Source organism: Saccostrea echinata, unplaced genomic scaffold (assembly GCF_033153115.1).
Source record: "Saccostrea echinata isolate AGI-Se365-2 ecotype Australia unplaced genomic scaffold, CSIRO_AGI_Sech_v1 ptg000008l, whole genome shotgun sequence".
Classification (NCBI taxonomy): domain Eukaryota; kingdom Metazoa; phylum Mollusca; class Bivalvia; order Ostreida; family Ostreidae; genus Saccostrea; species Saccostrea echinata.
The window spans coordinates 10,546,480-10,690,658 of NW_026889757.1; the positions used below are offsets into that span (position 1 = coordinate 10,546,480).

Consider the following 144,179-nt stretch of genomic DNA (forward strand, 5'->3'; position numbering starts at 1 on the left):
GGGATTTTGAAATATAAATCACATTTGCAATCAAGGCAAGGAGCTAAAAAATGTAAATATAAGGATTGAATCATTATTTTTTGAAAGATATACTAATCTCTTAACTGCAACGGTATGTGCAAACAAATTTTCATAACGCGGTAGCGCGCGTTACTTAATTTTTTTGCACACACCGTTGCAGTTATGAGGCTATATCTTTCAAAAAATAACGATTCAATGCTTAAGGAAGCGATTGCAAGGGTCCGTGAAAAAAATCCGCTCAATGAATTTTTCTCATTTTTACATATAATTTGCCTTACGTTAATGGTATCATAATATGAAAATTTCAACCATGGTCATCAGGGTTATAAGGATGATGTGGTTGCCATGGTAACCGCAGTTTTTCAATATTTTGATATTTATGAGGTGAAATTTTATATATCCCATGCAGGTATCAAAATTGAAACAAAATAAAAAAAAAATCCACTAGATATTAAATAATATGCTTTATATTCAATGAAAACAAAAATTGTATCGGAAACTATTGATAGATGTAGTAATGCCACCGCTGCTTTGGGGAGTATTCATTGTAAATTTGCAGTAATATTTTCACCTAAAGAGGAGTTCTCAACGTCTTGACAAAAAATTACCCAATGAATTTTCCAGAAACTAATATATTTTGTACAATTCCTGGATCCGCGCCTAACATGTCAGGAAAATTTAAGTGTCGCTCCTTGAATCATATGACCGCAAAGTAAAAAATGTTGTATATTATGAAAATGTAAATAAATGGACCTGATTGTTTTGTATACTTGTCAATAATATATAATAATTTAATCAACATACGTCATTCTTTATAGTACACAATTTCCCGCAAATCACTGTGTTCGCGAACTTTTCTAAATCACTGTGTTTGAGAACTTTTCTAACAACTCTCATATATGCATGTCAACCAAAGAGAAAAATTGGCACAGTACAAGCTTTAAAAAAAAACTGTACATTTCTAAATTGAAAAGAATTAAAAAGATTAGTGTAGTCGTCTTTCGTTGTTTACGTACTATAACAGTTGAATGTCTCTCTGAAATATTGCATATTTACGACAACAACCCCCCCCCCCCAAAAAAAAAAAATTATAATCCATACTAATTAAAGGTGTGTTTTTCTTTTTAAAATTTCCACAACAACCATACCATGTTTAGAGTTTTCACAGTGACGACCAAAAAATGCTTCGCAATTTATTGCTAATGGAATACCAGCGTTATTCGGAGATGTTTACATAGTTTTGTCACGTGATTGGTGTTTACACTCCTATATATATATGGGGTAGATATCAGTCATAAAAAAAAAGTTTCAGAGAATGTAGACTGCCTTTATGTGAAAAAAAACACAACTAAAGATTAAGTGGTGGATAATTATATTTATATAACTAACAGATAAAGATTGAGGCGTGGTTACCAAGGATTTGTTTTACTGAAGACAGGTATGGTCTGAAATTCCTATTTCATCAGATAAAAATAATCCATATATATTCCTGAGTTATTTTTAAGTGCTCGTTAATTTTATACTTATAAATTGACCCCTGCTTTAAATAATCATAGTCGCCCGCGTGGCGCAGTGGTTAGAGCGTCTGCTCTAGAGTCGCGGCGTAAGGAGTTGATCCTTACGTCGCGGGTTCGAATCCCACTGTGGGACATGGAGACCGGTCCTTCGGATGAGACCGTATAAACCGAGGTCCCGTGTCGCAGTAGGTGCTGGCACGAAAAAGATCCCTCACTGCTCAATGGCCGTAAGTGCCGAGTATAGGACAAAATTTGCAGCTCTCCACCGGCAAGTGGTGGCGTCTCCATATGAGTGAAAAATTCTCGAGAGGGACGTTAAACAACATACAAACAAACAAACAAATAAATAATCATATATCAAACAATCTGACAAATTTTCACCTCTGATATTTGTAATAAAAGTAACATAAGTGCACGGCATGTCAAACATGCAATATAATTCTTTTTTTATATTTAAGTATTGAATAATACGATGGGCAAAAAGTAACCACGAGCTGTGTTTGATTTGGTGGTAATTCTTAGATGCAGGCAATCTTAATTTCCGGCAATTCTTATATTTTATTTAATGCCAGCGAATATCGAGGTCACAAAAGTCAAGTTAGTTTAATTGGGCAAAGGGTTTGACAGGGCTGAGGGAAGTGGGGGGATCGCATACAGACAGTGTTTAAGGGGTTTTTAGATCTGTTCACTTCAAACAAAAGTATAATATCTTTTAAAATTCATTAATAACCCATGTGTTCTTTGATCTTTGACAGTTGTGTTATTTATTTTGATATCAAAACTAAATGCTAAATGCAAAATGCAAATACTAAATAAACGCTGTGCACTCTGCCTGTTGATTGGCGATCCAGCTACATGTAGTCAGTTGTTTAATGTTTAAAATAATTTGCCTGGTCCGTAAACTACCATAACCACTAGAAAGGATGATCATGAGAGTACAGAAAACTCCTTAATTTGTATTGTCCATTTTTATCTAGGTCCCACCATATCTTAAGGTCAGACGATACGTTCCTCAAATATCTGTTATAAATATCTTCTTAATGTATGAAAATTATTCAAAATTTTTAATACATTCTGATTTCTAAACCAGTTTCCTAGTGTCCTTAAAACTCCAAACACCAAAAAATTTGATATTTGCAAATTAATTTTTTTTCCAAATGGATTATATAAGAAAATCTAACCTCTGGTATCTTGCACAAATGCCTTGTAAGGTACCTTAATTTTTTGTGAATAAACATGTTAAAGTAGCAATACTTCAATGACAAAATCTTGAAAAAAATGTTCATAAGTTGTTAACTATCTATATATGTCTAAATTTTTCACATTTGTATTTTGAACCTATAATTTATTATTTACAACTTCAGAATTAACCTCCAAAGTTGGCCAAAACAGCATTTTGTCCGTTAAAGCACATATTTTTTCATGAATTTTAGCCTATAAGTCCTTCAGGGCAGGCTTTCCCCTAAATAAAATTATGATATTTTGATAGGCTGTGATTAAAGGAATAATTTTAGGAAGGATTTTTAGGGGCACCCTGCCCTAGGGTCGAAATGCACCAAAAACCTACAAAAATAAGGAAATCTGTTTTTAAAATCCTAGTTCATATTTATACATTTTATGTTCATAGACAGAATAGCTAGATCGGTAAAACAGCTGCGTAAATACACCGAAGATACTTTTTTTGAGTCGTGGTTCGAATCCACCTGGTGCCACACTTTTTTACACTTTTAAATTATTGTCTTTTCGTAGTCTTTTAATTTTTTTTTTATAGGGTCTTATGTTTTTTCAATTATCTATCTTTTTTGCCCGTTTATTCTTGATATAAAAGGCACTAAAGAGAAAGCAAATCGTAAATTCCACCATAACTAAAACACAGTCAAGCGGAACTATACCTCAGTAAAGCACACTTTCTTCGAGGACAAGAATTATTATCGGCCTCAGGAGCGGCCGATGTGTTAGAATGTGCACATGGGGAAGTGAGTCGTTATTTTTTTCATTGTTAGATAGAATATTTTCTTATTAATACCTTTCATAAAAATTATAAATAAAAGTTTTTAAAATTTGCTTAATAATAATTTTTAATGGTTTCGTTAATTAGTGTTTTTTTTCCTTTTCAGCAGATATCTATTAATTTATGATTTTATAAAAAGTTGTTACATGAACTGCTCCCCAGCATGGGGTTGTGTAAGATACAAACACAGAACGTAATGTTTCCGGATATCAATTAGAGTGACAAATTGATTAAAAAATGTTGGAAAAAAAAACAATTATAAGCAAAAGCACTATAGCTGCAAATGACATAATTTTTTTTTTGGCACTTCGCATACTTTATTGTGATGCTTGTCTATCACATCGAAAACATCGACATTTATCACGTGACAAAGACCCAGGGAATCAGCACGTGAAAAGTTTTTTTTTTTTTTTTTTTATTTTGCAATATATAATTTGATGATGATATAATCCTATTCTATATCGCCAGTATCAATATCCATGAATTAATTTGATTAAGTATACAGTTTTGCAAGTAAAATATATCGTTTACTCTATGTACTTTCAAATTTAATTTTCAGGACTCTTTCATATGGAAATACTTTAAAATGCTAAACATGTTTGCGGCCGATTTGATGCTTTGCATCAATTTCACTTGTTCACACTGTGTTACTCGATACAGATATTCTCTCCTGCGATGAGCATGAGCTGCGATGGATTTCTATTGTAAATATAAATTCCTTAGAATTTACATTGCTCTTATCCTGTTTGTACTACTAGTTCTTGTCTAGGAGGTCATATCAGTATCTACACTCCCTTGGATTTATTTTTTTTTATAATTTGTATACATTAATCATGTTAATGGCATGTTTATTATATCAAAGGAGATATGTTGTAAAATAAAAACACACCAAGAAAAAAAATTAGAAAATACTAGTAGTCATTACCATGATTTACAATGAAAAGTAAGGGGAAAAATCAAATATTAACATTTTGAGATAACGAACTCAAAGTGTTGACAAATAATCATGCTTCATGATAAATATCTATGGAAAGGTTCCGCCTATCTCTACATACTGTAATAAAAGAAAAACGAATTTTTACATGTATTTAGCCTAAAATTGACCGTAACGAAATCAACAAGCTTTTTGTAATGATTAAAACCAATCCCGGTCCTATAGGCCCAAGCTCCATTTATAAAGAAGTGATCCTTTCTCTATAAGTCGCCAATTAAATTGGCGACCATTTTAAATTTACTTGGCGATCGTCAAATTCCGGCGAACTAAAAACATTTTCAACAATTTTTTTATCATAAAGAGGCGAAAAGGAATTTTTAAAGTTGAGAAAATGTCATTTTTAAGCAATGTTTTCTTTGTCACCTTGTTTGTTTTTACAGCGCAAGTGCGAACGAAATTTTGCATCGCGTCAGTGCACACAGAGCTCAGGTAGACCAGATAAGACAATTGCCCCAGGTAATTTTTGAGTCCAGAAAATCGACAATTGTACAAAACGGTAAATTGGATATTTTTTATTAGGAGCCAGCTGGCACCTAAATTCTAGAGGTCACTTAGAGGCCTGAATCTCAAAATTGATTGAGTTTTATTATGTAACACCTATCATAAGTAAACATTGAGCTTTTTTCCAGCATTTTCAGCACTTAAATGTATTTCCAATGTACATGTTCCATGGTTACCACTTACTTAGAGATATCCTCTAAATAGTTTCTTTATTGCATAAATGTTGACAAGGTGTAAAGTTTTTGTGAGAGTGGTTTGTTTGTTTTCCTTAGTCTTTATTAAGGCCGATAAAGATTCAACGTAGCCGAAAATCTCAATTTTTAAAACTTTTCGGCTGTTACCATGACAACCAAAAACATATTTTATGTATTTCTGGTGTCAGTAATAGGCAAAATTTCATCAAAATCGATGAACATGCATATCAAAAAACGTTTAGGTGGTTACAGAGAATAGCTCTTAAATATTAAAACATATAAATAATATTATTAAGAATAATAACTATTCACCCTGTGACACAAAACAGTAATCATACTTGAAAGTCCACCTAAACATTACAAATTGAGTGGAGAGATGGGGTGGGGGTGGGATCAGATAAAATGGAGAAGTATTTCTTGTCGATCGGTCACACCCATCATGAGTTTCTTGTCTTGAAAGGATAAAGTGAGAAGTCGGTAGAGTGAAAATGATGGCCTAACAATTTGAATAAAAGCCACAGTCAACCTTTGACTGAAAGACAGATTAACATTAATGTCATAAATGTCTTTAAAAGAGATTGTTTGAAACTCTTGTATCGTCAACTTATTTGTCAGTAGCCTACATCGGCTCTTACTTGCAACATGCTCTTGCGTATCGAATAAACTAGGAGAGATTAACACCATATGTAGGTGATAGTGGTATATTGTTCGACTGTCCATCTAGTCGCTGTATTTTATGTTTACGCCCGAACTTACGCCAATTCATGTTAGTCCCGATTTTTTACTGGCGTAGAGTTACGACTGCATGGTCATACGACCTTTTATGAAACGGGCCCTTGGCCTACAAAGACTTCAAAGATGTTGTCAATGAGGAACTCCAGCATCTTTTTAATATCAACTTCAGAGTACCTGTGTATAGAATCAGAGGGCCCTCTCATCCCGTAAAAAGAATTGCCGTTTTAAGAAGTCTTTTAACATAACAACACATTATATAATTCTACATAATGTGAAGCTTTTTTTTGGGGGGGGGGGGTAAACCCAACCGGGGACATGAATTTTTTCCTAAAAAATTGCCTTATTGGGGATTAATTGTACTCGTACATTTATTTCTTTTCTCGGGCATTTAATTCTTATTATGATGTGGTTAAACAATTTTCTTAATCAAAGAATTTGAAAACTAAAGAAAAGAATCTAATGTCTGTGTAGATCTATGAGTGCATATTCATTTATTTTGATAACTTTTATTTTTACAGATCACCGTTTTTACCTATAATGAAAATATATTATTATCTAATCCAACAGCCTTGTGAATTGATATTTGAACAAAAAGTTTGTTTGTTCAACGCAACCACTTGTCGGTGGAGGGCTGCAAATTTAGACCTGTACACGGCACTTGCGGCCTTTTAGCAGTGAGGGATCTTTTTCTTGCCAGCACATACGGGAGCTCGGTTTATACTGTTTCATCCGACGAACCGATCTCTGCGTCATATGCATGCAGTGGATTCGTACGATGACCGACAGTGACCGCCACATTTGATTAAGAGTATTGTCATTTTGTAGAGCGTTTTTGTCAAGTTTCGTTGACAAATTACAACGACTGGTAAACTGGTAAATAATGCTATATGTGCATGTACAACGATTAAATTGAAAATTTCCACCGGAGGTAATCATTAAAATTCTTTCTTGTGATATGAAATGTAGATACATGCTTTTCTCAGGCATTTAATTTTCGAATTAAAATTAGTTGGTATGAAGTAAGAAGTCAAATTTGCCAAAATTTGATTTAAGATGCATGTATTCCAGAAGGTCCCTAAAAATTCACGTGTATTTCCTTCTTTTTTAATGCATATTTTTTATTCTACATACATGTACACAATAGACATGTTTTATTTCTTGCGCATGTGCAATGCTGCATTGTCAAGGACTTAGTCCTTAGACTAAGCGTACCGCTTACGACTAGGTTTACGTCGCTTTGTGAAACGCAAAATACGCCCGACTAAGTTTTGGCGTACGCCCAAGAACTAGACTAAAGTTAAATCAAAAACTTACGACTTCTTATGAAACGGGTCCCAGGTCATCAAACAAAGTGTTAGAATTCTGATGAACACTTATTGTGCTCGTTTAATAGCCGCCTTGTTTTTATATTCCTATGAAGCAAAAATTATTCAAAAACTTGTATATGAGAAGAAGACACTTGCTGTGGCCTTCAACTCGACATATTTCACTTATATATATTGACGACCTTTTTTCAATTAACAATCTTACTTCCATACATACCTCCTTCCTACTACTTACTTTCATATATGAAAGCTACTTATATTCATTTGTCGACTCGATATATCCTTATAAACTTAAAATAAAAGGCACCACAGAGACTGTCACATCAGCTTCATATTTAGATACTTGACTGACTATAAACGATAACGGCCGACTAACGACTGAACTGTATGACAAACGAGATGACTTCAGCTTTTCCATCGTCAACTTCCCTTATTCATATAGTTATATTCCGCAATCACCTACATATGGTATTTTATGTTTCTCAACTTATTCGATGCTCAAGAGCATGCTCTGAGTGCGATCATTTTTTTAATTGAGGCAGACTACTGACAGATAAGTTTGATATTACAATGAACAGGGATTTCAAAAACCTTGTTTAAGGTCAGCATTTCGTAAATTTTATGATCGTAATAATGACCTTGTTAGCAGATATACAAGAAATTTATAACCTTGGGTCGTATTATAATTGACAAATTTCAAATTGGTAGGCCTTTGATTTTATACTAAATTTGACTATGGAATATTCCGTCTACCTGATTAATGCATAGGGCCCACTGCGGGTTTGACGAGTTGACAGGGGACTCTCTCTCCTCATATACCTGATCCCACCTCTGTAATTTCTGAGGGTCCGTGTTTTATGCCCTGTTCACAGATTTGTACTGTTTGTAAGTTTGATTTAGATCGATCACTGTTTGTTATCTTCACTATTTTATTTGAAGCCTTTTACCGGTATAGGGTGTCGTATCTTTGGGAGTGAAAAATTCTCGAAAGGGGCGTAAAACCAGATGCAATCAATCTAAAATGTTTAATATGTAAAAATTATTTCAGACCAAAATATTGAGCACAAACACATTTTAAAGCAATAACCCAAGTAACATTATGTCTTTATTATGATATAAATTTATAAAATGTATTCTGTGGCAACTTACAGGCATACATGTGATAAAATTCACACAAAGACATGTTTCAAGTATATTGTTTAAAATTAAATTTGAAAACAAGCTGCAAAATCTGACATAGGCCTGACCACAGTTCATGCCAATATTGAAACAATTGTGCTAACAAAGAAGTGTTCATCCAGTGGAGGATAACGCAATCTTTCGAAATCAGAAAAGAAATTATCATAAAAATAATAAAACTGGGTTTCTTTAGTGCTGTAAATGCCAATTTTTTTATTTATTTATATTTTTTTAGATGAAAGAGTGCAGTAATGTCAGGATTATTGAATATCAACTTTGGTGTGGATCTTATTGAGGCATCAAAAGCTGAATATGACTTCCTAATCGAGGTCCAAAGTTTGAAATACCTTAGAAACGATACCGTGCTGCGATATTCCATTAATAGATACGAAAATCTTTGGCTTCCACTTGTTGCTTCCCAAAATGAAAGCACCTTACAACCTGAGTATTTACATCCACCAATTGACATAGAATGGGTTTGGCACTGCCATATGTTAGCACCACACAAGTATGCAGAGGATTGCAAGTCACTGTTTGGAAGAGTCCTTGATCACTCTGTAATGAAGTCACCAGCTGGGAAACTACGGACAGAGAGGATTTGGTCCCGGGCTTATCCTGGTGACAAATTTGAGCTTAGCTCAGAAATAAGAAATGGGAGGGTACCTCAAACAATAATAAAATATAAATCGCAGTTTACTTTCGATCTGTTGCCAGCTATACATCGACAGCAGGATTTCTATTACAACATCCATCTGCCACATTATAAAGACGACCAGTTTCTTTTGGATGCCTATGTAAGATATAAATTTTACTTAAATCTTAAGAAGATATATCCGAAAGAATTCTTAGTGCCTTGTTATGATATTGATTTACTTTGGCACACACACCAACTTCATCCACTCGATTATGCGACAGTTACGAAATCCCTTCTTGGCCGTATCCTTATCCATGATGACACTGTGACCGATAGAAATCCAGGATCCAAACTATCTGTGTCTGATGAAAATACAAGAAGGCTCTGGCTAGAAACATACCATGTACATTTCTGTAAATGTGGTGCCATGTATAGAGGCGATTCTCCAAGGGGTAAACTTTATCAGGTTACAAAGGAAGATATGGAAAAAATGTGTGGAAGAAAAGCTATGGTAACTATTCATGAAATACGTGTATCAGTCATGTCAGCAAATGCAAATAATGATAGAAAGATTAAGCTGAAAGTTTTCAAGGCAGATGCCGTATCAAGGAAGTATATTCTGATTAAAAAATTGACAGGCAAAATAGGGAACATGACGTGGGGTCACCAGGAAATAATGTTTTTATTTGGTCCTTATGACTCAACACTTGTTTTTGGACTCGAAACAAGAAACAGCATAGTTGAAGGAAGATCCAAATCCGTTGGGGGGTTTCAAGAAAGATTTGGTCCTTACCTCATCCGACCCGAGTTACAGGAAGGTGGCAGATTTCAGTTTGAAAGAGATATGAAGGTAGTGAACACGTTGCCATCAGCAAAATGTTTGGTAAGAGGGGATTTCTTACGACCCGTTCTAGAGGACATTGTGCTTTCTTTGGAGCCAGGAAGCTATGAAGAGGCAAACATGCCAACGAATTTAGAACAACTTTGGGGTCCCATTCCTTTGCCAAAGTCTGATGCAGAAAGCATATGTCAGGTAGCTTGTCACAGGTAACATAATTCAATAGCATATAAATTACACGATTATTACTTGTTTGATCTAAAAAAAAAAATTACAAACAATACAAATCTGTGAACAAAACATAAAACACGGAACCTGAGAGTTGAGAAAACTGGTTACTAACAAGCACTGGTTATGTAAACTATATGATTCGGACAAATATATTTTATATTTTAACTAATGATAGCAATTTTGAGTACATCCATTTTATTTCCTAAAGATTGTAACTCTGTAATTTTATAGGCTGAGAGACCAGAATGGAAATATTATGTTTACATGTCGATTAATACACTGTGTAAGCGTTATAACGTCAGTTGTTCATGTGTTCTATCATGAAAAAATGGCTGCAGTTGCGCATGTTATCGGTTCTGATCAATTACCACTGAGAAAACAGGTAGTTTTAATTAGGCCCCTACGGGTGAAACCGGAGGGGACTATAGGTTTCCTCTGAGTCTGTCCGTCCGTCTGTCTGTCTGTCCGTCTGTCTGTCTGTCCCTCTGTCTGTCTGTCAGTCTGTCCCACTTGGTTTTCCGCACTTTTTTCCTAAACGCTTGCAGATATTGAGCTGACTTTTGTTTGGTATGTGAGTGTATCTTGATGAGTTACAGATCAAGTTTGCATTTCGTTCTGCTTCATTGATTTTTGACGGAATTACGGCCTTTTCAATTTTTAGGGGTTTTCCGCAATTTTCTTCTAAACGCTTTCAGATATTGAGCTGATTTTTGGTATGTGACTTTACCTTGATTAGTTATAGATCAAGTTTGCATTTCGTCCTGCTTCATTGATTTTTGACGGAATTATGGCATTTTCTATTCTTAACGGGAACCAGATTACACTTGCCGGTAGGGGACTAGTATTGCAATTGCAATACTCTCAGAATGCTTGTTAATGTTAACTCATTTGTTAAACTTTTCATGAAGGAGTTTTAAGCTTTTTGCATTTTCAGATAAATTCTCTTTTTAAAAAAAAAGCTCTCAATTATTTTCCAGAAAATTGACACAGTACTCGTAGACATATACATTTAACTATTACTGATACATACATTTTTATTCAGAAATATTATTTTGTATTTTTTGAAATCTATATGATATAGATAGGTTTGGAAAATATTACGTTGGACCAAGGTTCTGGTGAAAGAGCGATGGTTATCAAAACTGAGGAGGGAGATTCTTTTATTCTTGTGGGGAAGTGGGACGGATTTATCAAGGGGATTCCTAGAAGTCAAGGTATCTGATATATATATATATATATATATATATATATATATATATATATATATATATATATATATATATATATATATATATATATATATAAAATATATATTAAAATGTTTATTTTTTTTCATATTCAAATATAGTGTGATTGTTACATTCAATCTGCTCAAAATTTCTTTTCAGGTAGAAAAGAAGTTCCGGGAAATCCGGGTCATTTGCAAGTAAAAGTTTATAGATTGGATCATAAAAGTCCTTTTCAAAAGCAATTAATTAATCTTTCACAACATCAACCAGTAGTGTTTGAGGGACTTAAGTTGGATTTCACTAAAGGCTTAATAACTTGCAGCGGGAGTGCTGCTGGACTAGTTCTAAACTATGTTGCCCTGTCATTTTCCATCGCTCTTCTCCATGTGCTCTGTGTGCCACGTCCTTCCGACTGGAAGCCGGGAATGTCCTTAAAACCAAAATTAACATCCAGGGGTAGACGGAATGTTGAAAGATTTCCAGATGAAGAGATGCCATTTATGTTGGCAGCCGGTCTTCTATATTTAACACCCTCTAATCACTACATATATCGTACATATGGTGCCAATGTTTGTGCTGGCTGTTTTACCGCGGGCATTGTATGTGAAAATGCTGGTGTAGGATTTAAGCGTCATTGTGTCATTGATTCAGATGGAGATGATTTGGGTGGTGGTAAAGTTCCTGGTGGTGGGGTGAGTGATGGGGGTGCTCGCTGGGGTAGCTGTGGAGGCTGTGGTGGAGGAGATGGATGTGGTGGTGGAGGATTTGGATGTGGTGGTAGAGGAGGTAAATGCAGTGATGATGGAGGAGGAGGTGGAAGTTGTGGCGGTGGTGGTGGAGGTGGCAGTCGCGGAGGTGGTGGATGTTGTGGTGGGGTGGATGTGGCGGAGGTGGATGTGGTGGAGACAAATGATTTAACAAAATCTAGATCTTATTTGATTTGAAGAAAATGTTTACATTTGTTTCCGAAAAACGTTTCGGTTCACTTTGAATGATTTTTATTGTGAGCAACATTTTCCAAATATCCCTTTATTTGCGTTTGGATCTTTAAAATAAACTGTTTGAGTTTTTTTACTGCTTTAGAAACATTAGATCCATTTTAAAAAGCTCTTTATGCATGAGGGTACACTTTACCCGTTTTCGTTTTAATATCTCGAAATTTAGCGAAATATAGATCATTAACAATTAGGCCATTTATGAATTTGCACTCTCAGTTGTTGCCCGGTGACCAAGGGTCATTTACATTCTTGTAATTCGCAAATACACAAAGAAATCAATCAGTGTTTTCAAATTTACGAAGCACAATAATTTACACCATTCACTGGAATTAACTCGGTATTCTGGTATATATTCGCCCGCACTCTCCTCGGGACCTAATCATAAAGAAACAATACACATATTGAATATGCAAGTTTTTTTTACCACACATGATTGACCATATTTGACTATTCAGCAGTACTGATTTACACAAACTTGTACTTAATGTTTACCATAACATTACTCGTTACATTTATTTTACTCTACTCATACTATACTGAGATACAATCAAGATACGTTTATGAAACTTTGCACAAACGGAACACCATACTAGAACACAAGCGAACGTTTACTACTAACAAAACTATTTATAGAAACGCAAACTTTACAAACACTGTTAACACAATGAACAATAAGAAAATTTCCAGAATATTAAGCACAATAAAAGCATGCATCGTCCACTAAACTAAGCAGTTTTGATTTTTCAGAAATTCACAGGGCCAAAAAAGTTTTGTGAAGCTCGCTCTTTTCAACCTTAAATGCATGTAGTTTGACTAAAATGCGTTTAATCCAATGCACTTGAAGGAAAGGGATATTTAAAGATTCTAATCGATTCTGAAGTATTCGTTCGACGGAATTTAGATTGATACTATTTAGATTAAATTTCTTGAGTGGGCTCATTCTTTTGAAAGATTGGAAAAGTCCAAATCTGGCAAGAATTCTGGGTAAAATTTAAGAGAGTATTCATACAATTCTATCTAGTCTACTTTTTTCAACGCCTTTGTTTTGTTTTTTCTTTTTGTTGTTTTTTTTTTTTTTTTGCTAACATTCATGTCTCTTTATGGCAGTATATTCCATAGTTCCAAGATCCTGAAATACAATGCTTCTTTTGTAATGTCATAATTTCTATCATATTGTATAAGCTAAAAGTGTGGTCAATACGATAGAGTTTTCGTAAAATTGTCAAGCCCGATAAATATTATAATTTGGTGTCAAGATGGAAATGAAGTATTTAGCAACATATATTGTGCCTTTATACATTTATTGGAAGTACATGTGCAACGTTTTATATTTTTTAAGTATATAATACAGAACTATATTTTATTGTTTAAACTTTTCATTTTTATGAAAACCACTTATTTTATTGGAAGTTCAATCTGACACCTATAATAACTAGATGCTGTTATAAGACACTAAAACCCACACTGAGGTGGTTGCTTCTAAACGCACACTCCTTCATATTTTGGTAACCAAGGAAAAAGCCACACAATTCAACAATTCTATAATTTACACAGTACATGTTTTTGTCAAGTTGAGCATAAAATGCTCATGTGAAGATGTGGCCCATATGGGTCTCTTGGGTAATTATTTCATATACGAAATTCATTACAAGTCTGAAATTACAGAATTTAATTAATGATGTAATTATGTTTGTTTGGTTTTTTTTTTTTTTAAAAAAAAAGAAAAATAAAGATTGCGGATGTAAATTTTGGCCCATAATTAGAACTTTTTGAATTTATTTTCAAAACAACAAATATTATTATTTTAGTGCATAGCGTTTATGAAGAACTCAAAAAAAAAAAAAAAAAAAAAAAAAAATAGCCGTCAACTTTCAGAATTGATCAAATTGTGCAAACTTTTATCAGTATTTGGGTAAGCAAAAACCCTCTCCAAAACCCATACCCGATCAATTTTGCCAAATCCACCCCTCCCCACAATTTGCCTGTTTTTGGAAATAGATAGCACAAAGTTATGTATAAACATCATTTGTAATTATAATATAAAATTTGTACATGTATCATGTGTACACCTTTCTGAAGATTTCTAGACCCGCGCCTCACATTGGACTTGCGTCACCCTACGGGTACTAGTTTTATCATTATCATTATTGGATTGTACATGGGGTACACATCATTATATGAGTAGGAGTTAATTCATTGTGTGTTTTAATTGGCTTTATATTTTATGAAGTTGACGGTACCTATGACAGGTGGTATGTACAAGTTTAGGTATAGAATGGGGTAAAATAATCTGAAATGCAAATGATTAGGTTATAGTTTTATAGTTTAAAAAGGGTTAAAGATCATTGGATTCCACATGCAAGTTATACATTGAAGTAAGTCCCTGGGGTCACTCAAATTCCCTGGATATGGAAACAATCAAATAGCTTTAAATAACATCGGAAACCCCAAAGCCGTCTTTGTATTACGACAGATCTAAATTATATGGTATAAGGGGTCATGACCCCCAAGAGGTCTCCATGGCCACCCCCTGTCCCTGAAACTTCAATTGATCATGTAACTCGGTTGAAAACTTTTCCCCTTGACCATACATAATTTTGTTTCTTGTGTCATTATGTATCTAATGGTATAAAGGTTATGAACCCCTGTAGGTCATCCCCATCCCCTTGAACTTGAAATGTTCACAATATGACCTGCATCAAATTCAAAAGTGCATCAATGATAAGATTGCTTGACAGTTGACAGTCCACTTATGATTTTAAATCAATCCAACCTCCTAAATTTGGAATGAAGATCATTCAGAGAGACACACTATTAAACTTTGTGCACATTTTTAAAATAATTTTTATTTCAAAACAAAGTATTGGTTTACATGGGGGCTGGGAAGGGAGAAAAGGGGAAGGAGTTATCTCTGCAAGTCTTAATTGTTGAATACTCCTAAGAAAAAATCTTCAAAAATCTTCTCAAGAACCACTGGACAAGAAAAAAATAAACTTATGTGAAAACTTCATAATATAGTGTAGGATCAAATTTGTTCTTTCAAAACTCAACTCCTCCTAGAGCTTTGACCTCGGATTTCATTAATTCTTGGAGCACAAGTAGACTATACCAGATACATAATTCTGTTTTTGATTTCCTTGAACACTCTTGCCATGGTTAGTAAAACAAAATATTTTTTGTGAAATTCATTCAAACCACTACTCCTACTAGAGTTTTGGTTCGATTTCAGTGACTTTGTGCACACTTTAATAATGTACATAATTTATTAATGTTTATCAGCTTTTGATTTCCATGAATAATGTTGACATGGTCACTTAAAGTAGATTACAAATGCAGAAAAAAACGTCATTTCTCGACCTCTGTTTGCCCCCAAAACGAAAATGAAAATTCCAAAACCTTATTGCACATATACAGGACACGATCAATCTCATCTTCCAAAGGATGATTAGGCTACTGCGTAGAATGTAACATGAGTTCTGGAAACAAGGATATTTTTGTATTTAAAAAAAAAAAGTCATTTTCGATCCCCATTTGAACCACAGGGTGAAAATGAAAATTCTGAAACATTATTGCACATATACAGGACTCCATCAATCATCTTTAAATCGATGATAAGGCTACTGCATAAAATATAACAGGAGTTCTGGGAGCCAAGGTCTCTTTGTGTTAAAAAAAAAGTCATTTGTTGACCCTCATTTCACCCCAAGGGTGAAAATGAAAATTCCGAAATCTTGTTCACATCTACAGGACACAACTAATCATCTTCCAAAAGATGATTAGGCTACAGCGTAAAATGTTAAACGAGTTCTGGAAAACAGGGTGTTTTTGTAAATAAAAAAAAAGAAAAAAAAAGTCATTTTTGACCCCCATTTACCCCCCATATTGAAAATGGAAATTCCGAAACCTTATTGCACATCTACAGGACACCACCAATCATCTTCCTAAAGATGATTAGGCTACTGCGTAAAATGTAGGAGGAGTTCTGGGAACCAGGTTTTTGTAAAAAAAAAAAAAAAAAAAAAAAAAAAAAAAAAAAAAAAAACGTCATTTTTGTCCCCCCCCCCCTTTTGCCCCTACATGGGGTAATATTCAAAATTTCAAAACTTTATTGCACATCTATAGGACATCATCTATCGTATTTCAAAAGATTAGTTGGTTAATGCTTAAAAGAGGAGCTTGAGGAAGAAGAAAGTACGACAAACGGACGGACCAGGGTAACAACAATGTACCCCAATTTTCTTTAGAAATTGCGGGTATAATTAGGTTTCTATACAATTTACTAGAATCTTTTGCCGAAATATTCCTTGTTTCTGTAAACACATCTTGTGAATCATGCTGCTGTTGTATTATTACATTTACATAATAAAACCAATAAATAGTGTTTTCGACTCGATATTTGTAAACCATAATGAGATAAGTGATTTCTTATATGTTTCGCCAGAAAATATATCATGTGCATTTATGATTATGAATACTATTCATCCTCTTCCAAACAAATATATGAAACAGCTATAAGTACTAATCTTAGCAATTTTATATACACGTTAAGAAACGTCACAACTATTTTAAGGGCCGTTCAATTAACAATCACACGAACATTTTTGGGGAGTGGTGTATTTTAATGTAGTCTATAGCTACATGTGTACTTTTATTTGTTAATAATAGCATCTCAGAAAGTGTTCATAAACAGACTGATGTCGGACGTCTTCTGATCGCATAAGCATATTTTCAATGATAAACTTTCTTTTTTTTTAATACAGAAAAAAGTGTTGGCTCTTTTTATCTATCGTCAAAAGATGGATCAAATGCAGTGGAAGATTTTCTCGCAATTTCAACATTTTTATGAAGTTGTGCGTTAGGGAAGCTACAAATTCTTTCTCGCCTTATTACGTAAATTTATTCCTGAGTTTAACATATTGTTTACATATTTCTTTCCAAAGAAGGGGAATCTGCTCCTCTGAACATCAGTCGTACTGGCAGCTTTCATATCAGGTTAGATGAAATCCCGCACAAGCGCGGGTAATTGAATTTTTACCACTGCTGACGGAATAATTCCCATAATACACCTGTATCTTATAATTTCTACTGAAAGTTAATTACAGGCTTATAGCAGGTAGGAAAAATACTTTGTTAAAAATCCCGCAGTTGGTTAAGGAGCAGAGGTAGACATACCCCCATCCCGTCTTTCTTTTTTATTAACTTGAAAATCTAAATTTCACCAATTGACATTTTCTCTTTACATGTAAGCAACTTTATTTTGATACCTGATGTATTATGTTATATACGTATTATACTTAGAGGGTGCTCTGTTTCTATTTCCATCAAGGATGAAAGAAGTGAATGTGCACATTTTATTGAATAGGTCAGCACAATTTTTTTTTTTTGGGGGGGGGGGGGTTTAAAAATAAGCTTTTCAAACCTTATGAATTATCATAATACAAAAGACTGTACGCAAAAAAAAAATTGACTAAAGCACATTTTTTAAAAAAGCTTTAGTAAATGTGAAAACTTAGAATGAACCACTTTTACTTCAGATATTTGAACAATACCATATTCATTATTTGACATTTTCTCTTTAGCAAGTTTATTACTAAACTTATTACATATTACTAATATACAAATTGTACTTCAGGTTCGTTGCCATGATGCTATCAGTGGTGAATATGCACATTATTTTACTGGGAAATTTATAAGGACAACTTATAAATAATCTTTTGATATATTAAAATATCTTCACATCTTATAGTGATATCAATTGCTTTATCATTATTTTCATGCCCACTGACATCCAAAAACATTATTTTGTTAATCGTCTCGTTTTTATTTTAACATCGGGTTCGACGCCAAGTAACGTTCTAGAAAATTCCGTAAGCTATAAGATCGGATACTGGCGAAAACGATTTGCACATTTTGTTCTTTAATAAGAAATCATATCTTATTTCTTCTGTATAACTTTCATTGAATAATTCGTTATTGACGTTTTATTAAATAATTAAACGATTGCTTATTGTCAGTTTCATTAAAAATTGCCAGTAACTTAGATCCGTCATCCATTACCGCCACCGTACTATCTTTTTGCTATTTCATGACTGTTTATCGAAAATGAAAGTAGACTTTCAATTAAATTTACGATAATTAATACGCGAATGAAGTCTGACATTTCTTTATATATGGGGGGGGGGGGGGGGTACATAATAGTCATAAAATATGTTTCAGAAAATGTAGACTGCTATATGTGAAAAAACACAACTAAAGATTAATAACTGGATAATTATAACTAACAGAAAAATATTGAGGTGTGCTCACAAAGGTTTTGTTTTACTGAAAACGGACCTGTATGGTTTGAAATCCCTATTTCATCAGGTAAAAATAATCCATATATATTCCTATCATAAGTTATTTTTAAGTGCTCGTGAATTTTATACAACATTATTTTATTAAAAAGCATTCTGACTGTACACACAAGTACTCAGAAGTTGATATTAAAATGATGCTTGAGTTTCTGATTGACAATATCTATGTAGTTTTTGGAGATTTGGTCTTCCAACAATCTGTTGGAATTCCCTTGGGTACCAATTGCGCCCCTTATTAGCAGACCTATTTTGTATTCATATGAAGCAGAATGTATTCAAAAATTCTCTATGAGAAGAAGAAAACACTTGCAGTGGCCTTCAACTCGACATTTCGATATATCGACGACGTATTATCAATTAACAATAGTTACTTTCATTCATACTCGATATATCCCAGTGAGCTTGAAATAAAAGATACCAAAGAGTCTGACACATCCTGTTTCATATTTAGATATTTCACTAGAAAAAGACGTTAAAGGTAACCTAACAACCAAGCTTTATGATACTGTAAACGTGATGACTTCAACTTTTCAATCGTCAACTTCCCTTACTTATGTAGCAATATGCCCTTATCACCAGCATATGGGGTTTATGTCTCTCAGTTGATTCGATACACAAGAGCATGCTCTACGTAAGAACAATTTGTAAACCGAGGCAAACTATTGACCATCAAGTTGATGAAACAAGGATATCAACAGTCTCGTTTGAAGTCATCATTTCGCACGTTTTATGGTCGATACAATGACCTTGTCAGAACATAAAACCTATCATTGAGTCAAATGCTGATTGACGTTTTTCATACTAATTGTTAGGCCATTATTTATACACTGAACTGTCTACGGATTTTTTTTTTCGATCATGACAAGGAGCACACGGCGGGTACGGGTTTGTCCGGTCGGCAAGGGATGCTCACTCCTCCATGGCCATGATCCCACCTCTAAATTTTGAGGTCCGTGTTTTAGGGCTGTGTCAATATATAGATTAATCAATACGTATCGATATTCAGGAATGTATCGTATCGACAAAATAACTTCCAATACGTATCGTGCAGACAGTTTTTCTTTTAAATCTGTGAAAAAGTTGGGAAATTCAGTCACCAAAGATAATTTTTGACTGTTTTTAATTAAAACTGGTCAATAATGAAATAAACATTAAGGAGATAGCACATCTTAATTAACTATTGCAAAATACATAGACTACTATATTTTAACGTATTGGCTATAGTTTTACGGTCATTTAAAGTTTTAATTTGAAGTGTATTTTGTAAAGACAGTGCGACATGAACTAATTTGGAAAAAAAAACCACCAAGTTTTTATCAAATTTATGCATTAAATGATTTACAAAACCTTTCTCATAGACTTGTTAAAGAATCAAATATATCGCATATCGCTTTATAAAATATCGTATCGTATCAAAATATTTTGGTCAATACACAGCCTTGCCCAATCTCCCTTGCAGAGTTGTCGTTCGTTTCTCTCTCAGACACCTCTGTAATGGGCTCGCGTCAAAATTCTTGACATAAAGTAGAAAACATGATATTCCAAGGATTATTTCAAATTATATTAATAGTTCTATATCTATTTAAGAAATAAATACCTTAAAAGACAAACATTAGCGCAGGGAACTTTTCGTAACGAATTGAAACAAACGCATTATTTCTTGTGCCTAACACCGTGATATATGCAAGCCAACGACAGAGGTAAATGTATGAGCCGAGGTAGAGAGTGAGCCCTATCGTGTTTGCTCTGCTCCAAATTTGCATCGTTTCACTGGACTTTCAAGATTGAATACCGTTTGTTATCTTCATATTTCATTTATAAATTAACCCCTACTTCAAATAATCAAATATCGAACAATCTGACAAATTTTGACCTCTTAATCTTAATAATAAACCCAGATAGCAAGCTTACGTTGGGCATACGCAAGCCCAACGGTGAAAATTGCGTTGGCCCCCTGTCAGTTTTATGCGTTGGCCCAACATCATCTTGCTCATCGGCCCTACGTTCAACTAACATATTGGCTCGACGTTGGGCCAACATTCGATGGTTGGCTATCTGGCATTGGCCCAACAATGGCCCAACGTTTAACTTCCTGTTGGCCCAATGTTGGTTCAATGTTTTTTAAAGCTAAGAATGAATGTTGGACCAACGTTGGCCCTACGTTCTATAAACATGTTTGGCAAATGATCGGCGCTTGAATTATTTTAGTTCAACAATATGAATTCCCGTAACCTTTTTATTTCCATAATTACAAGTAAAACACAATTGATTGAATAAATCCTGCATGGTCAATTATCTTGTTCCTCAAACAAATGTTCTATTTTTTTTTTGTCACTCCTATAGAATGAAATCAACAGAGGGAAATAAAGGTAGTTCAATGTTTTCTTAAGTCTATCCCATATAACTTCAGTCACTATATAATATTCCTCTAGAATAAGAGTCCCAGTGTTCAAATTTGTGAAACTTTGGAATGTTCTCCTGCCCATGTTACTTCTGAACCATTCACTCCTTTTTTCCTGTTCATGTTATTGTTTCTTTGTCTGTAAAATCCATGTCTCTCACACTGATAATTGAGATAAATCACTCACTGTCCATTACATTCCAAACATCAATGGTCTTGTAACACAAAGGGTTTTCTCCCCACCAGATGCTATAAATGATATGAAAAATATATCAGTTTAATCCGTTCAAAAATGATGTCACTTACTACTTATAAGTTATAACTTAAAGAGATTACTAGTAAATATACATGCATATTTTGAAAATTGCAATTCTTGAATAACTTGTTCAATTTTACAAATTATGCTCAAGTTAAACTTTCACAGAGATAAAATTCTATCAATCACACCTAAAACGACTATATACTTACATTTCAAGGGCTGAAACAATCCATTTTCTCTGTCTTGCGATTCAAAACGGACACGCACATGTATATGCTTTGTTCAAGTGTTGCAAGTGATAAGATGTGACCACTCCGAGTTTACGAAACAGAGCTTATTAGGATGCCTGTTTCCTAGGAAACCGGCCAGTCACCTGCTGAGCCAGTGGATTTCACCACTGACCTAATTATTTGGAGCTCTAAAATTCAGCACTGTAAGTTCCATGATGCTAAATATAGAATCTACAAAATTATATACTGTGCAGAATAATTAAAAGTTCTACATGTATTTGCAATGGTCTCGGACACAAATTACAAACATTAATCAGTATTAAAAAATCTTATTTTCATAAATTAGGTTCTGGAATAATTTTTCATTTTTATTAACACATACACTGTAAATTATTAATAAATGGGCTATTAAGATAATCCATTGTTCATAATATTTTAACGAAAGATGAGATGTCTCTATTGAAAGAAGCTTAATTGGTTCTAAAAGATACAAATTTAATATGTGTAATTAACAGATCACCAAGATGTATGTTAATGAAAGTTGATTTCTTCCTAATATTCACTCCGTTGAACCAACGCTGGGCCAACGTTGAAAGCCATATCAATACCTCATTATAATCAAAATTTACTACGTTTGGCCAACATTGGACCAACATTACATGCCCAACACACATTTCATGTGTTTCATGTCAACATTACTTGGTTGGCCCTATGTTGGGCCAACATTACATCCCAACACACAGTGGCTTTGTTTTAAGCCAACATCTACTTGGTTGGACCTACGTTGGGCCAACATCAAATGCCCAACATATAATGGTCATGTTTCATGCCAACATTTACTACAATGGACCAACATTGGCCCAACATCGCATACCCAACACCGATGGACCAGCTTTCACGCCAACATATCATCCGTTGGGCCAATGTTGGGCCAACATTTACCGCCCAACGCCAACACTATACCAGCCTACCAACCATCAACCAACGTTGGCCCGATGTAGTCTTGCTATCTGGGAAAGATAACACAAGTGTATGAAGTCAAATATTGCAATATTCTGTTTTTTAAGTATGGTATAATATTTAATCTTTAGTTAATGTATATTTAAGTGTCCAATTGTATTGCATAAAATGTATTTCATATTTTTATTGTTAAAGTCTGTAATTGTGTCACATCGAAAACAAATGGAATTCATGCACTTACCTATTAACTTACTTTCCGTGATGCCTTTGGCGTATAGGGCAGTAACGAGGGTTCTCCATTCTTGTCTATCACTTGCTAGCTTTTGAAGTGTTTCTGAGCTTCTCTCTTTTTCTTTAAGTTCAGCTTCCACTGTCCGCCGCCAAGTGACTTTGATCCTTCCTCTCTTCACTTTTCCTTCTAGTGTCCAGAGGAGAGCTGTCTTTATGATACTGTCCGAGTCCCTTTTAAGTACATGGTCAAGCCAGTTCCAGCGTCTTCTGATAATGATTTTGGCCATGTCCCTTGCACCTGTTGAGAAGGTCTGATCTGAGATGGTATTAGGCAAAAATATTCTTGGGATCCTTCTCAGGGACTTTGTATGGAATGTCGACAGTTTGTTCAGGTCGCACTGTGTCATTCTCCAACACTCTGATTTATACAAAAGGATAGGTATAATGCAGCTTTTGCATAGTTTCAGCTTTGTTCTTGTTGTGCACTGACTTGATCTCCAAACAGTTTGTAGGTTGTTAAATGCTGCTCTTGCCTTGGATAGTCTCTCTTTGATGTCGGTCTCTGCTCCACCGTCTGATGTTACTTTGCTACCCAAGTATGTAAAGGTGTTGGTGCATGGAAAGATGTGATTTTCCACTTTGACGGCTTGTGGGTTGTTTACATTTAGGGTCATGACCTCTGTTTTGTGCATATCTTCAGTCTAATGCTACCTGCATATTTGTGGAGCCTGCTAGTTTCGTCTTGAATGTGCTGGTGGGAGTGGGAGAAAAAGGCTATATCATCATCAAAGTCCAGGTCTCCTAGCGTTTTAAATGTACCACATTTGATGCCTATCAGCATTTGACTCAATGATAGGTTGTATGTTCCGACAAGGTCATTGTATCGACCATAAAACGTGCGAAATGATGACTACAAACGAGACTGTTGATATCCTTGTTTCACCAACTTGTTTGTCAATAGCTTGCCTCGGTTTACAAATGGTTCATACGTACAGCATGCTCTTGTGTATCGAATCAACTGAGAGACATAAACCCCATATGCTGTTGATAAGGGTATATTTCTACATAAGTCTAATGTTTTTGAATGTTTCAATTGTGGCTGTAAGAAGTGGATCTGTTTTAAACAATTCTGCATTAAAGTTGTCATATCCAGGGGCTTTTCCATTTTTTAAAGTTTGTAAGTTTGTATTGCAGAGACAATTTCTGGAATTTGTGGTGGTTCAATGCTTATGTTTAGGTCAGCTGCTGGATCACTGATGTCAGGTTCATGAGTTGGAGGTGGTCTGTACAAGATTTCCTTAAAATGCTCTGTCCACTGTTCCTCCATCTCTTTTTCTGATGACAGCAACTTTCCTTTTTTGACCTTGACAGGTAGATTTGGAGATGGTCTATTCCTGCCACTCAGTGCCTTTGTTAGTTTGTAAAGGTTTCCTTGCTCTCCTGTTTGCTGCCTCTTCTGCTTTTGTTGCTAGGGCATCTATGTGTGTTCTCTTGTCTAGAGCCTTTTTCACTTCCTTCTCTACTTCACTGTATTCCTTTTGATGCCTCTCTTTAAGTCTCAGAGATTTGGCTTCATTCACTTTCTTTTTGGCATCTCTTCTTGAGCCAATCATTATACATGTTCTAGGCATTATCCAGTCTTTACTCCTCTGTTCATGCACATTCAATACAAATTGAAAAAATTGGAATACAAATTGTTTAATGATAAATGTGAAGATAACTGTCAGAGCCTTTTAAAAGTGGATGCTTTTTTGTTCAGTCGCCCACTCTAGAGTCATGGAGTAAAAAGTTTATCTTTAAGTCGCGGTTTCAAATCTACAATCGACAGTGGCAGCTACTTTCTGATTAAGAATTTGTAACCCAGTTAATCCAAGAGGCTAGACGAAAATTGTCATTTTCTCAACTTTTTTTTTTTTGCTGTATCATTAAAAATAATCTCAGAATTGTAATTAAAAAGGTGGATAAAGGTAATACGGTTGTGTAATGGATATACATCACTATATCTCAGAGTGTATGAGACAGCTCGATTCTACATATTATATAGAGGTACAAGGTAATAAAACAGGAAATAGAAGCTCTACATGAGAGCATCCAGTCTAATGTTTTTGAATGTTTCAAACTTTTGCAAGAGACAAAGAAAATTACATATTAAAAGAAAAATATAAAAATTAACACATAATTTTTATTAAATTTAATTATTTCAAAATACATAAAAATAAAACTAAAAATATCTTTATCTATTATCTAAACTGAATCATATTGAATATAAGTAATATATATCAAGTTCTTATATTCCCAATAAATTTAATCAAGATGGACTTTTTCTTCGTAATATTTTACTTGCTTTTCGAAGGTACCTAATCTATACGCATCTGTAAAGTTGGTTTCAATTCCAACGAGGTTTGCATATAATTTTCCTCAGCATTAAAAACCCTGACATAACAGAGTAGAATCTAATATAATAGTTTCAACCCTCTGAGTTCAGCTTTTCTTCAAGTGTTTTGCCATGCATGCAAGGAACCATCTGTAGCAGCAGATAAAATTATATTCTCAGCTGAGTGGCTTAGATGAGTTACAACCCTAACAACTGAAGGGTCGTCACAGCAATTTCTTATATGTCCTTCATGAACAAATACTGGTGATGAAGAATCTCTTGAATACAAGTAAACTTTTCCATCAAATCCTGAAATATTGACAAAGGTGTCGAATGATTTAAAAGTTGACACGTCAATTCAATTATTTTATAAAGAGCATCAGACCTTAGTTATTTTGAAGGATTATAAAAATTTGCTTATATCCCAAAGAAAGTTGAAATTAAGAAGATGCAAAACAACGCTTCTATTCAAAACCTCTTCCTATTAATGACTATGCATTAGACAATATTTGATTTAATAGTGCTTCTGAGACAAACACTCGCATTTGACCTCTAAACCACATTTGTTATAAAAGTGATCTGCCTACTGAATGCAAATGGCAAAGATTGATTACAAAAATTGATAATTTCTATTTTACATTTAAACAAGAGGCCCAAGGTCCTTAACGGTCACCTGAGTATAATACAACAATTTAGAAGTTAAATACACTGACAGATGAAGCTTTGTTGCCCTAAAGCAAGAGAAGTAGGAAGATCAGGATCAACAAAATAATTAATCTAGTATTCAGTATCAACTCATAACTTAAGTTCTAATCTGTCCCCCACTTAATATTATCACCATGCAGACTATTAACAAACTATTAGTGCTTTCTGTACTATTTTTAAACCCATATTAAGACCTCTAGCATTGACCTCTCTTATGGTCTTTGAAGAACTTTTAATAAGATGAGTTATTTTTGTCTCATTTTTATTTATCTATTACTTACAGGTCTGCCTGATTATCAAAACTAAGAAAGTACTTTTTGAATTATACGATAAACATTCTTGCATAATTATCTTATTCTATTAATCTTTCAAATACATTATTTACAGTGATTAATTATCAAAGGTGAATGGAAAAGGGGAATAACTTCTCTCAATAGAATATAAATTAATAGAGCCCCGTCGAGGACCAGAATGCTTAGACAAATTGTCCAGATGTTCAAAAATCTGGTAGAAATACACTTACTTATATCATTTAAACTTTTACTCAGTTTGCTTTCGATATGCCCAGAAGCAGAGAAGAATTTCACAGGTACAATGTATTTTCACTACAGATTCAACAAAGCCTTACCCTAACACCAGAACCCAAGACCAAAGGTCAAGAAATTTACAAATTTGGAAGAGTTACCCTCATCATCATAACTATGGACTTCAAAGAATTAACACTTTTCCACTATATTATCAAAAGCCCCCCCCCCCCTTCCTCGTTATGCCAGAACCCCTGACCCTAGGACCACAAGATTTAAAAATTCTGTTCAAAGCTCCCATCTTCATCATAGCTAAGCAATTTATTTATCAGCTCAACACTAAGGAACAGACAGGATTAGTTAATGATTAATTAATAGAATTCATGCATTTTCACTATATAATCAATAGAGCCCCCCCCCCCCCCTCAAGAACCCCAAAAACTGAGGCCATGTATCTAAAAATTTTGGAAGAGGCATCCTTGCCTATCATAATCATGCACTTAGTTTGTTTAAATAATCTCCAGTAGCAAAGAAGAAGATTTTCATAGAATCAATGCATTTTCACTATATAATCAATAGAGCCCCGCCCTAACACCGGAACCCCTGACCCTGGGGCCATGAAATTCACAATTTTTAAAAAAGGCATCCTTATGCATCATAACCATGCACTTAGTTTGTTTAAATAATCTCCAGTAGCAGAGAAGAAGATTTTCAAAGAATCAATGCATTTTCACTATATAATCAATAGAGCCCCACCCTAACACCAGAACCCCTGACCCTGGGGCCATGAAATTCACAATTTTTGAAAAGGCATCCTTATGCATCATAACTATGCACTTAATTTGTTTAAATAATACCCAGGAGCAGAGAAGAAGATTTTCAAAGAATTAATGCATTTTCACTATATAGTCGATAGAGCCCCACCCTAACACCAGAACCCCTGACCCTGGGGCCATGAAATTCACAATGTGGGAAGAGGCTCTCTTGCTCATCATAACTATGTACTTAGTTACTTAATTTAATACCCAGGAGCAGAGAAGATTTTCAAAGAATTAATGCATTTTCACTAGATAGTTGATAGAGCCCCGCCCTAACACCAGAACCCCTGACCCTGGGGCCATGACATTCACAATTTTGGAAGAGGCACTCTTGCTCATCATAACTATGTACTTAATTACTTTACTTAATACCCAGGGGCAGAGAAGAAGATTTTCAAAGAATTAATGCTTTTTCACTATATAATCTATAGAGCCCCGCCCTAACACCAGAACCCCTGACCCTGGGGCCATGAATTTCACAATTTTGAAAGAAGCACTCTTGCTCATCATAACTATGTACTTAGTTACTTTATTTAATACCCAGGAGCAGAGAAGAAGATTTTCAAAGAATTAATGCATTTTCACTATATAATCAATAGAGCCCCGCCCTTACACCAGAACCCCTGACCCCGGGGCCATGAATTTCACAATTTAGGAAGAGGCACTCTTGCTCATCATAACTATATACTTAGTTACCTTATTTAATACCCAGGAGCAGAGAAGAAGATTTTCAAAGAAATAATGCACTTTCACTATATGATCTATATAGCCCCACCCTGGGGCCAGAACCCCTGACCCTGGGGCCATGAATTTCACAATTTTGAAAGAGGCACTCTTGCTCATCATAACTATATACTTAGTTACTTTATTTAATACCCAGGAGCAGAGAAGAAGATTTTCAAAGAATTAATGCATTTTCACTATATAATCAATAGAGCCCTGCCCTAACACCAGAACCCCTGACCCTGGGGCCATGAATTTCACAATTTTGGAAGAGGCACTCTTGCTCATCATAACTATATACTTAGTTACCTTATTTAATACCCTGGAGCAGAGAAGAAGATTTTCAAAGAAATAATGCACTTTCACTATATGATCTATATAGCCCCACCCTGGGGCCAGAACCCCTGACCCTGGAGCCATGAATTTCACAATTTTGGAAGAGGCACTCTTGCTCATCATAACTATGTACTTAGTTACTTTATTTAATACCCAGGAGCAGAGAAGAAGATTTTCAAAGAATTAATGCATTTTCACTATATAATCAATAGAGCCCCGCCCTTACACCAGAACCCCTGACCCTGGGGCCATGAATTTCACAATTTTGGAAGAGGCACTCTTGCTCATCATAACTATGTACTTAGTTACCTTATTTAATACCCAGGAGCAGAGAAGAAGATTTTCAAAGAAATAATGCACTTTCACTATATGATCTATATAGCCCCACCCTGGGGCCAGAACCCCTGACCCTGGGGCCATGAATTTCACAATTTTGGTAGAGGGCTCAATGCTTATTACAATGATGCCAACAGTTTGACTGCTTGATGTCCAGGAGTAAAGAAGAAGATTTTTAAAGATTGCATTATTTTTGGTGGTTTTAGCCCCACCCCTCAGGCCCCAGGGGGGGCAGGGACCATGAAATTCACAATTTTTGTTCCCCTTCACCCATAGATGCTATATGCCAAATTTGGTTGAAATTGGTTAAGCGGTTTCAGAGAAGAAGCTAAAAATGTTCAAATGTTAACGCACGACGCACGCCGACGGACGAGAACGGATAGCAATAGGTCACCTGAGTGACTCAGGTGACCTAAAAAACCTTGACATCAGCTTTTAAATTTGCTTGCATAAAGATTGTAAAAAAATTAACTAAAACTGTCCAAAATGCACAAATATCCCCCGCTGGGTTTTTCAGAGAAAATGTCAAGTCACTAGTACTAGTATTTGATGGATCTAAGAGGTGTTCACAGGTTTTGTTTAAACATTTAGAGTGAAAATTTACCGGTAATTGCTCATTATATTTTTTTAAATGAATGAAACTAAGATGCAGCCTAATAAAACATCAATAATAATAATAACATTGCTTTTTATTACATTGAAAAATTAAATATCAATTTTTCAAGTATTTCTCTCTTGGAAAGTATGGATGCATTATTTATCCATTTTTTCTACAGTGACTATATGTCAAGATCATGACACACACTCAGGTCATAAGCCATCTTTGTGTGAAGTGGAACTCCAAACATCCCAACATTATTCTCCATAAGAAAGAATGAACTTTTTCTGTCAGTGACCTTGAACTTGCCCAAATGACCTTGAGTCACCCTCAGGTCAATAACAATCTTTGTGTAAAGTATTAGATTCTTATGTTCCTCCATAAGAAAGATATGGATCGGACACGTTTACACACAGAGACAGTTAGACAGATGGACAGACGGACAAGGTGATTCCTATATACCCCAAAACTTTGTTTGTTATGGGTATAATCACAAAAACATTAGATAATGACTCTATAAACAGACATGATACACAGTGATCTCTACTTTCCATTTGCTTGCACTTTTCTTCAGGCAAAAAAAAATAATACTGTATCTTAAACTCTGAATAGTACATACAATCTAACCCTGATGTCTTGAACATTAAAGTTACATGTATCCAAGGATTCTAGATATAGAAGATATACCTCGTGGAACACACAAAATCTTTGATGTATAATTATATATGAAGGTTCCAGATAAAGAAGTTGCATCTGGTGGGACTATCACAAAAACTTTGACAGTTTTTACATCCACTAAGGTTTTAGATCTAGATATGAAGTTGAACCTTGTGGGACTGAAGAAAAACTTTGAGATATCTGATGGTTCTAGATAAAGAAGTTGAATAATATACAGGACTCACTAAAAGTTTGAGATTACCCAGGATTGTAGACATAGAATTTGATTTTGGTGGGACTTTGAGGGACTGACAAAAACTTTTAGATATATCCATGGGTTTCTACAGATGTGGACACTTGAGTAAAAAAAAAATTGATCTGAACCATGTATTCATTTCCACATACAGTGCAGGAAACTAATTTTGTTACAGCATCGATGCTGATTTGAATGCTTCCTTTGCTTACTGATTTGAATGCTTCCTTTGCTTGCTGATTTAATGCTAGTAATCCTTATCCTGATGCTGTTTTATAATTAGGTCAATGCTACCGGAAGTAGCATCATGCTACCGGAAGTAGATAATGAATTTCAGCATTGCCGTTAAAGCAATAAAAGTGTCTTTTACAATTATTTGATCATAATATCTCACTATGTATCAATAATGTGAATACTTTAACCAATATTCTTTCTTTCTTTTTTTAATTTTTTACTGAATTAAAACTCATTGATTTTCTGATGCTAGTAGGATAATGCTGATTTTATTTAGGTCAATGCTGGTTTTATCCTTTGCTTGCTGATGCTGATCCTGGTAATGCTGTTTTTTAAATGCTGATGCTGATGCTAGCTCGATCCTGATGCTACTAATGCTCATGCTAATGCTGGTTTATGTAACAAAATTAGTTCCCTGCACTGTACCTAGCTGATATTAGAGATTTCAGTCTTTCGAATAGTGAACTACAAGTGTGATATTATTAAAATTACAAATACCTGAAATTGAGTACTGCATAGGGTAATCATTCTTCTTCTAGAAAGAGGTACATGTACAAATCATGAATTGCATAATTATATTATTTGTAGAATGTGTTAATCTTAATGGTGGTTTTCTAAACACTCAAAAGTCTGAAATCAGAGCTGCAATAAGACGTACATATGATATATCTTATAACATAAAAAATTTTGAATACATTTCAATTTGATTGCTTTATACATGTACACTGTACTTAGTTTACAAAGAACTATGAATGCTAACTCTTGATTTCCGTATGTTAAACTTATGTAAATTCAATGCTTAAGATTGATAAAATACTTTTTTAAAAATTTGTTATGTCATTTGAAATTGGCAAAAATGTCCATTTATGCTGCTTTTTGTCTGTAAACGTATGCCCCCTCCCCTCCTCCTTGAAACAAAAAAAGCTTTGGTAAGAATTTGTGTAATAACACCCCATAATACTTGTAAAAAGATATTTTAGTTTCAAGGGGGGGAGGGGGGGAGTGGGGTATTTTCCATTTTTATAGTGAAAAACTCGCTTTACCAAAATTAAATTATAGTGTTATCTCTGTTTTTCCAAATAAGTTATGTTTTATGAAAATTTACATAAATATCTATGTAAATATGAGATACAATTCAAATATGTTAACTTTTGAAAAATGACTTGGAAGTAGGTGGCAGAACATTTTTATTATTATCGTTTCGCAGTTCTTACTGAAAGTCTATGAGAGATTATTTGATGTACATTTTAGTAATTGACTGCTTTCAATATCTTACTTGCATTTGTTTTCCCAAAGAAGTCCCAAAAAACTTAACATAAACTTACCTTTAAGCAAATTCTGAGACTCTCTACATTACTAGAAGTTAGGCCAATATTGTTGGAGTTTATCACCTGGTCAGGTTTTCTGGCATCAAGGAAATAAACATGACCATTACATGATATCTGAACTACATCATTTCCACTGAGATCTAGAGTCCACCTGGCAGATTGTACACAATTAGTGTCAAGAACAACTGGAAATTTCTCCCTCCTGTCCCATTTAAGTAACTGTCCATTGATTAAGCAACAATACACAGTATGAGAGTCCATGTTTCTGATGCTTGTGATTTTGTCAGCATTAGAAAATTCTAAAGAATATTAAAATAAACTTTTGAATGCTTTAATCTTTACAATACAACATAGTACTATAAACAAATGCTTGTTACCTTTAATTGGAGATATTTTTATTCAAGCTATCCTGTATACATTGTGGCTTAATCATTGAAAACAATAATTAGTTGATTCATTCCAAACCGGGCCAGGGTACTGAATCAAGATTCAGTGTTATTCTGTCTTTCCTACATAGAACACATTTGATATCCTATCACTGAAGCATTTACAAGTGAAGAGGTAATGGTTTTATGAATACTAATGCACTATTTCTCCTTATTGTTTTTATGATATTTTAATGGTTTTTTTTTTTTTTTTTTTTTTTGGAAAATACATCACGTCTTGTAAAAAGTATGACAAGGGTATCAAATATAGATTCAGACTTAAAGAAGCTTCATAATTTTAACAGAGCCTTCATTCTACATAAATGCTTCAATGATAGGATATCAAATGTGTAAAACTCATTATTACGTAATAAGAGCTCATTGCACATTGCATGTTATAGGAATGGAAAAATGGAAAGATCGGATCAGGATTAGCACTAAGACCCCAACCCCACATACCTTCATCCATACTGGATCTCCCATGTTGCAGCAAAACAAACATTGTTCTCAACTTATCTTTTCTGAGTACAAAGAGAAACTTTTAAAAATCCTTTATAATATAATCAAATAAAAGTTATACCACTAGTGTCTTGCACAACAGATTGGGTCATGATATCTGTGCAACAAAGGTTATCCCCATGAGAACCAAAGGTCACATGATCCTGTTCTTGTACTGCTATCAATGACCATGATCTGTTAATTCAGTGAACAATAAATACATGAAAGTCAGTGATATTTAAGTACAAATCTTTTAAAACTAGCAAACATATACTTGAATTCATAAATATTTATACATACTAGTAGATACCGTTATATGCATGTATACAAAATTTCATCTTTTGAGATGACAAGCAAGGGTACATGTATCACAATAAATATAAATTAGGAATTAGGAATCAAAATTATTTTTTTTTAAAAAAATACAGTTTAAAAATACAAACCCTCTTGGTTTTACATTCTTCAGCTTTCTGTCTATTTTTATCAGATCTGAAATACCAACAACATAAATATACCTTCCAAGATAATTTCCAAAAAAAATCAATTTTTCCCAAAATATTGACAGTTCATATTTATAATATTTTTTTCTGAAACCCTTGGAGCGATCTTATTATATCTTGGACATTAATAATACCAACAATTATTTAAAAAAAACAGCAGAAATCTATTTTTCCATTGCTTTAAATGTGATAAAGAGAGGACAAAAGAGCCACATGTGTGCACTAAGTGGGTGAATCAGGTTTGAAATGAATATTTCATTATAGTCTGAAAACAATGTCAAGCAAAAATTATCTTAAAAGCTACGTACAGTTGAGAACTCATTAATCAAGATGTACATTTTCATCATTGCTGTATAAAATTGATGTTATTTACCCAATTCAACCAGGGAGAATGTTATGATGACCTTTTTTTTTAATTTCTAAAGCCTTTCTTCATTTACCCACCATTATACAGGCAATGACTAAATAATGAGCAAAAATAACATTTAATAGCATTTAATTGGTTTTAGGTGAGCTAATATGCTCTTGGCCCATCATCAATTGCTTAATTTGTATTTCCAAATACAAATCCTTAAACAATGTGTTTTAAATATTTATGTACCTGTATCCCGAGATCCCAACTTCCACACAACCAACTGGCCTTCAACATTGACTGCACTTGTGCATATTAATCTGTCATTAAAAATTACAGCTGGGCTGGGTTCAAGATCGTAGCGGCTAACCTAGCAACTAGGTTGTAGATATCTATCTCTATTGAACGGACAGCTAACCTAGCCGCTAAGTGTTAAATTTCGAATATAAATATATGAGTATAAACTTATTTTTGGAGGAAAAAAAAGTTTATTTCAAGCGAAAATATACATGTAAATAGACATTTAATATGCTAAGATGTATAAAATTATTCCCCATTTAGTTAATATCATATGTGCTGTGAAGTTGTAACTAAGGAGGCCAACTTGGATTTGTTACTTAGCATCAAATATTTATGCTAGCTCTCCCTACATAGCGGCTAGGCTAGCTTTCCGTTCAAGAGCGTAGCTTTATGTAGAGGCTACGTAGCAGCTATGCTATTGAAGGCACCTCTGATATTGCTAATTAGAATCAAAAGTAAAACTTATCCAGAAGAATTACAATGCAACGTTATTCACCATAAATCAGTTATGAAACACTGATCCATATAATTATATTCTTTTCATCCAATAACCTTTAAATTTTAAGAACAATGTTCTTGTAAAATTTGGAAGGGTGTACTTAAATGATAACCTTGTTCCTGGGATGTGCTTGATGTCCCTGATCTCTGTGGAACTGAAACCTCCCGTAAGAACCTGGAAATCTCTGTTCTTTGACAATGCCTAATAATCATTGTGAAAATAAATTTTTTAGTTACAAGCACTTTCATGTAGAAATTAAGAGTTTGTAAATTAACTTGTCTTTCGGCAATATTATCTGAAAAAGAAATTAAAATATTTTTTTATCTTCTTAATCTTTTTTTTTTTTTTTTCGGGGGGGGGGGGGGGGGGGGTTAATTTGGTTTATGTAATTGCATATCTGGAAAACATAGTATACTCCTAATATTTTCTTTGGTTCTAAATGTTGATTTGTCTGCTTAATAACTATATTCAATTTTAAATATAATTAAAAAAATTACCATATCTTCAGTAGTACACAGCTTATCTGGGAGGCTAAGCTCTGTTACTTCATGTTTAGACATTCCTCTTGTTGCAACACAGACACCTGTAATACATGTATATAAAACTGTTATATAACCTTCCAAGTAATTTTATCATGATTTTATGGAAACTGTAAGAGATTGGAAAAACTGTGATGAAGCAAAGTCAGGGGTTGAATCCAGGCCCCAGGAATCCTTTACAGATACCTGCATGAACCTGCATGTTTGTTTAGCCCTGCATGTTTGTTTAGCACGTAATGGATGTTTTTAAACATGTTAAAGGATTTACCATGTTTACTCAACTGATAATGTTCTAAAAAAACAAATATACAATTATGATGAAAATACTGGTACAAGCGTATAGATAATCAGCTGAATGAAAAATTTATCACTTTATTTATTGTCTGATCTGATGTCTTGAGCTGAAGCTGATAAGAGAACTCGTATAATTGATCAGCACAGAGCAAACAGTAAATTAAAACTGTACATTACAAACCGTTTGTGTCAATCCATGCTAAAGCTGTCACTGGGTATTGGAGATCATACATGTGCAAATGTTTGTATCTAAAAGATATAAAATTAACAAACATATAAATATACAGCTACACAGTCTGTTATAGACGGCATTTACTGATTTATCCTTTTATTTAAACAAAATAATCTTGGTCAGCTGTTGCTTCAGAAAATGTGCGGTGTCATAGAATACAGTCGCTGTGTTATGTCATAGCCAAAAATGGACCTTACCTAGTAACCGAATCAAATAGCCAATCGTCATCTTCTGTACTATTAGCAGTCATTCTGTAGTATTTGTTCAAGTAATGTGTAACAAAAGACTGAAATGTTCTTACTTTCATTTTCGAGTGTACACGATCCCGATCGAAATAAAAAATGTTTCTACTTGCATGGGAAGAAATTCAAATATACCTCGAAATTCTGTGGATTTTCTCCGGTGCATTGGCGGATCCAGAGGGGGGGTTCCGGGGTTGGAACCCCCCCTTTATTTTTGCAGAGAGAGAGAGATTTCTGTAATATAGATAATTTAACGTCTAATATTTTGAATAAGATAAGTAGTTCAATCTCTGCCCTTTCTGCTCGCTAGATAAAGTGTCCCGTATTCCATCCTCCACGTACCTCCAGAACCTTGGCCCCGGGCCCTGACTACCCACAAGTAACATGCAAGATTTCACTTTGATATCATTGGAAGATTCCATGCCATTTTTGGACCATCTTCTGAAGTAACTAACTTTAAAAAGTATGAATAAAAAGTCATGAAAGGGAGCATACATAAGAGACTATTATGGTGATATTTTAATCTATGAAGAGAAAGGTGTAAAATGCCTCAGTAGTATGCGGGGGGAGTGGGTTCACTTTTTCTGAGAATAATCTTTTTGCTGTAGTTTTAATATGCAGGTTTTGATTTGGATGCTCCCCCATTTTGTTGCTGGAAGTTCAAAATACGCATTTCAAGCATTTGAAACCAAAAAAGTGCGGAAAAGTAAGAGGACCCCCCCCCCCCCTTACCCCGAAATAGGATGTAAGAATTTGGTTGTTGTTTTTTTTTTAACTTGTCAACTCTGTTCGGAGGTTGACCCTTTTGATAAACAATTGCTACGGCTTTGAAGTGTCTGTGGCGTAATTCTATGCATGAATGTTGGGGGCACCGACCTGGAACCCCCCCCCCTTTCAAAAGTTGCTGGATCCGCCCCTGCGGTGTAGCTTTAGACCGAATTCAATGAAAGCGCAATTAACGCATAATCTTTACATTACCCATGAGAGTGATGTGAGACAAATGATTCAGCAGTGTTGAGGGAAGGGTCCAAACTTTTACAAATTTAAAATTAATATAGGTTTAAAACTCTATTTTCAGAGAACAATCATACTCGCAAGCCAGAGGTCCTGAGTCAACACGTTGTCGTTGGACCCCGGGGTCCAACGGCAACGTGTTGACTCGGGACCCCTGGTTTGCGAGGATGGAGAACCAATATGAGGCCTTTCATTTTTTTTTTTGGGGGGGGGGGGGGGGACTACAATTGTATGAGGCGCTGTTTTGGTATTTACTGCCAAAAAGTGATATCACCTATTCGAATAGGTGATATCACCTATTCGAATAGGTGATATCACCTATTCAATTGGTGATATCACCTATTCAATTGGTGATATCACCTATTCGAATAAGTGATATCACCTATTCAGCTTCTGAATAGGTGATATCACTTTTTGGCAGTAAATACCAAAACGGCGCCTCATACAATTGACCTAAGTTCATTTTGATTGGTCATTACCGATGTGATACCTGAAATATGCATAAATAACTCGCGGTGTCTGAGAGGGACTTGCATACTATGGGTTCTCCTTAGATTCAGAATTATTTTAAGGCTATCATAAAAAAAATCGCTAAATTTCAATATTAATTTAATTAATTATAGATAAAATTGAAATAATTTCCACATGCAAAAAAAGTAGAAGAATACATATATATGTTAGCAAAATAATCGATCATATTAAAGGAAATGAATGCTATACTTATCAATGACATCCGAAGAAAATATTTGTAAAAGTATTTTTTTTTTTAGATCCACCTCTCTAGGATTCTGCCATCAATTGTCTCGACTCATTCTTAGGGAAATATCGGTGATTAGCGTTAATAGCACTTGTATTGCGTTCAGCGGTGTCTTCCAACTTAGCCAACATTTAAAAAAAAATACAGGTAAATCTGTTTTGATTCAGCTCAAAGAAAAATCGGAAGGGATTTCTTGGGATATGGTATATTAGATATTAATATTCCATATAGGCAAAATGACAGTACACTATTACACATCATTTTGCTGCTCTGTCAAAGTGTAAAATTCAAGTAAATAAATAAAAAGATAAATAGAGAGAGAGAAAAAAAAGAGATAGATATGGATTCCATGGGATTGCTACAATTAATAGACTAATAGATATTATTTCAATGGGGAACACCATGCATGCAGCACCTTTTTTTAAATATCGAATACAGAGTACTTGGGTGTACAATCAGAAGGATTTTGAACAAAGTAATTTTTAATTACCATAACAAGATAATCATGAAAGTTTTATAGTTCCATTCCTATTGAAGATGTAGAACGTCTGTGATGTCAAAAAAGATTAAAGTGTTGTGATACACCCAAAGAGCCCGCCATACAATTTTATGGATAATCTTCCGACTTTTATTTTATTAAACTCATTTTCTGGTGTTATGGAAATAAGTTATCATGTAAGATTTAAAAAAAAAGTATTGTTAAACATATATTTTTCATCAATTAAATTTCAACACGTCAGTCATTCTGAAACACGACAAGAAATGTCGTCATTTACTGAACCTTTACCCTGTTTAAATGACACCAGCCTGATAACAACTTCTTTACTGTACAAATGACACCAGCCTGATAACAACTTCTTTACTGTACACCCACTTCTTAACGATACAGGTAAGAAATATGACTTTACAGTCATGCACATTTTCATAAGTAACCTAATTTTCAGTAATTTTCGCAACTGCATCGCGAGCATTAAATGCTTCCTGCTTTCGACTGCATAAGTCATGTATATCTGTATATAAATGTGAGGAATCCCTTTTAGCTACATACTGGTACGTGTGACAAAATCTTAATCTAGGTCTAATCTATATATTTACACTTTCAATTGAGATTAATCAATTGAGTAATACGAAATTCCCCCAAACTCTTACTACTCATTTAAAAGACATGTGAAAAATATAAAATCAGGAATATCGGATTATCAATAAATTGGGTTGGCTAGACAGTTGTATGGCGGCCAATTCGTTTTGAAATTGTCTGTCAGAAATTTCATATTCTGTATCGATCGATGATAACGTTCGTGTGAACAAACATTCATCATAGTATCATTAAGCATTTTATTATTACAAAATAACATATACAATATTGTAATTTTTTTTTCATTATTATTCCATGGGACATGTAGGTATTTATACAAGTCAGTATGGCCTACCTTTTGGAGGGAAGTCTCGTTTTTGGTGTTGGAATAATAGCAATTCTGACGTACAGATTTTTCATTATTCCAATGCCACCGCAAGCTGAGGAAAAAACAAAGAGGCGGATTTTACTGTTAATATGGTGGATCTTAGGAAGAGTGGTAAGATATATATATATATATACTGTTGACATTTTTAGCTCACCTGAGCTGAAAGCTCAAGTGAGCTTTTCTGATCACATTTTGTCCGGCGTCCGTCTGTCCGTCTGTCTGTCCGTCTGTCTGTCTGTAAACTTTTCACATTTTCAACTTCTTCTCAAGAACCACTGGGCCAAATTCAACCAAACTTGCCACAAAGCATCCTTGGGTAAAGGGGATTCAAGTTTGTTCAAATGAAGGGCCACGCCCTCTTTCAAGGGGAGATAATTAGGAATTAGTGAAAAAATAATGGCATCATTTAAAAATCTTCTTCTCAAGAACCACTGGGCCAGGAAAGATGAAAATTATGTGGAAACATCCTCAGGTAGTGTAGATTCAAGTTTGTTCAAATCATGACCCCCGGGGGTAGGGTGGGGCCACAATGGGGGATCCAAGTTTTACATAGAAATATATAGGAAAATATCTTTAAAAAATCTTCTTCTTCAGAACAGTAAAGCCAAGATTGGTCATATTTATATGGAAGCATCCTCAGGTAGTGTAGATTCAAGTTTGTTCAAATCATGACCCCCGGGGGTAGGGTGGGGCCACAATGGGGGATCCAAGTTTTACATAGAAATATATAGGAAAATATCGTTAAAAATCTTCTTCTTAAGAACAGTAAAGCCATGATTAGTCATATTTATATGGAAGCATCCTCAGGTAGTGAAGATTCAAATTTGCTCAAATCGTAACCCCCGGGGGTAGGGTGGGGCCACAATGAAGGATCCAAGTTTTACATAGGAATATATGGGAAAATATCGTTAAAAATCTTCTTCTTAAGAACAGTAAAGCCATGATTAGTCATATTTATATGGAAGCATCCTCAGGTAGTGAAGATTCAAATTTGCTCAAATCATAACCCCCGGGGGTAGGGTGGGGCCACAATGAAGGATCCAAGTTTTACATAGAAATATATAGGAAAATATCTCTAAAAATCTTCTTCTTAAAAACAGTAAAGCCATGATTGGTCATATTTATATGGAAGCATCCTCAGGTAGTGAAGATTCAAATTTGCTCAAATCGTAACCCCCGGGGGTAGGGTGGGGCCACAATGAAGGATCCAAGTCAAGAACAGAAAAGCCATGATTAGTCAAATTGATATGGAGGCATCTTTGGGTAGTGTAGAATGAAATTTGTTCAAATGAGGCCCCCCATGGGTAGGGTGGGGCCACAATGGGGGATCAAATTTTTACAAATGAATATATGGGAAAAAAATCTGCTGCTCAAGAACAACAAAGCCATTTGTTATATTGATATGAAAGCATCATCAGTTTGTTTAAAATTCAACACCCCTCTCCCTGTAAACTTTTCAATACTGTACTGATTTTTGCTTTTTTTCCTAGCCAATGTGTGCTCAGGTGAGCGATGTGGCCCATGGGCCTCTTGTTATGTATGCTTATTTTAAAATTTTTGTTAAGAAATATAATTGATTTCGCTATATGTTTTGAATTCAAGTATCTCTTCTTTTGTTCCCTTTTAAATAACTGATTGTTTGATAATGGCTGCGAATTTCATTAAGAATTATCTTCGATCACCGTTCGTTGCTTTAATTCTCATTTCATTTTCAATGGTTTTAGGTTCAGTGTCCAATACTATACAAAGCAAAACTCTAAATTTGCTACATGTAGGTTAATAAGGCTGTCTACAGTAATTAATTAACAAAAATACCCACAAAAGAGCTACCACCTGGTCCTAATCATGCAACAATTGTGTATCTGATATTTCATAATTTGCAACACTGTATGAAACGTATTTTTGTGAAATGAAAAATTTGTTCGTTATTATTTGTTTGTTTGTTGTTTAACGTCCCCCTCGAGAATTTTTCACTCATATGGAGACGCCACCACTTGCCGGTGGAGAGCTGCAAATTTTTTACCTATACTCGGTACTTAGGGCCATTGAGCAGTGAGGGATCTTTTTCGTGCCAGCACCGACTGCGACACGGAACCTCAGTTTCTACGGTCTCCTCCAAAGGACCGGTCTCCACGTCCCACAGTGGGACTTAAACCCGCGACGTAAGGATCAACTCTTTACTCCGCGATTCTAGAGCAAACGCTCTAACCACTGCGCCACATGGGCGACTGTTCGTTATTTGATAAACTGCCATCCTTTCCAATTATATATACTAAGCAGGAGGGAAAGAAAGAGAGATGGATAGAACAATTAAATTCTATGCATATGTAGTATCCACTGTCTAAAGGTACTAATTTTGATTTGTAACAAAAGCATTTTGATTACCAGTAAATAGAACCATTTTATACGGCAGACGAAGTTACGAATGTGGTTGGGAAAAGGTCATGAAATGCTGTTACTACAACTGGAACCACCACCTCGGTCACATCCAGGGGACACTGTAATCGTAAGTTGTACATGTACATATATATATGTTGTACTTAAAATTATACTGCACTTCATTGCTGTAGGGTCTGAGAAACATTTAACAATTCAAGTTTCTTCTATGATATAGAATTTAAAAATTACAATTTAAAAAAAAAATCAAAATTTGAGCGAAGTGCCTATAGTGCGACAAACATGAAGGTGGAAATTAAATCTCAATTATAAGAAAATTTTCTTTGATATTTCATCTTACACTAAAGTATTTATGTCTTTATGTTAAATCTCCACAATTTTCAAATATCTCACAGAGATTGAAATTATTTTCCTTTGAAATATCTCATACTATAACACAATTTGTCGATATGAGTGGGTCTTGGCTCCATTTTTTGAAAGTTTATCCCCAAAGTTTACGTAAAAATATACATTTTATGGTTAACAAAACATGGAGCAAAGACCCACTATACCTCAATAATACACTTTTATGTCACAACATTCGCATCTTCCGAGGAATACTTGAAGTCCAATTAGTGAAGGGTCATACCACAAACATGATTTAAATGCCAATATTCATCAGGAGCTGATTAGCGCCTTAGTCTCAAAGGAAAATGATACCAAGAATTTCTATTGCTAGGGTTCGAACCCCATTATTTTTTAAGAAGGCTGGGGGGTTGTGGTCATTTTCAGACTATATTGATCTCCTTTAGAAGAAGAGCTCCATATAAAAATATACAAAAATGATCAAATTTTAAAACTAAAATTTTTGAAATTTTTCTTTGCCAAATGAAAGTTGACAGCTTAAGATATCATATACCTAAAAATTAAAGTTATATCTGATGGTTAATTTGTTGACCCCCCAGCCTCCTTAATAACAGAATAATTTTTGCCGAGAAAATTTTCTTCAGAAAAGTTTTGTTTATCATTATTTCACAAATTGCATTAAAGAGAACTTTACTCTAACTACTAAATTTACAAATTGAATGTGATTTTTAACATATCTGAAGCAATAGGCATTCTGCACGCCATGTTCTCTCATCTCCTTTTGAATTTTATTACAAAAATACAAATTTCAAAATTGTAAATGAAAAACTGTAAAACCTGTGACATTTTGGTAACTAATACTTCTTTCACCAGTAATCTTACTGAACAGAGCTTCTATACCAAAACTTGGGAAAATTTTAACTGCAAATATTCTAATGTTGTCTACGGAATAGAATGTAATCTTTGTGGACTTGTTTATGTTGGTGAAACCAAGGGATCACTTCATAAAAGAATATCAGATCATAGATTTCATATAAATAATGTGGGTCAGCAGCTTTTATACAAGCATTTTAATTTACCTGATCATTCTATTTTGTCAATGAAAGTTAGAATTCTAGAAAACACTTACCACCACACAAACAGCCAATCACTGAGTACATCTTTCCGTAGACAACGAGAAGAATTTTGGATTAGAAAACTAGGGACAGCCTTTTCCTATGGATGTAATGACAATGTCGATAGTTTTGGAAATCTTTCCAGTCCACAGTGTAACAATGTAAATGTGAGAGGACTTTTTAACCATACACAGAGACGTAAGCGTAGTCATGGGCATCGGTCTTACAATAAAACTTTAATATATGATGTCTCTTTTGATTCATTACTACCTTACGTAAATCAACAGTTAGGTCTTTATATTCGCACCAAACTCTACTCTGTCCCTTTGAAACTTTTAAATAGTCTTCTTGAAAATGTCAAGGAAAGTCCCTTTTTTGATTCCTCGACACCAGAATATAGGCTCGGATCTGTGATTATGGATATTGCAAATCATAGGCTTTTTAAACCCCCACGTTTTACTGAAGAAAATGGAGCTAAAACAATCAGTTTTTTCCTTAAACTTCAATATGCCAACAAAGGAATTGACGCGGTTAATATAAGTAATATTCTTAATCACAAAAGGGTCCAGTCTTGTATTCCACCATATTTCAAGTTAAAGTCTACACCTTGTATTTCCTACAAATATACATCGACTATTGCTTCCAAACTTTTTAATTGCAAGAAAACTTTACAGGGCCTGGATATCGAATATCTTAAACATAATCTTCCATCGTGTTCATGTTCTTCTTCACCCTATAACTATAGTCCTGCTGGACACGTTATTACTGGTGACGGAAATATAGTAAATAATGAGGACCATAGATCATTAATTCTAAAAGGTCCTAAATATAGGGCACCCTGATCCTTCAACTGGCGTCAGAATTTCATAAATATTATGGATTCTGTAGAGGACTACGCCAGGCGATGGGCCAGACATTAAAAAGAAGATCTTGACACTTTGTCAGAATGGATTAAATGTATCAGATGTATGTTAAAATCGCGCATTAAAAGATTGAGGGACAACATGAGAACCATCTATCCTTCTGTATTCAATAATCCAGAAGTGAAAAAAGAATTAGATAGATTACATGATCAGTACGTATTGGTCCCTGCTGACAAAGCAGGTAACAACATTGTCTTTGTTTGTAAGGCTCATTATATTAAATGTATTTTAGAGGAACTTGGATTTAATTCTACAAGTGGTAATCCAACTTATACTCATAGTTCCCTTTCTATAGATTCTTCAAAATCATTTGTCAGTTTTGAATATCTTTAATATCCCAAACAACCAAAATGAATTTGAATTACCATATCTATATTGGATTCCGAAACTTCATAAAAATCCTTAAAAACAAAGATACATAGCGGGTTCCAGTAAATGTTGAACCAAGCCTCTTTCTTTACTCCTCACTAAGATATTAACAGTAGTGAAGGAGAAACTTCAAGAGTACTGTGCAACAATATATTCGAGAAGTGGTTTAAATCAGATGTGGATTCTTAAAAATTCTAAGGAACTTTTGGAAAATTTGAAATCACAAGAATTTACCAAAATCGACAGCTTAAAAACTTACGACTTTTCAACTTTATACACAACCATTCCCCATGATAAATTAAAGTCCAGGCTTTTTGATATCATTGACAGCTGCTTTTTCAATAAAAATGAAATTCGTAAATTTACTTACCTTGTCATTGGTCATTTGCAAAATTATTTTGTTAAAAACATTCTGATTGTACACACAAGTACTCTGAAGTTGACATAAAAAGGTACTTGAGTTTCTGATTGACAATAACTATGTGGTTTTTGGAGACCAGGTCTTCCAACAATCTATTGGAATTTCCATGGGTACCAATTGCTCCCCGTTATTAGCGGACCTTTTTTTGTATTCACATGAAGCAGAATTTATCCAAAATCTTATACGTGAAAAGAAGAAGACACTTGCTGTGGCCTTCAACTCGACATTTAGATATATTGACGACGTATTGTCAATTAACAATGGTTATTTCCATTCTTATGTCAATACGATATATCCCGGTGAGCTTCAGATAAAAGATACTACAGAGTCTGACACATCTGTTTCATATTTGGATATTTTACTTGAAAAAGACGTTAATGGTAATCTAACAACCAAGCTTTATGATAAACGTGATGACTTTAACTTTTCAATCGTCAACTTTCCTTACTTATGCAGCAATTTACCTTCATCACCTGCATACGGAGTTTATATCTCTCAGTTAATTCGATACGCAAGAGCATGCTCTACGTATGTACAATTTCTAAAACGAGGTAAATTATTGACAAACAAGTTGATGAAACAAGAATATCAGCAGTCTCATTTAAAGTCATCATTTCGTAAGTTCTATGGTCGATACAATGACCTTGTCAGCAAATACAATTTATCATTGAGTCAAATGCTGAGTGACGTTTTTCATACTAATTGTTAGGCCATTATTTACACACTGAATTGTCGACGGATTTTTCCGTTATTTTCCGATCATGACAAAGACCACACGGTGGGTGTGACCGGTCGGCAGGGGATGCTCACTCCTCCATGGCACCTGATTCCACCTCTGATGTTTTGGAGGTCTATGTTTGCTCTGCTCCTATTTTGCATTGTTTAATGGACATTTGAGCTTGAATACTGTTTGTTATCTCTATATATTTCATTCATATTTCTCAAATTAAGATATTGGAAGCAAAACTCTCTAGGTCTTTTTTTTTTCAAAAATTCTGAACTATTAAGTGCTACACACACCTGATAACTGCATGTAAATAGAATATCATCGAGATTTCTTCGTATTCCTCCGTTCATGGGTCCAGAGAATATCTTTCCTTTGTGGAATACCCTGAAGGACCATGTTGCGCACGTCCGTCATGTTTTACTTTAAAGTATTGATCAAGATATATTATTATATTGTAACATTTTTTTTAATTAATTTTAACAACTAGGTGAAAAATTATTTTGCGATTTACATGTAAAACATACATGTATCTTACATCCAGACAGAAAACACTGTGTTAGGAGGCATTCCAGTCCGAATTTTTCGGCCCACAAAAACAAATACCAGCGATGAGAAACTTCCTGGGGTGATATATTTTCATGGAGGAGGGTGGTGCTGGGAAGTATGGGGTAAGCCATAAGTCAATAATGAGATACGATGAAAAATGAAATTAACATGCGATAAAATCTATTTTTGCTATTGTTATACAGTTGTATGTTTACATGATGAATGCATTTACATGGTTTTAATGTCGTTTATTAATTTCTCTCTTATACATGTATCTCCATTGCAGCCAAGGTGGAAATGTAAAATCTTGCAAAAGTTTCGGTTAGCCAATTTTTTTGTTGTTTTGTTCAGTTCCAGGGTCCTTCAATAAGTAATGCCACAAACGGTTTGTCATAATAAATGTAGAAGCACTTAATTTTTTTTAAAGTAATACACTTATTTAAGAATTCATTACCATCGACAACTGCATATTTTTTTCCTACAGTCTCCACAAAGAAATTCACTTTTAAAGTAAGCATGGTCAGTAGAATGAGCTAAAAACTGTATAAAAATGGTCTTTGCCAAAAAAATGAAAATGAAAAACCGCGCTTTATAACAAAAATCACCGAAGAACCACTATGAAAGATGTGGTTTTGATATCTGGAAAGACATGCCTTTCACACTGTACAGTGTTCAGATGGATTAAGAAATCCAAAAACGCAAAAGGAGTGTTACAAGATCGTAGTTGACTAGCCAATCAAAATCTGTAAGCACATCAAAAAATATCATTGCTTTGAGCAACATGATATATCTGTAAATGCCAGATTTACCGTGAAAGACGTTGATAAGATACTAAATATTTCATCATCACAGTCTTAAGAGTTCTGACAAAGGAAATTGAATCAAAAATATTTCTTTATCAGATGGGTGCCTTATTTCCTTATCAGATGGGTGCCTTATTTCCTTATCAGATGGGTGCCTTATTTCCTTACAGATGTCTAAGAGAAACGCGTTAAATGCGTCAATGGTCTATTAAAAAAATAAAATTATTAAAAAGAAGGCACATACAATAAACTTAGTTGGTGAGTATCAAAACATTGATGCACTTTTTATTGCATAACAGGAAGAGCAATAACTAGAAACTCATTACTAGTAATGAGAAGGTCTTCCGTTATACCACTTCCTGTTGGGAGTCGCCTATGTAACACAGTTTTTTTAACGGTTTTTTGGCCGGTACTTCTAGCGGAAATAATTTGCATGGACATGTCTTTTTCTAACTTCGGTATTATCCTAAAACTATTGTAAAAAGAAAACAACTTGCAGAAATTCACTTTTTTGTATCACTTCCTGTCACAATCGGAAGTAATGGAGACACATGATTTTACACGATGCATTTGAACTGATGATTGACTATCAGTCCTGAAAGTTTTAGTTTTCAGTCTTTTACTTGTTGTCAAGCAATTTTGAGAGCACATTCTAATTTTGAGTACAGGAAAACATGCGACAGGAAGTGAATTGTATAAAAATCTCTGAAATTTCTCTAGACATTTGTAGTAACTACAACATATATAAAAACATTTCAAATACTTTATCTCTAAGTAATATTTATGATACAGTTAAAATAAAAATAACATAGTTGATCTCTTAAAACCGGAAAGTTAGGTTTTTGTTTCCGTTGGAATTTAACATATCACAAAACATCAAAAGAGTTGCAATAAAGTGATGCAAGTTTTAATTTTAAAAAGAAAGCTTAAATTTTTTGATATTTTATCACTTCCTGTGACGACCGGAAGTGACGGTTGACACGTTTAACTATATATGTTTTGTCTACTCCTCAAGATCTATTATTCTTATAAGTTTGGTGTCTTAATCTCTTACTGTTTCCAAGATCTCGCTGAAATAACTTTTAATTTTGAGGACAAGAAAACACGCGACCGGAAGTGAATTTTACAAAGATATCTGAAATTACTCTAGACATTTGCAGTCTGAATAAAGTATCTAAAAATCATTTCAAATTCCTTATCCATAAAAGATATTTATGGGAAAGTATAATACTCAAATTATGTGGTTTTTCTCTTATAACCGGAAGTTGTCGTTTTTGTTTCCGGTGGGACTGACATATTTCGAAACGACAAATAAGATGCAATAAAGTGATGCAAGAAAAGATTCAAAAACGAAAAGTTGAAATTTTCGATTTCTATGATCACTTCTTCTGACGACCGGAAGTGACGGCTGACGTTCTTGACCCAAATGGTTTTGCCTACTTGTCTAGATCTATTACTCATAAAAGTCTGGTGTCTTAATCTCTTACCATTTCTGAGATCTGGCTCAGACAAATTCTCATTTTACGGACAGTAAAACACGCGACGGGAAGTGAATTTTACGAAGATATTTGACGTTACTCTAGACATTTGCAGTTTTAACAACATATATAAAAATCATTTCAAATACTTAATCTATAAGCGATATTTATGGGGAAGTATAATACTCGAATTATGTAGTTTTTCTCTCTTAACCGGAAGTTGACGTTTATGTTTCCGGTGGGACCAACATATTTCGAAACTACAAATGAGATGCAATAATGTGATGCAAAAAAAGTGTCAAAAAAGAAAAGTTGAAAATTTCGATTTTTATGACCACTTCCTGTGACGACCGGAAGTGACGGTTGACGCTCTTAACCCAAATGGTTTTGCCTACTCTTCAAGATCTATTACTCGTGTAAGTTTGGTGTCTTAATCTCTAACCGTTTCTGAGATATGACTGGGACAAAATATTTTTGAAAAAAACGGAAATCGGACATATCTGACGACCGGAAGTGAATTTTGGAAAAATGAAAAAAACTCCTAAGGGTATTTTCATTGTCTATCATCCCTGAAAATTTCAAGAAAATCCGTCTAGCCATCTCTGAGAAATCGAGGGGGACACGAAAAGGGAAAAAAAAAATAATAATAACTAGATACTTATTGCCTAGGCAATAACAGGTCTTCCGTTTTCTTGATTCTTTTGTCAACTGTTCTGAAAAAAAAGCAGAAAATGCAAAAAAAAAAAAAAAAAAAAAAAAAAAAAAAGTTCTCCCAGCATGGATCGAACTCAAAACCTTCGGGTTATAAGACCTGTGCGCTAACCACTAGACCACGTATTCCGATGAAGATGGAGGTAGTAAATTAATTGTTTAAGAATAAATAGGAATAAAAGCACGTGTTCTTTTGTTTGTTATGGAATGTAGTGATCAGTATTGAATAGATTGAGAAACACGATTGGTGTATAATGCAAATGCAGATTGTCGGCTTAAAAAATTATTTGAGTTGGTCTATATTTGGAATGCATTGAATTAATCATTCAGAGCCTATGATGCATTAGAACTGCAGTGTCGAGACTTTGTTTACAAATATATGAAAATGTCGGATCGGGTTCGGATGTGACTGAATATCCTGAAATAATAGGTAAGCATCTCTGTGTGGATTGAATTAAATGTAAGTAGCATGAATCAAAATTTCAGATATGCATTTTAGAAAGAAAAATGTGCCAATGAGAGAGTGAAAATTTATTTGCTGGGAAAAAATCGCTGTTTTCGACATTCATTCGATTAATATTAATTCTAAATAAAATTGAAATAAATTCCACATACTAGAGAAAGCAAGAATGCTTGGTGTTAAAATATCATATCATATCAAGAGAATCGAGTGCTATTCATAACAACTGAAGAAATAAGCGAGAAAAGCTTTAATTAATTTTTATGTTCATCAGCACCTAAATTTCAGATACGAAAAAAAGATGTAGTGTTTGCCGTTAACATTCATAATTTCTATATACTTCAGAGATTCACTGTCAAATTTTCAGGAAACTTTCTTTCAGGTATCTTCTGCAAAACCCCGAAATTTTATGTCGATCCGAGGTGTTGTATGAGTTCTAGAGAAATATTCTAGGCTGATATTAATCTGATTTTTTTTTTTTTTTGATTTTTTTGGGGAAGGGGAGGGGAGAAAGAGGAGTAAATTTATTATTGATTCTGACCTTTTGGTCAAAAGTCAAGGTCATCGAAGTTCAAGGTCAAGATCAAAGGTTAAGATCAAAGGTCAAGGTCATGAGAAAATCCCGGAAATAAATTTACTTTCTATGTTTTTTTTTTTACTTCATCAAGACTGAAATTACTCCAAACAAATAAAATGTTCATTCTACACCTAAATTATTCACAACTGATCATCCCTAAAAGTTTCCATGAAAAACTACTCATGTTTGAAACAACGTCCGGTTTTTAGGCCGGCACTCCCAGTGAAAATGATTTGCATGGTTTTAGTCTATCTAACATCTGCATTAGCCAAACATTTCTGTAAAAAGAAAACAAAACTTGGAAAATTCACTTTTTTTGCATCGCTTCCGGTCACGACGGAAACTGACGGCAACGTACGATTTTCACATGATGTAGAAAAACTGGTGACTGACTATCAGTCCTGAAAGTTTTAGACTTCAGTCGTTTACTGGTGCTGAGCAATTAGGTGAATAAAATCTCAATTTGAGGGCAGGAAAATACGCAACCGGAAGTGAATTATACTAAGATGTTTGACGTCAATTTAGACATCTGCAGTCTCAATAACATATATAAAAATCATTTAAAGAACTCTATCTATAAGCGATATGTATGGGAAAATCCAAAAACCCTATGATGTAGTTTTTCTCTTATAACCGGAAGTTGTTGTTTTTTGTTTCGGGTGGAACCAACACATATCAAAACTGTGAAAAAGATACAATTATATGATGCAAGTCTTATTCCAAAAGAGAATAGTTGAAATTTTCGATTTCTTTGATCACTTCCTGTGACGACCGGAAGTGACGATTGACGCTCTTAACCCAAATGATTTTGTCTACTCCTCAAGGTCTATTACTCATAAAAGTTTGGTGTCAAAATCTCTTACCGTTTCTGAGGTCTCACTCCGAAAATTTCTCATTTTACGGACACCTAAACGCGCGACCGGAAGTGAATTTTACAAAGATTTTTGACGTTACTCTAGACATTTGCAGTCCTAATAACATAAGTAAAAATCAGTTCAAATACGTCATCTATAAAAAATATTTATGGGAAAGAAAAATACCCAAATTATGTAGTTTTTCTCTTATAACCGGAAGTTGTCGTTTTTGTTTCCGGTGGGACTGACATATTTCAAAACTACAAATGAAATGCAATAACGTGATGCAAAAAAAGATTCAAAAAAGAAAAGTTGAAATTTTCGATTTCTATTATCACTTCCTGTGACAACCGGAAGTGACGGCTGACGCTCTTATCCCAAATGGTTTTGCCTACTCCTCAAGATCTATTAACCATTAGAGTTTGGTGTCTTAATCTCTTACCGTTTTTGAGATATGACTGGGACAAAATATTTTTTAAAAAGACGGAAATCGGAGATATCTGACGACCGGAAGTGAATTTTGAAAAAATGAAAAAAACCCCTGGGGGTATTTTCATTCTCTATCATTCCTGAAAATTTCAAGAAAATCCGTCCAGCCATCTCTGAGAAATCGCTCCGACAAGAAAAGGGGAAAAAAAAAATAATAATAAAAAGAAACAGTAGAATCACTATAAGGTCTTCCGTCTGAAACGGAAGACCTTAATAATAACTAGAAACTCATTGCGAGCAATGAGAGGTCTTCCTTCCGATTTTGAAAATAAAATAGTAAAGTGATAAAAAAAAAAAAATCAGACACCCTGGAGATTTATCCCTGGTTGTCAGCGTGAAAATCCAACGCGCTAACAATTACGCCATTTGGACTCCCGCTTCAAAGTGAAAATGACGAATATCTACAGTTTGGATTTATGAATTCGAAAACAAATTACATATTTAGTGTTTTGAAAAGAGGCTCTCTTAACACTACAAATATTAAAGAAAAATATTGAAGTTGAAAAAATCGATTTTTTTAAAATTGGCTTCTGGTAGCGACCGGAAGTAGCGACGACGTACAAAAAGGCCACTTCGCCAATCTAGTAATCATGTTCTATTATCTCTTACAAGTCTCCAGCTCATATCTTTAGCCATTCTTGAGAACACTCACGGAAAAAGTTACATTTTAAAATCTCCGTTATTGGAGAAGTTGATTCCTCACTCATAACACTATATGTATTACGTTGTGCATTCCTTTTAACTCCTTCATACATTTAACACTATAAAACGTAAATTGTTTGTAAAAATATATTGCGTAATTCGAACAGAAAATTATACCAGGTATCATTTCAAAGATACAGTATTATATTTCAGCTGAAAAATGGCACAAAAAAATCCAGACATTTTGGGGATTGAGTTTAGGTCGCCCGCGTGAAAATTGAACACGCTAACCATTACGCTAGTGGGACAATTTTTATAAGAGTCTCCATCATCCCTAGTAATATCATTTAAAAAATACTGAGAGACAAAAAAGTTGAAATAATCGACTTTTTTGATTCGCTTCCGGTAGCGACCGACCCTATTGACGACGCACAAAAAGAAAAATCCGCAAATCTAGAAGTCATGTTCTATGCTCTTCAAAAAGTCTCCAGTTCATATCTTCAGCTGTTCTGTAGATCTGCCGCGGAAAAAATTCCATTTAAAAAGCAGGACATTACCCGGAACATGGAACCGGAAGTGAATTTTTCCAAAATTCTTTCAAATGTAACAATGGCTTTTTAAAACGCATTATCCTTGAAAGTTTGCCGAAAAACCACTGACGAGTTCTCGAGATATCGCGTGCATAATATCTGTCCAAAAAAATATTTAAAAAATAATTCTAATATTTATTATCAATTTTCAAACAAATTATAAATTATACATTCCGAAAAGAGTCTCTATTAACCCTACCAATATCATCGAAATATATTGAAAAACAAAAAAGTTGAAAAATTCGACTCTTTTATTCGCTTCCGGTAGCGACCGGATTTAGTGACGACGCACGAAAAGGAGATTCCGCATATTTAAAAGACACGCCCTATGCTCTCTAACAAGTCTCCAGTTCATATCTTTTACCATTTTTGAAAAAAGGGGCGACAAAATCACATTTTAAAATCAGAAAAATGTCCATATCTTGGAACCGGAAGCGAATTTTTCAAAACTTTTTTCAAGTGTAACAATTGCTTTTTACAGCATATTATCCCTGAAAGATTGACGAAAAACCACTGAACAGTTCTCTAGATATTGTGTGCACAAACTTTATAAAAAAAAATCTACTTTTAAAACTACTTCCGGTGGACATTTTTTAAAACAAATTATATATTACATAATTTGATAAACATCTTTATTATTCCTTGTAAAATCATAGAAAAATATTGAGAAACAAAAAAGTTGAAAAAAATGATTTTTTTTTAATTCGCTTCCGGTAGCGACCGGAAGTAATGACGACGCACGAAAAGGAGATTCCACATATCTAAAAGACATGCCCTATACTCTCTAACAAGTCTCCAGTTCATATCTTTAACCATTCTTGAAAAAAAGGGGCGACAAAATTTCATTTTAAAATCAGAAAAATGTCCATAACTCGGAACCGGAAGCGAATTATTCAAAAAGTCTTCCAAATGTAACAATGGCATTTTATAGCGCATTACCTCTGAAAGTTTGATGAAAAACCACTGAATAGTTCTCGAGATATCGCGTGCACAAAATTTGTCTAAAAAATAAGAATAATGATAACTAGAAACTCATTGCGAGCAATGAGAGGTCTTCCGTCCGATTCTGAAAATAAAAACAAAAATTCACTTTGAAAAAGTAATAAAAGAAATTCAGCTGTGAAAGTCCAAGAAAGCTAACCATTAACCATTCACTTTTTTGGATCACTTCCTGTCACGACCGGAAGTACGGCGATACAAGATTTTCTCGCGATTTAAATAAACTGATGACTGACTATCAGACCTGAAAGTTTTAGACTTCAGTCGTTTACTGTTGCCAAGCAATATTGTGAGAACAAATTCTAATTTTGAGGACAGGTAATCACTCGACTGGAAGTGAATTTTATAAAAAAAAAAACTTTTTCAATCAAAAAGATGAAAACATACATAAAACTCCTAGAAGACTCTCTATTAACACTGTAAATCCCAGAGAAAAATATTGAAAAACAAAAAAAGTTGCAAATTTAACATTTTTGAATTCACTTCCGTTTGCGACCGGAAGTAAGAACGACGAAAATTAATGGTCGATCCATATATCTACATTTGATGCTCTATCACCTCAGCAAGTTTCATGTTGATATCTTTAGCCATTCTCTGATGATACTGTTTACTTTCTTTTATTCTTTATGTATTCAACTTTTTATTTCATGTAATTCCATATACAGGCATGTCCATGTAATCTTTTTCTGCACTTCTATATACTTCTGCATCAGACCATTTGGCTACTACGAAAGGTTGATCACGATTCATTATTTCGCGCGAAACGTCATGGGTAAATATTCGCGCATATCCTTTGGAATGTATTTCTATTGAATGGTGATAGCTTCAATGAAATTTCAAAATGTATGTTCTTATAACCTGAATATCGAGCTTGAGAAAGTATACTTATCATATTGTACTTATTATATATCGTATGGATAAGTAACACTAAAGCAGTGATTTAGGTAAGATTTTCTACTAGTTTTATTTTCCTGTTTACCCTCAAAGTGGACTATCCCGATTAGTTACACATTCATGAAAAGACTGGAATGTTTCGTCCAAAAACATGTCTCGTCCTGCGACGGTCAAGGAATCTGATACCATTTATGTTCAATAACAACAACTTTTAGGAAAAAAATATTTAAATCATTTTCATTAAACAATCTTTAAAAAAATGGTTTTCTTATTTTTGTCTTTTCTGTTCATTTAATATGACACAAGCCTGCATGGGGAAAAAACAATGGCCACGTAATAATTACTATATATTGATTGCTTTAGTCAGGCAAGTTTCTTGAAAAGCTATTACTTATAACCATGGTTTAGGATAAGTTTTTCCGTGGTGTAAAACAAAAGGTTGTAGTTATCGTATTTTTACTTGTAGTCATGTCGTTTTTCTACTTTGAGATACAGACAAGAACAATTATAGTAGACGTTTGAGGAAACCCCGGATTAAAACTCTAGTTCGAAACAGAATTGCAACGTAATTGTGATGTGACAATCCAACAATTCCTTCACATTTCTTTGATCCTATGGAACTTTCATTCAAACAAACGCTCGGCTGACTCCATAAATTCTGACCTACTTATCAGAGTTTACGGAGACAGCCGCCATTTTGGACCCGCTTCAAATTTAGAAATGCGAATATCTAGAGTTTGGATTGATCAATTCTAAAATAAATTATATATTAAGCATTTTCAGAAGAGCCTCTATTAACCTTATTAAAATAAAAGAAAAATATAGAAAAACAAAAAAATTTAAAAATACGACTTTTTTAAATTCGCATCCGGTAACGACCGGAAGTACTGACGACGCACAAAAAGGTGATTCCCCTCATCTAGAAGACATAACCTATCATCTCTAACAAGTCTCCAGTTCATATCTTAAACCATTTTTGAAGAAAAGGGGGGACAAAATTTCATTTTAAAATCAGAAAACTGTCAATAACTTGGCACCAGAAGCGAGTTTTCCAAATTTTCCTTCTGATGAACAAAGTCCATTTGACGGCACATAATTCCTGAAAGTTTCATTTAAAACCACTGAATAGTTTTTGAGAAATCGCCTGCACAAAATTGTGGGGAAAATAATAATAATAACTAGAAACACATTGCGAGCAATGAGAGGTCTTCCGTCCTATTCTGAAAAAAAAAAGAAAATTCAAGCTGAAAAAGTGATATATGAAATTCAGACACTGAAGATTTAACCCTGGTCGTCAGCGAAAAAATCCAGCTTGCTAACCATTCACCATTCATCTTTTTGCATCACTTCCTGTCACAATTGGAAAAAACGGCGATACAAGATTATCTCACGATTCAAATAAACTGATAACTGACTATCAGTCCTGAAAGCTTTAGACTTCAGTCCTTCTTTGTTGCCGAGCAATATTGTGAGAACAAATTCTAATTTTGAGGACAGGTAAACACGCGACCGGAAGTGAATTTTATGAAAATCTCTGACTTTTCTCTAGACATTTGCAGTATCTACAACATACATAAAATTAATTCAAGTACTTTATCGATAAGTAATATTTATGAGAAAGTTAAATATAAAAATAACGTAGTTTATCTCCTAAAACCGGAAGTTGACATATTTGTTTCCGGTTGAATCATACATATTTCAAAATAGCGAAAGAGATGCAATAAAGTGATGCAAGTTTTAATTTAAAAAAGAAAAGTTAAATTTTTTGATTTCTTTGATCACTTCCTGTAGCAAGTGGAAGTGACGACTGACGCGTTTAACCCAAATGGTTTTGCCTACTCCTCAAGGTCTATTCCTCATAAAAGTTTGGTGTTTTAATCTTTTACCTGTTTTTGAGATCTCGCGCAGAAATCTTCTCATTTTAAGGACAGGAAAACACGCAACCGGAAGTGAATTTTTGAAATATATTTACGGCTACTCTAGACATTTGCACTCTGAATGACATAATTAAGATTCATTTCAAAAACTAAATCTACAAAGAATATTTATGGGAAAGAAAAATACTCAAATTATGTAGTTTTTCTCTTATAACCGGAAGTTGTCGTTTTTGTTTCCGGTGGGACCAACATCTTTTAAATCTGCAAAAAAGGTGCAATAAAGTGATGCAATTTTTAATTAAAAAAAGAAAAATTGAAATTTTCGATTTCTTTGATCACTTCCTGTGACGAACGGAAGTGACGGCTGACGCTCTGAACCCAAATAGTTTTGCCTACATCTTAAGGTCTGTTGCTCAAATAAGTTTGGTGCCTTAATCTCTCACCGTTTCCGAGATCTTGCTCAGACAACTTCTCAATTTGAGGACAGAAAAACGCGCGACCGGAAGTGAATTTTACAAAGATATTTGACGTTACTCTAGATATTTTCAGTCTAAATAACATAATTAAAATTCATTTCAAATACTCTATCTACAAAGGATATTAATGGGAAAGAAAAATACTCAAATTATGTAGTTTTTCTCTTATAACCGGAAGTTGACGTTTTTGTTTCCGGTCGGACCAACATATTTCGAAACTACAAAAGAGATGCAATAATATGATATAAGAATTGATTTAAAAAAAGAAAGTTGAAATTTTACGATTTCTTTGATCACTTCCGTAAGCGACCGGAAGTGCCGACGACGAACGAAAAGGTGATTCTGTTCACCTATAAGTCATGCTCTATCGACTCCAACAAGTCTCCAGTTCATATCTTTAGCCATTTTTGAGAAAAAGGGGCGACAAAATTTCATTTTAAAATCAGAAAATTGTCCATAACTTGGCACCGGAAGCCAATTTTCAAAATTCCTCCAAGATGTATCAAGTTCCTATAGATGCGCATTATTCCTGAAAATTTCATTGAAAACCACTGAATAGTTGCTGAGAAATCGCGTGCACAAAATTTAGGAAAAAAAATAAGAATAATAATAATAATAACTAGAAACTCATTGCGAGCAATGAGAGGTCTTCCGTCCGATTCTGAAGAAAATTCAAGCTGAAAAAGTGATATATGAAATTCAGACACTGAAGATTTAACTCTGGTCGTCAGCGAATTTTATGAAAATCTCTGACTTTTCTCTAGACATTTGCAGTATCTACAACATACATAAAATTAATTCAAGTACTTTATCGATAAGTAATATTTATGAGAAAGTTAAATATAAAAATAACGTAGTTTATCTCCTAAAACCGGAAGTTGACATATTTGTTTCCGGTTGAATCATACATATTTCAAAATAGCGAAAGAGATGCAATAAAGTGATGCAAGTTTTAATTTAAAAAAGAAAAGTTAAATTTTTTGATTTCTTTGATCACTTCCTGTAGCAAGTGGAAGTGACGACTGACGCGTTTAACCCAAATGGTTTTGCCTACTCCTCAAGGTCTATTCCTCATAAAAGTTTGGTGTTTTAATCTTTTACCTGTTTTTGAGATCTCGCGCAGAAATCTTCTCATTTTAAGGACAGGAAAACACGCAACCGGAAGTGAATTTTTGAAATATATTTACGGCTACTCTAGACATTTGCACTCTGAATGGCATAATTAAGATTCATTTCAAAAACTAAATCTACAAAGAATATTTATGGGGAAGAAAAATACTCAAATTATGTAGTTTTTCTCTTATAACCGGAAGTTGTCGTTTTTGTTTCCGGTGGGACCAACATCTTTTAAATCTGCGAAAAAGGTGCAATAAAGTGATGCAATTTTTAATTAAAAAAAGAAAAATTGAAATTTTCGATTTCTTTGATCACTTCCTGTGACGAACGGAAGTGACTGCTGACGCTCTGAACCCAAATAGTTTTGCCTACATCTTAAGGTCTGTTGCTCAAATAAGTTTGGTGCCTTAATCTCTCACCGTTTCCGAGATCTTGCTCAGACAACTTCTCAATTTGAGGACAGAAAAACGCGCGACCGGAAGTGAATTTTACAAAGATATTTGACGTTACTCTAGATATTTCCAGTCTAAATAACATAATTAAAATTCATTTCAAATACTCTATCTACAAAGGATATTAATGGGAAAGAAAAATACTCAAATTATGTAGTTTTTCTCTTATAACCGGAAGTTGACGTTTTTGTTTCCGGTCGGACCAACATATTTCGAAACTACAAAAGAGATGCAATAATATGATATAAGAATTGATTTAAAAAAAGAAAGTTGAAATTTTACGATTTCTTTGATCACTTCCGTAAGCGACCGGAAGTGCCGACGACGAACGAAAAGGTGATTCTGTTCACCTATAAGTCATGCTCTATCGTCTCCAACAAGTCTCCAGTTCATATCTTTAGCCATTTTTGAGAAAAAGGGGCGACAAAATTTCATTTTAAAATCAGAAAATTGTCCATAACTTGGCACCGGAAGCCAATTTTCAAAATTCCTCCAAGATGTATCAAGTTCCTATAGATGCGCATTATTCCTGAAAATTTCATTGAAAACCACTGAATAGTTGCTGAGAAATCGCGTGCACAAAATTTTGGAAAAAAAATAAGAATAATAATAATAATAATAATAATAATAAGAAACAGTAGAATCACTATAAGGTCTTCCGTGAAGACGGAAGACCTTAATAATAAGAAGAAACAGTAGAATCACTATAAGGTCTTCCGTGAAGACGGAAGACCTTAATAAGAAGAAGAAGAAGAAGAAGAAGAAACAGTAGAATCACTATAAGGTCTTCCGTGAAGACGGAAGACCTTAATAAGAAGAAGAAACAGTAGAATCACTATAAGGTCTTCCGTGAAGACGGAAGACCTTAATAAACCGTACAATCACTATAAGGTCTTCCGACTGAAACGGAAGACCTTAATAAAAAGTGGAATCGGAGAGAAAGCTGTCGTCTTATTATTGCAAAGAGAATCCAGAGATCAACATGTATTTCATTGTATACAGGCTTTCTCTTAAGTCATAAGATCTAATAATACGCGAACTTGCACCCAAAGGAACGACCATCTATGGTATTTTCTTATGTCAAAATTGCAATGAGGAAAGTTCAACAGCTTTTCTATGAGGGAAGTTCGAATACCGGTCCCTGAGTTAATTTTCTTTTGTCCGACAATGCTGCTGCAAATACAGTGCAGGGAACTAATTTTGTTACATAAACCAGCATCAGCATAAGCATTAGTAGCATCAGGATCGAGCTAGCATCAGCATCAGCATTTAAAAAACAGCATTACCAGGATCAGCATCAGCAAGCAAAGGATAAAACCAGCATTGACCTACATAAAATCAGCATTATCCTACTAGCATCAGAAAATCAATGAGTTTTAATTCAGTAAAAAATTAAAAAAGAAAGAAAGAATATTCGTTAAAGTATTCACATTATTGATACATAGTGGGATATTATGATCAAATAATTGTAAAAGGCACTTTTATTGCTTTAAACGGCAATGCTGAAATTCATTATCTACTTCCGGTAGCATGATACTACTTCCGGTAGCATTGACCTAATTATAAAACAGCATCAGGATAATGATTACTAGCATTAAATCAGCAAGCAAGGGAAGCATTCAAATCAGCAAGCAAAGGAAGCATTCAAATCAGCATCGATGCTGTAACAAAATTAGTTTCCTGCACTGTAAGCATAAAAATACATGTATAAAGGAGAGTTTGAAGAAAGGAACGTTAACAGAGCTTAGCCATCCTTCGTATTCGATAGATCTCATTCATCGTGAGATCTCTTTATTCCAAAAACCCAAGAAAGCAATCAAAGGAAGAATTTACAATTTTAGGTATGTCATAGAAAGTGCTATTCATCAGTGTCTTTTGAGCATCCTTAAAAAGGGTTGTTCCGATCTTGAGTACATAGATTTTAGACTTGTATAAAGGTTAACAGGGAATACTTTGAGGAATTAAAAATATAAAGAAACTGCTTCTTGTGTTTTTCTTATTTTTAGATTGCATTTTGCATTACTTATTGAACGACCCTTGTACTTGCATATGCATGTATTGCTAAGAGTTTATTTCCATAGTTTATAGTACTATAAACTACAGTATATATTTGTCATTCAATGAAGAGAAAGTGATTCTCAGTAAAGAGAAAGTGATGTGTGGAAATATACTAACTTCTTTATTTTAATTTTTTTCCTAGAGGGATATGACTCAGTGCTCAGGATTTTGGTACGATTAAGGAAAATGGTCATTGTATCAGTTCGGTAAGCATACACATCTGAAGTTCAAATAAAACGGTTACAACTAGTACTTAAATTATTATATTTTATAGATAATTATTGTTTTGCCTTTATATTAAGTGTTACGATTTCAAGAATATGTGCCTGTCTTTGCAACATTAAAATATCGTAGAAAAACAACTTATATTAAATATATGTCTTGTAAACAAACGATTTCGATTTATTCTTCATATTTCTTGCTTGTATCACTAACTGCACGTTTTGTACAAACTGGCTAAACACATGAAGAACTCTACTGAGTGTTTGCTATAATACAAAGGAAAAAGCATGATACGTTTTTGTTTTTTTGTTTTTTCAAAAATGCGAAGAAAAGTATGACACATTGATCAATCAGAATAATTCATAAAATAAAGAAGTCAAAAATTTCTAACCTCAAAATACTATAACTTCTTAACAAATGTATGACATAAAATTTTAAATTTGCATTCGATGTGTGATGTTTCCACAAAGCCTACAGATAAAATTATTTTGAATTCATGTGTAAAAACTACAAACAATTCAACATTTTATGATATCCATAAAAATTGAGGTACAAATAACGTTCCAATAACTTTTGGCAAAAAGACAATTTTTAGTGAAATATAAAGTAAAAAAAAAATGAAATTTTGTGGACAGGTATTGTAAAATCTATTCATCTGATCATGACCATTTTGTACGTAATTATGATTCTCTGACTATTATTACGTATAACCATAATGAAATCACACTGATGAGATAGGCTATGTTAAGTAGGAACAAAGCATTCCGCTAAAGGATTGTTCGATGTTTTTAAATATATCGGACTGCCTTCAATTATTTACGATAACGTTTATTGATTAAAATTGCAACGTTCTGTCATATTTGTATCTAAAAATTAAACAATAAATGGAATAGACTTATGACAGTTTAAACAAACAACATTTCAATATATTCAAAATCTTTAACAGCTATCGCCTCGCTCCAAAAAATCCATTTCCGGCTGCACCAGACGATTGTTTTGCTGTCACCCGTTATGTCTTAGAAAACACAGAAACCCTTGGAATAAACCAGAACTATGTCACGTTGATGGGTACGTATGGCAATTTTAATAAACAAATACGAAAAGGTATCAAAGGTATATTTAGAAAAAAAATCAGTAATTTATATTTATTTACTTATTTATTTATTCATTCATTTATTTATATTTATTTATTTATTTATTTTGCATGTATGCAATTGGATGCTTAGAGCTTTCTTTTCTTTACATTTGATGTCCGAATCATTGTCCGCAGAGGAGTCCGATTTTGGGAAGTGTGAAATCTAAATTCTTCGCAAAAAAAGAATGAGTATAAAATATTAGTAATAACCTTTGTATTGAACTTTTTAAAATGATCAAAAATTTAAGCAAATTGAAGTAAAAGTTAAGGCATTGTGGTAGCAAAGAATTCCAATGTACACTGTAGTTATATAACATTATTATCAAACTGCGAATAAATTGCTCATATCTAATGCCAATTTTAGAACCCAAACACCTATGTTTGTACCGTTGCAATTTAAATGTTTGTCACATATTTCAAATTTTAAATCAGTTTTTTTCAAATACGATATGTATTTTTGATAATATTTGCATATTTACCTTTTTTTCAAAAATCATTTTTCCACATCGCGAAACTCGGAATCTTCCGTGGAGGATACTCGGTGTGCTTTCTTGACCTTTCAAGATATTTTATTTTTTAATATTTTTCTGAAAAGGAGACAGTGCTGGTGGAAATTTAGCTATGGCTATGATGATAAAATTACTGTCGTCCTCAATAGAAAGAGAAAACCTTCCAAAAATCAGGAACTTGGTTCTCATATATCCTGCATTACAAGCAGTGAATTTCAGAACGCCATCTTTCCAAAAATACAGGGGATCAAATGTTCCGACCATTCTTTCTTCTGAACTAATGATGAAATTTTACGTAGCTTATGCTTTAGGAATGGAAATTGTAAATGTTGATGAACTCTTGGAGAACTGTCACTGGACAAATGAGGTCAAAGAAAAGACCATCTGGGTAAAGATCGACACTTTGCCACCTCAGCTTCGTGAGGGGGTTGATAATTCATCCAAACCAAAACTAGTAAATCCAACTTTAGCAAAGAAATTAAACAAGTACTTTCTAGATCCGCTGTTTTCGCCTCTTTTAGTAGACGACAATGTTTTGAAGAGGTTTCCTGAATCATACATTTTGTCGGCAGAAATGGATCCTCTAAGGGATGACAGTTTCTTTTTAGTTAACAGACTTCACCGACTTGGAATAAATGTTAGACATCGCCATTGGAAGGGTATGGATCATGGCTTTGTGAGTCTGCCAGATCTCTTTTCCAGCTCCCAGAAAGCTTTAGCAGAAATCGTAGAGTATCTTAAGGAACACTAATAGACAACTTTAATGATGATGTACGATTTCTTCGAAAATCGGCAAACAAGTCAAAATGTGTAGATAACGAACAGTGATCAGTCATACAAATACAGTAAACAAAACGAATTGTGAAGAGGGCAAAAACATGGACCCCTAGAAACACCAGAGGTGGGATCAGGTGCCTAGGAGGAGTAAACATCCCCTGCTGACCCGTCATATCCGCTTGATTCATGAGAACTCAAAAGATTGTTTTAAATGCTTATTTCGTAGGAAGCAATTTCAGTTTGGGGGGGGGGGGGCACAGCCATACATGTTCAGTTGAGGGGGCCTTATCAACTACCAAAATTCCTTGACAAGCCAAAAAAAAAAGATCATGTGACGTTTTTATTGAGGGGGCACAAGCATATAGTAGCTATGTTTTCTATAGTTATCTATATATCGGCAAAATTATTGATGAGCATGCCCCCCCCCCCCCCGGTCTCTACGGCCATGTTCTTTATTACATGTATGTATATGCTGAAAATATGTTCAATAATATATTTTGTCTTTAGATATGTGTAGTAAACACAATAACAAAAAATGTACATGTATACGCAGTGTGTCCAAACAAGTTTTGTACATATACATGTAATAACATATACTTACCAAGAGAGTATTAATTTGGTCTTCCAAATTTTAATTTTTTTTAAAGAGTGTATTACTCCAGTGACAATCAAGGCCCATGAGCCTTTTGTTTTATTAATGCACTGTGCGTATAAATGTGTATCGAATAGTTTACTACTTATATACTTAAAATGGAACGATAATCAGAAAACAGAAGCTTTTTTTCTAATATAAAAGTATGTTGCAATCAGTAAGCCTTTCTTTACTAAATTGTTTCCTTGTAGTAAACACTTGATTATTGGAATCTGTTGTTGTTGAATTGCACAAAATTAAGCTTTGCATCAAAGTGTATATTTTTGGCAGTGTGTTTTCGTTATAAAACCAATAAAACATAAAATAAATCAATGCTTTCATGATTTACTTATAATTTTAAGTTAAAATATCAAGTAAAATGTTCCTATATGGAATTTCCGTATCTACTACTTAAAACATTATACATATAGTTTTATCACAAAATTGCTTTCCAAATATTAATATCAATTTTAGCAATAGTAAATGAAAAACAAATAACACCGAAATACATCTAGATGCAATAATGTATAAATGCGATTGCCACATATCTTTTCTAAATTTTGGATTCAGTATTTCCGTTTTCCATTGGCATTGCATACTGCGAGAAGAGAATTTCCTTGACATTTTCATTGCGTTCCTTTGCCAGAGTGAGTCTTCGTTGTAGCGAGAGTTCTGGATTATTTACAAGAGTGAACGCAAGAAGCCATTTCCATTTCGCCTTCCGTTGGTTCTGTTCTTTCATTTCCTGTTTTTCATCTACAAAGATATTGAATGAATCTTCATGATAATGTACGTACCATGCAAATTAAACTCACAGAATACCTTTGCATATTCTTTAAAAGGGAAACCTTATGTAAACCTCAATAAAGTCACCTTTATTATAAGAATTAACTTTTTTATGTGTAATCCTTTAGTAAAGTTCATATTAGCTCTACTGGTCAGAGTTAAGGGCCCCGTTTTACAAAAGAACTTACAACTAAGATCAAAATGGTATTATGCAAATGACTTTCCTTTTTGCATTACTTTGAAAATGGTTTTAATCTTTTTGTAAAGAATTTAGAAAAATATTTTAATGCAAACAATTTTTAACAAAAACAAAAGATTTTAAAATCAACTCAAGTTTTTAATCGTAGTCGTTAGTTCTTTTGTAAAATAGGCTCCCTGAAGTTCTTATAAATGCGATGGTAATGTGTCCTTCAAATGACTGTCTGTTTTCTGTAAAAAAAAAAAAATATATCAAAATGCTACTCCTCCTAGAGTTTTGGTCGCATTTCAATATAATTTGGTACACAAGTAGTTTACACAAAAATACATATTTTTTTTTATCGGTTTTTGACTTTGATGACGGTGTTGCCATGGTAACTAGAAATAGAAATTCTGTGATTTTTTTTTCATAACTCTACTCTTCCTACAATTTTAATTCCATTTCAATATACATGTAACTGGGTACATAAGTAGACTAGGGTGAGAAACATAATTCCGTTTATCGGTTTTTGATTCCGGGGAATGGTTTTATCATAGTTACTATAAAATAGATATTTCTGTAAAATTCTTTAAAAATGCTACTTCTCCTACAGTTTTAGTCCGACTTCAATATAACAGGGTACAGAAGTAGACTACGTTCAGATACATGTTTCTTTATATTGGTTTTTGATGAAAGGTGTTGCCAAGGCTACTACATGAAAAGATTTAAAAAATCTATCAAATTCTTTCAAAATACTACTTTTCCTATCTATAGGTTTAATCTGATTCCAATAAAACTTTTTAAACAAGTAGACTAGAGTCAGACACGTAACTCCGTTTATCAGTATTTCATTTCAAAGAATGGTGTCGTGATTACTAAAAATAAAATTTCAAAGAATTCCTTTCAAAATGCTACTCTTCCTACAGTTTTGGTCTGATTTCAATAACACTTTGTTTACAAATAGACTTTACTAAGATACATAATTCTTTACGGTGGTTTTTTTATATAAATAAACAATGTTGCCATAGTAACAAAACACAGAAAATTCTCTGATTTTTTTTCCCCAAGACGTCACAAAAAGAGACTAAAGCAAGGATTATTAATTTATTTATTGCTGTTGCCATAGTTAAGTCATACCGGTATGTTATAAGTGCTTTTTTCTCTATCTTTCATAAGTAAAAATCAGTAGAGCTAGACTCAACAGAGACTTCTGGTTTTTTACATTCTAAGAATAAGATCATTATTGGTGTGAAGTTGTGCATTGGATTGTGTATGATTTCATGTTGAACGTTTAAGGTGACCAAACTGAAAAAAAAGTTAGACACAAATTGCAGTGGACTTAAAGAGCTGAAAAATATTGAAATATATTTTAAATACTCTGTGATGCTCCTTAACATACTTTGGACAGCATACCTATTTCTGAAAGTGAAAAAATATAATTAAATGAACACTCATAACTTACTCTGAGTTGACAAGAGAAAAAGAGGTGAAAAAGATTGTAGCTGTAACTCTTGAAATTATGTTTTTAATGTAATATACCCCTTTTAATTATATTGAATCTTGCTATTCATGAATTATCTTGGAGGCAATTAATTGAAGACAAAAATGTAAAATATCCGTACAATTGATGCAATTTGCTCAATTTGTCCCAGATTATTATTTCAAATATACTCGACTTACCAATCGGGGTACAGTCAACTGCATTTAGTTTACTTCTTTTCAGCGTTGTCAATGATTCTGCTTGCAAAATGCTAATGAAAACCATAGCAACAGGGTTTGTGTGTGTACTTTCCACATGAATAAAACCACAATAAGCATCAAAACCTGCATATAAGAAAATAATATGCAAATATAAGAATAATAACTACATGTATTGATGGGTTTTATTAACTTTTCAAGAGGTCCTAGAAACACATTTAAAAGTAACAAATTCTAAAATATCTTTTCAATACTCTAAAATATCAGTAAAATAAGGCACGCTGATTGGTAAATTGCATCAACATACGCATATTTTTGTTTGTTTATTTGTGTAACGTCAATTTCGAGAAATATTCACTCATATTGGTACGCCACCATTTTAGACCTATACTCGGCACTTAGGACAATTGAGCAGTGAGGGATCTTTTTGTGCCAGCACCTACTGTCGAACCCGCGACATAAAGATCAACTACTTACTCCGCGACTCTAGAGCAAACGCTCTACCCACTGTACAACGCGGGCAACTGTGTATAAATTAGAAGTAACATAGATACAGTAAATAAGACACAATTTCAATACTGACATATTAATGGATAAGGATGCCATTATCAGGGTCTAGCTGCTGAAATTTTCTTACCCGGGTCAAATTGTTGGAATTTTCTGGGTAGCACGCTATGGTCTAGACGTGGAAGGAAAAGTGAACCTAGAATTATGGACTTCAGAATTCTCATAAGACAGGAGAAGATACCAATGAAGATGTTGTAGAAGAACAGAAAATAGGTAACAACGAAGAACAGCCGTCTGCAAAAAAAAGGTTGTTTTTTTTCAGAAAGTTTTGTTCATCATATACACTGTATGTTATTTTGTGCAAATTATCATGTATATAATGTTCATTAATTATTACAAACATTGTATTTCTTGCAAATTAAAATGTAATTTGTACAGTCGCACGAAATTCAATAAATGTATATGTATAGACTTTTGCAATGAAAGACGAGTAGCGGCAATTAGTTTTTGTCTTTGAGGTACCTATTATCCATAGCTAATATATTGCCATTTTCCTGTAGAAATAAGAACTTGGATAACAACAGTTGCACGATGTTTAACAGCACCGACGTCAGTAACACTGGCCTGGAAAATTAACATAAAGCACATTTTTAAATATTTTCTCTTCGAATAAAGCCTCTAAAAACCTTTTAAGTACATAAAGAAATATTCTAAGTGTATTTTTTTAACATTTGACAAATTAATTAATGCCTGGGTAAATTTACGAAACGACAAGGACCTGTATGTTTGGACTATACATGTACGTACCAAACTCTCATAATCTGTGATACAAGGAAGTCACCAAGGATATCCCATATAGTTATTACTGTAGCAATTCCAACAGACACAATCAAAAGCAAGAGCAGCTGGATGAAAAATCCTTTTAAAGAAATTTTACAAAGTAATTCACTGCACTGACATATTATTCCAAACATGCTTATCATACATGCAGGAATACACGTATGTCTCAATTAAGTTTGAAAACTAAGCAAAAGTTTGGATTAAAAAAAATTATCATCTTTACCAATAAGCTGTTCATTTTCAAATCAGTGTATTTAGTCTACCCAATTTTTCACGATGAAGACAATTTCATGTCAAATGAATCAGTTTTCTGATACATTTACCTGATCAACCTACCCCATGCAATATATCCTACTTGATAACCAGCATAACGCATGCTTCCAACCTGAAATTAATTTATTTCATTAGAAGAAAAAGTTCGCGTGATGGTGTTTAATTATAGTATATGCTATTTCATATATCAATCAAGCATTTTTCTCCATTTCTTGTGGTGAAAGGATAAAAGGGAAAAAACACTTGATGAAAGTTTCTTTTCTCAAAGATGAATGCAATAAAATTTATTACTTCAGTATTTCCAGTAAGTTTTTCTCAAAAGAGAGAGAGAGAGTGTGTGTGTGTGTGTGGCACCCACCATGAGGCTTGCATTGGATTTTTCAGTCCTTGGTGTAAGATGCCTGGATTGCCCTTTATATAATGAAAGTAAATTTTGTCTACAAAATAAATAGAAATCTTCTGAACTAAAAAATCGCCATGATTTTCAGCACATCTTTTATGCACAAGATCCTTAGGAAAGGAAGAATGCATACAACAAACATGTGGAGATATTTATTCCTTATTACTTATATATATTCTAATAATTTAATTATGGTTGTAATGCTCCATGGTTGTTTTGATTAAAAAAAAACACTTAATATCATAAACTGTGTTGCGCTTTTTTAAATACCGCTTCGCGGTTTATAAAATGTAAACTGTCCCAACCAAAGTTTATACCGTATAAATTGGGTAGCCATTAAAATCATTCCTTAATTAATTTATGAAAACTATGAAGATAGTCAGCAACAAGTAAGAATATTACCTGTAAGACGTCAAATAATGAAACAGAAAAACGAAGTTAATGAGGAAAGCAACTGACAGAGAGGATATTGCACAACCTGAAACAGAAAAAACCCCCAATAAATTGAACTGCGCTACTGTTTATCCAACTTTTCAACACAGGTTTTTTACGGGTACGAATTAATCACGTGTACAAAACAATCCCAATTGAAAGAGCTGAATTTTGCAGACAATCTCTACATTTTAAACTTTAAAATGGCTAACACGTGATACTATGTTTGGACACCTCGGTGTCTGTTGTCTTGGGCCATAAAATCCAGGTGAAAGTTGTATTCAGTTAAGCATTGAATTCTTATTTTTTTATGTCATTGGTCCTATATATAACAGCACCTGGCCGATCCGACAAATTGAATACCACGGGGTATGATATACTTTGTCGGCACGGACAGATGCTATTATAGGACCGACGACATCCAAAAATAAGAATTCAATGCTTATATTTACGTTTTCTAATTTTCCTCTTATTAATTGCTAAATTCATTTATCTTTAATATGAATTTAGCGCCTCTCAGAACTGGTGTTCTTAATACACGTAAAAGCCGTTGTGACTTTGGAAAATTAAATAACGCAAATAAATATTGCAAGGGAAAAAATAAAAAATAATTTTAAAAGTACAATTGTTACAATTTTAGAATAAATTAATTGGGTAATTGTTTTTAATTAAATTTGGCTAAACAATATACATTCGAGTGTTCCTAGAGTATTGAAAATGCATATAGTTCCTACCGTGTATTCTACCGCGCAGTGACAAGGTTTCTCGTGTATTATAGGGTATTGAATGTTGTAGGTTTCCAATTAATTTCATAAAAAAATTACACTGAATGTAAATATAATAGTATGGATAAAACTAAAATCCTACGTTTATAACACAATTGTTTATAAAATGAGCATGGAAATTGTAGAAAATGATGTGGGCTTTGTATTTTGTGAAATGCATGAATAAATAGTGCTGTTTTCCAGAGAGAAAGTAGAAATTTGGGTCTTTTCCAGGCATAAAAATTTTGTAGTAACTCGTAATCAATTCATTTACTGATTGCTCGTTTTGTAAGTCACAATTGTGCTTAATTAGCATGTAAATATATTCAGTCTTCAGAAAATATAGTTTCCTCCATATGTTTAATGAGTATATTTATCTAACACAGAAATATGCTTAATTAAGTATTGGTATGTCACTAGTCTTATTTCAGCTTAAAGTGACTCACCTCTGAAAGATCTGACAAAGTAATAAGCGATGTACAATCCCTCTCTTATTGTTTCTATTGAAGCTGCTTCTCCAGGTTGGGCGGTCCATCCAATAGATTCAAATTGTGCGATCAAACCGTTCTCTAAGTAATCGAAGATCTCGTAGACTACAACTAATGACTCTAGAGAAATCTAAGTGAAAATAATGCATACATTTTTTTATTAAGAAAATCTCAAGTAATGTGAGCATAACTGAATTACCTGAAAATAAAAAAAAAACTAATAAAAATGCCAAAGAAAATTAATTATAGTTTCATATATTTGAATTGTTGCATCTTGCTCGATATATACAATCTTCATATTTGCAAATATATCAATAAACTAGGGCCGCAAATTGAAAGAAATAACGGATTTTACGAAGTAAGGTAAGCTACTAACTATAGAATAAAGCATTTTAAATACATTTCAAGATTTGAAACCAATAAACCAAGATAATGTACTTAAAATAATTTACAGAGATTTTTGTAAATGAATGGCTTTTATATTGAAAAGGGTTACAATATTCCGAATACAATATAGTAAATGCTACATTACATTATATAATACAAATTAATAAAGGAAGTAAACCTTGAATTTCGATAAAGGCATGTGAACATCTGGCTAGTTTTTAAGCTGATGAAATATTGCATACAGGGAAATTTTTGCCTCCGTTTTATTATCGCCCTTTTCGCCCTAGGCACAAGTGGGCGAATTTAAAATGGGACGAATTCAAAGAAAACAGTATAATTCCTTAAGCAGAACTGTGACTAAGCGAATTTAAAACGGGGCAAAATTGTGTGCAAGTGTGAAAGGGTGAAAATAACACGTGGTAAAAATAACCCTGTATACAGTAAAAAAATCACCTTATACAAGAGCACAAATCCTACAGCCATTAAAGAAATCATTCTGGCTGAGTACTTGAATCCTGAAAAAGATTTTTTTTTAAGTATTTATTTTCAGGAAAACAAAAAATACAGTAATACCAATTTTGAATACATGAAAATGATTGAATCACAAATAATTAGGAATTTATTTTATGCTAACCAAAAAACTGTAAAATGTTTGAAAAACATTATTTTGACAACATATATTTTTACTATATATGCTCACCTCTCTCCCTTCTGTAGAATATTTTTTCGGATAGATATTTCAGACGAAAAATAATTTTATTCTTCATATCTTCAGGGGGTCTAAATTGAAAAATAAGATTTTTTTTTTAAAGTAACTAGTTACTTTATACTGAACGTATGGAAGGATTTCTTTCAATCCGATATGTTATATTAAAGAAAACATTGCTTTTCAAAGAGAAAATTGATATCCATTAACATTATAAAATCGAGAAAAAAATTCTACCTAGACACCTGAAATGTAGCCGGTTAAATTCACATGAAATACCGGTACATTAATACAAAAAAAAAATAATAATAAGTAAAACTCACGGTGGAGGAGGGTCTTGTTTAGTGAACAGTTTCCTAACGTGACTGCCCTGGTATGATTTCCTAATTGATTCATACAGATCATCACTGCTCTCAAAGTCTACAGCAAGTTTTAGCTTTTTCTTAGGTTTTACAATGGATAGGATAAATCTGGCGGGTAGACTAAAGGTAAGGTACAAATAGCAGATAATTTCCGGCAGCAGCTCGATAATAAGGACCAAATAGGAAATCTGAAAAGGAAATTTAAATGTCTAAAAGTACATGTATTAGAAAATAACATTGACTTTTATTATTTAAGGCAAATAACTTTATTATACATACGTAATCAGTTGTTTGCTTGCATCTTATATATCTAAGACAAAAATATTTATTTCCCCATATACATTTATTTGGAGTTTCTTTCTAAAATAAAGAGTACTTACGTTGAATGGTTGTTTACAAAAGGAAGTGATGAAAAAATCAACTGTGAAAATCCATGCAAACAATGTAGCAATAAAATATCCCACAGGACTCTCTGCAGTGATTCCGGCAAACAAGGGATAGTAGCCAAGACCATATATGAACATCGAGGTAAGTGCAACAAACACTGAAAAAAGAAAAATACTGTATAATGTTTTCTATACCACAGATTTAAAAAGACAAAAAGCAAAAAATAAGTAATTAAATTTGATTAGAATTTATACATATACCATAAGTAAACATAGGTACATTACTTAAGTATAAACGGAATGTTTACTAAATTTGCACATGAGAATTTTAACATTTCTGTACCTAAACTACTTTTACGTAAAGTTCAAAACCAAATTGTATATCTAATATCATGTCCTTTCCCAGAATATCATCTCTTTTCTAGACACTAACATCTAATTTAAAAATACATAATTCAGATTTGGCAACTCATTATTGCTAAGACAACTTCTAACCATTTGTTCATATGGAGTTTAAGCTCTGCAAGGATTTCATAATTCACCTTCCAATGATCTAAGTTAACTTTGTTTCATGACTTTGGCAGAATTCAACACGTAAGTATGCTTTGTATTAATAATAGTTATGAAGCATTTTTTTGGAATTGCCAGCCCGGGACATGATTTAACTTGGACTAATGAACTATATGGAGATAACGAACAGTATTTAAGCTCAAAAGTCCATTAAACATTACAAAATAGTAGGAGAGCAAACATGGGCCTCCAAAACATCAGAAGTGGGATCAGGTGCCAAGGAGGAGTGAGCATCCTCTGCTTTAATTTTCATTTCATTTTCGGATGGATACCAGGTAGCCATCCAAAACAGAAAGAAGGAAAAGAAAATTAGATCTTAAAGTGAACGAACATGGGTAAGTCAGCAAGATAACCCTTTAGCACCATAACCCTTTTGAATGCTAATGCCCCAAATTCCAGTACCCAATATATGTTGCAAAATGTTTAGAAAAGACCATTATTTGATACAAAAATATAAAAACAAGTATTTCCCAAAAAAATGTTCATTTAATTTTTTTTCACAACAAACCTTTAAGGTATATCGGACCATTATAGTTGAATGCATATTTAGCATCGAATACAATATCAGAACAGAGACGTGCAAGAGTCCCAAATGCTGCAGCATAGGAAAACCTGTGAGACCTTTTGAGAATGTCCATTGGGCTGAAAAGAAGAGATTTTATTAAATCAGTTTTGGAATTCCAACTTGCTGCCATATGTGTCATTTGTACGTTTGAAAATATGCACTTTATTAAAACAGCATCATTCACACATTGTCTAAAAAGAGGATAAATATCGGTATGCCGACAAAATAACAACAAATTCCCCAAGTTATTCATTTGTTGTCTGATTTACTTACAAAATAAGTCCTGGTCGTCCATTTAACACGTGCAGTTTTTGCTTAGTTCTATGTGTCAAAAATGCCAACACTAATGTAGCAATGGCCTGGAATTGATAAATTCTGTATAACATTGGCATATTTATGTCAGGTTTACAAAACATGTTAATCTTCAATCATCTGTAATTCATTTGAACTGCAAGAGTGTCATAATTGATAACATTGTAGTTGAAAGAAAATTCTATTTTATCAGAATATAATCGATAATTCTGAATTTTGATTATTTCTTTTCTGTAAAAAGTGAAAAGGACAATTACCGCTGGAAGTAGTAAAGATAGCCTGAATTCTTGATGGGAATAAAGCACCGGACATTCTTCCCTAAAAAGCGGGATATATTTAAAGTTATGAAAGAGGCAAACTGAAAATCACCAGAAAAGTTCAACTAGTGGTAAAGTCTTTGATATACTTGTTTATTTTTATCAAATACCTTTGTTTATCTCGGGCGAAACACACTGAAAAACAAAATGAATCACATACCTCATAGATAACAACTGATATAATAATATATACTTACACATAAGATATGTAAGTAAAATTGGTTCCTACTTCGATACTCGCAAAAGCCACCAGCAGATCCCCTAAAGGGGATATCATTGATGCCATGGCGGCTTTCTGCAACTAGGAAAACAGATTAATTGACAATTTTTGTATGATATGCCCTGTTTGATGGTTGATTGAAGATACAAGTTTTACTGAATTGAAAATTGTCATTTATTGAAATGACGAAAACAAAATTCACAATTTAATCAATAATAATCAGTAAAATCAATAATTATACATGATGTCAAAATTCACCATCAATATTGATGAGATGGCGATTTTCTGCAACCAGACAACCATATATATCAGAGTCTTGCACTTCATTTCGAAAAGTTTATACCCTAATTTTGTTGACTGTAAAAACTGAAATATGTAATAGCTTGGTACTTTAAATACATTTTTCTTTCTCAATAACTTAAAGATTCACAACATCCACACATGCATATTTAGTTGTTTGAAAACACTGGTGACTGACGCAAGTGGATCTAATTACAACAATGTTTGAGGTGTCAGGCATGGCAAGAATATTTTCTGTTAATTCAGATTTAAATTACACCATTTCAATTGTCAAGAAATTTCTTTTTCAAAATATTTAGGTCATTTAATATCTTGAAAAAGAAAAATTCTTTTAGAAAAAACGAATAATAATGTAATATTATTTCACTTTAAACAAATTTATTTCTTTGCACTCAGATTGAAATTTGATAATATATCAAAGTTGATATTGAGATAATATACTTACTATTGGAATGTAGTTCCTGACGTTCTCTCAGTCTTAGTCAATAATATTTGTAGAATATAAACGAGCAATTTTAATCGACAAATTTACTCAATTTGTTTGACCGTGTCAAACATAAAACACACCCAAAAGTTAGGATCACATCATACATTGATACGATATGCAGATTAAGGCATTAAGACCAATGCTTCTGTATTCGTTTTAAATATTGAAATTTGATCATTGTAAAAAGGTTAAGAAGATTATTTGAATTTGGTCCGCCTGAGTGGTTTACGAAAGTACATACGAGGGCTATGGGAATAAACATTAATAATACAGTCTAAGTTAAAGGTCTTAAATATTTTCAACATTGGTCTGTCTGTCTATCTGTCTGTCTGTCTAGTCATCTGGTTGTGTGTCAGTTCATAAAGGCTCCTCGAGGCCCTAGTAGGGAGTCAAAGTTGTGCGTAGAATGTATGGGGGTGTTGTAAAACTATCTTGCGAAGAATATGTCCATATTTTATCAAGTTGATATAATTTCATAGACATGTAGTGAATATCTGATTTAGTCCATGTCATATGCATGGACCTATCTGATATTAGCATAGATAAGGAGTTGATGATAGTTAAAGACCACATTAAGGACTTTTCTTCTTAAATTCTTTTATACAAAAAATGTCATGGATGATGGTATTGTCCTGTGGACATCTAACTATATCTCCTTCATAAAGATAATATCTATACTTGATGTCTTCCATATCAAAATGTTTCGTCAGTTCCATCACAAAAGTGTCATTTGTACATGTTCATCCTGGAAAAGAAGCTTCAACTGCAAATGGGAGCGTTAAACGTCCCTTTTTTGCATATTACATTTTGATTCCACTGATATTTTGAATACTTTGAACAATTACAAATAATGAGGAGAGTTTTTAAAGAAACACTGTACAGGGTAAAAGAATTTCAGGTGCAAACTGACTTCGAATACTCAACTATTTTATCAAAAGAGGTACATTTTATCAAGTGAAACCGCAAGAATTAAATTCAGTTATTTTCAAATACATGTATTTTTTCAGAAAAAAGGGGAGATAATCTTAAACACATGATTCTCCAGTTTATTCTTTCAATTTTCTCTGCCTTACAAGCAATAATCGTTATTACTTTCTATTGAAACCTCTATCATAAATATTCTATAAAATACACAAGTTATGAAATGAAACATAGAAAACATAAGCCTTTTTTGCCATATCCAGATACGGTAATTGTCATGTTCTTCTGGAACAAAGTGATACTTTTATTAAACTAAAGTTACTGTTAGCACTGAACTCACAAAATGATACTCCCGCTCCCATATGAGTATAATTACAAAGTCCATTTTTTGAACTGGGAAACCTCAAATATTTGTCTGATCGAAATGTAAATTAGGAGGTGCAAATGACGCTATGTAATAAAGATTATGTGAAAGTCTCATTAAATTTTATTCAGTGGTATAGGAAGTTGCTGATAAGAGATGGGTTACCCCCCTCCCTTCAATAATACAGAACAAATGACAGCGTCTATGTTTTGCTATGGAAAACCCAAAACTACCTGTAAAAGAGGAGGCATAAAATGACACTGTATAATAAAGCTTCTGTGAAAGTCTCATTAAATTTTATTCAGTGGTTTACGAGGAGTTGCGGTGAGAGATTGGTACCCAATATTTTAGAAAGAATGGCAGTGCCCACGTTTTGCGATGGAAAACCCTTACATGTAATATCTGTCCGATCGAAATGTAAAATAGGATGTCCACAAACACTTCGTTTGTTTGTATATTGTTTAACGTCCCTCTCGAGAATTTTTCACTCATATGGAGACGCCACCACTTGCCGGTGGAGAGCTGCAAATTTTGTCCTATACTCGGCACTTATAGCCATTCAGCAGTGAGGATCTTTTTCGTGCCAGCACCTACTGTGACACGGGACCTCGGTTTATACGGTCTCATCCGAAGAATCGGTCTCCATGTCCCACAGTGGGATTCGAACCCGCGACCTAAGGATCAACTCCTTACGCCGCGACTCTAGAGCAGACGCTCTAACCACTGCGCCACGCGCGCGACCAAACACTTCGTAATAAAGATTCTGTGAAAGTCTCATCACATTTTATTCAGTGGCATAAGAGGAGTTATGGATAAGAGATGGGTACCCTCAGTGTAACAGAAAGAATGGTAATGTTTATGTTAGAAATTCCAAATGTTTGTCCGATCGAAATGTAAAATAGAACGAGCTCAATGGCACTCTGTGATAAAGATTCTGTGAAAATCCCATTTTATTTTATTCAGTGATATAGGATGAGTTATGTATTAGAGATAGGTCCCTTCAAGTGTTACAGACATGCATACGTACAGACAGACACCTCCATCACTACATACCCCTGTTTTTCAAGCGGGAGGTATAAAAATATTTTTAACCAGTAATCTTGTTAAAATGAATGAAAACCGAGTCTATAAGGCTACATATGTATAAAACTCTCTCTTTGTTAGCAATGATTTTTTTTTTCAAAAGTGATCTCCATTCGTGTACTAGAATTCTTTGTTTATTTTATGTTTATTGCCTTTAAATAATTTAAGTTTTTTTTATTTTTATTACTATATGTTTATTGCCTTTAAATAATTTCATTCTCTCCCTCCTGGCTTTAATTTTGACTAATGACCTTGAATCATTGTAGTGACAGGTCAAAAGCATTGGTGAGAATAATAATCTAGCACTCGAAACAGTGACGAGTCTGTGAATGAAAATTTCGATAGATTCGAGTATTCTACACAGACGCCTAGTTATATTTACAAGATATTTTGATGTTAAGTTTAAACAAGCAAATTCAGAGAATTGTGGTTTCCCGCTTCCAAAGTCTAATTGATTTGGGTCGCCCTCGTGGCGCAATGGTTAGAGCGTTTGCTCTAGAGTCGCAGGGTAAAGAGTTGATATTTCTGTCTCGAGTTCGAATCCCACTGCGGAACGTGAAGACCGGTCCTTCGGATGAGACCGTATAAATCAAGTTCCCGTGTCGCAGAAGGTGCTGGCATGAAAAATATCCCTCAGTGGCCCTGAGGTGGCGAGTATAGGTTTAGGTATAGGTAGTATAAATTTACAGCCCTCTACCGGTAAGTGGTAGCGTCTCAATATGAGTGAAACATTCTCGAAAGGGACGATAAACAAATAAACAAACAAACAAATAAACTAATTGATTGGGCTGCACTGACCTGTTGCATATTGCCACAATCTTGTCTGGCCTGGTTTGTTTGTCATCATACAGAACAATGTTATATATTTTTAAGCAATATGTTCTGGTGCAAAAGGTACGGCCAATATTCAGGTTCTTGAAAGTAAAACTGGTGTAGGTCATGAGCCCAAAAATCAAAATACATTGCGAAATATGTTACAAGTAATGCACATTGTAAAAAAAAATATGAAATCCCTGTCTTGTCATGTGCAAAATCTACGGCCAACGTTAGAATTTCCGAAGAAAAAAAATTCAAGGTCAATGTCATGAGTAAAAAAAAAATCATTATCTATTGGAAAGATTATTGTCACAGGTAATGCATATGTTAAACAAGATGTGTTTGTGAAACACTGATGCCCCCGTATGGCAGCTTATGGCGAAGGTTAAAGTTTCTCAAATGCAAGTATAAAAAAATCCAGGCCAAAAGATAAAAAATGTTAAATTTGAAAGCCCTAGCTGCAACTGTTCAAAAGTTATGGCGAAGGTTAAAGTTTTTTAAAAGTAAGTAAAACATCAAGGTCAAGGTCAAAGTTGTTGGTATCCAAAGGAAGGTCTTGTCACAAGGATTACATATGTAAAGTATGAAAGCCCTAGCACCAACCATTCAAAGGTTATGGCCAAGGTTAAAGTTTTTCGAAAGTAGGTCAAACTCCTATGTCAAGGTCAAAGGGTCAAAGTGGTTGATATCTAAAGAAAGGTCTTGTCACAAGGGTTACATATGTGAAGTATGAAAGCCCTAGCTCCAACAATTCAAAAATTATTGCTAAGGTTAAAGTTTTTCAAAAGTAGGTCAAACTCCTTTGACAAGGTCAAAGGGTCAAAGTGCTTGGTATCCAAAGGAAGTGATGTCACAAGGATTACATATGTGAAGTTTGAAACCCCAAGCACCAACCGTTCAAAAGTTATGGCCAAGGTTAAAGTTTTTCAAAAGTAGGTCAAACTCCAAGGTCAAGGTCAAAAGGTCAAAGTTGTTTGTATCCAAAGGAAGGCCTTGTCACAAAGATTACACATGTGAAGATTGAAACCCCAAGCACCAACTTTTCAGAAGTTATGGCCAAGGTTAAAGTTTCATAAAATTTTGCAAAAGTGGGTCAAACTCCAAGGTCAAGATCAAAAGGTCAAATGTGATGTTACCCAAAGAAAGGTCTTGTCACAAGGAATACACATGTGAAATATTAAAGTCATAGCTCCAACCAATCAAAAGTTATGGGCAAGGTTAAAGTTGACAACAGACAGACAGACAAACAGACAAACAAACAGACAGGACAAAAACAATATAACCCCGGGATCTTTCGATCCAGGGACATAAAAATGAAAGCTCTGTCTCTTCAGGTACAAAATTTATTGCCAGTTTTAAAATAAGGGAGAAAATAGGTCAAACTTCAATGTCATATAGAGTCCTAGTTTTTTTTTACATTAAAGCTATGGCAAAGGTTAAAAGATTTTGTGACAGTCATACAGACGACGGACTGACAGACGAACGAGACTTGATGTCCATGCGCTTTCACGAAAGTGGGAGACAAAAGGTATGGTCTTCGTTGCATAAAGGTTTTGATACGCTTCAGATTTTCCAAACTTCAAAGGTCGGTTGTCTCTATTATTGTTGTCATACATTGGCCCCAGACTTTGACATTTTTCCTCCTATTTTGGATTCATCCCAGAGACAATGGATGACATGGACTGCAAAATTCTAATATTTTGTTTCCCTGTAATGAAATATGGAGATAACGAACAGTATTCAAGCTCAAACTCCATTAAAACAATACAAATCGGAAGCAGAGTGAACACCAACCTCCAAAAACATTAGAGGTGGGATCAGATGCCATGGAGGAGTGAGCATCATCTGCCGACCGGTCAAACCCGCCGTGTGCTTCTTGTCATGTTCGGAAAATAACGGAAAAATCATTCGACAATTCAGTGTGTAAAATGGTCTAAAAATTAGTATGAAAAATGTCAGTCACCATATTACTTAATGTTAGATTGTATTTGCTGACAAGGTCATTGTATCGACAATAGAACTTACGAAATAATGACTTTAAAGGAGACTGTTGATATTCTTGTTTCATCAACTTGTTTGTCAATAACTTATCTCGTATTAGAAATTGTTCATATGTAGAGCATGTTCTTGCGTATAGAATCAACTGGGAGGTATACACCCTATATGCAGGTGATAAGGGTATATTGCTGCATAAGTAAGGGAAGTTGATTGAAAAGTTAAAGTCATCACGTTAATAATAAAGCTTTGTTGTTAGATTACCATTGACGTCTTTTTCTAGTAAAATATCGAAATATGAAACAGATGTGTCAGACTCTGTGATATCTTTTATTTCAAGCTCACTGGGATATATAACTGTAACTGTAAAGCTTAAATTAAATGAAAATGATTTTTACAAGGGATGAAGGGATATCCACAAATGTCGAACAGTGCATAGCACAAGACGATTACTGGGAATTGCTTGTAATATATGACTCAGATCACATAACAGAACAACATAAAGTATAACACAAAAAGTTTTGAGGATAAACTTTTATGAATATTAATTTGTTAATCACTACTTACTAAATATAATTCTCTAACTCATCCTACTTTAGAAACGATTGATCAACGTAAAATTTAAAATATATTTATTGGCCAATTAAATACACATAATAAATATATATATAAAAAATTTAAAAAAAAAGTTAATTTACAAATTGTCTAATTTCTATCACAGTTATATGTATATCTATTATATCAGAGTAAATATATGTTTTCTGACATGGACAAGCTCTGTAATAAGTCAATCAGATCTATTTCTTAAAATTAAAGATTAAAGTATTTCATGATGTATAAATCATTGGATTTCACAAGAAATAATAAAGAGATGTACACACAAGTAAAACACAATACTTTGAAATAAAATAACCACAAAAATAAGTGTAGAAATTTCTCGTTTTCCACAAAAATAAACAATAAAATAAAAAAAAAAATGTTCTGAAACAATTGCAAACGCCTTTTTCATAAAAATCACAACCTACTGATTACGCATTTATAAACATTTAAGAAATAAGTAAATTATTAGTGCATTTTTTTTTCTAAAATGAGAATCGATTTTTTAATACAAACAAGGCCACAATGCATAAAATTATACATCCCGTATGACTTGCAAATAGACTAAGCAGTAAAACAATTGATTATATATATATATATATATATATATATATATATATATATATATATATATATATATATATATATATATATGTAAACTTCTTTTTCTTTTCATTTCTTTTAAAATTTAGTGTCAATACTTCCGTGCTCAATAGGTACCGCATACGAAGAGAAAAGAATTTCCTTGACATTTTCGTTGCGCTCTTTTGCCAGAGTGAGTCTTCGTTGTAGCGAGAGTTCGGGGTTATTTACCAGGGTGAAAGCAAGTAGCCACTTCCACCTCGCCTTTCGTCGTTTTTTCTGTATCATTTCCTCTTTTTCGTCTATAAAGAAGAAAATACATATGAATGTTACATCATAAATGGATTTTGATCTGAAAATTCAATCTAAAAAAGCTTTTTGTAAACCTACAGGGTTTGAGATAACTATTTAATTATGAAAACAAAATTAATAAACTATTTACAGTGTACTTATGATAGAGTGCATTGACCTATAATCCTTTCAGGATAAGCCGATGGTCAAGAGTAAAACTCCTTTCAAGAGTAAAACCCCAGTCACATTTCCAAATACGACCAACGGATTTTTAGGCAAAAATTTGATTCTTCGGACGCCAGTCGGCAAATCTTGCCCGATTTTGACCCTTTTTTTGTCGGCCGACCAAGTTTGTGTCCGTCAAGCCGTTATAATATTTTCTGCCTTGGTGGCCGATTTCTTCAATTAAAACAGTCCTTGAATAGTCCGTCGACCAAACCTGGATCATCATCCGACCATCCGCAGACCGGTTGTTAAGTCGGTCGTATTGGGTTTTCGTAAATGAAAATCAAACTGTGGCTCATTGCTCGATGATCGGGCGACGATTGACCGACTTATAAATATCTAAACTTTTAAAGTCATCAGTATTTCTAGAAATTAATGTGACTGCTCCGCGTCGCCCTATACTAATGTCGGCCGATCATGTTTTTCAGCCGACGATACGAGAAAATTTGGTCGTCTTACCATCGGCTTAAATGCGACCTAGGTATAAGGCTTTTCCGGAAGAATAAACAAATCTGGTTATCGTTGTAAGCTACCAGGAAGCTTATCTATCTTGGGATGTCACAACAGGAATAGTAACTAAACATTGCTAAAAAAAAATTAATTATCATAACATTAATATTAATTAACTTTTCATCCATTCTGTGATGTTTTTTTGACCTTTACTTAAATCTAACTTGTTGGACTGAAGTTATTAAAGTTTATGTTTAAATTACAATTTATTTTATAAAATTCAAGGATTTTGTCACAATTTATTGTATAGCCTTTACTTAAATCTAACTTGTTTATTCCATATGTAAATGAGTAGTATGCATTGTACACCAAAAATACGATAAACGGAGCTCTTCTAGAGAGCCATTAAGTATACAATCCTCCGTACGACTTACAGTTCCAAGATAAATAAATTCTTTGCAAACATTTTGGTCTTGTTGGCTTACATTTTTGGCATAGATGAAATAAAATCAATGGTAAATGGAAAGTTTCAATAAATAGTGACACATCAGTTGTTAAACACCTTGATCTATAAAATGCACCCAGTACAGATAACGATTACAATAACAACAATAAATAGAGGATATTCAATGTTTTGTAGTTGGATATTGAATTTATTCCACGAGTGGGACAGGATTTTTTTTATATTTTCACGAGAGCGAAGCACGAGTAAAAATGTCAAAAAATACTGTCCCATGAGTGAAATAAATTACATATCCAATTACAAAACATGGAATTTTCTGATTATTACATTTTCTTTGATTTTCCCTTTTCCTTTGTTTTTCTTTTAAAACACAGTGTCATGGGCTGTGACGCCATAGTTCAGCAGTTGAGACGTCATTGCTTAGCAGTTGTGAGATTGAAAACATTGTCACATGGATTTTAGCAACATATTTGTGAAGAAATATGCAGTTTGAGTCTCTATTAAGATGGTTTAATTACTAACTTTATCTTATTTCAGGCCAAAAAATTTTTTTTACTTATTTACTTTTGTATCCTTTCACACTGTGAGAGTATCATTATGGTATCCTTTCACACTGTGAGAGAATATCATTTTTATTCAATAAATAAATCACAGTATTTCACTGGTGAAAACGTAATAAAACGTACTCATAAATTCGAATTGCCTTGCAGATAGTGTTATTCTAGCAATAAGTATATACATGCATATTTACTACTACTATAATTATATAATCTACCTTGCATGCATAACATAATTAATGATACTAATCTATATTTTCCCTAAGTAATAGGTATTATACATGCATGCATTTCACAACTATTGTTGTAATACAATTTCTATATTTTCCACAGTGATAACTAACTCTAAGGTATAACTGACAGAGATGAGAAGTTCCGAAACAAAACAAACATTCAATTAACATGTTGCTATTTTTCTAGCAACTAAACAATGTTGTACATTCACGAGATAGGATCCAAATGAGTCGGTCACTGCATTGTTCCAAGTTTGAAGGAAGCTAGTCCAACTACAGACGTTCAGAAGAAGTTATCTATATATAGAATGCACTCACCTTTTACTGCAGTTAAGATATAAAGGAATGAAACAAAATTTTTGGATTTTTTCAATATGTAACCCATTTCATGACTTCAGAGATATGAAAATGTCTAACAAATATGCAATACTGTAAACTTAAAATTAAAAAAAAACACTTTTGCTTGCTTGTAAAAAAAAATCTTTAGTATACATATTTAAGAAAAAGCTTACATAAAACAATCATGACATACTTTTAAATAAACAATTGATGATTTATGAGGTTCTGCGCTGGGATCTGTAGTTCGAACAACTTTTCTAATTTTACAAATGCAGATTATACAAATATCCTGATTAATTAAGAGTTGCAGTACTTTTTGTTTAAGACGTCATATTTCTCTAGTAAAATTTAATTGAGATCGCTCCTAAATTAACATGTATATAAAGCAAAGTAAAATATAAAAAGAAGTATGCCCTACAAATCAAACGATAAAATAAAGTTAACCTGTTGGACAAAGTCAACAATCTGAGTTGTAGTAACTAACATTTAGAGAATAAAATAAGTTTGTATTTGTATGGTAGCTTCATTCAAGCTCAAAGTTCAATGCCATGGTCAACAAGAAATAAAATAAATTTCGAAATGTAAGTCCAAATCATGAGAGTTTTGTTACCCAAGTAGGGTGACCAGTTCAAAATTTGAAGTCTTTGAATCGCCAGTGCAAATATCAAAATCAACATCATTCTTGGTAAGGTTATCATAATGAAATTTTATTTACTTACTTGGGAGATTGAAGTCAGAATGTCGCATTTATTACGGAAATATATTATGTTTCATTTATAAAATCCTATGTCATCATCCGTAAAATGATTTTCTCATTTTCTGTGTGTAAAGTATCAACTACATAAATAGCAAGTCATTGCAACTGCTGACACAATCGGACAGACATTTAGCGAACATACAGAAAGGACAAACAAATTAAATGATCACGATTGTGAAATACCGCTAAACGTTCAGTTTAGTTTTCAGCATATTTTGTTTTCAAATGCCAATGATTTTGAAAATGCAGTTCTGTTATTGAAAAACATCTTCTTAAATGTATGTGGTTTGTTCTACAGTATTGAAAATGATTTATAAATCTTGGACGAGTTTATCATTTATAAATCTTGGACGAGTTTATCAATTACATTATATAGAAATAAATTGCAGCTATAAAAGCATGAAATCACTATTATAATACAGCAAGAATATCTTATTAATATTTTCAGGTCTATTTAAACAATAAAATGCAGTTTCTACAATGTAGAGAAAAATACATATTACATTTAATCGGATTATGGTTTTTCTGCAATGACTGCATCTGTAATTTGTTTTTATATATTTATTATTTATTTATTATTTGTATACAGTGGGTGAAAGTACGTCAAATATTATCACACGTACGTTCCATTGATGAGAGAGCCATGAAACATTTGACTTTTGACACTTAAGATAAAGACTACTGCATTAATATATTGATTTGCTCAGATATATATAAAGCATATTCAGTGTATGTAAATATGATTACACATATTTTGATAAATGCTTTAATTCAGTTTTGTAACAATTGAACCAACGAATTGGGACTTACCCATAGGTATCGCATCAATGTCATTCATTTTCTTTCTTTTTAATGACGTCAGTGATTCTGCTTGCAATATACTGATGAAAACCATAGCAACCGGATTTGTGTGTGTACTCTCAATATGCATAAAACCACAGTATGCATCAAACCCTGCAGAATAAATATAATTTGAAAAATGAAAAAGAAAATAAAAGAATCGGATATGTGAAAGTTGCCACACTGAAATACCACAGTGCCTTCTATGCAGTATTTTCTATGCTACGGGAACAAATGTGAATTTTACCTGGGTCAAATTGCTGGAATTTTCTGGGCAGCACGCTATGGTCAAGACGTGGGAGGAAGAGGGCGCCTAGAATGATGGACTTAATGATCCTCATTAAGCAGGAGATGAGACCAATGAAGACGTTATAGAAGAACATGAAGTAGGTAAAAATGAAGAACAGTCGTCTACAAATACAAACATGTAAAGTTTGTGTACCAAATCTTTTTTTATCTTACTAACTAATCATTTAGAAAATCAGCTCTGATGTGAAATTGTGATTTTGGTTTTTTTATGCAGATCATTTGATAGTGTATCTTGAGTTGCTCATCAGGATTTATTGCAATATACATGTACGTAGTTATTGGGTCTTAAAAAGCAAAAGTATTTTTTTACTAAAATACCCTCTAATTATTTTTTTATTTTAACTTTCATTCATGTTGTTTTGTGTATATGCCTATTCTTGTATGTGTATATCACAAAATATTCATTAAAAAAATTCAGATATACAAATATGACTGCCCGCTGAGAAGCATTTCATTCACAAAGATAAATGTTATACTATTTACGCTATCATACCTATTCTCCATAGCTAATATGTTGCCATTTTCTTGTAGGAAGAGGAACTTAGATAGCAAAAGCTGCACAAAGTTTAGCACCAATGACGTCAGTAACACAGGCCTGTAAGACAATCAACCAAAGCACAAATTAAATGAAATTTCCAATTTGCTTTTATCTTGTACAAAGGCATCCTTTTAAAACATACTTTATCACTTTTTCATACAGAAAATCAGGTATAATGTTGTTGGAGCAACATCTCTAGAATCACATGTTTGGTAACTACTTACCAAAGTGCCATGATCCATGATATAATGAAGTCACTAATAAGGTCCCATATAGTTATTATTGTTGCTATTGTAATTGAAACGAGCAAGAGAACCAGAAATTGGATGAAAAATCCTGAAATTATATAAGAAAAATAAAATAAAAAGTGATAAATTATATACCAGCGTCCTCGAGATTGGACTTTTTGTGGTGGTGGTGGGGGGGGGGGGGGGTGCTGTTGTTGTCTGTATTAAAAAGTTTATATGATTGCATATAACACAGTGACTTTAAAGTTTATTTTTAATATGTGGCTTTATTACATTTCTCATATTTTTGTAATTATTTTCAATAAACTTCAATTTCATTCACAGTACTATTTTTTTTAAAAAATTGACATATTGTTGCTCTGAAGTCTATTTAACGGAAAATTATTCCATAACAACCTACCCCATCCTATGTATCCCACCTGATAACCAGCATACCGCACGCTTCCAACCTGAAATTACAAGTTTCGGTCATTTTCTATATAAGTGTGAGTATGTGAAGTGAAATGCTTTCAATATAGACTTTTGTTTTGAAAACATGAAAACAAAGAAGCTAGAAATTGGGAAGAAAAGCTAAGTAATAATAAAAGAAATGGTAAGTGTCAGAATAGATATTTGCAAAAGAAGCATTAATACGGATTTATAACTTGAATTGTGTACAGAAGGAGAGTTAAAAAAGCAGAATTAAACCCACCATAAGACTTGCATTGGATTTTTCACTTTTAGGTGTTAGATGTTTAGGTTTTCCTTTATACAACGAAAGTAAATACTTCCTACAATAAACACATATTTTTGAATTGTAATATCTCAGTTTTTGTATTTCCATTAAACAAATAGAATTTTTTGTGTTTTTTTTATTTCAGTTTCTAATTGAGTTTTATACAGGATAATTTTTAAAGCAATATGTTGGGCAAAAAACATATTTCTATTTCATCAATTAATAATGTGTCTATATAGTACCTATAAGATGTCAAATAATGAAACAGAAAGACCGTGTTGATAAGAAACGCAACCGTCAGAGATGCAAGGAAACAACCTAAAACAAAATTCAAATCATCATTATTTTAATTTTTTATTTATAAAAACAAGTACAAAACAAGTATTCTGAGAGTATTGCATTAGCAATACTAGTCCCCTACCGGCAAGTGTTATCTGGTTCCCGTTAAAAAATGAAAATGTCATAATTCCTTCAAAAATCAATGAAGCGAACCGAAATGCAAACTTGGTCTATAACTCATCAAGGTAAAGTCACAGACCAAAAATCAGCTCAATATCTCCAAGCGTTTAGAAAAAAATAACGCCTTTTCAAAAGGCGTTATAACGCGAAAAAAGGCGTTATAACGCCTTATGGAAAGGCGTAATAACACCTTTTTCGCGTTAAAACGCCTTTTGGAAAGGCGGCTCTATAATTACGCCTTTATTTGCGTTATTATGCCTTTTTCCGCGTTATAACGCCTTTTCAAAAGGCGTTATTACGCCTTTTTTCGCGTTATAACGCCTTTTGAAAAGGCGTTATAAAGCTTTTTAATTTTTTTTTTTACCGTAGTTTGATCCTAATAGGCTTTCGTAATAACAAGCACTGAGAGTATTGCATTAGCAATACTAGTCCCCTACCGGCAAGTGTAATCTGGTTCCCGTTAAAAATTATAAAATGCCATAATTCCGTCAAAAATCAATGAAGCGGGACGAAATGCAAACTTGATCTATAACTCATCAAGGTTAAGTCACAGACCAAAATCAGCTCAATTTCTGCAAGAAGAAAAGTGCGGAAAACCAAGTGGGACAGACTGACAGACAGACAGACGGACAGACTCAGAGGAAACCTATAGTCCCCTCCGGTCTCACCGGTAGGGGACTAATAAAGGAGGAGAAATAACTTTGCTTTGGATTTGTTAGAGAAAAATAATATAACAATTTTGTATCAGTAATATAAGAAAATGTATAATGACAAATATTTATACTAAGTATGGAGCTCGAGAAATAGGTAATCATAAATTATGTTGCAACTGGAACACTAACAAAGTACTGTCCACCACACCCCTTAGCAACAGGTCAAATCATTATTAAATAGAAAACACAGACTAACATTTTATCCAACTATTTCTGATTTGCTTTGATAATTTATAAACAATTTTGTTCAGGGAATATGTTAGCAAGGATGTAAGCAAGGTATATTACTCACCTCCAAATGATATGACGAAATAATAAGCAAAGTATAATCCGTCTCGTATAATTCCTACACCCTCCGTTTCTCCTGGTTGTGGATCCCATCCTATGACATTAAATTGAGCAATCAATCCATCCTCCAAAAATTCGAAGACTTGGTAGAGTCCAAGGAATAACTCTAAAAAAACCTTTTTTGAAATTCAAAAAAGACAATATTTTAAAAAAGCCTCTAAGATAGAATTCTAATGCAACTGTTTTGTATAATGCATTTTAATTGGCTACTGCACTGATGTTTGGGGTAGTTTACAGGGTTGGATCCTGATGTTTAAAGTCTTAAGACTTTTTTAGTATTTACACACATAGCTTAATTAAAATTGAAAACAAAAAAGGGGGTCAATATGCTTTTTTGGCGCCACGGTACATTTAATATAACCATTTGCACTGAAATTGTATCTTATCATAAATCACGTTTTCCAAGTTTTCCCTCTTATATTTTTTTTATCTAAATAAATCATGGGACAAAAGACACTACATGTATTATTCTATCTTAAAATGACACATTAAAGTTGTAACAATAAAGAAAAAGTTTTAAATTGCTTCGCATAATAAAATATTTGACTTTTCTGCACTCAAAAAAAAAAAAAAAATCATTTTTCTGGCATTAAAAATTTAAAAAGCAAAAACTCAATTTAAAGTCTTAAACTTTTGCTGAATTTAAGCAGATTGGTCAAAATTATCTTATATTTTCAGAAAAGAAAATCAAAAGTTTGGGTCTATGATATAAATTTTTAGATATTACTAAAAAAAGAGTTACTTTTATGTAATGGATAAATAACGAGATGGTGTTGAATAGTTTAGAGAAAACATTCCCTCCGAGGGCCGAATGCCCGAGGAGGGGATGTTTTCTCAAAACTATTCAACACTATCGAGTTATTTATCTTACTTAAAAAACTTCCCCACTTTGGGCCCCAAAGAAACATTTAGCCATTCATATATCCAACCTTGCTGTAATACAATGGGATCTAGCCCATTCAGATATCCAACAGTGACAAATTCAATAGCCTAATCGAACACCCCTTTTATTCATGGACTACTGAGCCTGCAACTGCATGGTGCTAATGTCATTTCAAACCTTTCCATTGTACTGAACAGTCATGAAATCAGATGAAGAATAGTTTTAAATCCAAAATAAATTTAGAGAGGTTCAGATAGTGTTTTGAATACTTTTGACCTGAAATCAGAAGAAAACTACAGAGTTTTGTTTGATAAAAGGTTGGAAATCTAACATTGCATTTAAGATGATGATTTGTTGAGGAAAAGTGTTGGAATCTTACGGAATTCCATTCGGACAATACTTCTAGTAGTGCTAAATCAGATGAAAAGATTGTCGGTGTTATGCAGAATCTGCTTTAAAAATATTCCATATCAAGATCTGCAATAAAAAAGGTGACCAAAAAATAGATGGGCTGTCGATTTATTAAATTGTTTTGGGAGTACGCTGGAAAAGTATGAGAACAGAGATGAACCTAGAAAAAAAACTGAGGGGATTTGCTGATAAAGGACCCTTAAAATAATGTTCAGCAACAGGAAATGATGTGGTTTAAGGTTCAAGGTGAAAATGTATTTATAAGCGTGTCATAAAGTGATGCTTTCAAAATTTAAGACCGGAAACATTTTGTTAAAATTACCATCGGACAGGTATTGGATATTTTATTGCCGACAAGAGTCTAAAAGTGTGCAAAATTCGGAGGAATTGTAAATTTTGTGAGCATTGGAAGTACATTTTTAACACGATTCTAATGGTGTGAAAAATGCGAAGTGATTAATTCCGTGTGCATATGATATCACTTATAATAGTGTGACAAATTCGGAGTAATTATTTTTTATGTGCATTGGAAATACATTTTTAACTCTTTTATCTCTTTTGTTCATTGCTTAATTATGTTTGTATGCACAGTTGGATATTTAAATATCCAACAGATAGGCAGTTGGATATTTGAATATCCAACTGATGGCCAGTTGGATCTTTAAAATATCCAACTAGTGATGGTTGAATCGGTAAAATATACGTTGACTAAAAACAATGGGTGACGTCATTGAAGTTTTTTAAGTTAAAGATATACACGCTATAACTTGCGTCAGTTAAAAATAAAGTTGGAAATTTATTTATTTTGTTTACCAAATAAAGTTACGAAAATATTGTAAATTACACAATTGGAAATGAACGCATTATAAAGATCTCAAATCATAATTATTTATTATCCTACTAGGAATGTAATGCCTCAATTCAAATTCATACATCATGTGACACCGTCGCTACTTTTAGATTGATAAACAAAAATGGCGTCAAGAAAACGAGGTAGGCAGTTGGGTATACAAAATAACTTTTGACATGGATGGCATACGTTTTATGCTTAAAAATACTTATCAGTATTAACCATCTACTCTGCAATGACAGATATTAACTTTTTTTCAAAATCGTAGTCAAAATGCAACGTATCTCGTTGTCTATGATTTCCCGCCCGCGGACATGCGTGTTTATATACTGTTTACGCACTTCCCTCATCAATATTCATGAATAGGCTGAATTCTTAATTGCAGATCTTGCTCAATTGTTTTGTAATTACAACGAGTTATTTAGTAAAACTTTGGGGAAAGTAATTATTTTTTACATCATGTTTTTCAAATCATTTAATCATTTTGTTTCACATAAAAAATCGCGTTTATATACCGTATATATCTTTAAAACTGGCTCAATTTTTTTCCTTGACTCTCAGAATTCACTATATTGGACACAATATGATGATAAAATTAAAAAATTAATTAAATAGATATTTCATAACCAGCATTAAACATTTCACTGCACAAAATAGCTCTGTGTGCAACCAGCTTGAATAAACCTTCCGCCAAAAAATATAGTTCCAGGCTTAATCCTATTGGAATGGAATTTAATCGCGTTTTTTTTTTCATTGAGTATAGTTTAATTTGCATTCTAGAATCCAAATTTAATGCAAGAACTTAAATACGATGCAGAATTTTAGAAATAAAGGTCCAGACAAAAATCTGCTTAAAAGCTCTGGATCGAACCTCCTAGAATAAGCACAAACGAGAGTGAAAACCTTTTATTGTGACGTCATAAAGAACGACGCAAAAAACAACCCTTCATGACATATTTCATTTCACAAAACATTACACAATAAGAGGTAAACATAAAATAAAATGCATAAATGGCATTAGAATGGGAATAACTATCTTTTTATTTGTTATTTGCAACCGTTAATGCTGATTTGACGGTCACAAACATCCGTTTTACCGTCTCCGCTTACGCCTCGCCGGCAAAACTCAGTTTGCAAACGTTCAATCAGCATTAACGGTCGCTAAAAAGAAAACAAAGAAAAAAGAAATGAAAGTTATCCCTTATTATGGATAAAAGAAATTTAACACATAAATCTATCAAAAATCAATCAAATATGCTTTGAAACTCGGGCAGACAATGTAGGAAAAGAAGTGGTGAAGAAATAACTAGAGAATTTATAAAATTTATTGAATTGAGTTGATAAATCTTAACTTACTGTATAGAGTAATACAAATCCTACAGATATTACTGACATCATCCTAGCTGAATATCGGAATCCTGAAAAATAAAAAAAAATTATTTTCTTTCAGAAATAACTAAAGGGTACTAGACACATCAAGTACATTTGCTTGAGGACGATAATAGTAATGTGATACGGACAATCTACTTAGTTTGAGATGATAGAAAAAACATCTCAAGAATGTTCATGAAAGAGCTTTAACCTTAAAAGATCGGAAGAACAAAATATTTGGTATGTTCTTTTTACGAGACTGTAAAATTAATATCATATAATATTAGAAATACCCAAAATAAAAATTTGAGTGCAACATATTTGTTACCGAGGTCCCGACAAAAAATATCAATACATTCCTTTCACAATGTAACATATTCAGAAACAATATCCACATAATCTATTGAACAAAATAAAATTTTACACTGTTTCTTTTATGGGAACTGATGCCAATCTAATATTTTTCACACTTACATAGGAATTTCTTTTAAGATGTAAGTTAAGGCTGTATAAAAAGGATAACTCCAGCATTCAAATGTTAAACTTTTGACTTTCTAATCCTTTTTACTACGATCTTTTCATTATCTTTTACAGTTACTTACAAACTTTATTCGTGAAAGTAATAATGTTTGTATTTGTAATGTTCTGTAAAAATACCTAATTATATTAACAAACAAGAGTAAATTTACCTTTCTTACGTCTGTAGAATATTTTCTGAGATAGTGTTTTCAGGAGAGAGATTATTTTGTTCTTTTTCCCTTCAGGCGGTCTGCATTGGAAAATAAAATTTAATGATTATGTGTAGGAGGAGAAAACTTGTGTCCGACTCAAAGAAAAGTAAACTTTACAAATAAAACTCTTCTTTAAAAATGTTTTCATAGGAGAACATTGCTTTACTGTATATTTTTCTCTTTTAAACATTCATTTCTACAAGCAAAATATATATAAATAATAGGGATGTCAATTTTGTCTATAATTCATATTCGAATATTCAATGAACGTATTCGCATATATTCGAATATTCGATAAAATAAATAAATCTTTTATTTTAAATATGCATCATCCTACTCTCATGAAAGGTTTAGCGTAGCTATACTTATATTGGAAGTAAAATTGTATGAAGACTTTTGTCGGTGTACAATAAGAAATTCCATTTGATATTTGTCAATGTTTGAAATAAATAATTGATTTAAATGTAGAAAAGTATAATTTTAACAAATGAAACGTGTATTTATAGTAGCTCCAACTGAGGAACCAGTCGTCTTACAAAAGGCAAGATAGTCATAACGGTGACTGTTCAGATTTCAATACTTGTAATGAATTACAATTATATCTGCCTGATAAGAGATTATAATCTTTGATACAATGTAAGCAAATATTTCCATAGACAATTTTCCTAGGTAATTTACTAATTTCCCAATAATGAATATAAAATTCAGGATTATGTACAACCCGAGATAATTAAGTAATTTACACATTTATTCTGAAATCAAGCCCTTTACAATATTAATTACAGATAAATTCTATCGGACATTCATTCAATGATCAATTAATTTTATTTTGATAAGTATGCTCTTCACGCCTTTTAGACATTTATAGATTTCATTTTTGTCCTCGATTCTAGATCTGATCGTATCTAACTAATAAAAACTACGAAAGTACGTTATGTATTATACATAAAGCATTTTTGTAATGTAATCTAGTAGATTTATAAGATAAGAAAGTAGTGAAAAAATTGATCGCTAGTAAATTAAACAGGGATAATTCCAGCGCTGTTCTAATCAAAATTTATTAATCACAGTACTTCTTTTTATGAAATCTGAAAAACACCGAATATTTGAATCTTAAATTTATATTCGAATATCAGCTCATCGCATGAATATTCGAATGTTCGAATATTCGTTGCCATCCCTAATAAATAAACGTGACATACTTTGCCAAGATCCTACTTTTCGAAGTATTAAAAAGTCAATAGGTAGAGGGATTCAAGACAATACTTCTAATATTTCGTATTAATCGTAAATTTTCTATTAAATACGTAAATCTATGATACTACATGTATTTTTAAAAGTAAAATGTTCAAATAAACTAACGGGGAAGGAGGCTCTGGTTTTCTGAACAATTTTCGAACATGGTTGCCTTGGTAGGATTTTAGGATTGATTCATATAGATCTTCACTGCTTTCAAAGTCAACAGCAAGTTTGGTTTTTTTCTTTGGTTTAACAATAGATAAGACGAATCTGGCGGGAAGACTGAAGCTAAGATACAGGTAGCAGACGATTTCTGGTAACAACATGACAATCAGAATAAAATAGGAAACCTGAAACAAATATAAAGTAACATAACTTTCAGTAACATAGAACAGTTTCAAAAGGCTTATTTAAAAGTACCTTAATATTTTCAAATTTAGGAGTGCCTTTTGAAATGACTGACAGCATCAAGATTTTCTTTCTCAAATATATACACGCAAACAAATACGTACATCCAAATTCTGTTCACAGAAAGAGTTGGCGAAAAAATTAGCTGTGAACGTCCATGCAAACAATGTAGCAATTAAGTATCCTATGGGACTCTCTGCTGTGATTCCGGCAAACAAAGGATAGTAACCAAGACCATATATTAACATCGAGGTAAGTGCAATGAACACTGAAAGAAACATAAAATATCCTTCGTATTGCATTTTATTATCACACAGGTTAATTCTTAGGGTTGTGCATAAATTGATGAGTTTGTAGAAAATTTTAACATGTTTACAATAAAATTCTATGGACCTTAAATGTAACATTATTAGTGTGTTGATATACCCTCTAAATGTAAACAACCATTTCATACTCAAATTCGAGCTTATAATATGTTTCTTGCTACAAAAGCATGGTAAAATCCGTTTTAGTTTCTTTATACAGTAATGAGCTTGCCAGAGTTATAGCCATTCCATCAATTTAATAAATTGTAAATAATTAATGCCCCCTCCCCTTTCGATACCTCTTTCTTTCTAAAGTCCTTAAAATGTTGAACTGAACTAGTTAGATTGCTCTGGCCTTAGGTGCTATGCAAGATCTGTTATTCTGTATGAGCGCCTCCTATTTCTTGTCCAGCTAAAGATCAAATACATGTATTTTGCAGAGGGGAACTTAGTTTCATTTGCAGATAAATACATACATATAATAGGAATACAATTTGCCTTAGATTTTGATATATCTGTTCGTCTACGCGTAAGTCCCACAAGTCAGTCGGGTCCTAGGAAGATGGATTTTTAAAAAAAAAATTGTTTCCGCCCATTGCTCATCATGATCACACAAAAAGTTTGTCCGGTAAATTGTCAGTAGTAAAGAAGATATCATAATTAAGCATGTGATAAACTTAGTGCCCTTTGTGGTATGTAAGAAATAAAGCATGTGATAAACTTAGTGCCCTTTGTGGTATGCAAGAATCCGTATAAGTAGATATAAATTTTAAAATTAAATACATGTTTATGCCTCATAAAGCTTATTCCAGGTACTATAGAAAATGTGTTCTGTTTTTCAAAATTGTAATTTTTAAACTCATAAACAAAGATTCTTGAGAGACTCTCTACCGGATATTTGAATTGGAATAAACGTACAAAATCTGTTTCTATATGTCTAAAGAAACTTATTCAATAAAATTTACTACATGTCCAACTTACATGTAGCATGTTGGGCATGAACCATCAACCCGGAAACTTTAATATTACAATTTGAGAGTTATTTTGTGCCATCATAACAAATGAATGTTGATATAATGTATGTGGTCATGGTTTATCCGCTAGATTATATAGTCTGCACTTTTTGTAATTTCAAGAATATCTAGAAAAATTTTCAATTTTACATTTTCCTTATTTGGTCCTAAATCTTTAAATGCCAGAAGACTAAGTATCTTAAAAACCCGGATATATGAAACTGTGTAAAATTAAAGAAAAACACGTTTTTCAAAAGTTTACAGTTGCAGTTTAAATTCATATAAAGATTACATACTGAATATTAATGTACAAACCAACAGACCTTTCAAGTATGTGGGACCGTCGTAGTTGAATGCATATTTAGCTTCAAACACTATATCGGAGCAAAGACGGGCAAGAGTCCCAAATGCTGCAGCATAGGAAAACCTGTGAGACCTCTTTAGAATATCCATGGGGCTGAAAAGAAAGACTTTCCATCATTTCCTGGGTCTTTTTCCTTAAAATAATTTGCGTTTAGTTAGCGTGTAAAAGTCCAAATCTCTACTGACGGAAACCTGTCAAAACCTGTCAAATCTAATTTTTCTTATTGTTTGGAATTTTAAAAAAAATGTAATGTGCAAGTTTTTCAAATGCATCTTTTACAAAGATGGCTCAGTGATAGAGCACTTGATTAGTAATGCAAGGGTTACGGCTTCGCTTCCCCGTCCAGAAACACATTTACATTGTAAATATTGGTTTAATCCTCTTTACTTTTAAAGGATGACTGCACTTAAGGACATGCGAAAATTGTGACAAAATAAACTTTTAGTATTTTTCTTTTAACTGCAGGATTGGTAATATCCAATCTACAACTTTACGTAATTATATTAAATAAAATTAAGTACGAATACTTTTTCAAAGGCAGGAGTCAGCGCAATTTATCGAATCTCCGTACGATAATGAGGACGCACACTTTTTTCACTGACTTTATACATAGTCAGCCTTTGTCTGTTTAACAGTAGTTATATATTTGCATTTATAATGTTGTATTAAAAGGAGATTAATAGACAAACATGCGCTAATGTTTAAAAAGAGAAAAAAACTGCTTCGATCCTCTTACATTCGTTCTCTCTATTGTGAACAAGGGTTGTGACATGTTGAATATTGTAATTCACCACGTGATTTCTTACCTCAGGAAACTCTGTGAATACTAAATTTCGTCACGTGACTTATAAGGTAGCATGTTTTATGCCAACTAGGATATTGTGTTCGAATACGTTAAATTGTCAGGCATCGATTTAAAATATTCTTTACTTATATGGACGTGCTCATATTGTTAATTTCGTTTTGAAAGCTTGGTAAAAAAGTATATTTGTGCCATACAGGATAAAGAGGGACGTGGAAAAGAGTGATCATGTATTTTTAATGCATGTCATTGTTAAATTTATCTATTCTAATTTTAGACCCATTCTTACAATGTTAGCTCCACTTCTCAGGAATACCTAATGTTCAATCAAGAGCAGGTAAAAGTAAATTCTCTATATTTGGAAAGCAAAAAGGACAAAAAAATATAGAATTATTTCATTGTATCACAGTCTAAAATCATTTTAACATTTAAATTTGGTGCAAATTGATAGGATTCTGTAACAAATAGTAAGTTAAGATATGAAAGCAACAGAAGCGACCGAAAGAGACCCAAAAACCGGCGTTAAATGCAGTCATCCTTTGGTCAACCTTGTTCAGATAAACTTTTGTTGAGTGTCTTAAAAGGATCGTCAGTACTAATCCGGAACACCCTGCAATTCTACTCAGCCTTTTATCACTGAGCCATCCAGTCCAAAATCCACTGTCTACATATCCCAATTTACCAAAAACGTCCTTAATTAATTTTCTCTAAAAAAGTGTGCTTGAGACCATTCCTGTTATCATTTTTTCTTAACAAAAAATGCACTTTTTTTAATGATTTTGCAGACCTATTATTTTCTCTGTTTTTCATTTCTTAAAAGAAATAAACGGTGTTTAAATTATTTCGTTCTTAATTGATTATTGGTAACAGAGTGCTCCTTTATTGGCCAACCTTTTCGTAATCCTATGAAGCAGAATTTAATCAAAAATTCTAGATCTACATGTAAATAAAGTTCTTTTTGTGGCCTTCAATTTGACATATAAGACATGTCGACTACGTAATATCAATTACAAATTTTCATACAAATTTAGAATCGATATTATCAGTGAGCTCAGTATAAAAGATGTCACAGAGTCTGACACATCTGTTTCATATTTGGATGTTTTACTGACCAACTAACTTATATGATGAACGGGATGATTTCAGCTTGTCCATCGTTTATTTCCATAATTCCATCAGAATTATGTATCAACATAGGAATATTCCTTTATCATCAATATAAGCTGTCTATTCATCAGTATTGTTTCCGGTATGTACATAGGCACCCGACATAGAGAGTATATGTGCCAGGTACGAACAATTCTTAAACCGAGGCAGAAAACCGTCAAATAAGTTATTGTAACTGACTTCCAAATTGTACACCCGAATAGTGTGGAATTAAGATGGTGAACTCCAGTTTAGGGCGACAAAGTGGAAAGGCTCTGCCATATAGCGGGCGAGAGCGCTGTCCAGCATAGTGCAAGCCAGCCGTTAACTGTGTAAAATGTACAAAACAGCAAATTACATACAATTACATAATATTTACAGGAGAGCTATTTACATGTATCAGTTATTTAATCAATTCTTTGTATCGTCCAGGAGATAAATGTTTACTCAAGTCTTTCACCCTGAAGTCCTTTGACATCCGTATGTTCAAACTGGCCGAAGGCACTTTGATCATTGTCTACGATTTGTCCCAGATAAACATAAACATTTTTACACATAATTTCCTTGGTCACAAAACGATCGAGGGCTTTACAAATTTTGCTTCGTCTCATTAAGTTCTATAATCGTCATAATGCCCTCATATACAGAGTATCGTTTGGTCAATTTTGCTTGTCATATTTCATACGAAATGTTAGGTAATTGTTTTCATACTAATTTTGACTACAGATTACAGGTCAGTATAAAGGACCCAAAGCGGGTGTGACCTATAAAGAAAGGATTCTTACTACTTTTAGGCACCTGATCTCGCCTCTAGTGTTTCCAGGGGTTCCTATGTTTCCATGGACTTAAAACCATAAACTGAGAACAGATGTTACTCAAAATTTCATTAGTATATCATTGAGATAATTTTAAATACAACAAAGACGATGGGTGAGCAAGGCATGCAGAATGCCTATAGCTTTAGATATATAACAAGAGGCCCAAGGGCCTTAACGGTCACCTGAGTATAATACAACAATATAGAGGATCCATGGAGTATAAAGTGAACTGAAAGGTGAAGCTGTTGCCCAAAGCAAGAAAAATAGGGTGATCAGGATCAACAAAATAATTAGTCTACTGTTCATTAACAGTTCATAAATTAGGTTCTAATCTGTTCCCCAGGAGCAGAGAAGAAGATTTTCACTATCACCATACAGTATATTAACAAATTATCAGGGATTCTGTACTATTTTAATTTCTTGATGAAATCTCTTACATTGGACTCTCTTGGTCTTTGTTGAACATTGAATAAGACAGGTTATTTTTGTCTCATTTTTATTTATCTATTACTTACAAGTCTACCTGATCATTTAAACTATAAAAGTACTTTTTGTATTATACAATAAAAAATCTTGCATAATTCTCCTATTCTATTAACCTTTCAAGTACATTATTCACAGTGATTAATTATCAAAAGTAAATGGCAAAGGGGAATAACTCCTCTCAGTTGAATACAAATTAATAGAGCCCTGGCCAGGACCAGAACACTTGAACAAATGGTCCAGATGTTCAAAAATCTTTATTAAAACTTTTACTGTTTTTACCTCTAATATGCCCAGGTGCAGAGAAGATTTTCAAAGAAATAATGTATTTTTACTACAGATTCACTATATTATCAATAGAGCCCCCCCCCCCCAGCACCACAGCCCCTTATTGGGGGCCATGAATTTCACAATTTTGGTAGAGTCGCCCTTGCTTATCATAACTATGTATTCAATTTGTTTCAATAATACCCAGGAGAAGAGAAGATTTTCAAAGAAATAATGCACTAGTCTTTCACTACATGATCTATATAGCCCGTCCTAGCACCAGAACCCCTGACCCTGGGGCCATGAATTTCACAATTTTGGTAGAGTCACCCTTGCTTATCATAACTATGTATTCAATTTGTTTCAATAATATCCAGAAGTAGAGAAGAAGATTTTTCAAAGAATAAATGCATTTTCACTATCTGATTTATATAGCCCCGTCCTAGCACCAGAACCCCTGACCCTGGGGCCATAATTTCACAATTTTGGAAAAAGCATCCTTGTGCACCATTACTATGCACTTAGTTTGTTTAAATAATACCCAGGATCAGAGAAGAAGATTTTCAAAGAATTAATGCATTTTCACTATATAATCAATAGAGCCCCACCCTACCACCAGAACCCCTGACCCTGGGGCCATGAAATTCACAATTTTGGAAAAGGCATCATTGCTTGTCATAACCATGCACTTAGTTTGTTTAAATAATACCTTGGAGAAGAGAAGAAGATTTTCAAAGAAATAATGCACTTTCACTATATAATCAATAGAGCCCCACCCAACCACCAGAACCCCTGACCCAGGGGCCATGAAATTCACAATTTTGGAAAAGGCATCAATGCTTATTATAACCATGCACTTAGTTTGTTTATATAATATCCAGGAATAGAGAAGAAGATTTTCAAAGAATTAATGCATTTTCACTATATAAACAATAGAGCCCCCCTTACACCAGAACCCCTGACCCTGGGGCCATGAAATTCACAATTTTGGATAAGGCATCAATGCTTATTATAACCATGCACTTAGTTTGTTTATATAATATCCAGGAGCAGAGAAGAAGATTTTCAAAGAAATAATGCACTTTCACTGTATAATCAATAGAGCCCCCCCCCCCCCTTACACCAGAACCCCTGATCCTGGGGCCGAGAATTTCAAAATTTTGGAAAAATCATCCTTGTGCACCATTATCATGCACTTAGTTTGTTTCAATAACACCCAGGAGCAGAGAAGAAGATTTTCAAAGAATTAATGCATTTTCACTATATAATAAATAGAGCCCTACCCAATACCAGAACCCCTGACCCTGGGGCCATGAATTTTACAATTTTGGAAAAGGCATCATTGCTTCTCATAACCATGCACTTAGTTTGTTTAAATAATACCCAGGAGCAGAGAAGAAGATTTTCAAAGAAATAATGTATTTTCACTATATGATCTATATAGCCCCACCCTAGCACCAGAACCCCTGACCCTGGGGCCATGAATTTCACAATTTCGGAAAGGGCATCATTGCTTGTCATAACCATGCACTTAGTTTGTTTAAATAATACCTTGGAGAAGAGAAGAAGATTTTCAAAGAAATAATGCACTTTCACTATATGCTCTATATAGCCCCCCCCCCCAGCACCAGAACCCCTGGCCCTGGGGCCATGAAATTCACAATTTTGGATAAGGCATCAATGCTTATTATAACCATGCACTTAGTTTGTTTATATAATACCCAGGAGCAGAGAAGAATATTTTCAAAGAATTAATGCATTTTCACTATATAATCAATACCCCCCCCCCTTTACACCAGAACCCCTGACCCTGAGGCCATGAATTCACAATTTTGGAATATTCATCCTTGTGCACCATTATCATGCACTTAGATTGTTTAAAAAACACCAAGGAGCAGAGAAGAAGATTTTCAAAGAATTAATGCATTTTGACTATATAATCTATAGAGCCCCACCCTAATACCAGAACCCCTGACCCTGGGGCCACGAATTTCACAATTTTGGAAAAGGCATCATTGCTTGTCATAACCATGCACTTAGTTTGTTTAAATAATACCCAGGAGAAGAGAAGAAGATTTTCAAAGAAATAATGCACTTTCACTATATGATCTATATAGCCCCGCCCAACCACCAGAACCCCTGACCCTGGGGCCATGAATTTCAAAATTTTGGAAAAATCATCCTTGTGCACCATTATCATGCACTTAGTTTGTTTCAATAACACCCTGGAGCAGAGAAGAAGATTTTCAAAGAATTAGTGCATTTTCACTATATAATAAATAGAGCCCTACCCTAATACCAGAACCCCTGACCCTGGGGCCATGAATTTCACAATTTTGGAAAAGGCATCATTGCTTGTCATAACCATGCATTTAGTTTGTTTAAATAATACCCAGGAGCAGAGAAGAAGATTTTCAAAGAAATAATGTATTTTCACTATATGATCTATATAGCCCCACCCTAGCACCAGAACCCCTGACCCTGGGGCCATGAATTTCACAATTTTGGTAGAGGGCCCAATGCTTATTACAATCATGTCAACAGTTTGACTGCTTGATGTCCAGGAGTAAAGAAGAAGATTTTTAAAGATTGCATCAATTTTGGTGGTTTTAGCTCCACCCCTCAAGCCCCAGGGGGGCAGGGACCATGAAATTCAAAATTTTTGTTCCCCTTCACCCAAAGATGCTATATGCCAAAATTGGTTGAAATTGGTTGAGCGGTTCTAGAGAAGAATTTGAAAATGTTCAAAAGTTAACGCACGACGGACGACGCACGACGACAGACAAAAACGGATAGCAATAGGTCACCTGAGTGACTCAGGTGACCTAAAAATTAATTATAATAATAATAATGTGGTATTTGTGGGGTTCGAACCCTAGCAATTAAAATCTTAAGTATCATTTTCTTTTGAGACTAACACGCTAACCACTACGCTACACAGATCCTGATGAATGTTGGCATTTAATAAATGGACTTCAAGTATTTCTCGGAAAGATGCGAATGCTGTGTCATAAAAGTGTATTTTTAAGGCATATTGGGTCTTCACTCCATGTTTTTGTTTACCCAAAAATGTATATTTTTACGCAAACTTTGAGAATAAACTTTCAAAAATATGGAGCGAAAACCAACTCATATCGAAAAATTGTGGTATGGTTTGAGAAAAATGATCTTTTTTGCCCTCTTTAGTGTGTGTTGTCCGGTTGAAATACACAAGTTGGTTCTTCGTTTAATAATTTATTAACTGTCCAAAACTTGGCGTTTTCTACTTGATCTGGAGTCGGCGTGGACAGTGCAAGGTCCAGTTTCCAACTGAAGATCTTGTATTAAACAACCAATTAATTGTCCCCCGCCTTCGCGAAAGCGAGGGGACATTAAATCTCATTCGTCTTTATGTCAGTCTGTCTGCCGGTCTGTCCATCTGTCAGTCTGTCCGTCTATCTGTCTGTCTGTCACAAAAACTTTAATCTCGGTCATAACTTTTGAATGAGAAGAGATGGGGCTTTCATATTTCACATGTACATTACCTGTGTCAAGACCTTTTCAAATACACTATGATTTTTGACCCCGTGACCTTGAACTGGAAGGTTGACCTACTTTTCAAAAATTTTAACATTACTTTAAATTGGTCATAACTTTTGAATGAGAAGAGATAGTGGTTTCAATTTTGATATGTGTATTATTTGTGACAAGACCTTTCCAAATATACTACGATTTTTGACCCCGTGACCTTGACCTCAAAGTTTGACATACTCTTCAAAATTTTTATCTTTGCTTATAACTTTTGGTTGAGAATAGAGAGGGCTATCATATTTAACATGTGCATTTCTGATAAGTAGTGTTTCCGAGCATGCTATGATTCTTGACCCTTTGACTTTCATGTGTGATCTAATTTTCAAAAATTTTAACTTTTGTGATTTTTTTTAATGACATATGATAGGACGTTTATATTTGGCAAGTGCATTACCTGTGTCAAAATTTTTCCGAATGTGCTATGATATTTTACCCCGTGACCTTGACCTTCAAGTTTGACCTAAATTTCAAACATTTCATTAGTGTTGCTAACTTCTGAAGGAACGAAGATTATGGCATTCATATTTGACATGTGCATTACTTGTGACGATTAGCATTTTCAAATGTACTATGATTTTTAATCCCATAACCTTGACCTTGAAGTTTGACAAAATTTTCAAAAATTTTAACATTGCATATAACATTTGATTTGGAGAAGATATGACTTTTACATTTGACATGTGCATTACCCGTTTCAAGACCTTTAAGATTGTGCTCTATGGTTTTTGATTTTTTTTTTCACATGTTCATTACTTGTGACAAGACCTTTTGGATTTTATTATGATATTTGACCTCATGACCTTGATCTTGAAGTTTCATGTAGTTTTGAGAAGCAATAATCTTTGCCATAGTTATAATTACTACAATAATTTACGTCTCTTTTGTATAATGCACAGACAAGACAGGACACACAAACAAGACAGTTACAATAAGCCATAAATAATGGCATTCCATCCACTTAGTCTGCAATATCTGATATTTTCCAGGCTTTTTTTTACGATTTTGATATTTGAATTGCCTGGAAAACTGACGTTTTCCAGGCTTTTTTTACGATTTTGATATTTGACGTGCCTGGAAAGTTATCCACTAAGACACAGAAAGGGGGGACCACAATTCTTTGAATTTGCTTGTAACAACAATATAAGAAGTAATACTGAGTAACTCTGAGCAGAAGGACATAATTGACATAATTGAATAATAATTAACACGTTAACTTAAGAACAGGTGGTATCAAATGTCTTGCAGTCAAGGTGTACTATGTTACAATTAGCACTTTCAAAGAAAATCATTGTCTCTTAAGAATACGTTCAAATGTGACCAAGGAAATTATGTGTAAAATGTATGTGTTAATCCGGGACAGTTCGTAGACAATGCTCAAAGTGCCTCCGGTCAGTTTGAACACACGGATGTCAAAGGACTTCAGGGTTAAAGACTTGAGTAATCATTTATCTCCTGGACGATACATAGAAATGATTAAATCATTGATAAATAGTTCTCTTGTTAATATAATGTAATTGTATGTAATTTGCTGTTTTGTACATTTTACACATTTAACGGCTGGCTTGCGCCAAGACAGCCACGCTGGACAGCGCTCTCGTCCGCCATATGGCAGAGCATGTCCACGATTAGCATCTTAATTCCACACTATTCGGGTGTACAATCTAGACGCCATATGTGTATGCTATTTCATATAGGCAAATAATTTCAGTCTTTGTGTGATTTTGGCATATTGTGGAGATTTTACATAAAGTATACTTTTAATAATAATATAGTATATTTTTATATGATATATCAAAGAAAAATTTGTTATAATTGAGATTTATTTTTTCACCTTTCGACCATCTTCTTCTTTTATGCCTCTGTATTTGAGTATAATACAGACATGCAACCTCTTAAACATCTTTGTCAAAAAAAGTCATGATATTTAAATTGGATGTCTAGGAGATGGGGGGGGGGGGGGGGGGGGCTTGGGGTGTTCATCCCACTTTTCTGTCCGTGGCTTTCCTGAGTACCACTCTGCCCCCTAGTATTACAGGGTCGTAAATTTTGACGAAGGTCTGTTCTCTTGGGGTCTTTTCTCGATGTTGTATTGTTTACAGAATTTATGAGATTTTTCATGTATTCGTTATCTTCACTATTTAGATTACTTAGCTTTGTTTCTTCAGGATTGGGTTGAGTTTCCTGTGTATGTATGTTTGAACTGAATCTCTTGTGGTTTCTCAAACTTACAAAATATGATCTGCTTTTATGAAAATTATACTCACAATACAAGTCCTGGTCTTCCATTTAACAGGTGCAGTTTTTGCTTAGTTCGTCGAGTTAAAAACGCCAAAATCAATGTGCAAATAGCCTGAAATTTGAAGAGTAAATAGCATTATGTAGCTGGTTTGATTGTGTTATTTTCATTCTGCGTTCAAGACTTGTTCAAATTGTTAAACAGATGAATGATTTTCATGTTTGGACTTTGTAAATGTCTCGAGATTATGATGAATAATTATAGTTCCTAACATATTTACTGTAGAAATATTTACGTTAGGGCAACTAACTTTATTATTATATTTAATTATATATGCAGTTATATATACTTGACATGTTGACAAAGCTAATTTACATGTCTACGTAACCCAAATAACTAAATCATATATGTAGCTTAGATATTTGGCAACGATCAATCGCATAAATTCTTCAAAAACACATCTTATTTGAAACAGTTTTTTTTAACCAGTATTTCAATTTTTCCAACAATTTTTAGTCAGTCCAGCCATATGGAAGATATTATTATATTTATTTCAGAAATAATGGGCGCCGGGTCACTTTTCATTAGTGTCATATTTCTGATCCCTATCTGCAAGTTATTTTGGTTACAAAGACTTGTAAGTTAGCTATGTCAATATGTCACGTAACATGTATGCGTCGCTAACAAACAAATAATTAGATCGCGTTTCACTTTAATGATCAATTGATAAAGCATGATAACATTGTTAAATTTGACTTTGCATATTAAATGTCCATCTTGGCACAATATGTACATATAAAACTGTGTACTTTCTAATTTTATGCTGCATGCATGTTAACAAAAATATTTTGCATATCTACAACATAATTTTAACAAAGATATAGTTTGTTATCATAGAAAAAGAAATTGAAGATTGGGGGGAAAACATTCCATCATATTCGATGAATGAACAGATTTGATCTGTAAATGAAAAAAGAATAATAGATTTCGTAATTGTTTACTTATTCGTGAATATAAAGTTCAATTCTATGGTTGTAACTAATGAAAATCAAATATGAAAACAATATATGCTAAATGAATAGATAAAAATTTACCGCTGGTAGAAGTAAGGAGAGCCTGAATTCTTGGTGTGGTATAACTGTTGGACAATCTTTTCTAAATGAAAGAGGAAAAAAGTTGAGAACAATACAAACTAACAATGCAATTTAAGTGTGCTCTTTTCTTTTTTAATGTTTTGGATGAAAAAAAAGCGTTTTTCACAATTTATATACATGTATACCAGGGATGGGGTAATTGAAAAAAGTAATTGTAATTGACTGTAATTAATTACATTTTTTGAAGTAATTGGAAGTAATTTGTAATTGAACATTTTTTCAATTACTTGTAATTGTAATTTAATTAATTACACTGAAAAAATACCATGTAATTTCAATTACTTTTTCAATTACATTCAATTACTTTATATAATACACATTCATGATATATTGTCACCACTACCTCCCCATTTTACTGGGTTTTTATTTTATTGTAAAACATATCCTCAATCCTTCAATTAAACAAAATCTGAAGTTAATGTTTACAAACAAATAATTAAATGATTGGCTTGATAATAATAATCTGGTTCTTTGTAATCATTATGTTAATTTTGAATTTTTTTAATTTATGTTTATAAATCTGAATTTTGATCCACCCTTCTTAGGTCTATTCAGCTATGAAACACACATTTATTATATTTCAATCTTTGTTGTTTGATCAATGATAAAGAAAAAAAAAGTGTGTGTCATTATAAAGTTCTCTCTTGTTGGGGAGTGATAATTGCCCTACAGATCACAACTATAAATTGCAATCAAAACAAATCAACTCCTCTAAAGAGATATTCATTCCATGATTTAGAAGACAAAGCCAATGGAGATAATTATTTCAATCTAAAATGCTCCGCTAGCTTTAGAAAAGAAAAACTTTCAATTTGATAATTATTTTAACATCCAAACAGATTTTTATGAATGAATTTTCTATCTGTACAATTCTGATTTATGAAGTAAAATTGTTTAACATAAATAGCAATTTAGGATGTTCAGGTTACCTTCAAAGGAAATATTTAATTTGAGGGGTTACAGTTGCGACTCATTTTACTCTATTAAAATACCCACTTTTAATCAAATATCATAAGCCATGCAATTTGTGTACACGTAGGTTTTGTGTGGTGGAAACTGCATCAATCTGTTCTCGAATAGTTCTTTAAGAGATTCTTTGATGTTTTGTAAATAAATGTTATAAATTAAACCACAATGATTCACAATGCCTATAGCATATTATTTCTTGTACTCTATGTGCAGAGGCTGAGCTTGTATACAAATAAATGATGTTCTGTATATTCATTGACAAGGGTTATAAAAATTTTCAAAAAAAAATTAAAAATGTAATTTGTAATTTAATTAATTACTTTTGCAAAGTAATTGTAATTTAATTAATTACACGTCTCAGAAAGCCTGTAATTTAATTGTAATTTGATTGAAGAAAAAAGTCAAAGTAATTGTAATTTAATTAATTACTTTTTAAAGTAATTGACCCCATCCCTGATGTATACTAATCATCGAGCTCCTCAAATTGTTTCTTATCTACTCTCTTTATTTATTTATTTATTTATTTATTTATTTATTTATTTATTTTGGTCAAATGATTTTGTCGAGAGAAACCAGTGTTTTCATATCATCTTTTCTATATACCTAAAACTCTGCTCTGACGTGCATGAAAAAAAAATGCCTCCAAGGGCCCTACTTCTAACAAATTTTGATGTAGTCTATACGAGGGGTGTTTGGACGTTAATTTGACATATTGTTCAAGGTTCTGCTGTTCATGACGATAGTTGGAATGAACCCGAATTTTCTTTGTCGTATAGCGATCATTGTTTGTATACATTACATGTAGAGCAGATTTAAACGAACGTATGATTAACGCTATAGGTAATCTATTATGTAGTTTTGTTCGAATAATTATTTTTAGATCGGGTATCATACTCACGAAAATCTATTTATCTAAAAGGTTAATCTTGCTGTAAAAATTTTTAATTTGGCTTCGTATAATTACTATACAAATGGTTTAAACTATTCTGCAAACACAGCGGATGGTGTTTATTTATTCAAAATATTTTCTAAGGGTGGTTTAAGCTCTAACTGAAAATTTGCTTTATACTGATCATTGAATGACATCATAATAAGATTTGCTATATATTTTTACTCTTTATTATTTAAAATAAAATTATGTTTCACATTTAAAATTTCAGTAAAAGCATCCATTTGTTTCAGGAAAAAGGATGCTCAAAAACATGTTAAAAGAAAATTGTAAAAGATTTTTTACAGCCTTTGTTATTGCTAAATCACATAACACAGTTTTCTAATCAAGCCATCCATATTTTTGCATTCTCCTAAAATCATTACTTTTTGTATCTATATTAAACTTCTAAATAATTTGAATCTAAAAACAACATGTACAACCAAAAAAAAAGCTATATGATAAAAAAAAAAACGCTTTATCCCGATTTTTTGGTATCACATGACCTTAAAATTAATATACAATTTACGAAGTTCTCGATTATTGGAAGTCAATCTGTAAAAGTTACTTGCATGTACCTGAAAAGGTGAGAATATTGAACTGGTTAATTTTCTGATGTAAACACTAAAAATTGACAGAAATATATACAGTTGAACTTCCTTAACTCGTATGTCGATATCTCAAATACCATGGATATGTCAAAGTGAGTTTGAAGTCTCAATCGCTTTTTCTTTATCTATTTTTACCTTGATATCTCGTATCATCAGATATCTCGAAGTTTTTTCTCGGTCCCATCGGGTTCGAGATAACGAAGTTTGACTGTACATGTATATTTTCAAAAATATAATTATATATATGTAAATTATAATAATGAAACTTATAAAACTTATATACAGATGGAATTGGTTGCTTAAATTTAATTGTACAAATGAGTAGATTGGAAATAAAAATCTAACGATTATTTACTTACAGAAAAGCTACGTAAGAAAAATTGGTTCCAACACTGATATCCGCCACGGATATTAACAGATCCGTCATATAAGTTCTTATCGATGTCATTGTAACAATCTGTAATCAAAATAAAAAATCTACATTTTGTTTGAAAATGCTGCCGTATTGTTAATTAAAACTATAAGAGTGACAATCTTTAAAAAGCATAGTGTGACAATACTCGTGATTAAGAAGACTGATAAAGTTTATATAACTGTTTTATTATTACAACCCAAAATGGCAAACAAACAAAAGTCTCTCTAAGCAACAAGCGTTCACCAAAGGTCTCGGAGCCAAGGATGGTAAAAGGCTCCTGATACCAAGCGCTCACCAGGTTTTATACTGGAGGGTACAGAACGAGTGTTATATATTTGGAAACAGGAATCAGATCACATCTTAATGAGTATTAAGTTCGTCTTCATTATCTCCCATAAAAGAGCTCCCAAAGAAGTTTTTCATTAGCATATTATTGTCTTTCCATATCAGAGAGGATCATGTGTGATCTATGTCCAGTCCACTAGATGCGTAGGAGATATCATATCATTACCAGATGCTGGTCAGTAGAGTGGTCTGCACATTCTTGCACATTGTCCGGTTAATTAGACGTTCACATTAGTTTCTATTCCCGACCCTCTCAGTGTATATAGTGGTGTAGTAGATAATAAGATTAAGGTTAATACATTTATGAAAATATACTGAATATTATTTCACAACAATAAATAATAATCTTAATATTTAAATTTATGCTGTCATTGTGTTACAATAGTGTGTGCTCCTGAGCAAAATCATTTTTTTTTTCATTTAAACTATAAACATTTTGAGCATTCAATTTGATTAGAAGTTATCATGAAAGGTATTTTTTGTTTAAGTCTGGATAGAATTGATATATTATTATACCTGCGATACATCACCGATACAACATCTCCAATTACTGCGTGGGATCTGTACAAAGAACTTTTTCGTTCTCCCAAATCATTGATACAGCTACATCAGGGCCTAAAGCAACTACTCTATATTCATATCCTTCAGTGGCGGATCCAGGAATCTTGAAGGGGGGGGCGACCAATTTGAGGTCGGGGTAGGGGTCCACAGTCACACCAAAAAATTGCCCCTCCCCCTCTAAATCCGCCATGCAGTGTCCATATATTTTAATCCATGAACTTTTCTTCAACTACATCCTTGTAGAACATGTAATGAGTTCTTTCAAGACCAAGATTCGCGAAATATTTAATACTACTCCCATGCTTCAAAAAATTGTGAAAAAGACGCACAATTCAGTGACCGAGATTAACCGCTGAAGTTTTACCCGATTAAGACAATAAAAATAATTTTACTCACTAATTATACTTGATAATCATGAACTCATTCATAGTTGAAAAAAACTTCGATCCTCCAAGGCAGCTGTAGGTGCGAAAAAAAAAAGCAGAATGACGAGCCACAAGGCCAGAATTTCAGATTTTATACTCTGATAATCAATCTCAGGCTCTCCCAATTATGGCATGATTCGAAACGATTAATACCTCCAATTTAAGATGATCATGCTGCACAATTATAAGCATACTATATTTAAGATTTTATCATTCATTGAGGATACCTATTGCTTCCTGTAAAAATTCCTAAGTAAACTTTTAATATACATGCCAAATATATGGATTTCTTTGTTCAAACTGGTGTTTTTACATAAGACATACAAAAATCAACAGTTTAATGATGACAACAAATTTCAATAAATATTGATTATCAAAATGTGATACTAGTAGTTGATAACACACAAACACCTCCTCTCACACACACATATACAAATTAATACCCACATTATGTCTTTTAAGATTGCCTTCCCATCCGAGTCAGTCACCCGAAAAACTTGAACGACCAGTTCTTCTATTTCGCAATTTCTCCCACAATTCTCACGGTCGCCCTTCCAAATGTTAATTTAACAGCCTAATGCATCTAGTCCTGTATAAACTGATGGATCTCGCGAGAGGGCTAAAATAGGCTTTGCATGCTGCCCAATCCCATTCATTTTTTTTTTAAATAAAATTATGTATAATTAAGCCGATGAAACACACCTTATTGTTATGGATTTTATTCTTTAAAGAATCACATGGCCAATTTGACCTAGTTAACCTGACTTTGTTGACATGTCGGTCACTCAGAAATGTATAGATTGGGGCCTCTTTAAGGGTTCTGGGTCGAATGGTTCGTGTGAATGTGTAGTTTTGAAATGTAACCTTAAATAACTTGAGTGATAGAGATGATGGAAAAAATGGATTGATTTTCTAACTGATTTTTACCCTCTTTGAAATAATGTTACAATGCAAGATGTGGAAAATATCTTTCCCTGCTATTACTCACTGTTGTCTGGAACCTAAACACTTTACCTGTGTAAATATGTAAACACTAACTGAAGTGATCTACCTGGGACCTGATTAGAACATTTAATTAGTGAACATAATGTTTAGATAATTTTCGGAAAAGAAAACTGCGATGATTTCAACGACGAGGTATCATATACAAAGAAAGATTAAATGAAAAACCCCTCCCCCAACCCCCCACCCTTGACTTCGTTTACACTTGAAGGATCAACGCTTTTGTGTCGCATAAAACCTTATTTTTACATCATTGATTTTTGTAAATAGTGCATGAGTTCCTTTATGATCTAGTTTTAAAGTGTGTAATAGTCACGGTCCAAATTTCATATTTTTAATTTTATTCCTCATTTTACATGTAGTTCTATTGCTTTTATGGCTCTATTTTCTTTCTTTTTTTCAATATTTCTAAGTTCAAGGTTTCGATCGCGATTTCCTTTCATTTTTTTTAAAAAATATTTTCATAATTAATCATTAACTCTTAACTCTTTTTTAAATTTTGATTTAACATTTAAATCTAATCATTATATTAATTGGTCATTTGCAATTAACTAAATTAATAATTTTTTTTTTTGTTTTTAAATTAATTCATTCATAAATTAATTTTAAAAATATCTTTTTTTTAGAAATAAAACTAGTTAGACATGATTTCTTGACGCATCAAGGGTGGATCATTAATGCAATTGTTATGATAGGTGAACTTAATACGTGTACATTCTCAACATATATATATGTATATTAATGCAATAAGTATTTTTGATAGTCCAGTTACCCATTAAATTGCTTGATTATTTCTTTCCTTAATCCTCTCATCACTAGAACACCTTATCTTATCTTCCTTCAATGAATAAAAATCTGTAAAACAGTTTATCGCGTGTTGCCATCTTTAATTTGTGATGTTTAATAATTTGTTTGAAATTCTTAGATGTATTATTAACAATGGCATACAATTTTAGCAGACACAAAATAACGAAGATGAGCTATAAACCAATTTTGTAAAGGGAGATAATCCAAATTTTCCAGTAATTACAACTAAACAGAAAAATCATGATAATGGGTCTTAAAACGCCACTGACTTGCCCGCACTAAGTAGAGTTCAGACCCATAAAGATAGAGAGAGAGAGAGAGAGAGAGCAAATTTTTTTTATGCTGAAAATCAAAAGAATCGTTGCATGAAGTGTCTTTGAATTTAACCATGTGTTAAGAGCTTCAGACGTCATTGACACAACCAATAAATGGCATGTAAATAATCTAATTGCTGCAAATGAGACCTTTTGACAAAATACTGTGTAGGTGTAATGATCAATGAACAGTATAAATATAGTAAATATTCATTACATAATTCGCTTTCAAATCAAATCGGTGAAAAATCATCTCAGATTCATACATTTTCCCGCAAGAGTTCTCGTTCGTTGAACGAAATATCTCGAGAACATCCAAACGTAGAAACTTGATTAAAATAGTGCATAAGAAACGTTTTTCTATTAAAAGTGAAGCCAACTCAGTTATGCTCCAAAAGCACCTTCCTATTTTTTATTTGGTAAACGCACTACTAAATTAAGGCACAACTGTGTATTAAACTAAGATTTATATAAACGTAATATTATTGACATTCCTTATAGTTCTTGTGGTAAACGTATATATATTATCAAATGTCAGCTTTATGTTGAGTTATTTGGATTTTCCAACACATCCATGTATGTTTCGTTAATCATTTTAAGTAACTGTAGAATGTTATCAACAGACATGTATTTATATATTCTGAATCTTGTGATTTATAATCATTGATTGTTATTCATTATTCGTAAGGTTGTGATTCATATGCGAAATGATTTTTATTCCAAAACTTGATATTCATATTCGAAATCTAAAGTCTATAGTCAGTACCTTCGAAAACTTGTTATTTAACTGCAAGAACTTTTCATGTCTGTGTAACACTTAACAATTAAATTTTTAAAATGATTTAGATTTTTAGAATTTAAATATCTTAATTCAAATTTCTTAGTTTTAAGAACTCAAATTGATTTCGTATTTTGAAATTTGATATTTAAGCTCAAAAATCTAAATTTCCAAATTTCCAATTTTAAAATTTTAAATTTTTAGATTAAAACAATTTGGAATATTCAAAGTAAAAATCTAAAAATTTGAAATTTATAAACGACGTTTTATCAGTTTACAATGGATACTTCCATTTTTATGTCTAGTCGACTAAAAATATCCACTTAACTCGAAATAAAAAATATTGCAGAGTCTGTAACACATATTTGGATGTGTACTGACTATAGATGATACGGGCCAACCTTTGATTGAATTGTATGACAAACGCTCAACTTTCCTGATTTATGTAGTAATATTCCGCTATCACCCGCAAATGGTGTTTATGTCTCCAAGCATGCTCTGAGTACGATCAAATTTTAAACTAAAGCATGCTACTGACAGATAAGTTGATATAACAAGGTTTTCAACAATCTCGTTTAAAGTCAGCGTTTTGTTAATTCTATGGTCGTTATAATCATCTTGTAAGCAAATACGAGCGTTGATTCAAAAGAAATGTCAATACTGCTATAAAATCTTCAATAATCGAATGTAATCAACACAATTTGACATACTAATATCCTAATCTATTTAGATTTTTGCCTTTAAATTTCATTCGATTATATAAAGTGTTTTTAAAAAATATTAAAATAAACACAACGTTATGTTTTGTCTATCGCCGCACGGTCAGAATATTAACGACGTCATTATGACGTTACTCTTCGGCACTCACTTTCAATCATTTTCAGATCATCTGCATATCTTTTTAACCTCTCATGTGCTTCTTTTCTATAATCATTATTTCTATTTTGCTAAAGGTTCTAGTTTTAAAATTAATTGAACTTTTTTCCAAATGTTATTTCTAAATTCATTTCTTTTTGCGTAAATCTTATGCATCATCAGATTCAAAATGAGCGTCGAAGAGAAACGTCATAATGACGACGGTATATTCTTGCCGTGCGGCGATAATCGAGACCCAGCTTTGTTTTTATTTTGATATTTTATAAAGTATTGTATAAATCTTAGTGAAATTTTAAGACAAATGTCAAAACAGATAGACGTATTAGTATATAAACTTTTTTTTGAAAACTTTCAAATTATTTATGATTTATATCAGATGTGCCATTACTTTTGGATAAACCCTCGTATAACCTTTCAGAGGGTCATATTTTGGCTGACTTGTTTCATACCAATTGTTAGACTTTAGTTTTTATACTAATTTTGACTACGGAATATTCCATCTACCTGATCAATACTTAAGGCTCACACCGGGGTGTGACCGGTCTATAGTGGACTTTTACTCCTCCTAGGCACCTGATCCCGCCTCATTAATTTCCAAGGGTCTGTGTTTTATGCCTTGCTCAAAGATTTTTATTGTATATAGATTTTTTTAGATCGATCACTATTTGTTTTCTTCACCTTTTTAATTTCTTTTTGTATTGAAGAAAACGTTGAGAAGATTTGGATTCATTAAAGGGTGAAAACTAATTATATTCAGTGCAAAAATTTTATTCAAGATAACTTTTTAAAATGACATCATTCGTGAAACGTCAAAGTGAAAAAAAATCACAAAACAAAATTGATGTTATCCAGTAGTGAAATTTATTCATGGCTGAGAAAAGACTGGTTCGATATCCTACTAGTTAACCGAACAATTTTTTTCAAATGCACGATTGCAGTTGACTGCAAATACAATCTACAATAATATCTAGAAGTTTTATTCTTTAAATATATGCAACCTGAAATTTTTGAACATCAAGCGCTGATTCATATTTGCTTCAAAATTATGATCAACTTTAGATTGCTGCACGTTTATTCTTAAAAAATAAGTAATCAACATGTAAATTAACTCCTGAAGTCGTTAATAAAAAAGCTTTTAAGTTTTCATACCGTGTCTAAAAGACCACTTAGCACTCGTTTATTTCTTTTTTGTTTTCGTCCAATTTTGAAATTAATGGATGAGTTTTAAATGAGATTTATCTGTTCAAAATTATTATTAAAACGAATATAAATTAAAGATCAATTCTCTGAGCTCCTCATCCACCTGGAGTATATGGAGGGACATTACCCACTATTGTCAAAAATGAATACATTTTGGTGGTTTTAATTTCACTGTTTTCGGGATCAAAGAATTTTCGGCGATCATTGAGCAATCGTGAATATAGTTGACATATTAAATGTAGCAAACCTTGCTTTCCTCTTTCGTCATAAATTATGGAAATTCATTAGAAAACCAAAAGTGAATAACAAAGTGAATAACAACGGCGGGTACGTTTGCTAAAAATGATCTATCATAACTTTCGTTGTTTTTAAAGAAAAATCTTTGAAATTCCAAATATTTAATGACGGGAAACGAAATGTTTGAGATAACAAACAGTATTCAAGCTCAAAAGTCCATTAAACAATACAAATTTTGGAGCAGAGCAAACACGGACCTCTAAAGATCAGAGGTGGGATCAGGTGCCATGGAGGCCGGTCACACCCTTGTCATGATCGGGAAGTAACGGAAAAATCCGTCGATAATTCAGTGTGTAAATGATGGCCCAACAATCAGTATGAATAACGTCAGTCAGCATTTGACTTAATGAAAAATTGTATTTCCTGACAAGGTCATTGTATCGACCATAGAACTTTTTAGATTTTAAATAAGACTGCTGATATTCTTGTTTCATCAACTTGTTTGTCAATACCTCACTTTAGAAATTGCTCATACGTAGAGCATGCTCTTGCGTATCGAATCAACTGTGAGATATAAACCCCGTATGCAGGCGATGAAGGTATATTGCTGCATAAGTTATTAATAAATAAGTAATACGTAATTAATTAACTCCCCCTCCTGGAAATGTAGCTATAATTAAAATTGGGAAATATTAAATACGTGAAATTAAAGACGTTTGCAGTATTTTGCACATTTTATTTTGTACTTTTTCTTGCATGATATCGGTCAAGCTATCATATAACATAGGACAGCTGACGTGAAAACGGGCGAAAATGGAAAGTCCTAAAAATCATGTGATAGACAGCATCGCCACATAGTTTTGTAATTGGATGTAATTTTTATCCAATCCCTGTGTTTTCCTAAAAACACACACAAATCATTTCAAAACACAAACCACGGGGGTTTCTTAACGTGTTAATTAATTATACTATAATTATGTATTTGTAATATGAAAATTGAATGTAAACAAATTTACATCTTTAAAGTATTGACGTAAATTAAGCAGTATTTTAAAAGAGATTAATTTTATTTACAAAGTGCTGTAAATAACAACCAACAAGAAAAAGAAAAAACATGTCCGGGAAGGCGCCGTTTCTCTTCTCAAATGGGATGATATCTGATCATGTTTTGACAGGCTTAGAATTTGAAACAGAACGTCCATATCTACAAGTAAAATTTTTTAAAAGAAGATTGTATATTTCAAACTAGGAAAGTTTTGTTTGTCTCTCTGAAGAAATAATTTACATGTATATGCATATTTCAAAGTAGGAAGATTGTGTCAACTCTTTCTAAAGACTAAAAGTTTTACATATAGACTTGAGATAAGAATTAGATAGCTTGTTTTTGATATACATTGTTTAATCAATTACAGATTCCATGCTACATATCTTTGGAATGGTCTATTTTGTAATTAAGGAAATATATTTCTGTATGTAAATTATGGCCAATAAGAAGGAAATATGTACCTTGGTCGAGCCAGTATCAGATAATACATATTCAATTCCTGAATATATCGCCTTAGTTCCTCGATGCTAGAAATAGATGTTGGTCTTTCTGGAGGAGCTAATAACTCTGTAGCTTCAAATTTTGCCGCGGTAACTATACCAAATCCAAAGACGACCATAACAAATAATAACACAGTCTGTGATGTTATCCTGTAAAAGAAATAATGTTTTGCAATGATTTCGGTTTTCCATTTGAAGAATTTATGAACATTTAGCTGACAGACTTATAATCGCTAAAACTTTTTAGATGGTATATGGACGGTCTCCAGAGTATTATAAGTCTTACAAGAAACGCTGCTCAGAAATTACCTTAAATTAAAAAAAGCATATTATACATTGCAATCAATTAAAATGATGTTATATGGAATTTTTATAAAACTTCGAAACTATAAAAATGGAAGCTTTTAATTGTATACGGTATTATTTAGAAATTTTAAACTTGATGTAAAATTTCTAAGCAATCAAGTTTAGAAACTTTATAGATTAAACAATTTGTAGATTCTGTGCTACATGTATACATCGTTTTATTCCATGACTTAACCCTTTTTTTTTAAATATACAAAATCATTAGAATCGGATCCTATCCCAGAATTTTATCTCAATTGCTAATATTTACAGTCTGCGTATCCTTATCATTTAGGAAATTAAGTTTTTGTTTATAAATTTATGTTTTTGATACAAATCTATGTTTGTTTTTTTAAATGAGTTGAAAACATAAAATATTTTGGGTTTTTTTTTTAAGTGAACACATTTGTTTTAAATTTTGAATAGGTTAAGATTTTTTTTCAAGCAACGTAAATCGGATATACATGTACTACTAGTATTTTAGTTAGAAAATGATTTTTATGAAGAATATTTGACAGACGATTTATAACATATTTTACTGCGATATGCAATTGGTATTGAAAAAAGTTCACTCTTTTTTTTTTTTTTTTTTTTTTTTTTTTTTTGTATAAATTTTTTTTGAATACATTCGATTTTAAACCAAAGAAAGTGCCAGTAAAACCCTTTTTCATGATTTTTTTTTTTACTTCTTGTTGTGGAACTTATTAGCTTAAAGAAATCAAGTCAGGTAGTTGGATAACCTACTTTCCACATTTGTATTTAATTTTGAATAGGTTAATTTGTTATTTCAAGCAAAGTAAATCAGATATACCTGTTCTAGTATTTTAGTTAGAAAAAGATTTTTATGAAGAATATTTGATATACGATTTATTATTACTGCGTTATGCAATTGGTATGGAAAAAAGTTCACTTATTTTTTTTGTAAAAAAAAAAAAAAAAAAAAAATTGGAATACATTCGAAAAGATTTTAAATTAAAAAAGTGTCAGTAAAATCCTTTGTCGTGATTTTTTTTTAACTTCTTGTTACGGAACATATCAGCTTTAAGAAACCACGTCAGGTAGTTGGACAACCTACTATTCCACATTTGTATTTAATCTTGAATAGGTTAAGATTGTTATTTCAAGCAACGGAAATCGGATTTACATGTACTAGTATTTTAGTTTGGAAATGATTTTTATGAAAAATATTTGATAGACGATTTATTATTACTGCGTTATGCAATTGGTATGAAAAAAAGTTCACTTCTTTTTTTTGTATAAAATTTTTTTTGAATACATTCGAAAAGATTTTAAACTAAAAAGTGTCAGTAAAATCCTTTTTCATGATTTTTTTTACTTCTTGTTGTGGAACTTATTACCTTAAAAAAACCACGTCAGGTAGTTGGATAACCTACTTTCCACATTTGTAGGTTAATTTGTTATTTCAAGCAAAGTAAATCAGATATACCTGTTCTAGTATTTTAGTTAGAAAAAGATTTTTATGAAGAATATTTGATGGACGATTTATTATTACTGCGTTATGCAATTGGTATGGAAAAAAAGTTCATTATTTTTTTGTAAAAAAAAAAATTTTGAAATACATTCAAAAAGAATTTAAACTAAAAAAGTGTCAGTAAAATCCTTTGTCGTGATTTTTTTTTTTACTTCTTGTTACGGAACTTATCAGCTTTGAGAAACCACGTCAGGTAGTTGGACAACCTACTATTCCACATTTGTATTTAATCTTGAATAGGTTAAGATTGTTATTTCAAGCAAGGGAAATCGGATTTACATGTACTAGTATTTTAGTTAGGAAATGATTATTATGAAGAATATTTGATAGACGATTTATCATTACTGCGTTATGCAATTTTTTTTTACTTCTTGTTGTGGAACTTATTAGCTTAAAGAAACCACGTCAGGTAGTTGGATAACCTACTATTCCACATGTTATACATAATCTTATAAGAAATCACGTGAGTTGATAACACATTCTAAACTCATTGTCACGGTTTGGGAATTGATTCATTTACGAGAGAATGTTAAAGGTGATGAAAATGAAATATGAGGACACAAGTATCTCAGTAATCTTTTCTTCACACAATATAATAGAAAATATTCGATTTCTTATCATTTTATTAACAACCAGAATAAGTTCAAAAATATGTACCCATCTATGCATAATTTTTGCTTGAAGCATGTCCTAAAGAGGAATGGTAATAAAACAAACTAAGTCAATGATAGTAGTCCCTCCTTTAAGTGAAATCTCAAAAACATTTCAGGTGATTATTAATGGTGTATTCTATTATTTGATGAAATGTAAATTTCGTGTAGCATTTTATATAATTTATTAACGGATATTGAATAATTTACCTTGGATCCATCACATTAATTGATATTTTCATTACCAGTAAAGGTCGATGACAATGTTTAAAATAGAGGTTGTAGAAAAAAAGGTTTTATGAAGAATGAATAAAGGTGAAGGTAACAAGAATCGTAAACAGTGTAAAACAGCGACCCCGGGAAACAATCGTGGAATCAGATGCCATGGACATTAGTACATCATTTGGAGGGGGGGGGGGGGGTACCCTGCCCAGGTTTAAACATTGATCGTTCTCAGAACATGTTCTAGCGTACCGAATTAGTTGGGAGACATTATACATTTATTGCATGATAGTGAGGGAGACATGAAGATTTCTTCGCCCATGAAAAATCATACTGTATATGATTTTTCATGGGCGAAGAAATCTTCATGTCTCCCAAACATTCATGCAATAAATTGTTTATTATACCGAATCAAGCACAGTGCAGGAAATACAAAAAAATCATAGTAATAAAGTAAACATATGTGAAGAACAATATGAAACAGATGTAAGTTACACCACTAGCCGCGCTTCATAAGAACAAAAATCCTTCGTGACAAAGTCAGTTTGATTTACACACTAGTAACATTCAAACCCCACCCTTGAAAACACTATTTTAAATATTTTTTTACACGTTCAAAATCAAAACAATCAATCTAACTCAGTAGTAATCATCCCAGTCGCTGAATTGTGACGTCACAATCGTGAAACACGACGTTTTGTTGCAGGGCAAGCACGACGGTCACGTGACTGTCTCGGCCAATCAGAATCTTTTTTACTAGTAATTATTTATATGAGATATAATAATAACACTATGTGCAGGTGAAAATATAATATTAATAGGAATTTATAAGACTGCTTTTTTGCAGAAAAGGGCAAAAGTTAATTCTCCAACATTTTGTGCATGTCTCGGATTATATGGTTTAAATTAGCGGTAAATATTAAAGCTAGAAATTTGATATAAAATGGTCATTCATATTGCAAAGTTGTTCAAATTTGTTATTTATTTCATTGTTGATTTAAAATTCATTACATGATGAAAAACAGTCAATGTGACGTGTCTCTAGATATATATAGATATAGCTACCCAATAATTCTTTATTGTTTGGAATCATGAAACAGTCTTAGACTTATATGAAAATTTGAATTTTTCATAAAATAAATAATATTCATCATAAATGAACTACAGGAAGGCGATTATTTTTAATGACATTTCAAATTTTATATATCTTATAACAAAAACTGTACAATGACGTATGTACATATTCTGACTTGAACTTCTTAAAGATTCTGAGGCTGAATAAATTAATATTTTCGAATGTTTGTGTACCTGTTTTGTCGTTCAAATACAAACTTGTCTTACATTTCAAACAATTTTCAATGCTCACAAATAATATGAACAGATTTTAGCGTCATATACATGCATTATATGTGGCGTGAATTTCAATTTGTTAGGAGATTTAAACGTTTTTTTTTCATTTATATCTAATTTCTCCAATATATTATATGTTAAGGAAAGTTTACATTAAGTTAAGATGTAATGGAGTGACGTAGTTTAACGTGAAATTAAATCTGATGCAGAAGATCATAATGTTTTAAGGAACCGTATTATTTTAGACTTTAAGAAGATATAAGAAAGATGATAATAAGAATATAATAAGAATTTTTAAAAAAAATAGTTTAAAAGGAAATTTTATTTCTAGGAGTTATGCTTTATACGAGAGAATAAATAATATAATATTTACATTAAGGAGATTTTTAGATTGAATGTACCCCGTTTTCAAAGGGAGTCTAATAATTAATAAGAAACCAAAAATCTTAAGATTTTCACGAAATTAATAAAAATATCATGTAACCCACAAATGTGTTTTATGTAAATAGTGAAATCACTTCAATATTATCTGCAACTTATCTGCAACTTTCTAAAAAAAAAATCGCTACTTATAACTGATATTAATCTATGAGTGAATAGAGAGAGATACTCACATGACTGGAGTTATCTATCTAGGTGAATGATCTGTCGCCAACTCGCTGGATAGACTACAGATTCTTGTGGCGATGTCTGCAATATATATATATGCTCCTCTGCTACCCGATAATGTATCACGCCGTAGACAGGCTCTTGCAGTGTTAAAAAGACACTTTAGATAATCCTCTTAGCGAGAGGGTTTTTTTTTTTCGATGTACAACACTATTTTTTTTAAAAATGATTGGTTAGAACAAAGCAATTGTAAGGCATTTTCTTACTATTGCATAGATTCTTCTCTACAATTCCAATACCTTGAGTGCGGCATTAAATGACGTGATATTTTTGTATAAACTTGAAATTTTCTTTGAATATATTTTTGGAACTTCCTCTGTTAGTTAAATGTTATTATAATAATTCACATGTTTGTCAATCCGAACAGTCTAGTTGTTCTTAAAATTTTGTCAGGAACAATTCTTGCAGACAGCAAAGAAAATCTTTATAAAACTTCACAGCCAACTTTTAATGTGCATTCAATATTTGAAATTTACAATGATTTAGTTGCAATGAAAACATAGGAAACATTAAAAATGTTTATCTGACTTTCCTCAGTTACTACCAAACCAATTGTTTTGAAACTTTAAATTATTATTCCTTGCGTTAAATCGACTGATTTCTAGAGAGAGAGAGAGAGAATCACTTGGACAAACATTTTTTTACTATTGTCAAAGAAAGGATGAATTTACTTTTTTTACCTTCAAATGCTGAGACGATTTTCATATTAATTGTTAGGCCATTATTTACGTATTGAATTGTCGACGGATTTTTTCCGTTATTTCCCGATCATGACAGGGGTGACCGGTCGGCAGGGGATGCTCACTCCTCCATGTCACCTGATTCCACCTCTTTTGTTTTTCTCTGCTCCTGATTTGTTTCGTTAGAATGAACTTTTGAGTTTGAATACTGTTCGTTAACTCTATATAGTTCACATATTCAAACTGCATAGTTTTTGACTTGATAGTGTCTTCTAAGGTTTCTGAGTTCAAATCTTCTAAATGACTGCCGTTTCCATGGAAACAAAAAAGAGTAAAATTTTGAAAACTGGAAATTTACAAAATTTTAACACTATGGTTGCTTACTCTGCTTTTAGATTAAATATTACCCTTTTGGGGTCAGTTTAGGGTGACACAAGCAACTGCTAGCAAAAGCAAACGTACAATTCCTTTCTATTATTCGATTATTGGTTTTTTTTAATTACAAGCTGTATCTGAACAAATAATTGGGTATTTCAATACTTATACAATTATGAATTTTAAGGTGGTTAATTTTGTTTGCTGTAAATCTTTTATCTTTTAAAAAACATAAATGTACTTTTCTTGTTCTCTTTTTAAGGAGAGATGCTGGTCAGGTTTCTAAATAAATGAAATATTCAATGTATATTTACATAAATTTGCTTAATTTAAATCGAGATTTAAGGAAATTTTGTCTTTCCTTCTTACAATTAAACAAATTGACATAAAAATAACAAACCGAGCTTAAAATCTATATTTTTGCCTAACAGCAGTGTAGGAAAATATCATATAATTTGCTATTCAAATATATTTCAGAATAATGAATTTAATTTATATTTTTTTTAAAACAATCAAAATCTCTAAGGATATTTTGAACTGAATGAATTTATATTAAGGATTTAAAGTTTTATAATATATAAAATAAATATGATATAATTTAAATCTTGTTAGCTTCTGTAACCTAAGTTTTAAGCGGATTTACATGTATGTAGATGAAAGAAAATCAGTAAAGCCGTACTTTTTTCTCTTATTTGACGGTCAGCATTTTTTTCTTTATGATTTCGCATTTCCATGTGATCTTTTCACCATATGTTAAAATTAAGAAAATTCTAAACACATTTATATAAAGCATAGAGATATAACTAGTTTTTTTTTTAATTTTGAGCTAATTAGAGAAAATTCAATATTTTTTAAGGTAAATTACATTGTATTTATATCAATTTAGTAAAATATCTCATAGACCTTATGTTTTATCATCCTTTTATGCAAAAGAGAGCATTATGCTATTTTCATAATATAGTTATCTCATAATTGGTATTATTGGATAATGAAAAAAAGGTACTGACCTTGATCAGGCATCACTTTTAAAATAAGACGGTGATCATGAAATTGAATCTTACTAATAATTGATGTCAGTGATATTGTCTATTTTAACCTGTGAAAATTTCATTGATTATTAAAAACATTAAATCTGAGAAGAGTCCTTCCTTAAATCATTAAAATTTTATTGAATATTGAAAACTTGAAAATGCCATACTAACTAAGCACGAAGCAACAACTAAGCCTATCGCTCACAAACATTATGGGAACATGTGCGCAACAAAAGCAGTACATGTGCCCTGCCACCCTGAATATCTTAACAATGACCACATGTAAAAAGCTCAAATTTCGGACAAATCACATATGAAGTTGAAAAGACACGCCATTATCTGTGCAGCTTCAGTAGGTTGAAAACCCTGCTTGTCTCTTCTTTTAAAACAAGAACCATGCTATCTGATCTTAGATTTGTTTTGATATTGGTTTTGCCAATTTTGGAATAAGGCCCTCTTTCATATAAAGAAGAGTGTTATAAGGTTCTGTTATTCTATCTCAAAGCTTGCATCCAGCTCTACATCTAACATCTAACAATTGAATAATTATCAACTAAGATGGGATCATGTGAACTTAACAAGCTGCGTCTATGTGAACATATTACAAAATATATCTTGATTATCTCATTGTAAAATTATATTCTATGCAAATTATAATAATAAATTATAATAACCTTTAGTTTTTGTGAAAATTTTGTTCCGTGTTAGGGTAATTGGCTCTTCTGTACAGTTCGTTGCATTGCTTACGCCAAGTATATCACACTTCCCAGTTATTTCCATTTAAAGTACGAGTAATAGTTTTTAATCATACCGTACTGATATCATATATCTTCAAACTGATCAATGTATTATTAATTGTATTCAGATGATTTTTAGGAATGCAATTTGTGACTTTTATTTAGGTTATACTATATTAAATGTATATCCACCACTTAAGCTTGGTGTATAAAGCTAATATAAATGTAAGCAATATTGTTATTTAATATCCATACGTGGGGGTGGCTTTCACCTGTAGGTTACTGATTACCATTGCTACGGAAAATGATATACATGTATAAAATAAACCATGTGAATGATCTAATCATTGGCAGTTCGGGTGTACTATTTTAGAAAGTCGAAATTACAGATTCATATTTCAGTAATTGGGTTCTTAACCTTCCGAAGAAAAATTGAAATTAATCTACATGTATTTTTAAATAATATTGTGATCTTCTCCAGAATGTGATTTATATATCTTCAATCACTAGAAACGCATCATGATCCTTTGAATTTTTCATTTTTAGTCAAAGCATTTGATAAAGTCTTGGCTTTATGTCACATAACAAAGAGATTCATACTTATCCTCTCTCGATGTAAGATATTATAGGGGCTTGGACGCAGATTTACAGTTAACATTTTCCAAAATCCTCAGTATAATATCATGACTTATACGCTGCAAGCCATTTCACGCCGAAATGTAATAAAAGCGTGTTTAGAAATTTGTTTTATCTGGAAATTATCAAATCTACCAATTTCGGGACACGTTTGATGACACATTTCCTTATTCTTAATGAAAAGTAGAAATTGAGTATAAATTAAAAATATTAAAACTATAATCCACAAAATTCAGAGTAGAAATGTGAGAGAGCAAAATCAACTCACCAGTATTGTTAATTCGTGTTCAGTGATGTGTGCAGAGTAAACAAATTGAACACACCCCGTGAAACGTAAACAATAACAATAACAGAACTCGTGGCTTATTTACAATCATTGATGCTTGACGTGATGTTATGAAGAATGTAGTTGTCATTGAATTATAAGAATTTTCATAAGTTCAATTCATTAAACTGAAGTAATTTTAAAAAGTAAAAATAGAAAACGAATATTATAAACAATGCAACTGTGCCCAGGCCCCTTTAAGCTTAAATTTTGAAGATCTCTATATAGCATAAATACCTTAAGCAAAGCATTGCCTATAACAAATCCCCCATTCAATCTACATTTATGCCAACATCGACGAATTATAAATGAGCTTTTATTTTACCTCTCTCCTTGGCATCCCAGTAAATTCTTTGTGAGTAAGTTCATATCCAAGTATTTTTTCGTCCTCTCTGACTACTAGACTTGCTTCAGAAGCTGCATATTACCTACATTTTCCGGATGAGTGAATGAGTTGAAGTTTTCAAAATATATCAGTTCCAGAAATATTAAGCTTTAAATGGACCAAGCATACATTGATGATGCATCTAGGAGTGTATTTTACCAAGACCAGAAATGCTTTGTTGTAGAGTTAGACACATGTTTCATATTTGGATGCTTTACTAGAGAGAGACAATGATGGCAAACTCACTATCCACTTTATGATAAACATGATGACGTTAATTTTCTATCGTCAACTTATTTATGTAGCAATATGCATTATCATCTACATATGATTTTTATGTTTCAAGTTGAAACAATACACATGAGCATGTTTTGCATACGATCAATTTAAACAAAGGTTGGGAACTGAAAAATAAATTGATGTTAAAAGAGTGTGAACAAATCTCGTTTAACACTCGCAAATGATATGGTAATATGATTTTTTACTTTGTATGAGCACAACCTGTTGTTAGGTTGAATGTAGAATACAATTTGTTAGCTTTGATTTTTGTTCTGATATTTTTTTTTGGATTATTACGTTTACCTGATTAAGATAAGGGGGCCACCGCGCATGTGGTCGGTCGACAGAGGGGATGTGGACTCCTCCATGGCACCTGATCCAACTTCAGATGCTTTCAAGGGTCCGTATTTGCTCTATTTAATTTTGATTTTTGGGGCTTGATTACTGTTTGCCATTCTCACGAATGATGCTGCATTTACATTCAATTTACAGGTGAGTGGCATGTCCATTTTAAAGCTATTGTAAGCTATACCTGGCCAGACAAGAATAGTGTGCATCAAGGGATGCACACTACCAAACGTCCTTCAGATACTGATACAGATAAATTTTCCGGATGGTTAGACATTAAAAATTGTTGAAACTTGTCATGGTCCTAAACAGCCCAAACTTGCTTTGTTCTTGCAAGAACGTACATGTATCTGATGCGAGTGTCATACTTATAGATAACATTCCTTCCTAGTTTCTAATCTTTATTTCATTTAATCGACATCGATAAATATTTTGTCAATCCAATGTTATGTTTGTTTTATGCTTGTTATATTCTGGCAAGCTAAACATGTTTGTCTCTTTTGGGTGGAATTGTAACAAATTGAACGCATCCAGTTGTGTTTTGTATCAATAACTAAATCTGCATAGGTTTTACCATCTTACCAGTCTACCATAGAACTATATTTTCAACATCTATCCCATTCAAAAATGTAAAGTATGAACTTCTTCTTTTTTATTATAAAGTCCTAACCAATCGAGAAATTTCCTTTCAAATCCCTGAAAGCTCCATACTGTCTATATGACGTAAGACTAAATAACCTTGCACATCTCTTATGGTGAGCTACCATTATTCTAAAGTCACTCTACAGCAAGAAAACAAGAAAGACCAGAAAACTTTATTTCCTATCTCACATTAACCAAGATAAAAGAAAATGATTTTTTTTTTCAGGGTCATGAACCATCCTCGTATCATAAGATAAGATGGTCATCTGCTTCAAAAACTCATCAGAAATATTGAAGTTACAGGCAATGGAACACCAAACAAAAAGACACGATCTCCAATCCCTTTACAACGATTATACAATGCTCAATATCAAAACAAATTATCATTCTAACTTTCGAATCTTCATACAATGTGTAATCTTTGATCTCAATTTATGAAGTATGAATCCAATTCTTCCTCAGAATTCTCTCGAGTAAAGTGGAATAAATTTTATCAAAAAAAAAAAAAAAAAAAAAAAAAAAAAAAAAAAAAAAAACAGGACAGCCATCTGACGGGGAAAAAAGTCTTATGCCTTCATTTTGTCCAAATAATGACCCGTTCTCTTCATTACATTTCCTTGTACACTGTAAAAGCTCCTTGAACATTATCTTGGAAGAAACCCAAAACTTTGATAAAAAAAGTCAACCAAATAAAAGTTTGGTTTTTTATTTAAATAGTATAGTTATGTTTTTATGATACACTGCGGTTGTTACAGACTCTCTTATTCTAAACTTTGTTGATAACCTGATTTTTACTTCAAACAATCTCTGTTTCAAACATGAATTTCATGTGAATCATGCATAAGAGTGCAGCTTTTTTTGTTTTTTATTTAGAAAGATATGTATACATTTTGTATTACAAACACATGAACTTTGAAATTTAAGAAAAATGTGCTTTCCCATAATCTATATATGGTGAGCCATAAAAGAAAAGACAAGTTTTTACTTCCGGTGATGAGTTGTTTTGGCTTCTGGGTAATTATTTGGCTATACGTCAGGGGCGAATGTATAATGTTAGTATGTTGTTTGGGTTTAATTGTTCATTTCAAATTGATCTTAGATGAAAGTGTTTATTGATCATACGGATCATTTGTTGAATGAAGAATTTTTACGCTTTGTTTTACATCAACTGGAATTTACATGAAACTGTACTGTTAAACTAGGTAGGGTATACAAGTACTTGCTTTAATATTCATTCGTTTTATTTATATCCCTTATGTTTTGTCTGTATTTGAAGGCTTCAGTTACACCTTATAAATACGTAGATATTGCAATGATTAATTAATAGCTTGTATAAAGAATTAACTTTGTCCTTTTTTTCTACCAAGTCAACAAAACTTAGATCTATAAAGTTTGTTTTATGATAGACTTGATGAATATTAAAATCAGATGACTTTGTTTCAGGAAAATGGGTGGGAATATCAAAAACATTGAAAAAATATCATGCAACAAAAAAATTAACAATTAACCGCTTTTGTAATTAGAAATGGTCGTTTTACCTTGTCTGTTTAATCAAAGTAAAAAGATTAACCTGATTTAAAGTTTGTTTTAAACCGCATATTTAGGAATTCCTTTTTCATCTAGATGACTGATTCATCTAAATAGGACTTCAGGAAAAAAGGAATTAACTTCATTTAAAAATAGAAAAAAAACAGAAGACCTTATAATTAGATAAAGCTCTTAAACTGATTTAAACACAACGTCTGAGTGTTTACCAAGTCTACTTTTTCGTCGTATTTTTAATCTTTAAACCAATTTCTTAATTGGCAGAACAATTACTCGGATATTAAGTAACTTAAGAAATTTATAAGGTTTTCAAGTAGGAAGTCCTGGTATTACAATTCGTTTTAAACACTGTTCTGGAGATTCTTCAAAGGTCACCAAAAAACAAAAATCCAACTCTTACATAACTCGCCTATTACTGTGAGCAAAATTAACAAAAGTGAATGCTATCGATAAAGTCTAAAATCAGAGTCTAAAATTTCAAACTTGAATGTAAAAAAAAATGGTTAAACAAGAAGAAATTTTAAACTATTCAAGATTTGATGAAAATTTGAAATTGAATGGACACAAAAACTGATAATAGCAATAAATTCCTCACAGGATGCTTTGTCATGATATTTTCTCGATGCATTAAATATATAATTTTGCAAAGTGAAAGGGAAATTTTTTTCTCAAATGTGTCTTTTATATTTCCTAAAAAATAAAGTTTTTATCAGAAATTCTGTTTGTAATTTATACAATGGCACATTCAGATGAAAAAGGTGAAGATATTGAACAGTGATCGATCTAAAAAAAAAACCTACAAACAATCATACAAATCTGTAAAATCTGGAAATTCCAGAGGTGGGATCATGTGCCTAGAGGAGTAAGCATCCCCTGTCTACCGGCCAAACCCTTCGTGGGCCCTAGCTATGTATTGATCAGGTAGACATAATAATCCATAGTCAAATCAAAGACAAAAAATAAACAAAGGTCTTACAATATGTTTGAAATACTTCAATCAACATGCAACCAAATGATATGTTGTATTTTCTAACAAGGTCATTATACCGACCATAGAATTTATGAAATTTTGATTCAAACGAGGGTAATGAAATCCCTGAAACATCAACTCTTTTGCCAGTGGCCTGCCTCGGTTTAAAAATCGATTGGTTTTAGAGCAAGTACTTGAGTATCTTTGAGATAGGTGCTAATGGAATTTTACTTCATAAATAAGAAAAGTTGACGCTGGAAAACCTGGGGTCATTTTGTTTATTATACAACTGTCAATAAGAAAAAAAGTGAGGAGAAAGATAGGGGCTAGATAGAGGTGTTGCTGCACCTGGCAACATTATTGTAAAAAAAATTTATGAAGTTTTGGAATCAGTATAGGTATGGTAAAATGAACTCAATTTCATTGACTGGAATATTGAAAGTTTTAAAGACTAAATTGTGAATTTGAAGAATTTCATCCTTAGAAAGTGAATTCTGAGTATAAGTTGATTCTCCAGGTGTAGTATTAAAACCAAGTCCTTCCAAAATACAATTGTATAAATCAAACCTTACAAAGACGATGCTGTTACAAACCTTGTCGGCTGGAACCATAGGAAATTGGTCATGTAGACTTTCTAATTCTTTAATCACCTCTGTGTTGTTGAAAACGGAAGGATATATTGTTCACATATTGCATTTTAACTTCCTGGCACGATTATTTATTAAATAATTCTGAAAACAAAAAACTTAAACCAGTCTGACCATGTGTTTAGGTCTTTCTCTTCATGTTTGCCCATCGTCTGGCATAATCCTTGACAGAATTCATAAAGGCAATGAAGTTCTGACACCAACTGAAAGATCGGGACTCTCTATTTAAAATGATAACTGTTAGGTGTTCATTTTTAACTATATATTTACATCACCAGTAATGACGTTGCAAGTTGGACTTTAGTTAAAAAGAGGAGATACAAGAACACTTTTTTTATGATTAAGATTGTTAATTATGTTTACAGCTCCTATTCAAATATGCAGTTAAAAGAACCGACGGGTTGAATCGAAAGTATTATTTTCGAACACACGTGATGGCTTGAATCTTTTGTTGAGCAACATCAACAATATCGATATTCAAGAGTATATCGTATGGAATAATTGATTAATTTCAAATTCATATCTGTCTGGTTTTTTGTCTTTGAAATCAGTGTAAACGTAGGGATTTTCAATCATCAAAAATATTATTTGAAAAAAATGTTTTGAATTAAATCTCACCTTTAATGTTAAGTAAATCTGAAGAAAGACTATGCATATCAAGCAAAAATTGCGATACAATAGACCATTGTACTTTTATTTGGTAATGAAGGTAAGACAAGAAGTACAGGATTGATATAAGAATACTATGTACTCTTAAAAGATTAATTAAAAGATGCATAAGTAATTTGTGACGTGATAGAACATATATTTTTAACTGAATTTATTAAAAACGTGTCATTTTTGTTTTGATTTGGTTTCTTTTCTCATTCACAACTATAGTTTATAAGAATGTCCATTTGTTCGAAATTTTCAAAGGCAAGTCGCACAGTTATCTGAGCTTCTCACACATTTTTTATCCCCAGGGTTAATTATCGAGTGTTATCGAATGAGCTGACAACAGTGAATGATTTAAAAGAGTGCAGTGCCACGTGTTCTTCACGATCATGAATGGAGTTAATTGCACTGATCTGCCGACTTCAGTCACAATGTGGTATCATTATCAAACGATCTATACTAAAGACAGCTGTTTATCATCTATGATAATAGGTATCTACCTCTCAAACTAATAATATATGTATTTTTCAAAAAAATAAATTTTATGATTCTCCTTGAGTTTTTTAACGGTGTACAAGAGCCGCAGACAATATTTTTTCCATCCCATTAAAATGTTTTGTATAAGAATTGTATCTTTGAAGATGAATAAATTATATTAAGTTAAACTTCTTAGTGCATAATATTGTAATATTGAAAATATAATAATTTACGTATAACTTTTGAAATTGATCACAATATAGGCAGATCTTGGGTTATTCACATGAAGCACTGCGAATAATTTCGGAGAACATTTGTATGTGTTGCTTCTATATAAATTTTATTAGGATTTGGAAGATACGAAATAGGCAAATACTAGTAACACAAATATACATGTATGTGTTCATTATTTTAGTCAAAAAAGAAAGAAAAGGAAGAATTCGTGGTTGTTGCATCATGCATTCATGTTGGATGAAGGGTTTTGAGGTGATCTCAAGACTTAAATTATATCAGTTATACGCATCTTAACTGTTATGTGTTTTCAATTGTAATGACAAACCTATTATTTGAGTGGACATTTGGAAAAATATCTCATTTCATGAGACAAAAACCCAATTTGACTTGTAAGTGCCTTGTCTAGAACCTGAATAAGAAATATCGTTTGCCATTTAAAAATTGGCCATTTTCAAGATGACCGCTAAAATTCTCAAAATGACGTCATTTTTCTTATTATATATATCTGGCATTTTATTTCTTTATTTATTACGGTATTAGTTTTTTATTGCAACATTTAAAAATTCTTTCAACTGTTTGACTTCTTAATCTAGCTCATGATATTTAGTTTGAAGATTCCTTCTTTTGCAGTCTCGTTTTCGCGTTAATAATCTGATTATTTTCCTTACCTTTTTGCCACATTTTTTGTGACAACAGTTCTTTCGTTTTACCCATCCTCGGATTTTTCACACTTGTTTTGAAAATGTCATTGTCTGTATGCCATTTATTTATTTAGAACTTCTGTGGTATCTTGACTTTCAATTCGATTCTTTGGTTGAATTTATTATGATCAGGTCTTCTCATTTTTCATAATCTATCTGGCGACTCCTATGTCTCTTTATAGCTTTTTATATGTGGAAACATGGAACCTACAATAGTAAATGCATTTATTTCACAAAATTCATGTGAAGCAAAACAGTATAGAAATGACGCCATTTTGTTTTAGCGGCAATCTTCTTGAAAGTGGCGAGAATTGCAAAGGCCAACGATAAGTTTAGCAATGTTTATAAGAGAAGTGATGCGTTCATTGATCAAAATTACTTACATCCACACAATTAAGATTTGATCAGATTAATAATTTAAAAAAAATTTTGTCTGAAGTCTGCAGTTACGTGTAACCGTCACAGTAAATGTGCAGAGTTGGCACCCGACACATAAATATTTTTAACCATCGTCGACTTGTCTCTTGAAGTACAAGCATTATTTATTTAAAACTAAAAAATTATGTTTTTCTTCATAAAAATGTATATTGGTGTAGTCTTATTCAGTACCAAGGATGGTTATCTTGAACATAAAAATTGTGTGAGAAGTCAATTAATTCAAGTAAATCAAATAATCGGATAATATCAAAAGTCAGATTTCCCTCGCAAAAAACGACGTCGACTCGATATATCCCAGTGAGCTTGAAATAAAAGATACCACGGAGTCTGACAATCTGTTTCATGCTTGGATATTTTTTTACTCGAAAAAGACTTTAATGGTACCCTAACAACAAAGCTTTATGATAAACGTGATGACTTCAATTTTTCAATCGTCAACTTCCCTTACTTATGTAGCATTGTACCTTAATACCTGCATAAGGGTTTTTTGTCTCCCAGTTGATTCGATATGCAAAAGCATGCTCTACGTATGAATAATTTCTAAAAATGAGGCAAGCTATTGACAAACAAGTTGATGAAACAAGGATATCAACAGTCTCATTTTAAGTCATCCTTTCTCAAGTTTTATGGCCGATACAATGACATTGTCAGCAAATTCAACCTATCATTAAGTCAAATGCTGACTGACCTTTTTTATAATAATTGTTGGGCCATTATTTACACAATGATTTGTCTACGCATTTTTCCTTTTTTCCCCGATCACAAGGACCACACGGCGGATGAGACCGGTCGGCAGGGGATGCTCACTCCTCCATGGCACCTGATCCCACCTCTGATGTTTTTGGAAATCTGTGTTTGTTCTGCTCCCGATTTGTATTGTCTAAATGGACTTTGAGCTTAAATACTGTTCTATATCTCCATATTTCATTGACAAGAACATTTCATTGGGATCTCAATGAATTCAAAGATCTTTAACTCGACATTCAGATATATCGAACGATTTTTCAATTAACAATAATTATTTCTAATCGTTTGTCGACTCTATATATCCCAGTGAACTCGAATTAAAAGACACGACAGAGTCTGTAACATCTGTTTCATATCTGGATGTTTTAATGACGAAACACACAAGGGCCAACTAACAACAAAACATGTAATAAAAGAGATAACTTTAGCCTTTTTATCTTCATTTTTCCTTATTTGTGTAGTAATATTCCGCTACCACCGGCATATGGTGTTTATGTCTTACAACTTATTTGATATTGAAGAGCATGTTCTGTTTACGATCACTTCTTATTTTGTGGCAGACTACTGACAAATTAGTTGATATAACAGAAATTTCAACAACCTCGTTTAAATTCAGCATTTCCTTAATTCATAAAATATTTATAGTTCTAACCTATTAATTACAGATTATAACTTTGTTATAACCTTGTTAGCAAATACATTGTACTACCTATAACTGGATTGTATTTCATACCAATTGTTAAGCCTTTTTTATATTTAATTGAATACGGATTATTGCATCTACGTGATAAATACATACATGTAAGGCTCAAAGCAGGTATGACCGGTGAAACGGGATATGTTTACTCCTCCAAGGTACCTGATCGCACCCCTAGAATTCCCAGAAGTTCGTCTGATGTGCTTTATGCCCTGTCCACAGACTAGTATTGTTCGTAGTTGCTTGGTTTTTTTTTCTTTTCTAGATCGATCACTGTTTTTATATTCACCTAATTCAACAGTGAAATATGGTAATTCATTTATTGAATAAAAGTGGAATTCTGTCAAAGTGTGAAAAGATAAAATAATATCCTGTCACAGTGTGAAAGAATATCAAAAGCTCAGCAAAACTCTCGATTTTATTTCCCTTCACAAAGTGTTGTAAAAATACTCCCTGACTTCTTATAAGATAAAGAGAGTAAATAAAACATCCTAACAGAGACTAAAACCGCCAACGTTTCTCCAAATATGCTGTTGAGATCCATGTTTACGTTTTCAATATCTAAGACGTCACGGCCTGTGATACGGCGTTACAAAAGGAAAAGCAAAGAAAATGTAATAAACAGAAAATTCAATGTTTTGTAATTGAATATGGAATTTATTTTACTCGTGAGACATGATTTTTTTTTATATTTAAATATAATATCAAAAAATTATGTCCCACTCGTGAAATACGAGGGGTGATCAAAAAGTTCGCGAACTAATTTATCTACTTTCATAAAAAAAAATAAAATTAGGTTTTAGTTTTCATTATTTTTTAAGGAATTCCTCTCCGATATTTTTTTTTTTTTTTTTTTTGCACATCTGCCACCTTTCTGCCCATGCGTGAATCACGTGATCAAGGCGGTCACGTGACATGCTCCGTAGTGTTCTATTCACAGAGCTAAAATATCTTTCCAAGTTATATATCTCTCATCATGCAAGTTATATTTTATAATAAGAACTGTCCATTTGTCACAAATGGCCAAATCTTCGCAAAAGGATGGAGGGATAAAGACATCCTTTCCAAGAATGAGCATGGTGACCATCACAACCCGACTCCTCTGTCTTGAGTGCGTCGTTTATCCAATGTGGATGAAGTATGGGAACCTTCTTTTTATCGTATCTGATATGTTTGAAGTCCAAACTAAACGATATTTTAAGGATTTTATAATTACATCATTATTAAGATATTCAACTATTTTTCTTACTGTTACATTGCGATCTTTCATAACAAATTACTCAACTATAGACACATCTCTTCCCCAGCTTGCTTTCACTGGACAGCAGAACAAACATCATTTTTAACAATCACCCTTCCTTCACTAAAACAATCAATCCAATTAATGATTGAACTTTCTGACAAGTCTTTTGTCCTCACAAACCTTGTACAAATTATTTGCTACTACAAAGGAAAGTCCAAGATATATGTTAAACTTTACAGTTCGTTGCTTCAGTACGACCGAGTCAACCATTTTTTGTCACGAGGCATCTACATACTGAGGTCATTTTCACATTGTCACAAACATGGAGCAGAACAATACGTAACATTTGCTATTTATAGAACCTATGTATGACTATATGTATGCCAAATTTCATTCTGATCTGAAATGTGGTTTTGTAAATATGGAGATAGTTCGCGAACTTTTTGATCACACCTCGAAAATTCCATATTCAACTACAAAACATTTAATATCCTTTATATATTCAATTAAATAAAGTAAAAGGAAAAAACTATGATTCTTTCCTCTGAAAGTTAAAATTTGAATTTCAACTGAACATAGCATAAGTGAAAAGAGTACTCAGCTCAAAGACCAAACAAAGTGATGCAGACACTAGAAGAGAAATACCTACTAGAATACCTGGTAAACTTTATACGATTGGTATGAAAAGACAGGAAAAAACATTTACCTGTTTAAAAATGTGCTTTTTATCATCTTCTTCTTAATGAGAAGGGTTGGAATAAAGTTAATTCAATCTATCTATCTGAGTATCTTTTTTTATCAAATTTTCTTGTTTCCTTCACACTGTGTAAAACACTGGAGAGGGTATTTTATATGTAAATTGAATAAAACCTGGTAAAGTAAAGAAAAGAAGAATATATTAGGTTCTTTAAAAGCGCTCATAAAAATACTTCAAATGATCTTCTCTTCTGTGAAATCTTGAGACCAATCATGGCTACTTTATAATGGAACTCTCCACAGATTGTGTGTGAAAAAAAAACTATCTAAGACTGAACAGCATAATATAAAGTTCCTCACCGACACCCAAGTAGGTAAATGTTACACCCATATGACGTCACATTTGACGTCGGGAAGGTTTCATTTTACAGAATTTTTTTTTTTTCATCTTTCTTACAATTGATCTATGGAACATATCCTTCCTTCTGTCACGTTTATTGGTTCCTAAACACCAACAGTTTCTCTGTGTGGGAACTAATGACTTGATCCCAGTTTATATAATGATTTCTTTTAATATTTTATTTCTGCATAATAAAAGTGTCCCTTTACATTGTTTGTTGCATTTTCGCTAAGGATTTTTATTTGCATAGTCTGTTAGCGAGATTTATTATAAATTGAATTATTCTAATCCATGTATCTGTTAGATGTTGCATGATAATAACGATTATTTTCATTCGAAGGCAGAAATGCCACTATTTTACCCAAAATGGTACAATGCACATCAGGTCGCTCGAGTAACTCCGGTAATATTGCTTTGTTCTTGTCCGTGTGTCGTGCGTCGGTCGTAAACTTTTGAACATATGTTCAGCTTCTTCGCTAGAACTATACAGAACCAATTTCAACCAATCTTAGAATGAAGCATCTATTGGTAAAGTGAAACAAAAACTGCGAATTCCATTCCCTAAATTTTCAGAAATCTTCTTTTCTACATATCTATAGCAAGCAAAACTGTTTCATTATTAAAATGAGCAGTGAATCCTATACCAAAATTGTGAAATCCATGGCACTCGGGTAGGGTTTATTTTCCAGGATGGGGCTAAGTTTATCGTCATAAATTAAAAAGACATTTCATCTTTGGAAATCCTTCTCTACCCATAAGCATTAACCAGGAACACTGTTTCCATGGTTACAATAAATAACACTTAGCTATCTGCCAAAATTGTGACATTCATGGTCCTCTTTCCCATGGATAAAGTCTCAAGTTGGGCTTAGGTGGTCATATCTTGAAAATATATTGCACCCTTGAAAATCGTCCTGGATATTTAGGCAAACCGATGGCATCTGTCCAAATTTTATTTTCCAAAGAGTAACGTACAGATCTGTGGCTAGATGTTCTAAATGTAAATGAATTGAAACTCGTTTTGACTCTAAATCTAGTCAGTACTGAAGCGTATTAGTGCCACATTTACACTTTTTTTATTATTATTATTTTACTTTGTAAATTTTACACATTAATTTGTAAATTTTATACTTTCATCTGTAAAATTTACACTGAAATCTGTAAATTTTACACTTTAATCTGTAAAATCTACACTATAATCTGTAAAATTTACACATGAATCTGTAAATTATACACTTTAATTTGTATATTTTACACTTTAATCTGTAAAATTTACACATTAATCTGTAAATTTTACACTTTAATCTGTAAAATTTACACATTAATTTGTAAAATTTACACTTTAATGTGTAAAATTTACACTTAAATCTGCAAATTTTACACATTAATCAGTAAATTTTTACACATTAATCTGAAAAAAAATGTAATTTAATCTGTAATAATCATGTTGTTAAACCTAGAAACTCCTTTTCACTTAAACTCCTTTCAAAACGTGAAAATCCTATTTTGAGTGAGGGGGGATTGAGCGGCTTTTCTTAACTTCTTAAGCTTCATATGTATGACTCTCGGGTCAAACGTCACTTTTTATGTGCTTTACTGTGTGCATTAAATAACTCCGCAAATTCCAAAGGAGGGGGGGGGGGGTGTCCTAACCTCCCGACCCCATCTATGTTCGCGCTTGCATGTAAATCAGTCATACTAGATTGCTTATCTATTTATGTTATATCCATATATCTGATATGTGATAAGTAATTATTTTACACAATAATTGTTAGAATAGAATTTAAAATTAAATTTTATCACTCAGGATTCATGGTCTTGTTGGTTTTAAAGCGTGTTACTCAAGACAGATGAATTTGCCGAATGGATTGTGTGATTTACACAGCTAAAAGTGTAAACTTTACGGATTAGTGTGTAAATTTAACAGATTAATGTGTAAATTTTACAGGTTAAAGTGTAAAATTTACAGATTTAGGATGTGTAAATTTTACGGATAAAAGTGTAAATTTTACAGATTAAAGTGTAATGTCTACAAATTAAAGTGTAATATTTACAGATTAAAGTGTTAAATTTACAGATTTATGTGTAAATTTTACAGATTAAAGTGTAAAATTTACAAATTAAAGTGTAAAATTTACAGATAAAATTGTACATAATTTTACATATTAAAGTGTAAATTTTGCAGATTAAAGAGTGGAAAATGAAAAATAAAAACGTAAGCGAGTGGCACTAATACGCTTCCATAAGTCAGAGCTAGAATTATACTAGTAGACAAGAAAGCTAAATTTCCTACTTTGAATTTTTAATTTGATAAGATAATACTAGTAACCTTGTTCTCAAGGAAATGAATAAATAACAGGATAGGAGGTCAGACCAGGATTGAACTGTTGACAGAATCTCAACAAACTGAGCTATTTGGTCGCCTTCAATCGAATCTGCCTGATTCCGCATCACCTTATATTTTTCTTTTTTGGAAAAAAAATTTTTTTAAGTAAATCTTATCTGAACTTCTGATTTGGGTGAGCTAAATGTTATACTTTCTCAATATAAGGCAGATGATGGGTGAACAAGGCCAGCAAAATGCGTATTGTGCAACAAATAAGAAAATGAAAAAAAACCAAAAAATTCTCTTTTTAAGTTGAATTCATTCAGCTGTTTTTTTTTTTTTCGGGTGGGGAGGGGGTGTTCTCCTGAAAAAAAGAAAAATAATTCAACGGATATCACACTTAATAAACTAAATTTAGACAGGATAAAACAGAACTAAGGCGGGGTTTTATTGAATTAATTATATGAGCCATTGAGAGTTTATATTTTTTTATGTGGTGTCAAATCAGATTTAAAGATTAACATTTAACACAACGAATCACGATTAAAGACGATTGACTCACGCCCTGTACTGTGACATATTTACACTTAACAAACGCATGCATTTAACATCAATTCTCTGTAAGGACCAAAAATGCTTGGCCACGCACTATCATGGAATTTTATTTTATCACTATAATATTAGAGAGTGCCCTATATAAAGACTATTGGTGGGTAAATTTTGGACAGTACCTCCTTGGTTTCCATAGCAACGACTTTGAAGTATTTTGTTATGGCAAAACTGACATGATTGTCATCACCATGTAAAATAATTCTATGCTTCCTTAATGTAGGAAAGTTATGAACATAACATGGGTTTCATTTTATAACTAAGTAATCAAAGTTTCTGTGCATCTAAATTTTATTCAATTTAACCCAAGGTTTTAAATATGATACAGATCAATTTACATGAATTTGTCATAAAAATGATTACAAAAGTGCCTATTTCTTGATATGAATATAAATTTTTGCAGGCAATTGAAACTTAGAAAATAGATCTTTTTAGTAAGATCGAGTTTATATCTAAAAGATGCAAAAAGATTTGAGGTGGGGAAATCAGTTAAAAGCCATATTCCAATCCTCTCAAATTGCAACTTTTCCTATAAATTAACCTAGAGTTATTTCCCTTTGCTGACTCTTTTGCACTGAAGACAAAAAATCAAACTGGTGTTATTTCCCTTTGTTGACTCTCCTGTATTGAAGTCTAAAGAAGTTTATAACAAGATGTGGCAAAAACAGATGCCAGAAAAATAAACATGAAACAATAACAGGAAAATGATGTGTTTTTCAACTTTTTAAAATGGAATTCAGGTGTGAATGACAAAGCAAGTCATCAATCAATTAATGAAAATGAAGGAGACACTGCTTTCTCAGCATTCAACTTGATAATGATGTACGGATCTTTATTAATAATAGTTTTTTTTTTAAAGTCAAATTCACTTTGCAAAATATTGAAACAAAATTTATGAAGTCTGACTTGCATTCCCATCATGTGGGATTCCATGTACTCTAAAACCCATGAGAAAAATGCAAGATGCAATTGGAGGAAAACAACAAGCAGAAGATACGGCAGTCAGTGGGAATGGTTAGACAACCCTAGGCACAGGTATAAATTTTAATGTTTTCAAATTTTCATTTTGTATAAAAACTACATGTAAGAAGCTTTTTCAAATAAATTGACATAGGCCTAATGTTTAAATTAAATATTCTTTTTTATTTAATAGACTTAATTAGTTGTTAATTGGTCTATATTCAAAGGTCACCATGTTATCAGGACATTCCAGATATATATACATGTATCTAATTAATATATTTGCATTATAGGAATTTGTGCTTGCTTCAGAAAACAACTTACTTTGGCAAATCATAACTACGAAGTTTATCAAAAGGAGGAGAATATTATAGAAGATGTAAGTTTGTATGTAATGAAAAATATACACATGGCAATATAAAAATTTTTTTTTTTGGTAAAATATTGTACAGTTGGCCTAAAAAGTAGTAGGGGTGGTGGGTAAAAATTAGAGATGGTCGACTTAACGGAAACACATAAAAAAATTAGCCTAGAAAAAAGTCATATAATTCAGATTCACTGTAAAAGAACAAACAACAATTCCCTACCAGGCAGCATTGATATAGCAGTACTTGATGTACATGTAATACTATGTTTGTTAGTACTTGATGAACCTGTAAATATACTGTAGATAATCCATTTATTTGAGATACCCCACCTGCCCACGACATAAATTTGTATTGAACCCTTTTATCGATTGATATTGATTTGTGTATGATCAAGAACTAACGAAAAGTGGGTTGACTAAAACGGGGGGGGGGGGTAGAATTCTTATCATTTATACCGGTCCCTTAGCTAATAGATTTCTATTAAAATGTTTATAAATCCCCAGCGATTTTATATGATATTGGATAATGATCCCCTTTTATATTAATATTAAAAAAAAAAAATTCTAGATACCTACTCCCACCAGGAAAAATGCTCCCGTATACTCAGTGAAATTCGTAAGTTTCTCAATTAAAATATCTAAAGCCATGCATGCTTTTGTTCACACTTTATTTATAGAGTCCTCATACAAGCAAAATTAAGATGTATTATAAAAATTTTTAGTGTGTGTACGTTTGTGTGAGGGGGTGGGGGTGTAGAGGTGGTTGCGGACATCCTCCCCAACATCCCCTTGAAATTTTCCATTGAGCACAGGTGCAAGAGACATTTATAAATATTTACCGTTGGTTCAGCCGAGATATTTGGATATAAAATCGCTTTTTATAATTTTTAACTACTCTTTATAGATTATAAGTTTGACTAAAATTTTAGCTATATTGTCACTTGCCAAAAAATCGAAGCATATGGAATGAGTAAGATATATATATATGTTACTGTTGACTTATTTTAAGTACATGTATGATATATCCCCCGAATATACTAATAGTCGCTCCATTATTTCCCTGTAAAATCCACCTGTGATGTCACTCTTTTGTTTGAGCGCTCCATTATTTTTCAGGATTTTTTTTTTATATAAATTTTTTTCTATGACACATTCACAAAGTATTACCGTACAACTGAAAAATCCAAAATATAACATAAAACTAACCTTTTATAAAATTCATACTCTCTGATACTAAAAGTTCTCTTTTAGTATCAGAGAGTATGATTTTTTTTTTATATAAAAGATTAGTTTTAGATTATATTTTGAATTTTTAAATTGTAATACTTTGTCAATGTTTCATAGAAAAATATTTTATATAAAAAAGTCGGGGAGAACCCTTGGGATACGGAACGCAGGGGAGGGGGGGGAGGGGGTCCTGTCACCAAGCACCTGTGATATGAAGCCTGCTTTTTTAAGTACACATGCAGGGATTTTGAGGCAATTTATTTCAAGGTGTAAATACTAACTACTAGCTTAGAATTATATACATTTAAAAAAAAATAGATATGTTTATATACTTGTATTTGTTATCGCATGACAAATGTAGATATTAAACAATTGATTTTTAATTAAAGAATACATGTATGTTTTTTATTCCAGGGGAAAAGATGAAGATGATTATCTCAAGTATCACTTTTCAAACCCTTGCATTTAAAATTCTTCTTGACTGGTCAGACACAACACCACATAATGGTCAACCTCTGATGTAAAGAGAAATCATGGAAACATCAAGCCTAGCTGTTTCTACTGTCTACAAAATTGTTATATAACAGTTATTTTCTACATTTTGTTTATCTCTAAATACACATTTTGGATAATGTTTAGATGTAGATTCTTGCTTGATTAATAATTTGAAAAAACTGTTTTTCAAAGTAGCGATAAAATTATACATATATACATGAATATGTGTATGTTTACTGATTGTAAGACTTTAATATATTGATGGTTTTATTTTTAATGGGGTGTTAATTTATGTAATTTATGGTCAGTGTAAATAATTCTAAATTTCTTTAACAAAATAAAATTAATATATAAAGATATGCATCTGGGAACAAGCAAAATTTAAATGGAGGAAATTAACATTAGCTTATCAAATTTCAAACCTGCTAAATTAATATCTACCTACATGTACCTAGATATGAAAAAGTAATAATTTATTATTTTTTGGTTGAAAAAGTATCATTAGAGTTTTTATCCATTATCTTTTTCCATATTTTATCTAGTATTTGAAAATGTTGTTTACTGAAATAAGTTCCAATGAAAAGTTGAATTGCCAATTTTCTTTACAGTTTGAGTTATCTGCCCTTTGTAAAGGATCCTAGAGAAACAATAATAATTCAATTAATTTTGTTTATCTTATTTATTATCTTTAATAATATTTATTAATCATTCAGTTTGTCTTTTTTATTAGTGAGAAAAATGTTTGGAAAAGAAATTTTATAAAACAACCAGTGTCTAGTAACATTTTGAACAAAATATTATTTGGCAAAATGCCAATTTTCGAAGTTAAAAATACCTAAAACGAAATAAGTCCCCACTCTACTTTTCATAAAAGTTAACTAATATTATTATGGTGTTTTTAAAATTTCAGGTGATTTTTTTTTAATCGCCTGCATTTCTTGAGAGACTTATTGAAATATAGGGAAAAAATGACCATTTTCAAAATGTAAGAATTTGGTCATCTTTGAGCCATCAATAGAAGAATTTGCAGTGACTTGTAGAATTTTTTATAATTGTGTTATATAATGCTTCCTCTGTTCTATTCATATAATATATGAATTATCCCAAAATAATAAAGATGATTAAACCACATGAAATCAAGTATATAGCATTTTTATGCTTGAATTGAGAGTAATTAGGGCAAAAATCTATATTAGCCCGTTACCTTGGCAACCAAGGTAGTAACCTTAATTTTGAATGTTGATTATGTCATAATGTATG

At 32.7% G+C, this 144,179-nt stretch overlaps 4 protein-coding genes and 1 pseudogene across 4 annotated transcripts; 2 read left to right on the forward strand and 3 right to left on the reverse strand.

The window, feature by feature from the left end:
- LOC133181346 (uncharacterized) overlaps positions 1–12,322 on the forward strand; it is a 42,406-nt pseudogene extending 30,084 nt beyond the window's left edge.
- Positions 12,323–25,017: 12,695 nt separating this feature from the next.
- LOC133181061 (WD repeat-containing protein 73-like) lies at positions 25,018–35,646 on the reverse strand. Its single transcript, XM_061315604.1, has 10 exons — positions 35,564–35,646; positions 35,316–35,383; positions 34,799–34,884; positions 34,414–34,502; positions 33,752–33,822; positions 33,094–33,139; positions 32,733–32,845; positions 31,725–32,026; positions 30,898–30,934; positions 25,018–25,524 (listed from the first exon to the last, which is right to left on the reverse strand). The coding sequence occupies exons 1-10, from the start codon at positions 35,614–35,616 to the stop codon at positions 25,334–25,336; spliced, it is 1,056 nt and encodes a 351-aa protein (XP_061171588.1). The 5' UTR covers positions 35,617–35,646; the 3' UTR covers positions 25,018–25,333.
- Positions 35,647–38,800: 3,154 nt separating this feature from the next.
- On the forward strand, positions 38,801–63,024 carry LOC133181062 (arylacetamide deacetylase-like). Its single transcript, XM_061315605.1, has 6 exons — positions 38,801–38,953; positions 41,256–41,348; positions 45,681–45,807; positions 60,304–60,367; positions 61,330–61,451; positions 62,114–63,024. The coding sequence occupies exons 1-6, from the start codon at positions 38,801–38,803 to the stop codon at positions 62,776–62,778; spliced, it is 1,224 nt and encodes a 407-aa protein (XP_061171589.1). The 3' UTR covers positions 62,779–63,024.
- A 958-nt stretch (positions 63,025–63,982) lies between these two features.
- LOC133181350 (receptor for retinol uptake stra6-like) lies at positions 63,983–73,692 on the reverse strand. The gene is made up of 18 exons (XM_061315868.1): positions 73,644–73,692; positions 73,517–73,541; positions 73,347–73,407; positions 73,051–73,136; positions 72,721–72,854; positions 71,637–71,800; positions 71,218–71,444; positions 70,889–70,968; positions 70,605–70,703; positions 69,760–69,912; positions 68,520–68,595; positions 68,076–68,154; positions 67,781–67,829; positions 67,412–67,523; positions 67,127–67,228; positions 66,735–66,898; positions 66,080–66,223; positions 63,983–64,191 (listed from the first exon to the last, which is right to left on the reverse strand). The coding sequence occupies exons 1-18, from the start codon at positions 73,690–73,692 to the stop codon at positions 63,989–63,991; spliced, it is 2,007 nt and encodes a 668-aa protein (XP_061171852.1). The 3' UTR covers positions 63,983–63,988.
- Positions 73,693–80,870: 7,178 nt separating this feature from the next.
- LOC133181352 (receptor for retinol uptake stra6-like) lies at positions 80,871–117,439 on the reverse strand. Its single transcript, XM_061315871.1, has 17 exons — positions 117,282–117,439; positions 106,248–106,308; positions 105,182–105,267; positions 95,791–95,924; positions 94,254–94,417; positions 93,865–94,091; positions 92,461–92,540; positions 91,757–91,818; positions 88,201–88,372; positions 86,979–87,054; positions 86,713–86,791; positions 86,422–86,470; positions 85,998–86,109; positions 85,729–85,830; positions 85,174–85,337; positions 84,897–85,040; positions 80,871–81,073 (listed from the first exon to the last, which is right to left on the reverse strand). Exons 1-17 carry the CDS (start codon positions 117,437–117,439, stop codon positions 80,871–80,873), a joined length of 2,073 nt encoding a protein of 690 aa, XP_061171855.1.
- Between the last annotated feature and the right edge of the window lie 26,740 nt (positions 117,440–144,179).

What these genes read in the sequence shown, in the direction of transcription:
- LOC133181061 (XM_061315604.1), bottom strand. Translation starts at nt 35,616, where the DNA reads ATGACTGCTAATAGTACAGAAGATGACGATTGGCTATTTGATTCGGTT. An exon ending in AAGCACATCCCAGGAACAAG is followed by an intron (nt 33,823 to 34,413) that starts GTTATCATTTAA and finishes TTTTAATGACAG; the next exon opens with ATTAATATGCACAAGTGCAG. An exon ending in TATGCAGTACTCAATTTCAG is followed by an intron (nt 25,525 to 30,897) that starts GTATTTGTAATT and finishes TCAATATTTCAG; the next exon opens with GATTTGATGGAAAAGTTTAC.
- LOC133181062 (XM_061315605.1), top strand. Translation starts at nt 38,801, where the DNA reads ATGGCCTACCTTTTGGAGGGAAGTCTCGTTTTTGGTGTTGGAATAATA. An exon ending in ATCCAGGGGACACTGTAATC is followed by an intron (nt 41,349 to 45,680) that starts GTAAGTTGTACA and finishes TCTTACATCCAG; the next exon opens with ACAGAAAACACTGTGTTAGG. An exon ending in ATGGTCATTGTATCAGTTCG is followed by an intron (nt 60,368 to 61,329) that starts GTAAGCATACAC and finishes AATCTTTAACAG; the next exon opens with CTATCGCCTCGCTCCAAAAA.
- LOC133181350 (XM_061315868.1), bottom strand. Translation starts at nt 73,692, where the DNA reads ATGGCATCAATGATATCCCCTTTAGGGGATCTGCTGGTGGCTTTTGCG. An exon ending in CTTTGTCAGATCTTTCAGAG is followed by an intron (nt 68,596 to 69,759) that starts GTGAGTCACTTT and finishes TTTCTGTTTCAG; the next exon opens with GTTGTGCAATATCCTCTCTG. An exon ending in TCACAGATTATGAGAGTTTG is followed by an intron (nt 67,229 to 67,411) that starts GTACGTACATGT and finishes TTAATTTTCCAG; the next exon opens with GCCAGTGTTACTGACGTCGG.
- LOC133181352 (XM_061315871.1), bottom strand. Translation starts at nt 117,439, where the DNA reads ATGGTCGTCTTTGGATTTGGTATAGTTACCGCGGCAAAATTTGAAGCT. An exon ending in CTGATACTGGCTCGACCAAG is followed by an intron (nt 106,309 to 117,281) that starts GTACATATTTCC and finishes TCTTTCATTTAG; the next exon opens with AAAAGATTGTCCAACAGTTA. An exon ending in GATTTGTATTACTCTATACA is followed by an intron (nt 88,373 to 91,756) that starts GTAAGTTAAGAT and finishes ATTTCAAAAAAG; the next exon opens with GTTTTTTTAGAGTTATTCCT.